This window comes from Alligator mississippiensis, chromosome 1 (assembly GCF_030867095.1).
Source record: "Alligator mississippiensis isolate rAllMis1 chromosome 1, rAllMis1, whole genome shotgun sequence".
Lineage (NCBI taxonomy): Eukaryota > Metazoa > Chordata > Crocodylia > Alligatoridae > Alligator > Alligator mississippiensis.
In genome coordinates, this window is record NC_081824.1 from 317,410,657 (window position 1) to 317,554,835 (window position 144,179).

Consider the following 144,179-nt stretch of genomic DNA (forward strand, 5'->3'; position numbering starts at 1 on the left):
TTAAGACACAGAAGTCCCCAAGAACCAAACATTAAAGAACTAAATATAATTATCATGGTAAACCAAATTACTATGTCCCTGGTAGCCCTTCCCTGATGTTTCCTTTATTATTTCAGATAGAAATGTTAAAGGAATTTAAAAATAAATAACACAAGTCTACATAAAGTGTGCAGATATGTTTCCCATGCATATTTCTCCATTTATATCCGTATGAAAAAAATCCAAGAGAGGAAAACATGGAAACTTACATAGATTGCACACTGTGTTCATAAATACATTGCAAAGATCATTGCTTCACATCTCCCTGAATTTTAAAAATGAGGAGCAGGTTAACATCAGAGCTATGAAAAAATGTATTTATTTGGAGGAGAGGGGGTAGAATCGATCCAAGGGCTTTGTTTTGTTTTATTGCTGTATGTTCTTTTCCAATTTAGTATCATCCTTAAACAAAGGGTAGAGATTTTTTTTTTTGAGGGCGGGGGGGAGGAAATCATAGAAAATTAGGGTTGGAAGAGACCTCAGGAGGTCATTTAGTCCAACCCTCTGCTCAAAGCAAGATCATCCCCAACTAGATCGTCCTAGCTAAGGATTTGTTTAGCCAGGTCTTAAAAACCTCTAAAGATAGAGATTCCACCATCTCTCTGGGTAATGTGTTCCAGTGCTTTACTACCCCCCGGCAAGAAAATTATTCTCAGTATCTAACCTAAACTTCCCTGCTGCAACTGGAGACCATTGCTCCTTGTTCTGTTACCTACCACCAGTGCCCTGCACACCCAACCCAGTCACCTGTCCCATCCCCCATGCCCCTCACTCCTGACCCACAGCCCCCTATCCTACCCCCCAGCCCTGCCAGTGTCCTTCACTCTGGACCTGCAGCCTCTGCCCCCGCCTCCCTTGCCCTGCTGGTGCCCCGCACTCCTGCCCCACAGACCGCTGACCACCTCCAGCCCTGCTTTCTCTCTCTCTCTCTCTCTCTCTTGCCTGAGCCTGTGTGGGGAGCACGTGACTCCTGACAACCCACTGCTCCCAGCCTGAAGCAGCCAGTCTGGGACAGCAGAAAACCTGGACATTTGCTTTTTTTTAAAAAAAACCCACCCAGATGCAGCACAGGCATCCAAAAAGAGGATATGTCTGGGAAAACCCAGACATATGGTAACCCTAGTACACTTCATCCCATCTTCCAGGTCATTGATGAAGATACTGAACAAAACCAGCCCCAGAACAAACCCCTGGGGCACTCCCCTTGACACTGGCTAACAACTAGATATCCAGCCATTGATTACTACCCTCTAAGCCCAATGATCTAGCTAGTTTTCTGTTTTACAGTGCATTCGTCCAGCCCATGCTTCCTTAGCTTGCTTGCGAGAATATTGTGGGAGGCCATATCAAAAGCCTTGCTAAAGTCAAGAGGCAGACAAGGTTCTTTGGGTAGATTTCATATCTTTTATTAGACCAACTAAATAGTTGGAAATATTGTTCTTTGCAAGCTTTCGGGCACAAACGCAATTCTCCAGGCAGGGAAAGTCTGTTGGTGTGTGTGTGTGTATGCTTTCTTGGGTAAAATAGAAGCCAAAATGCAGGTCTGTGAAAATGCAAGTGCGTGGCAGTAAATGTCAAAGGGAATGGGAGACAATAGGTGTGAAAAGGTAGTTAGGGGGAGGAAGGAGGAGAAGGTGATAAAATGTAGCTGGTAAAATGCAGACAGGTTAATCAGATGGCAGGCAGGCTAGAATGTGCCATAAATCCAATGTTAAAACTTGCTAAAGCCAAGGTATATCACATCCACCACTCTCCCTGCATCCAGAGCCAGTTCCCTTACCATAGGCAATCAGGTGTGTCAGGCAGGACTTGCCCTTAGTGAATCCATGCTGACTGTTCCTCATTACCTTCTCCTTTTCCAAGTGCTTAGAAATTAATTCTTTACCAGATTTTCTCTACTGCTAGAATCCTTTTTCAGTACCTGCCTCAGGATTGGGTCTTTTCCCCTCACCCAACACACTGCTTTTAGCCATTAACTGAACTCCAAGATTTTATAAAAAAATCAAGTGTTCCTCAAGCAGGCTTAAACACCTGCTCTCAGAAAAAATTGGGCTGACCCCAGGCTTTCCGGACCTTAAAGAGACAAACTACCCTGTGATTGACTCTTATGATTACATAGTTTCCATGGCTGGTCCCAAAGTCAAATGAATATTGTGGCTTAGTTCAAGCCACAATGAGGAGGCTGAAATCAAAATTAAGTTGATAATCCTCCCTCCATGCATCTTCCAGCATTTAAACTGAAAAACAAGATTTGTACTCCAGTCTTTCTTTACAAAGACAGGGTAGCTGAATTCCATTCGATCTGGGGAGAGCTGAGCATCCTACCAGGCGGTTTGGACTTAATACATTTGAACTGCTTGAGCTGCAAATTTGGTTATGTCTATCTGGTTCAATGATTCTCAGAAATACTAACACTAGGCTATGTGGAGCACTGCGCTAATACAGCTGTCCTGTTTTCAGTCCGAAACTCTGTGTAACCCTTTACAGCATCACATTGGGCTGTGCAGATATACTCCGTATCTGAATAGGCACTCAAAAGGCAAACAACTTGATGAAATGCAGTGCTATTTAAAAGAGGCAGATAAAAAATAAAAATAAAAAAAAGAGTACAGGCCTAAATTGTCAGCAGAGAAAGGATTAAATTATTGTCTTTTACATACAGAATTGGCTAAAATGAACTGAGCTAATGTAGCTGATGTTAACATTTCTATGTTAACATCAGCTACATTAGCTCAGTTCATGCTATGAAGGGAAGACTAGTAGAGTGTACAGAAGCATCAGTAACACCACCACCTTTACAAATGCAATGCGCCCCCCACCATGGAAAGAGAGTGCATGTGCCACAGCCCCACTCTCTGCTTTACCTTTGCCTCCATCTTCTCACATGCTGTCCTGCTGCTCAGCTCCGGGTCAAAATCTATCCCAAGTATCCTGACTTCCCTTGGGGGGGGGGCACAGAAACTCCCAGGGACTCCAGGTCTCTGAGCTCACCCCCAGCCAGGCAGGTGCTCTTGCTTACACTGAGCTTGGCCTCCACCACCACCTCATATACCTCTGTGCACCTCAGGGCTCTACCAACCACTTGTTCTGGCACAGGATGTTCAAATCATCCATGTAGACTTGGACCTTGGCCGCTTGGTTGCTGCTACGCAGGATGTGGACTCCATGGATCCCTGGGTCCTGCCTCAGGCGCTGAGCCAGGGGCTTGATGGTGCAGATGAACAGGATTGGGGAGAGCGGGTGGCCCTGCCGAACCCCTTACACCACCGCGATCTGGGCACTCAGGAAACGATTGATCTGCACTTCATGGCTCACTTCTGTGTAGAGGGTCCTGATCCACCTGACAAAGGTCAGGGGGGCTCCCATCTGCTCCAGCATCTGGAGCAGGAACCGGTGGGACACTGCCGTACGACTTGTCCAGGTTTAGGACTGCGATGCTCTACCCACTCTACAAACTAGGCATTAGTCCACAGCCAAAAGGCTCATGATTTACCATGTAGTTCATTGGGCTGGGCCCTACCAGTCAAGATTTCAAACCATGGTAACCCCACAGCTCATCACTGTTTGGTATGTGTGTACTCAATACCCACCACAGGATTCATGTGCTAATTAGCCCCAATTCATAATTGGAACTGGGTGTTCTTGTCATGAGTCCTGGAATCCTCCAAAAATTCATATGCAGATGAGACACAAGGCAAAATGGTCCAACTCCACCTCATGGAGGGTAGGTCTACGCTAATCATGTGACAGGCTGAGAGAGGGGGGTGACAGAAGGATTCTGGATGAATGGTTTGGGGTACCATTTGGTGATGTCTTCCAGATATTTAAGGCTGGTGAATAAACATGGATCATTGGACATGGGAAAGAAAGGCACAGCTCAGCTATGGGAATGAAGAGGAAGTCAAAATGTATGTGATGTACTGGCTGTCCATGACTTACGAGTTGGTGCTGAGGGGAACTGTGCTCAATGGGCACTACCACATATCTTATTCAGATGGGCTGCATTAACTAGGGATGTGAAAAGTTAAATGGCAAGTATATTTATACCATTAATGCATTACAGTTAACATTTAGCGTTGGACACTGTCCAGTGGGAAAGGAAAGCAGTGCGATGCCCTAAGAAGGCAGATAGCATGCGACTCTATCTCTGCTTCCCCCCCTCAGCATGCTGCTGACTTGGGGGGGGGGGTGGTAGGACTAGTTGAGCATATGGCTCTGCCTCTACCTTCCTCTCCCTGCAGCATGCCATAAGTTAAAGATGTAGCAGTCAAAAAGAAGCCACACTCTATGGGCACTATCCTAGGAGAGAGCCAGGGGGTGCCCGGCACCACTTTGTGGGAAATTCTTCAAGGGATTGGGGAGGGGCATAGGGGACCTGGCCCACACGCACTGGGCAGTGTGGAACATGCTTTAACCAATTTAACTAGTATCATTACAGTTTAAACAGGTAATTATTTAAACAGTATTTACATCCCTAGGAATAACCTATCCTTGTGGTAGGTTACTGACAAAATGTTTGCCCAGTATGGGCCACATGTTTTATAGCCGTGTTTTGCGTTGGCTGTATTCAATCAATTTCATAGTTACTTGCCATCACTGAACATGCTGCTTTTGACAGCAGTTTAATGATGGACAGTATATTCAATGAGGCTTCCTTGTATGCAAATATGAGGAGAGGCTTTTTTCCCCCTGATGATTGGGGTAAAAAAAACAAAAAACTTCATCTTCTATTTACAAGTAAATACAGTATTTAAGAACTACTGAACATAGCAGCTTATTGCAATAAAATGCAATTTAAAAGGTTGAAATTAAAAGCCATTTTAATTCATGTAGTGTTGATGCTACTCTACTACACATGACTCATTTCTACTAATTAGTTATCCACATGCAGTGGGTAAGGGTAACTACTAACCTTGATTTACAATTAGGTTGACTTTCAAATAAAAGTGATACACTTCATTGCTGGTTCACTGGAGATAAAATGAAAGCTTATGCTTTCACTTCTAAACCTTGTATTTCAGAATGCAGTTGGCTTTCATCACCCTCCCCAAATCAGGAGAATATAATTTTAATGAGTTTAGAGTTGAAATGTAATCACTAATCATCCATGGCATTTGCAGTTAAGTGTTGCTACAAAGCTGGTTCAAAGGCACAGCTCAAGTTTATCTTAAGATTTTTCCAACTTTGTAGTAAGAAGCACAACCTGCAACAAGATAGTCATTAACACTAAGGAACCATTCATAGAATACTTCAATCCAACCCCACTGAATCCCACCCTCCTCCTAGCTACAACCCACCATGCAAGTATAATTGTACTCTGATCCTTAAATAAAAGCATCAGATTATTTCTTATACACTGATATCATTGCTTTTACAAGCAACTTAATAACTAGACAGGGAATTAAGAGCACATTGCTCATATTGCATACTATTCCAATAAAATGAGGGGTTGTCTTTTGAGTGAATGTAATGTGGAATCAGAAAACATATATGCCTTAAACTTTGATTATTTTAGTTATAAGATGACATAACCGCTTTGTGGAGAATTGCTGGCTCTGTATAGTAGAACAGATAAGAGAAAGTGTTTGTTCTTTATAACTCCTCTGCAACTGCTTCGCTCACCGCGGCCTTGAAGATAGCAAAAAAAGTATGTACAAATCTGATTTCCAGGTGCAAGAAGGAGGTTTGTGAACTAACCTCGCCTCCCCCATTAGTTCCCATCCTGATTACAGCAAAGAAATAATGAAATAATATTATAGCTGCTTTTCATGCTAATTTCACTATATGATCACGTGAGTTGTAAGCAACTGTTAAAAAGTACATAAGCCTCCTGATTTTGCTCTTGGGGGGGGGGACCCCTTCCAAGTGCTTGGGAAATCCATGTCACTTTGGAATCCCCCCTACAGCTGTAGTTTCTTTTGAATAAAAGCTTCTGCTGACCTGACCCAAAAGTATGCTGCGTGTGTTTCCACGACAATTCCTGGTGCTGTGACTCGGATCCAGAACACAGGCTGAGGAAGGAGGACCGCAGACTGCCCCCCCACCCCGAACCGCCAAACTTGAGAGGTAAGAGACCTAATTCAAAATCTCTATTGGGGTCTTGGAGGAGGACTGCCTGTAGGCTCCCAACTTGGCCGTGGTAACTGGATCTGAACCTTATTAAAACAGGTCAGTCTGAACCTTACTGCCGGCTAAAATTTTCTGTCTGGTAAAGTATCCCATTTTGTGTCTGGTAACGTACGTTTTATTTAGGGAGAAACTGTTTGAGGCACCTTCATCCAACAGCACATCGGGCTTGTAGTTAATTAACTAAGGCGGTGTGGGGGAGGAGGTCTGGCTGACTGAATAAATGTGCATGTGTGTGTATTTAGAAATATGAGCCACTGACCAGGTCTGAGACTACGGTTGGGTTCAGCCGCCCCAATTCTGCCTGACAGGGCAGTTTTGAAAGCAAGGGGGCCCAACTGGAACCTCGTGACCCAGTGGACAGGGCGTCTGAGTGATTTTGTCTTTTCCAAACCCCTTGTCCCAGTAGCTTCTGCCGAGAGCAGGAGTGAAAGGATCCCTCTTGTGTTTCCCTCCCCATTTCCATTTTATGAGCCGGTGTCAGGTCAAAAGCCTTTTGTCTGGGCAGTGAAAAACTGCGGGGCAAGGCACTGAGTGGCCCGGACATCCTAAATAAGCCTCTCCAATGTCTCCCTGTGTGACTGAAAATGGGAACAAGTCAGTCTAAACAAGTTCCTGTCCCCCCTAAGGGGACTCCGGCGTACTTTATGTACACACACTATTCTCCCAAGACTTGCAAGTACCTGGATAAGTGGAACTGGTATACTAGGGATGATCCTGTGAAGCATTTTCCACAGGAAGGAACATTTGATCAGGATAAAATAGTGCATTTGAGAGGGGCTTTAGAGTCCCGTGGATCCAAAACACCACAAAACCAGTGGGACGCGTTCTTTTATTGTTATGATGAAATGTCCAAAAGGCGGACGGAATCTCAAACTAGGAGCCTAAAAGACTCTCAAGAAAAATTAAAACAGCAGTTAAAAGCTGTTCGGGAAAAATTGGCTGCTCCCCCAAATTACACGCCGGCCACCGCTCCGATGTGTCCAGCATTGCCCGGGGCGCCCCCACCACCGGAGCCAGCAGAGGATATCCTTGACCTTTGTTCGAACCCTGCTCTCCTGGGACTCCCACATCAGCAACAACCGGTTCAACATCAGGCTGCAGCCCAGGCTAGTAACCCATTAGCTGAAACTCCTTCAGTAAATCCATCCACGGAGCTTAATAGTCCGGACTCATCCACCATATCTGCCACTCAATCATCACCAGTGTAGCAATTTACTCCTGGGTCACAACCCACCACAGGTGTATTTAGAAGAATGGGAATAGGCATGAAAAGATCTCCCATCAATCTGAGATCCCGAAGTGCACAAGTTTACCCCCTAAGACAAATGCCAGGCATTGGCACCGATGGACAAAATATAGTAACTGTGCATGCACCCTGGACTCCAGGTGATCTCTACAATTTAACTCAAAAATTCCCAAAAATCAGGGAAGACCCAGAAAAATTTCAGGAAGAATTGCAGACTGTCATAAATTGTTATAATCCAACATGGACTGACATTAATCAGCTCATGCGATCGATTTTGCCCAAGGAAACTATGCTACGTCTGTACGCTGCCTGTACTTGGCCAGATCAAAACCCAGGGATTGGCCAAGACTTTATTGACAAGAGAAATGCTTTGGTTCAGGCAGTTCTCACAATTTGCCCCAAAAAGGCAGACTGGACCAAAATAAATACCTGTAAACAAAACAAAAATGAACACCCCAGTGACTATTTAGAACACCTCAAACAGGCATTTGAACCATACTCAGGAATAGATAACCCAGTCGGAAATGCTAAACAAGCAATAGTGGCAGCATTCGTCCAGGGACTTAACCCTAAAATTGCTGAGAAAATTCAAACAGTAATTATTAGCTGGGAAACTAAAGATTTGACTGAAGTCCTTGCTGCGGCTAACCATTTTCATAACAAATTGGAACAGTCTAAAGACAATGCCGAGTTTAAGTTAATGGCCTTACAGATTTCTCAGTTGCAGGGTCCAGGTAGAGAAAGGGGACGAGGATGGGGAAGGGGAGGCCCGGGTAGATTCAGGGGAAGAGATAGATCCTTGAGCCCACAAAACCCAGGCTATGGGAACCAATGTCATTATTGCAAGCAAGAAGGACATTGGAAATCAGAATGCTCCAACCGCCCCGGCCAAGGACACAGACCCCAGCCCCCACCTCCACTGCCTGTCAATTTTCCCAGTGTTGAATAGGACAGCCTGAGGGACAGTGACATCATCGCTCCTTTGCTTGCTACTGACCAATCTGGTCCGTTTGTTGAATGCCTTATTTCTGGTAAACCTGTCTCCTGTCTTGTCGACACCGGAGCGTCCCGCTCCACGCTAAAGGCTGTTGAGTTTCCTTTTCTACCTTATTCTCCTGAAACTGTAAATGCTGTCGGTATAGGCAGACAACCTATCCCACATCCCGTCTCTGAACCTGTCTCCATCTCTATTGGCCCTTTGTCTGAAAATCATGCCTTTCTTCTTAGCCCCTGTGCATCTGTCAACCTTCTTGGTAAGGATTTGCTGTGTAAACTGGGATGCGTGATTTATTGTAGCCCAGATAGTGTTTACCTTGAGGTGCCGGAACAGAGGGAAACCGAGCTTGTGGCTTTGCTAACCCAGGAGTACTCTGATCCTGACACTTCCTACTTGCAAGAGGAACTGTTGGCATGAGTACCTCCACAGCTGTGGTCCACCCATGCGAATGAAGTGGGGCACATGCTGAGTGCTGAACCAGTGCGTATCATCCTGAACCCTGCCAAGCCACTTCCTCGTGTCCTACAGTACCCCATCTCAAAGAAAGCTGAGGAAGGGATCAAGCCTGTCGTTTCCTCACTCCTTGAGCAAGGGATTATTGTCCCAATACGTTCCCCTTGCAACACACCTATCCTACCTGTCAAAAAACCTGGTAAAGATACGTATCGCTTTGTGCAAGATCTTCGAGCTATAAATGCCGCTGTTTTACCCACTTTCCCTGTGGTCCCTAACCCTGCCACTATTCTTTCCTGTATCCCTTCAGATGCTACATATTTCACAGTAGTGGATTTTTGTTCTGCTTTTTTCTCTATCCCCTTTCATGAGGATAGCCAGTATCTGTTTGCATTTACTTATCAGGGATTTCAATATACCTGGACAAGACTCCCTCAGGGATATACAGAGTCCCCAACCCTGTTTTCCCAGATCCTAAAAAAAGATTTGGATCCTATCGTGTTCAAAGGGGGGTCCACCCTTGTTCAGTACGTTGATGATCTATTGTTAGCCTCACCCACTTTGGAGGCCTGTAAGCAAGATACTTTGACACTCCTCACAGCTTTAGCTCAGAAAGGCCACAAGGCCTCAAAATCTAAATTGCAGCTCTGCAAGTCTAAGGTACATTATTTAGGACATGATATCTCAGCAGAACGACACCTTTCCCCTAGTAGAGTTGAAGCTATCCTCAACATTCCCAAACCTATGACTAGAAAACAGAGGGGATTCTTAGGTGTGTCATGACCCAAAGGTCTGATTTTTTGCGTGTGCTTCGGCACTAAGAATTATCCCCGTGGGTTTACAGCTTCATTGCACGGAGGAGTTCTGCTGCACAGAGAACCCGCGTGCAAAGGAGAGTGTTCCCGCAACTTTGCAACTGTCTTTGCAGGGTGCATTTTCTTTGCAACACAGAAATGCACGGTGCAAAGGAGTTCCTGCTCTTCGCATGCAAATTCGTGCCCCGCAATTGGCTAGTTCTAAATTATTCCCACGTGGTGGCTAGCGATTGGCCTGCTAGCCGTATAAGAGGCTTGAGCAGTTTCCGCCCAAGCCAAAGAGGACTCCGCATCCATCTCGTGGGGACTCTGGGTGTGCACGGCAGGGTAATAGAAACCCTGTGTGTTGCTCAGAGGAGTTTGGCGGCCTGATCCACCGCCCACCTCTTCCCGTCTTCGAGCGGTAACTTTCTGTAAGACGTATCGACGAGTTTTCTATTCTGATGCGCGCTTGTCCTGAACATCCGGAGTTCTGTCTGCGTGGAGCCTAGCAAACTCCACGTGATTGTTCGTGTTTTGTCTGCGTGGAGCCTAGCAAACTCCACGTGATTGTTCGTGTTTTCTATTGTAACCGCAACTCAAGCAAGTTTCCAGCCTGCACCGCGACCATCTCGGTGTAAGTAAACAATCTTAAAATCAACCGTTAAGTGTCTGTGCCTAATTCTAGCTCGGCGCCCGCCCTCTCCGACCCGGCCTGCCCGGGCTGCCGGCCACAGCCCGCGTGCAGCGTGACGAAAAGGGCCCGGGTTCAACCCAGCCCGCACATGGCGATAAAGATGGGATCAGGAGAAGGCTCACTAGAGTTAGAATTAGTTGAGAACTGCCCTTGGAGAAGTGGGAGATGCAGCGTAGCAAGCGTCGCAGAACTGGAGGCGCACATCGCGTACCACCAGGCAGGCGGAACGGGCAGATGTGTCCGTGGACACCTTTCGCTAAAGGGAGAAGAAGGAGCTTCCGAAGTTGGAGCCCTAGAAGGGAGAGAAGTGTATCTTCACCCCGCAGCGTTCGGGTGTATCATGATTGATGAGCGGGTCCTGTATAGGACTCTTGATGCTATAACCCTTGCCGAAGTCGACCCGGCGAGCACAGTAAGCCCGACCCCCACCCGGGAGTGTGTCCGTTGTTCACGGTGTGCCCGGGAGATGGGAGAACAGATGCCGATCGGCTGGTTCTCCCCTTGCATGGTGATACCCAGACTGAGGGGTCGTGAGCGTCCGTCCGAGCTCCGCAAAAACCCAGAGACGGAGGACCGCGCCGTAGATGAGAGAGTGGTCCTACGGTGCGACAAGGGGGGAGAATTAAATGCAACTTTTCAGACTATGACTGATCTGATGAATAAAACTTTAAGTTTGAAAACCCAGCTGCGTATGGCCGTTCGGGCGGTCGGAGAAGCAGCTAAGAAAGGGGATCTTAAACTGCCCCGACAAGATGGTGCCGAGCAGAGGGAAGACCGCGTGGAGAAGCCGGAAGAGAGGGATGGAGCTTCGGAAGAGCCTAAGAGGGTTCGGCCGGTGACTCCGCCCAGCGACGCAGCATCGATTCTGCCGACCACGCCCCTCTGCCGAAGGGAGGGGGAGTCAAGCGGAGGAATGCATCCGTCCCTCCTGCCTGAAACAACAACAACCCCCACTGTAACAATGACTACAGCTCCGACAGAAACAGCAACGACAACTCGCGAAGAAATTGATCAGCCTGCAGCATCAAGCAGCCCAGTCATCAGTCCGCAGAGTGCAGTTCATGCTACCACCTATTACGCTCGTTCCAGAGCCGAACTGCAGAATTTGTGTAGAGAATCCAGGATCCGACCCGAAGAAACCCTGGCTGTGTGGCTGGGACGTCTGGTCGTGGAACTTGGGTCCGACCTCCTGGACCAGGAAGAAGCAAGCTTCTTGGTGAGACAAGCTTCATGGAGTAGGGGACATGTCACCAACATCGACATGGTGGCATTTAGCATCCACTGGCCTATTCCAATTCCAGCGCTTGTGGCAGGAGTGATCGAACAAAAGGCCCACGCATGGCATGACGGACGACCAGAGCACACCGGTGCAGAACAGCTTGTACTGGCTATTATCGGAGTTTCGTATTGCACCTGGAACCCAAGAGAATGCACGCTGGGACTAACACGGCTCCAACAAATGCGACCGTGGCCTCACCGTCACCTGCGAGACCCTGGATCCGTTCCAGTGACCCTCAACAGCATAGATAGTTGTCTTAAAGTCTATGAGCAAAGAAACATCGTGGTTTTGCGAATTGTGCTTAACCCAATGGTTGATCATCCGGTGAGTAGTCTCCTTCTTCAGTTGCCAAGACTGCACGTCCTAATGGAGCCAAGATTATCCAGTGATCGGGAATGTCAATGCCCAACTGAGGCTCAGAACACAAGACGCCACGAATCTGAACGTCCAGTATTACGCCAGAGGATGCAAGAGGAGCGATACATGTTTGGATTCCTCCTACAGCGTTCTGGACTTAATAAGCGACAGCTTCGGATTTTGGGGGACGCGGGACAATGGCAGCTAGCCTACGAGTTAGGTTTTCACTATCTAGAAGGTGGCGACGATGACTCCTCGACGATTTCATCGAGTTGCTGAGTCGGAAAAGAGAAAGAGCTGTCCAGTATAGAATCGTGTTTACATATTTGTATTTAATAGTGATGATAAGTTTAATCGACTGCATTATCGTGCGGTCCTGTGATTTTGTAAATAATAGTAAAATAACCATTTTAAGAGAGTTCTTTTACAGATCAGGGATTCGGAGTGCGTGGTGGAGAGAGGCCCCGAGAGGGACAACATCACCGAAAGGAACGAAGGCCTGACGCGCGATTCCACCATGACGCCTACTGAAGTCATGATCATCCAGTTTTTTGTTACAAATGTGATTTTATGTATATGTGTGTGTGCCGGCTATTATTTGATTCGATCCCTTGAGGACGAACTTTTATTGTTAACTGATTTTGTTTTTGCTCGTTTAGTTTCGCGAAACATTGACAGAGCTATCAATAACCCGGATGATAGGTTTGAAGTATAATTCTATTGTGCCTTCAGCAAGGGGGGATGTCATGACCCAAAGGTCTGATTTTTTGTGTGTGCTTCGGCACTAAGAATTATCCCCGTGGGTTTACAGCTTCATTGCACGGAGGAGTTCTGCTGCACAGAGAACCCGCGTGCAAAGGAGAATGTTCCCGCCACTTTGCAGCTGTCTTTGCAGGGTGCATTTTCTTTGCAACACAGAAATGCACGGTGCAAAGGAGTTCCCGCTCTTCACATTCAAATTCGTGCCCCGCAATTGGCTAGTTCTAAATTATTCCCACGTGGCGGCTAGCGATTGGCCTGCTAGCCATATAAGAAGCTTGAGCAGTTTCCGCCCAAGCCGGAGGACTCCGCATGCATCTCGTGGGGACTCTGGGTGTGCAAGGCAGGGTAATAGAAACCGTGTGTGTTGCTCAGAGGAGTTTGGCGGCCTGATCCACCACCCACCTCTTCCCGTCTTCGAGCGGTAACTTTCTATAAGACGTATCGACGAGTTTTCTATTCTGATGTGCGCTTGTCCTGGACATCCGGAGTTCTGTCTGTGTGGAGCCTAGCAAACTCCACGTGATTGTTCGTGTTTTGTCTGCGTGGAGCCTAGCAAACTCCACATGATTGTTCATGTTTTCTGTTGTAACCGCAACTCAAGCAAGTTTCCAGCCTGCACCGCGACCATCTCGGTGTAAGTAAACAATCTTAAAATCAACCGTTAAGTGTCTGTGCCTAATTCTAGCTCGGCGCCCGCCGTCTCCGACCCGGCCTGCCCGGGCTGCCGGCCACAGCCCACATGCAGCGCGACGAAAAGGGCCCGAGTTCGACCCGGCCCGCACAAGGTGCAACGGGTTATTGTAGACAGTGGATCCTGGGTTATGCTGCTTTTGCAAAACCCTTGCAAGCATTCACTCATGATACCACCCCGGAACCCCTCCCTTGGACTCCTGAAGCCGAACAAGCATTTGTGGCCCTTAAGCAAGCCCTCACTCTTGCTCCCGCTCTTGGACTTCCTAATTATAAGAAACCCTTTACCTTGTTTTGTCATGAACGGGAAGGAATCGCTTTAGTACTCACTCAGCTGCATGGTGAAAAGCATCGCCCAATTGCATATTACAGCTCTGCCCTTGATTCCATAGCTGCGGGACTTCCTCCTTGCCTCCGTTCAGTTGCAGCTGCTGCCTTGTTGGTTGAAAAGGCAGATTCTCTAGTTTTGGGACACTCTTTAACCGTTGCAGTTCCACATGCTGTGATGGCCCTTCTCCTCAAGGGCAAAACTCAGCACATTTCCAATTCCCGTCTTACTAAATATGAGAAACTTCTACTGTCAGCTGCAAATGTAACCTTAAATCGCTGTTCAATTCTAAATCCTGCATCACTTCTGCCTATTGCCTCTGATGGTGAGCCTCATGATTGCCTGTCTATCACAACTCAATTGTTAACCCCTCGAACTGACCTCAAGGACATTCCTATCCCTAACTCTGACCTTGTTTTGTTTGTTGATGGTTCCTGTCTTAGAAATGATGCAGGCAAATTAGTTGCGGGATATGCAGTATGCACTCAGTATGCTGTTTTGGAAGCCTATTCTTTACCCCAAGCTCGTTCTGCTCAAGTTGCTGAACTCATTGCTTTAACACGTGCTTGCATTCTTGCAAAAAATCAAACCACAACCATTTATACTGACTCTAAGTATGCTTTTGGTGTTGTTCATGATTTTGGACAAATCTGGAAACAAAGAGGGTTCCTCACTTCATCAGGGACCCAAATCAGTCATGGTTGTTATGTAAAAGTGCTCTTAGAAGCTGTTCAATTGCCTCTTACTATTGCTATTGTTAAATGTAAAGCTCATGAGAAACCTTTTGATGATGTCACACGAGGAAATGATCTGGCAGACCGTTCTGCCAGAAACGCGGTCCTTTCTGGCCCACAGGCTCCTAACTCTGTTTTTGTTCGTTTTGCAGCAGACCAGTCTCCTTTGGCTAGCCTTTCAAGTCTGGCCCTTCTTCAAAATCAGGCCCCAAAAAGGGAAATAAATGACTGGCTGCGTGCAGGATGTTCACTGCACCCCGACTCTCTCTGGCGCTCCCCGGACAGCCGTCTGGTGGCGCCTAGAGAGCTTTTGTCACATCTTGCTCGTTTAACCCACTCTGTGGCCCATACGAGCAAAGGGGGGATGATTGCTACAGTACAAAGAAATTGGCTTGCCCCAAATTTTCCTTCCATGTCACAACAGTACTGTAGCTCCTGTCCCATCTGCTTAGCTCACAACATTGGGAACGGGTAAAAACGACACCCGCAGCCCATCCCCCTCCATGGGGACCGTTTGTAAATCTGCAAATTGATTTTGTGCAGCTACCTAAGTGCTGTTCTTATGAGTACATTCTTGTTATTATTGATGTGTTCTCTGGATGGGTGAGAGCCTACCCATGTGTACATGCTGATTCCATCACTGTAGCAAAGAAATTGCTCAAAGAATTCATCCCTAGATTTGGACTGCCCCTCACAATAGATAGTGACCGCGGCACCCATTTCACAGGACAGATAGTAAAAAAATCTGCCAAGCACTCAACATACAGCAACACCTACACTGTAGTTATCATCCACAATCAAGTGGTACTATAGAACGTAAAAACTCTGATTTAAAAACGCGCATTTTGAAGATTTGTGCTGAAACAGGCCTCAAGTGGCCTGATGCACTGCCCATTGCTCTTATGCACATTAGAAACACTGTTAACAGAAAACATGGCCTAACCCCTTATGAAATACTCATGGCACGACCCACGAGGATGCCAGCTACACCACCTGTTGCCCCTCACCAAACAGACCTACAATTAACTGATGAAACTGTACTAAATTATTACAAGGCATTAATGAAGTATGCCAGGTCTGTTCATTCACAGGTCCAAGAAGCCTTACCTCAACCACCGGATGTTTCCTGTCACAACCTCGAACCAGGGGATTGGATCTAAGTAAAGGTCTATCAACAGAAAAACGCACTTCAACCCAGATGGAAAGAACCTTTCCAGGTACTTCTGACCACTAATTCTGCTGTTCATTGCCAAGGTCACCAAATGTGGACTCATGCCTCGCACTGCAAGAAGGTATCACCTCCATTGGACCCCGAAGCAGCTATATTCCAACCAAGGTTGAGATCTTTCCCTGAGGCCAAGGACAAAGACCCTCAGGACCTCACTCAGGCAAGTGAGGAGCATCAGGGTGCAAGTGCTAGTAACCTCTCCCCTGAACCCAACACCTCAGCCCAGCCGGATTCATCAGTTGAAGAACGAAGATATCATCTTTGGCCTCAAAGAAAGTGAATGCTCCCATTCGGAAGATCACCACCTCAATCAAGACCAAGAGCCAACATTATCAGTCCTTTAGGTAACTTGAGCCCAGAGGATGAAGAAAGACTTTGGCTGCCATCCTGGGTTTGGCTGATAGTGTTCTTTTTCTTACTGGTGCTGGTTATGTTTGTTGTTAAGATTCTTTGTCCCTCCTGTCTCTAAAAATGGCACTGATATCCTTATATATCACACTTGGGTATCTCAGTATCACCCAAGGGGGGTGGAAGAAAAATTTGTATTTGCAGATCTCCCGTACGGTGGCTCAAGCTGGAAATAAAAGTGACTGCTGGATATGCTCTCACAGCCCAGCGCACCTACAACAAGGAATCCCAATGATCGGAGTACCAATATCCCTCCAGCAATGGGGAACAATAAACGGCGGCTTCGTTAGACACTACTCGTTAGCTGCCCATCGGTCCGCTCCTAAAGAATGGAGGGCCGCCCCTGCTAACTGGATAATCTCCCCAAGAGTAGAGGCGCCTTTCTGTTACAGATCCAACAACACCGGAGCTTATAATAAAGCCACACCTGTAGGACACTACCCTCATTGCCTAACTACTCTAGATTATAGCCCTAGTAGCACCAGTGAAATCCTGTTGGGTAACGTACCCTCTCTCAATTGTATAGGATTCATGGTCTACAACTTTTCTAAGGAACCTCATGTTGCTCTCATTGCAAACAGATCAGAATTTTACATTGACTCCAATTTTACTTCTTGTAATATATCTCGGTCCAGCAGGATAGCAGCTGAACGTGGTCCGTCCTATACGATGCATATCAATCAAAAGTGCCGGATATGGCACAACGCCTGTTGAGATTTGAGTACCCTTTCTGCCCCAGGCCTTTACTGGCTCTGCGGAAACAGGGCTCATAAAATCTTGCCCTGGAATTGGGTGGGGGCATGCACTCTTGGACGTGTTATCCCTGGTTTCAAAATGCATAGTGCAATATATCTGGAACAAGTAAAAAATTTCAACCATCACATGAAAAGGGCGGTTAACCCCTTAGCTACCAAAAACACAGGGTTCCATCAATTTGTGAGAACCTTCATACCGTGGCTTGAAATAAGAGAATTGGAACTAGCCATAATTAACATTTCAGCCACAATGGAAGCTATGGGAAATACCACTGCAGATGCAATTCAGGCTCTGCAAGAAGAGATCTCCCAGATCTCACAAGTAACTATACAACACCGCATAGCCCTAGATTACCTACTGGTATCCCAGGGAGGAGTATGTGCCTTAGTAAACTCCACCTGTTGTGTCTATGTCAATCAGGACATGCGAATCGAAACTGACATTCGCAAAATCCGAAATCAGTTAAGGGTCTTACATCCAGTGGCCTCAGAAAATACTGACTGGGGTCTAGAAGAAATGTGGTCTTGGCTAACCTCCTGGCTCCCAGATTTCGGGGCCCTTGGCAAGAAAATCCTGTATGGAATATTGTTTGTCTTGATAGTTCTAATAATGTTTTATGTCTTAGTGCAACTGATCCTCTGCTGCGTGAAAGCCAGCAGGAGAAGCTTTAGCAAGGCAAAAAAACCCACAGCAGAGTCTAGAATAATGGTGTTACAAAAGTGTGAGCAGACTGAAAGAAAACATAAAAGGCTGCATGATGAAATAGAGGGGCTCATGAGAATGGAAATTTAAGGCTAAAGTGAGACTAAATAGTCTCAAAGGGGGGGACTGTGGAATCAGAAAAAATATATGCCTTAAACTTTGATTATTTTAGTTATAAGATGACATAACCGCTTTGTGGAGAATTGCTGGCTCTGTATAGTAGAACAGATAAGAGAAAGTGTTTGTTCTTTATAACTCCTCTGCAACTGCTTCGCTCACCGTGGCCTTGAAGATAGCAAAAAAAGTATGTACAAATCTGATTTCCAGGTGCAAGAAGGAGGGTTGTGAACTAACCTCGCCTCCCCCATTAGTTCCCATCCTGATTACAGCAAAGAAATAATGAAATAATATTATAGCTGCTTTTCATGCTAATTTCATTATATGATCACGTGAGTTGTAAGCAACTGTTAAAAAGTATATAAGTCTCCTGATTTTGCTCTTGGGGGGGGACCCCTTCCAAGTGCTTGGGAAATCCATGTCACTTTGGAATCCCCCCTACAGCTGTAGTTTCTTTTGAATAAAAGCTTCTGCTGACCCGACCCAAAAGTATGCTGCGTGTGTTTCCACGACAGTAACTAAAAGCATCAATTGCCAAGATGTTCTGAACTGTAGGAAAATACGCAAGTACACAACTGCTTTAAACCTCAGTCTTGCCTTTGCAATCCTTAAAACTAAAACCCTGTCTTAAAAACTAATTATGAAATGTACTTTATTCAAAATCCAGCCACAGACAATGCCCATTTATCTAAAGTGAAATGGGAAGGAAGAGTGGGAATATACTCTTAAATAAAAGAAATTCTCTCTTTAAAAACAAGTAGGTTAAACCTGGCAAAATCTGGAACAAATGCATGGCCTCAAACCATGGATTTAGGTTTAACCCTAAACTGAAATCCCAGCTAACTGAAGTAACATTGTGGCTTGGGGTGAATTGTCCTGCAGCTCCTCCAAAACTCTGGTTACTTGAAAATTGTGAATGCCCAGAAATGCTGTAATAAATGCTATTACACAGGATTCAGAAAATGAAATTCAAGCCTTAGCCCTTTTTCAGATTCCTCTCTCCCTAGGAGGATTGAACAAAGGCTTCGATATTTCAACCATACACTTGTAGGAATGGGCAAACTGGCTTGAAATGTTAAAACAGAACAACCACCATTAAGTTCAGTGAAGCATACTTGAAAGATTTTTTGACTTTGAAGAGTTGAGGTTTATTCAATTCCTGTGCACCTTTGCATTTTCTATTTTGAGACTCGACCAGAAAATGGAAGCACCAAAACACACCATAAGGAAACTTATCTTGATTGCATTTCTCAGTCTCCCCGAAATTAGAAAGTTCTATAAATCTCAGGAGACTAGAGCTCCCATGATATCTCCAGGACAGCCTTCAGAATAAAGATGCTCAGATAAACCTGGAGGCATTTTACCTGCGAATTTAAACCTTTGAACGTTTTTCTGAATCAAACCTGACAGCATCTTCATTCACTTGGGGTTCTTTATGGTTTGGATTTCCAAGAGCATTCAACATTTGAACCACATTAATGGCAGTTAAGTCTCTTCAACTCTAATATGTCTTCATTTTCCAGTGCAGGATTGTCCCTTAAAGTAAATTAGACACCTTACATAGTTCCTCTTTACATACTCACTCAGATTGATCATATTTTCCAATTTCTCCAGTCCTGGTGTTTGCGCATTTACTAACTTTTCTAGAAAGAAGATGTTGAACCATATTAATTTTAAGGCACACACTATGAATGGACACTCCATTTTTAAAATAGAGGAACTGCTGTGCCTCTATCACTCGGGACTCTTTGGAGGTAGTGGTATGCTTGAATAAGGTATATCAAGTAAAAGGAATATCAAGTATGATACAACTAAGAGACCGCTTAAAAGCAAAACCATCACAGTGCAACAGATCTCTGTCGAAATCTCCTCTGATGAAGTTCTCTGGGAGTCACAGTGCTCATAAATAGGATTATTTTCAATATAACATGTAAAATTTGAGGTTTTGCTAAATTGATATGTACTTTCTTTAGCTTAGATGAACTACAAAAAAATAATTTCATGTCAGGATTCTCAAGTCTACCATGTAGATCAGGAACTTTTGTCTAAAATATATTACTAGAAAATATTATTCAACTGTGCACATAAGTTATACCTATGGGTCAGATCAACAAAACTACCGAACACAGACAGAATCTGCTCCTCACAGCATGTGAAAAAACCCTGCTAAACTATACTCATCTATACTCATGGGAGAACTCCAGGTTGTGGAGTATATACCTGCAGGCCCAAGCAAAATGCTTAAACCTCAGAGAGTTCCTTCCAAGGCACTCAGCTCTTTCAATACATTTCTATAAAAGGAATCTAAATGTTTCACTCAAGCCTTTTTAGTTAACCTCATGGGCCAGAGGTCTAGGAGTGCTAGAAAACTTAACTTTTAGACAACTGAGTCCTTCATTAGAGAAAGTCTTATATCTAGAATCACTAGTAGGAATGGTAGAAAGAGCCTATTAATAAACCAATTTCTCTTTGAATTCCAGTGTCATTATTTTTTTTTTGCCTTTTCTTTCTCCTCCTCTGATCCTGCCCAAAGACATATCAAGTGATATCATTAAAATAAGGAGAGATGGTTTGGAGAAGTTCCACGAGAGATAGAAAATGCATCCTAGAAGTAGTCTTGAGATCTAGTTGGAAAACCGACTTTGCAGCTGGTGTGAGGCTCTCAGCAGTTTACTGTAGGACATGAGGTAATCTTATGGTGGTGGGAAAACTCTCTCAAAAGGCATTTTCTAAAGTACTTAAGTACCTAAGTCTCTCTTGGAAATGGCACTCTGTAGTCACTGAGGAGCTTCTGAGTTTTGTCTGCATTGTCACAACTATGCCCTATGAAGGACTTGTTGGCTACAAACTCTGGTTCCCAAGAAAAATAAACTAACTGGTGGTTATAAAACAGCATTCAGAACACGCAGAGATCGGTAAAGCCAACAGTTGCTAGCTTTCTTTTTCCACAGGATGCTCCAATGTGCAATTTATGGCAATATTTAGACAAGGAATGAAATAATAGGAAGCAAAAGTGTCAGTTTTGATAAGTAACTGAAGAAAAGTTAAACAGCAAAGCGTTAATATTTATTATAATTAGAAACTGCCAAAACACTAAAAAAAAATATGACAATGGTTAAGTGCTAGAACTGCTTATACTCAGTTCTGTTATTATTATCCATGATGGGTATGACTTTAAAATTCCATCATGGCTTGCTTTGTATGCACAAAGAGATTGTTCAAACATTTTTACTGGTACAGAATTAAAACCTTTTCTAATATTCTATAAAGACAACAGTATTCCAAGAGGCTTTTCAAAGCACAATGGTTGCAGAGGCAGACAACATCCCTGATGTGTGAAGTACTGGACTGAGGCTTTTATTTTACTGAGTTTTTCGAGACACCAAAGCATTTGCTTAGTTGTGTTTTGATTTGTTACAAAGGCTGTAGCATTTTGAAGGTAATCAAATATAAAATTGCTGTCACCTTTCTCCATTACAAATCTCAAAATTATTGAACAATAATAAAAGGCAAAAAAGGTTGTTTTAATTTCTCAGTAGGATACGGGTGTGTGTGTGTGTGTGTGTGTGTGTGTGTGTGTGTGTGTGTGTGTGTGTGAGAGAGAGAGAGAGAGTGACCATATTCAAATCATTGCATGGTTTTAATATCAAATCCACAAATGTCTTTTAACAACTGAATCACACAAGAAATAAGACCGTACCTTTAATTTAATACGTGCACTGCATTAGTGTGGCAGATACATAACCAGCAGCCTTCTTTCTGCACAGTCAAATTACTATGAAACAGGTTTTTAAGTATTTTATCACATTTTTAGGTGGAAGCAGCAGTTAGTGCAAAGAATAAGAAAAACCCACATCAACTATTTCTCAGAAATCTGTTTGAATACTGTGCAGTGAGGCACCTGTCTATATCACAACTAGCTTTAAATGTAAGTTTTATTCAGCTACTGCAGGTTTCATCTGGAAATTCTCACAACATAAACATGGTGAGGTTTTAAAAAAAAGAAAAAGTTATACTACAGCAACAAATAAAAAAAGAATGACAGTGCTTACACATTTCCTCTATTCAGCAAGTAGAAAAGAAAAAAAAATTGCCGTGTTCAGCGTTCGCCAATTTTTTTTAAACTACATCATTTTAAACAGACACTACATAAAAGGTTTCAAATCAAAATAGGCACCGCCCCCCCTTCACTATATCAAATGTATTAATAAACAACCCCACTCCCCCCCAAACTGGAAGGAAGCTGTACATACTGACCAGCTTTCTAAATGACCCTTTTACTTCCCTACCACTCACCCACCCACGAGTGATCTCATTCACTGAACATTTCAGGGACTGACTTCACAAACATCCCTCAACCCTCAAACAGCTCTTATTTTTCATCCATGGAGCCTTGCGTATCCGTGAAAAGTAAAGCACTAGTGTTGGTGCTGTAGACCAAATACGTTAAATTTCTGGTCCATTTTGTGGACTGGAATGTCACAGCAAATCCAGGCACCAAATATATATCCATGTGCCACCTTGCGCACCAATCTTGCAAATGCATCACAGATACAAGCTTAACAGTATTTCCATGAGTAATCACAATTAAATCAACGGGACTATTCATGCATGTAAAGTTAAGGAGACGTACATTTTGCAGGATCAGAGCCTTGGCTTGTGCTCCGTTTGACTGGACTGACTTCATCACTGAGTTACAGTTGATCTATTTTTTAAAGTCAGGGTTGCACAGGCTCTTAGTCATGGATTAATTTTGTTCCAGGTATATATAAAATAAATATATTGACTGCAATTATTTGAAACAGTTAAATTAAAAAGGGGGAATATTCCATTTAGGTCTCCAAATTAAAAGTAGTCTCTAGCAATGTAATCATAATTACAAAAATAATTATGCACCAAGTAAAAGAGAAAAGCAGATTTTTTGCAAGTAAAACTTTGCAAGTAACATCTAACACCATTTTGGAATTCTGTTTGGGTCTGAGAGATGACTTAATAAAAATATTTCTTATTTAAGGGTAAGAATCTGAAACCTGATTTTTTTGGACAATCTTGTTATTAATATAAGGAAAGCCCACCACTGTCTCAAAATACAGGACATGGAGATAAAACGGTTTAAAAAAAAATAAAAATATAATTTTGGTCCAAAGCGTGGAATATTCAGGGAAGGATAGTGCATTTTTTTATTCTCTCTCTTGGAAATGTACAGAAGAGTTATTCTTCTTACCTCCTATGTATTGGGCTCTTTTTAAAGATCAACTAGGATCAATGTTCTGAAATTGGTAAATAGCAAGTTTTTACAAAAATAAATTTTCTGACAACATGAAAACAGCTGAAGGAAGAAATGTTTACCTTTCTAAACAAAACAAAAGCAATGAGATCTTGCTTCCCGCTGGAATTCTGACTTGCAGGTAGATACAATGTACGGTCCTAATTCTGAATTAGAGTCAATGGGAACTAATGCAGCCATTTGATCAGAGCTCATCCTAGGGAAGTAAACATATTTGCTTCTAAACATGCACAAATATATATATGTGCATTGCACTACACATGTGTGTATGTGTGTTCACACACAATATAGGGGCACCATCTATATAGGTATACAATGATCTAAATAATGTTCTGTCTCATTTTCAAAAGGGAAAACAAGACAGAACATTATTTAAATCATTGTATACCTATATAAATGGTGCACCTATATTGTACACACATTCCTCTGCAAGGAATTGAAATGTGTGTGTGCGTGCGTGTGTGTGTGTGTATACACAATGATCTAAATAATTTTTCCAGTCTTTATTAACACAGTATTAGCCCATAACTATATACAAAGTCTTTCTAAGGAAAGCCCTCATTACACTTCTCACATAAGGGCAAGAATGAAAACCTGCTTTAATTTTCAAAATCTATGGTGCTGAAAGTGCTTCTATAACCTATTGTTAACCTACATTAAAATCCAAGTAATAAATGTGACAGCAGCTAATAATTTCAAGTGGCAACAGGTCAAATCTGCTGCTGGAAGGACTACAGCAGGAGCAAACAAACAAACCTAAACTTCATTCCTTCCCTTTATAACCAAGGACACGGGGTATTTTGATCTAAGCCCTTCAGAATTACTGTATTGGAAGCACTGTGATGTTCACTTAAAAAACAAAAACAGAACCAGCAACCCTCTCTCCAATAAAAGCATTGTAGCTTCTAAGTAAGTATCTGGAGGGGAAAAAGATAAAACCAAACAAAAACTACATGGACCACCCTCAGGGATGAAATGCTAAAGATGTTGTTTTTAATCAGTTTGTGAAGATCTACAAAAAATAAAAAGGATCACATTCTAAAGGTTCAGTGCATTCAGCAGCTATAGACTTGCTGCTAACTCATCTTTAAGTTGACTTTCAAAAATAACACCCTAGCTCATCAAAATATACATTTTCCATTTGCTTTTAAATTAAAATAATAATAAAAAACATTTAAAGAATTCACAATCAATAGCATGACTAAGTTTCAGAATCATCTACAGCATATAATTTAAAGGTTCAAGATGCCAATATGCAACACATGGCAAGCCTATATGCTCCATGCAGCATGTACACTTAGGAAATCTTGAGCTTCAAATTTCAGTTCTCTTCTTCCAAACGGTATAGAACACCCATCTGAATAAATCAGTTAAGGAATAAAGCAAAGTAGGTCATACTTTGACAAAGTAACACTTTTAAAACTGGTGAGAAGTCTGCCAATAGTCTGTTTACTGCAGCTTAAAAAGACAGGGTGGGCAAAATCCTACACTCACTGCCATAATCCAAAATGTAGGATTTCTTTCTTACACTCAGACCTGGTCCAGATCCACAGAGGTATTGTGGCATCTATCTCCCGTTGAAACTAACAGGAAGTATGTACTATATAGAAATTAGGACTCTAAGTATCTTTGAAGATGTCAGTCTTACCACTGTACAGTATCTGCCTTGTTCTCTCATAACCATGTTGTACATTGGACTGCAAGCAGGCTGAACAGGATGTTGCACTAAAAGGGCAGATGCTTCTTTTCCCTCTGAAGGAAAAATGACTCCGATATAGCAGAATCAATGAACTCCAATTGCTCAGAGGATCTGAAGAAACCACTCAGCTTTTGAACAGCACAAAGGGCTGATCTGCCTAAATTTCCCATTTTCTGTTATTCATGAAGTATAAGATTAGACTCAATTCTGTGGAATAGGACACAGCAAGGGGACATAAAGACTTCTGTAGGTTTTAAGATTGCAGTAACAGAGAGAGCAAAACCAAGTTCCAGGATTTGGAGTTTATTCTATGGAAAGTAGTTTCACATAGATGTATGCACTTAAGTTTATAAAATTGATTTCACACATGCTCTAGATGGCAGCCTACGTCATCGTTCTAGGTCTCTGCAAGGAATTGAAATGACATACTGTCCATAAAATAAATTATAAGCATCTATATCAACAAATGCCTACATTTTAGAAGTCCTCTTTTGACAATACAGTCAGCATGAGCATTCTCTAGTTTGTATAGGTTTGCAAAAATTGTGGAAGCAAGCAGGGGACAGAATAAAAAGGTGAATATTTTGACCTCATTGAGATACTCATCAGCTGACTATTCTGCCAGACTATCTGCATGCATACAGAGAAAAAACAACCCATAAAAGCAAAAGGTTTGAGCAGGAGGAGAAGGTATCAACCTATTTCAAAATACTCAAGGAGAAATGGAATCAAATCTTGAGGCCACCCATACAGCACACAAAAAGCACCCTGGTTTCCCTGTTAATAATTTGTCATGCTAATATATGCAACTGTAAAATGTTGTCAAAAGATCAGTCATCTATAAACAGAGCTCAGATGGAATCTCCTTCCCTTTCTGATGTGAGCTTCCTACTTGGAAACCTTACTAATTAACATCCCACATATCCTGCATATACACCAAAAAGCAAAGACAAAATTAAAAAAAGAACAAAATAAGTATTTTGCTAAGCACACCTTGCTTGGTAGGGGCCAGTCTGAAGTCAGTGTGACTTGTTTCCTGCCTTGGGATTTTTGTACATATAGCATAGTCATTTCATATCACCAGTGAAGAAGGCAAAATGCACTAAAACAAGTATTATTTGTGTAAAGGCTTCTGCATTGGCAGCCAAATTATGCCTGCTTCATAGCCCAAAACAGCAGAATTTATCACTTAAATGGACCTTCCAAAAGACTGATACAGCCATAGTTCTCTTGAAGTATTTTGCATACAACTGTGCTAATGGTGCAATAACTACTTAAAATGTGTAACATTTAGCATTAAATTAAAAATCTTATTTTGTTTGAGTCAAGCATTTCTGTCCCTTTAAAATACATCCATAATTGGGGAATAGATGGATCCCCAATCATCATTCTGTCTAAACTTATTTTTCACAGTATATAAACAGTTGTATTAATATTTTTGGAAGGAACAAGGGATCCAATTGGGAAAGAAGTGTCCCACGGATGTCAATGTGAGCTATGAGGTCATGGCACCTTAAAAAAAAATGCCCCTATATTTTCATAATTTATATTGATTTTATAGTGAACAAATCACATGTTTAAATTACTGCATTAAACCCAACTTATCGACCACAGGAGTAACCTACTATTCAGTTTACTTCAACACCGAAAAATACCTGAGCTTGTTTGGTTTATGAACCTAGCAGGAGCAATCTTTTACATTTTTCAAGGATACAACTCCATGTATGAGGGAACACACACAACCTCCTTTGAGAACTCCACAGGACAATAAAGCTTGCCAAGCTGTTCTTCATAGAGGGTCAAGGCTTCAGTTAGATTGATGCAGTTCCCCTGGAAGGACCAGAAAATAAAATAGTGTCTTAGTGGCAATCAAATGTAAAGACATCCACATCAGCAAATGCAAATACATTTTAAGACTGAATTCTAGGCTGTTATGCACTACAGAAATATAAAAAAGCTCTTTCTTAAAATACAGGGATTCTAATGTAATATGCATGATATTGATTGAACAACTCTTATTTTTTTGCATTTATCTAGAAAATAACAATTTATAATTATTTTGTATTTTTACAACAAACCAGACAGGAGAATGATCCAGCTACCTTTTTACTGGAGTATTCATTTCTTTCCATTTTGACAGATTAGCGGTGTTTAAACAAGCAGCAGCCTACTACACAATAATAATAGTCTTTGTATTGTTTGTATGCATTAGTAAATGATGAAGAAAACCCTGCCTATTATCATTTAATATCTTAACATACTATATTCTATGAGTCAAGCCATGTGTTAAAGTTTTGTTTTTACAGTTTAATCTATTCATACAAGAAATGATGAAATAAGAGAAATCCAGCAGAGGTATTTCTATTTCTGTCTTACAAAACTGAAACAAGCATTAAAAGACTTTAGTTTTTCCATGTCACGTCACTGAAATACAACTGCTTCCTAAAAAAAGCAGTCATACCTTCTGCAACCAAGTAACCAAAAGTTGTTTTTCCCCCCCTCAATAATATCAGCAATATTTTTTTGCTGAACAAAGGAAATAAAAACTAAAAACAGCTATCAAGAAAAACCAGCCAAAGTCCAAGCTAAGAATTATATTAACTTCAGGTAACCAAAAAAACCTATCCAGATCAACTAAAAATTCTTGGACTATGGACACCCTTCTGTGGGATTAAATTTGAATAATGAAAAAGCCAGTACTTTTCATAGTTAAGAATTATACTTTTAAATGGCCATTTAATACTGAGGTATGAGTCCCTATGTAAAGAAGACTGTCATGCAACTGCTACTCCACACCTTGTTTGAAAAATGTAAAGGCAAACTCAGTAACGCTAAACATTCAGGAGAACTTTGCATGCATAACTGGAGCCATGGACAGACAGGGCCCACAGGCACTTTGAAGCACTGCAAAAACATACTGCTAAACATGCAGATACATGGGCCAAGTTACAAAGTTACTATAAAATAGGGCTGTACAAAACGGAAGCGTTCCGTTTCGACCAGCGTTTCGACAAAACAGTGTTTTGTTTCGACTTTTGTTTCAACTCAAAATGGCTGTTCCATTTCGTTCTGTCGAAACATTTTGCTGTTTTGCCATTTCGCCCATAGGCTATAATGGGGACGGTCAAAACAGGCTAGAACTTTGTCATTTCTGGCCAGATTTGGATGAAACTTATACAAATGATAGCCCCTTCTCAGGGCATGATGTGTGCCAAGTGTCAAGAAGATAGGTGCAGGGGGGTTGGGGAAACTGCACCCCAAAATCTTGAAAGCAAAACTCATGTCACATGTATGTGTTAAGCCACAGCAGGGTCAAAACTGCAGGCTTGCTAGCCCCTGCTGAGGCCACGAAGCCTGCCAAGTTTCAAGGAGATAGGTGCAGGGGTTTAGGGAAACTGCACCTCAAGCTGCGGACAAGCAAAACTCATGACATGGGTGACACTGTTTATGTTAGGCTGCAGCAGGGTGAAAGCTGCAGGCCTGCTAGCCCCTGCTGAGGCCATGAAGCCTGCCAGCTGTCAATGGGCTTCTGGGTTTTGGGGCCTTACACCTCTGGCCACAGGCAGGCAAAACTCGTGTCATGGGTGCTTGTGCAACTGTGTCTGTCTTGGGGCAGAGGTGGGGAGAAACCACTGCAAGCCTAGCTGCTCAGCTTTTAAAAAATAGCCCTCTATTAGGCTTCTTTTAGAACATACAAAAAGTATAACTGAAAACAAACAGTCCAAAATAGTGAAGCACAAAAGGGAGTTTAATCAATAGCACACATGACATGAGCCTCAAACAAGAGGGGCTCATATTTAATTCACTACATCAATTCCATTTAGTTTCTTCCAAGACTTTTTCCCCCCATGGCCGATATGGTAGCCTCTATTAATGAGTACAGAGCAAGTGCATGCTGTCTGTGTTTTGGCTTCAGGAATAAAAAAGGTATGGAACAGTGTTCATTGTTTCCCAGTAGTACCAGGATTTTATCCATTACAATGTATTAGAAATATGAAAAATTTTTAGGAGTTTGGAAGGGAGAGAGAAAAAGAGTTCATTTTACTCCCCCTCCTCCTGCTTTTTTAATTATACTCCAACTTCCATGTGCACAAGTTATACTTTTCTATAATATATATAACATTTTTCTCTGGAAAAAACGGACTTAGTTTGCTGACATGCCAAAAAAACCCAGCTAGGTAAAACACATTCCTGGATAAAAACCAAAGCAAAATTTTGTTTATAAATGCAGTCTAGCACTCTTGGTTCAAGTCAGAACACTTCACACTGCACATTTAGTATTTATTTCTGAAAAGGTAACAGATACCATAAGTATCAGGAAACAGGAAAGGCGACATTTATAAAAAGGTAAGAGAAGCACTCTAACTTTGCACAATTGTATAAAGCACCAGACTGAAGAGACTGCTGTAGTACTGGTTTAGTAACCTATTATTATCCAGGGGCCTGCAGTGGTTATTTGGTTCAGCCGCCCTTTACCAAGCATATAATTTTGTTTTGACATCAGATTGAATGTGAGAGTAAAAAAACCAATCTACGTGTGTAATTTAAGATCACAAATAGAAAATTCTGCTAGGTAATTTATGGAACATACCACCATTACGGAGGAAGTTTAATAAGACACACAATGAGATAAAAGTGTCTACAGACTGTTTCCCAGACTGTCATCTCAGGATTCCTTCCCTTCCCCTGTCTTCGCAAGTGACAGAGGAATCACGACAGACAATGGGGCAGACAAATTACAGGAAAGAATAGAACACTTCACTGTGTAATTTCTACATTTTGTTAAACCCACAAACGCCCACTCCCCAAATCAAGATTCACTTTAAAAGTAGCCAGATACATTCTTTGTAGTTTCTCCCCCCTTTCTGAATGCTCATATAGAAATGTAGGTTATATATAAATTTAATTTAAAAAATTTGCAGTTTTACATAATAGGCCCAAACTCAAACAGATCGCTCCTATAAGATTTACACGAGTTTCTCCCAATAACAGAAACAAAATACAATTCTCTTCATTATTAACAGCTGGTATTAGACAACTTGGATACTTTGGTTAATGGTTTCAAAAGCCCATACCCCCACAATTTACATTTTGTTGTCAATTTAACATGTAATGTGTGTGAAATCCCTTAGTCATTTAAGTCAGGGCTGTCCAGCTGGCAGTGGTTAAATTGCAACCTGTAAGGTTGGTTACAGCTACTGGCGCTGCTGTGTTGGGGCAGGTCTGGAACCCAGGGGATGAACACTGTGGCAGAAAGCTATCTCTGTTTCTCCCCAAAAACTCTGCTCTGTGACAATTTGGTTAAGATGGCCCCAGCAGAGAATATACACCTTTACCCTATCTCTTTAGGTAACCTGAGCTGGATATATTCCTGAGGAAGGCGGGAAACCTGCTCCCTCTGCCTACATGACTGGTATCACATACCTGGGTGAGAGGCTTCCTCCCTGGGGAGCTAGGAACTGCCAGTCTGCACGGCAACTAGTGATGTATTTCAAATTGGTTGGCGGACAGCCAACAGGTGCTGGCCTCCACTGGACCAGGTAAATGAGGTCACAAGGGCTATATAAGTTAAGGACTGCCCAGGAGGAGGGGGCAGCAGCCATGAGGAAGACTCAGAGAGACAGAGAAGAGCTGAACCATCTGAAACTTGCTCTCTCTCTCAAAACTCATGATCAAGGAACTGCCTGCCTCCAGAGGGAATCTCCACCTGCCTCTGGGTGATACCTGTGAGTAAGTTACCTGAGATCTAACTAGATATACAGCTTGCAGTAACTCAGATGTGTGATCAAAGGCTACCCCCAGCCATGGGAGTTTGCTCTATGGGATTTCTCTGACATTGCTCTACCCTGTACCCTAGTCCAGCCCTACCCCTTGTAATCAGTAAAGTTCTCCTTTGTACCTAGCGTGGGAGACTTATTGGGAGTGGGTCTAGATTATGCCTTGGGGTCCCCTTGGTTCGGCTGACTAAGAGAGACCACTACTGGTGCTTCCGACTGAGGGAAGCATCCCAAGTTCTTGAAGTGAATCAAGTACCCTCGAGGGCTACTAGGCCTGTGTTTCCCAGGGTGCACAGAGCCAGAATCAAGTCCAGAGCCCTGGGAGGTGGCAATGGAACCCCCAGGCTAGCGGGTGTGCTCCAGGAAGGGGGTCGGCCAGACGTGAGGCACCCCAGGGAGGCACTCGGAGCCTGGAAGGTGGTCGGGCACAGTGAGGTGCGTGGCTCAACGCAGGGGCGCCCCCTACTGGACCGCCACACACAACACCACCACTCCCCCACCCTCCCTTGCCTGCCAAAGTCAGGGGCTTGAGTTGCCACTGGAGATTAAGTCAGCTGCAAGACAAAAGAGAGGGCAAGCAATAGTGGCTTCACACCATGGGTTTTGGAGCCACGCCAGTGCAGTAGCTCCAGCAGCCTTAACAACAAGCTGCTGCGATGCTGCTGGAGGTATATTGTCCATCCTGTAAGAATCCCTGTAGGCAAGATCCAGTCCATGGGGATCAAATGACAAGCTGGATACCCCAGATTTAAAAATCAATGGGAGAGGGAATCGAGCACAATGGTGTGATCTTTAGCTGAATGAGGGAAAATTGTTTAACATTTTAGGAATATAAATGTAAGGGAGCAGCCATACATCCCAACCCTATTGTTCTCCAGTATCGGGCAACATTGGACAAAGACCACAGTCGAGGAATCACGTGCATTCTGATCTCATCTTCACAAAATTTAAAGCAGTTAAATGATTCAAAAAGGGAATTATTCCTAACATACAGGGATGTAACTGAGGTCAGAAATCTGAACCCTACTTGTTCCCATTTTGTCCAGACAGCAAACTTTCAAAGAGTTGGTTAAATCTACTCTGTACTGTACTTTATTAAAACTGGGAAAAATTCATCTGGAACCTTTAGTTTTTTCTTTTTCTTATTGGTTCCACCTTATCATTAGTGTCAATATATTTGCTCAATGTCTCTTTTGGCTTGGAGAGAGTCTAAAGCCATTTTAAAAGTTTCAGGCATACTAGCAATTAGGAGATTTAACTTTGGTTCTTTTACACTGTATCTTTTTAAAGAGACTCTTTCTATATAATATTTTTACAATTCCTACATACATGGTAATGCTCACACAGATTAGCTGCCAATGCCTTTCCCCATAAAAACTGCCTTACCTTTTAGGGTAAGACTACACCTCCACAGCACACTTGAGGAGGGATGGTTCCAAGCATATCCTACTTACCTACTCCCATTAAATATGGGAATGAAACAGTGGAGCTGCTCTGTGGTGCCCCTTCATAGTTGCTCCTGACACCTTTGTCTCTGGTGTGCCTGAGAGTAGCCACTAGGTAACGCCCCAGAGTAGCTTCACCACTGCACTTCTGGGTTTGTCAGGAGCAGGTGGCTGGGACATGCCCAGGAACTTGTTTCCCTAATAATACTGCAGAAGCAAGGTAGGCATACTGCAGAGGTTTCATGCTCTTTAGGACAGAAGTCCTCACTGGTGTGTTTGCAGAGTACATAACACAAGCCCTGACATGGTTAACACCTCCAAGCAGGTGCTTTGAAATAATTTAAAAATAATCAATGTGGATTAGGTTGGAAAATGGGAAGCTCTTGAAGAAAAAAAGTCTGTCCTATTGTAATGCCTCACTCTCATGATAGACAGATAAACCAACAAACAAACAAACAAACAAACATCCTCCAGCCAGCCCTGCTTAAATGATTACCATCATATACAGAACATTATCAATAGCTCCTCATGTCATACTTTAAGGCTTCCTGTCCCTTGCAAAATCACATTCTTTCCTCTCCCTGCCATGAACATATAAGCTACAATTGTGCTGGGTGAAGTGGCAGTACATTTTCTCAGCTTTCAAGTGTAACGTATCAGTGGATTTCTCCTTACATGGGATGGAAAAGGAAACAGCTGAATAGGGCCAATATTTATTTTACTCATTTCAGAATGGACTATAGGCCTGAAGACAGTTAAAGCGTGGCAGAGTCATTCAGTCCAAACAAGGTCATTTGGAAACGGTGGTGAATGGCCAGAAAGGGTTTTGAGGCTTTAAAGTCTACAAAAATACAATTACATTTGATGCAATGGAAGTGTAAGAAGAATGTTGAAAGGGATTACATACACGATGCACACAACTGTGGCTCCAGTCTTCTTTACATCTAAAGTCCAGGAGAATTTTATTGCAACAGGGAGCCAGAGACTCCTGTTACTTGAAGGCAGAGGCAGTAGCAGGGATATCCCAAGGTGGGCAGGAAGTGCTGCATATTATGGATTGGTTGCAGGGGAGTAGGGAGCTACAGAGTCATAGATAGGGGCCTACCAAAATGGGGGAACCTGCACCCCACCCCCAGTTTTGCAGTCTAAGTACAGCAGGCCCCCCCACACCTCTGATTGGCAGAGGGGCCCCAGATGCTCTGCCCCCTCCAGAGATTGGCAGATGACAACTTCTGGGGAGGGGCAGGACTTCCAGGGCAGAGGTGTGGGAGGACCCACTGTGCTCTGCCACAAAAATTTTCCCTCCTCCCCCATGCTCCAGTACACCATGGCTTCTTGGTTTTGGTTTTTTTTCTGTTTGCAGCTTCCTGCCCTCCCCCTCCCCTTTTTTTTTCCTCCTGCATGATGTCCGTTTTTGGCTTTCTGGCAGTCCCTGCACTTTTTTTTTTTTTTGAGGACTGGGCTTTTTCACAGGAAGCCTACCAATTTTGTGGTTGTCGTTAAAATCATGAAACTGCGATTTTGGTGGGTCCCTATTCATAGACTAAGAGTACCTGTTGCTGGGCTATTAGTCGAGCAGTAGGACAGTAAGGCAGAGCCCTGCTAAGGCAGCAGGAGTAGCAGTTGTAAGCTGCCCTGGAAGTTAGTCGCCCAGCTCTAACAGGAAATCCCACCCCATGTCTAGGAGGAAAGCCACCGGACTGGAAGGGGCACATAAAGCTAGTGCCTGAGCCCAGGAAAGGGTTTAGGCCAGGGGCAGACAATTATTTTGGGAGGAGGGCTGCTCACTGAGTTTTGGCAAGCCATCGAGGGCCGCATGACAGGCAGCCAGGGCAGATAAATATTAATTTTCTAAATTTTTTAGGGGCCTGGCGGGCCGGATAGAATGGCCTGGTGGGCCGCATCTGGCCTGCGGGCCGCATTTTGCCCACCCGTTTTAGGCAGTAAGGAAAACAGTTCTACAGCAAGATGGGTGCAGGGGAGACATTAACTTGCTACTTGAGCTGCTCTGGGACTGCAAGCAAGGTGCTTAAACTGGCAGGGAAGTATGACCCTGTTTGTGTGGTACAGGCAGTGAGCTGTTGTTTACAGCTGTACTCAGTATGGGAATAGCTGAGTTACAGCCTGAGGGCTTGTATTTTGGTTTATAGTTATACTGGTGGTCCAGGAGTGGCTACAAAGGGAGATAAGGATGCCACAGTTGGGTGCCTGAGGGGTACATTGCAGTCAGCCCACAATGGGGGCCCAGGGACACACCAGTGTTTTGAGTTCCGCCAGGAACCTGGACTCAGGACACAGAGCAGGCTTAAGCTAAAGGATGGCAGAAGCTTAGAGAGGCTGAAGCCTAGCATGGGCAGAAGCCAGACAGGGCAAGGGGGTCCAGGGCGTGAGAAGTGCAGACACCAGGATCATGGGGTCCAGGGCACAAGAAGGCAAGACAGGGGGGTGGAGCCCAGAAGTCAGGTCCAGCGCAGTGGGCCTGGGCTAAAGGGCCCAGCTAGAAGAAAGGGGTGGAGGCTGGGAAGGCTGAGGCCCCAACAAGGGCGGAGAGGCCTAAGGAGGCTGGATGAGAGTGACTGACCAACAACCTTGGCAAGCAATGGGAATGATTGTGGGGACAGCTGGAGGTCACAAATAGCCCTTAAGGTGACAAGTGCCCAGGGGGCATGGGCAGATCAAGAGAGTCCACTTAGCCTGGGAGGAGCAGGACTGGGACCAGTGGGGTCTGAGAGGGATCTGTTGGTTGAAAGACAGACAAGGCTCAATCTGAGACCCAAGGACAGCCTCCCTTTTCACCAATCAACTCATTACATCAAGGTGTGGCAGGTGAGGAAAAAAGAAGGAGACCCAGGTAGCCAGATCAGAGCAGGCAAGGCCACCAGAGGATGTCACGGCTGCCCCTGGGGCTCCTCCATCCTGTTACAATTACCACTCCAACAGAAGTTCTAATTAAAAAAAGAATTCCCACACAGAAGCCAACAAAGGAGAGTGAATATGAAGCAATGGCATAAGTGGCCTGAATAAGACAGAGCCACAATGTATTGGAGAGCAGCCGGAAAAATGCAGCAATGACAGATGGTAGCATGGGGGGAGAAACCTGATCCTCGCTACAGTGGTCAGAGTTTACTGGAACACACAACTTATAAACATTGAGAACATGTCTCTCTTTAAGAGTAAGATGACCTAGGCTGAAAGATGGTGCAGGCTCTTAAAGTATTTTTAAAATTTCATTTTATTAAGGGCTCAAGATGACAGCCATCAAAGATTAGTTTGGTAAGCAGCAGGACAAGGATTTAACATTAAAAATAATGGTTCAATCATTAAAAATGCTGAAAAAAGGCTGGGTTAAACTAAAAAGCAGATTATCATTAATATAATAAGGGGAAAAAAATTCATAGATTTCATAGACATTAGGGCTGGAAGGGACCTCGGAAGATCATCGAGTCCAGCCCCCCGCCCAAAGGGCAGGACGTCAGCTGGGGTCATAGGATCCCAGCAAGATAAGCATCCAGTTTCATCTTGAAGGTGTTCAATGAAGGCGCTTGAACAACCTCCGGCGGCAGGCTGTTCCAGACCTTGGGGGCTCAGACAGTAAAGAAATTCTTCCTTATGTCCAGCCTGAAACGATCTTGTAGTAGTTTGTGACCATTCGTCCTCGTCATCCCTTGGGGCGCTCTGGTGAACAAACATTCCCCTAGATACTGGTGGTCACCCCTGATAAACTTGTAGGTGGCCATCAGATCACCCCTGAGCCTGCGCTTTTCCAGGCTAAAGAGCCCCAGGGCTCTCAGCCTGTCATCGTAGGGTCTGCTTCCCTGACCTCTGATCATGCGCGTGGCTCTTCTCTGGACTCTCTCAAGCTTCTCCACATCCTTTTTGAATTGTGGAGCCCAAAACTGGATGCAGTACTCCAGCTGCGGCCTCACTAAGGCCGAGTACAGGGGGAGAATGACGTCCCGGGATTTGCTTGAGAAGCATCTATGGATGCAAGCCAGCGTTTTGGTCACTTTACTAGCCGCAGCATCGCATTGCAGGCTCATGTTCATCGTGTGGTCAATGATGACCCCCAAGTCTCTTTCTTCCATAGTGCTAACCAACATAGCACTGCCGAGCCTATAAGGATGCTGCGGGTTTTTTTTCCCCAAGGTGGAGAACCTTGCATTTATCGGTGTTGAACACCATCAGATTCTCATCCGCCCATTTGCTGAGCCTGTCCAGGTCAGCCTGGATCATCCGCCTGTCTTCTGGTGTGGATGCTTTGCCCCAAAGTTTGGTGTCATCAGCAAACTTGGCCAGTCCGCTTCTGACTCCAGTGTCCACATCATTAATGAAGATGTTGAACAGTATGGGTCCAAGGACAGAGCCTTGGGGGACCCCACTGGTCACAGGACACCACGATGAGTGACTTCCATCAATTACTACCCTCTGGGTCCGACCACGGAGCCAATTTTCCAGCCAGTGGATCGTGGGGGACCCAAGGCGACAATTGGCCAGTTTCTCCAAGAGACGATCATGGGACACCAGATCGAAGGCTTTTTTGAAGTCAAGATATATGACATCAATCCTTTCTCCCTTGTCCAGGTGATAGGTCACCTGGTCGTAGAAGGAAATGAGATTGGTCAAGCAAGACCTACCCGCAACAAACCCGTGCTGGCTATCCCTTAAGATGTTGGCGTCGGCCAGTCCATTAAGGATGGCCTCCTTAATAAACTTTTCTAAGATCTTCCCCGGGATAGAAGTCAGGCTGATGGGCCTATAGTTAGCCGGATCCACTTTCCTCCCTTTCTTGAAGATAGGCACCACGTTGGCCTTCTTCCAGTCTTCGGGCACTACACCAGAGCGCCAAGAGTTTTCAAAGATCCGCGCTAGAGGCTGGGCTATGATGCTCGCCAGCTCCTTGAGTACCCTGGGGTGAAGATTGTCAGGGCCGGCTGACTTGAAGGTATCCAGCTTCTCAAGATGTTCCTTCACAAAGTCAGCATTAATGGAGGGCAGGGGATCACCCTCACCCGGACTTCCCGGCCCTGTAGCGGGCACGGGCGTCCCATGGGGCTGATGAAAGACCGACGCAAAGTACCTATTTAATAGGTTGGCTTTTTCCTGGGCGTCAGTTGTCAGTTGCCCCATCTGGTTCAGCAGGGGTCCAACGTTGCCCCTGCTTTTCCTCCGGCTCCCCACATATCTGAAAAAGGACTTTTTATTGTCCTTGATGCTCAAAGCTAGCTGGAGTTCAGTTGCAGCCTTGGCTTTCCTGGTCTGCTCCCTACAGGACCGGACCAGCGCAGAATAATCCTCCTTGGAGGTGACTCCCATCCTCCATCCTTTGTAGGCCTTTCTTTTTAGCCTCAGGAGGTCTGCTAGGTCCCTGGAGAGCCAGGGGGGCTGCTGTGCCCTCTTGCTGCCTTTCCTCCGAGATGGAATAGACTTAGTTTGTGCATTGAGGATCGCTCCCTTGAGGAGCAACCACTCTTCTTGAACTCCCCTCTCCCTGTGGTCACAGTCCCTTAGGGCCTCACTGACAAGCCTCCTGAGCTTGTCAAAGTCGGCTTTCCTGAAGTCAAGGACTTGCGTGTTGCTGACCGACTTGCCAGCTTTTCGGCAGATGGTGAAGGTGATCAGCTCGTGGTCGCTGTCACCCAGCTTCCCATCGATCACTAGGTCGCCGACTAGGTCCTCCCCAGTAGCCAGCACCAGGTCGAGCAGCGCTTTGCCTCTCGTTGGCCCATAGACTTCTTGAGTCAGGTAGAGGTCATCCATGCACGAGAGGAAGCTCTGCGACCGCTCAGATTTTGCTGAGAGATCCTCCCACGAGATGTCTGGGTAATTGAAGTCACCCATGACAACCATGGTCCTGGAGCAAGCTGCCTCAGCCAGTTCCTGGGCAAACTCCTGGTCTAGCTCAGGACTTTGGGTGGGAGGTCTGTAATAGACTCCCACCATTGTGTCCCCTGTGCCGTGTTCCCCACGGATTTTAACCCAGAGGGTCTCCAGCCGTCCACCCTGGTCGCCAATATCGGCTTGCAGGGACGCGTAGCTTTCCTTAACATAGAGAGCTACACCCCCGCCCCTTTTCTCTACACGATCCCTCCTGTACAAGGTATAGCCATCTATCCCCGTGGTCCAGTCATGGGTGGAGTCCCACCAGGTCTCCGTGATCCCTATGACATCGTAATTGTTTGCACTGAGCAGGAGGATGAGCTCCTCCTGCTTATTCCCCAAGCTCCTGGCATTTGTGTACAGGCAGGCAAGTGCCCCCTGGGGGGCTCCTTCCCTGCCCACAGATTTTACCAGGGCTGGGGTGGGCTCCCTTGAGTGCCGTGATCCACTGGCTTTGCAAGGATTGCTCAGCAGGCCAGCAGTGGCGGTAGTCCCCCCGTCCCCCAGCGGGATTAGTTTAAAGCCCGGTGGAGCAGGTCAGCCAGTCTGGCTGAGAAGAGCCTCCTCCCTAGGGGAGAGAGGTGGAGACCATCTCTTCCCAGCAGCTCGCTGCCTCTCTCGCCAAAGAGCGGGCTGTGGTCATGAAAGCCAAAGCCTTCCTGACGACACCAGCGCCGCAGTCTTTGGTTGACCACATAGATCCTCCTGTCCCTTCTCAGCCCATAGCCTGAGACTGGGAGGATCGACGAGAACACCACCTGTGCCCCCAGACCCTTAAGCCCCGCTCCCAAATCCCTGTAGCGTCTCATGACCTGGCTGGGAGTGCTCCGAGCCGTGTCATTGGTGCCCACATGAATAAGGAGCATGGGATAGTGGTCTGTGGGCCTCTCACATCAGTTCCAAGACAGCCTTACAACAGGTCTGGGCAGCATGAGCTTCAAGGCAGTTTTGACAGCTTGGGTAGGATTCTCAAGACACCAAACTGACCTGACATAGGTGTCTGCTTTCACTAAAGCCATATACTCCTAAATCGCTCAAACAATTTGAAAATCCAAGGCTATGCTTTTGAGAGGATTACTGTTAACATTTAATGCATGGTACATGGTCCAAACCTCAAAACCCTAGCTCCCACCATCTTGTAGATACTCCTTGGTTGGAGAAAAGCTAAGGGATATCACCTGAACAGAAACGTGCCATCTCTGAGGCAGCTCTAATCTGTCCTCTCCAGCAGAAGCTACCACTATTGAGACACTGAATATCTGGACTCACTCTGGACTGTCTCAGTGATCTAAATGAGGGGATGGTAGATCAAGGGCAGCCTCCATTCTTCTATACTCTTGCCTAATTGGAAATGCTGAAGGTCTTGGTGTGATGGTCACTTAGACCTCTTGTGTATAACCCATGATGCAAAGGATCAACAGTTGATAAGAACACAGTCCAAGGAAGACAAGATGTGGTGAGGACTGAAAAGAATGACAAAATGGCATTAGAACTGAATTCTCATGTCAATTGCTACTTTGAGGCTCTATCTTTGAGGTGTGAAGTGTCTAATTGCTCCATTGGGACATGATGGTACTCCTCACCCCACAGGAGCAACATTTTCACTATGCAGCATATGTCAAGTCGCTTCATTTCTGAGCTTCAAAATGAGAGAGGACACCAGAGAAGCAATAAGCTATACTAAGGGCAAGTCTTTTCAACTTCTGCTACATCATGCAGCGATAGGTGATTAATAGGATTATGCTCAGGAGTAAGTGTCAAGATCAGACCTCACACAGGATTCACAGAAGTTCAACTCCTGCTACATCATGCAGCAATAGGTGATTAATAGGATTATGCTCAGGAGTAAGTGTACAAGATCGGACCTCACACAAGATTCACAGAAGTTTCAGGGCTGGAAGGAACCTCATGAGATTATCAGGTCCAGCCCCCCTGCTCTGGGCAGGAAAGAATACTGAGGTCAAATAATCCCCTTTGCTTCTTTATGATGTATAAAAGCCTGGGAGTTCTACCAGTAACTAGTTACTGACAGCTTGCTTCTACACTGGAAACATGGGTACTGTGTAGGCATACTGAAATAGTGAGTTCATAAGAGTCAAGAGTGAAAGCTGAGCAACTGAACAGCTTACGTTAAAGGTCAAGTCATAAAAATACTATCACCCTAGTACTGGGTGATGGGGAAAAATTAAAATTTTGAACTGCCTTTCATAACTATCTAAAAACAAATCCTAAAATTAGGCAAGCCTGTTTTAGCATCGTTAATAATGTAAATTATCCAAAAGCTGTCTTCCTCTGGATTCTGCTGTGCTGAGAAACTGCTAGCCAACAGTCATCATCTTCCACCTAGTGGTACAAGACAATACTGCACAATACCCAGAGTATTCTTAACCGTGTGATATGAATGATTCAAAGGTAGCAAAACTGTTTCAACTTCAATCCTGGAAGGAGTGTTAAAGTTGGTGCAGCTTGTTCACACATAAGAAGTAGAATATACCAGCTGCTGACTTTTTGAACCATTCCCTTTTTGAAAGGGCTCCTAATGTTCTCATTTGTCCACACCCTATGGGCCAGATTCTATTCCACTTATATGTACATGTGTATATAGCTAGACAGACACAGCACACATTCTCATGAACCCAAATTCACTTCATCAGATGCTGTGAATGGACAGGGCAAAGTAGAGACATATTAATGGATTTTCAAGGGACTTTGTGAACAGTGGCCTAGAATCACACTTAGGCACCTCAGTTCACTTAGACACCCAGCAGGTGGAATAGGACCTGGCCTGAAGCACTTCATCTGTATGTCTAAAGAATGATCATGTTGCAAGGTGAAATTACATACAAGGAAAAGTTTACAAAGAACAAAGCTACTTTGAGAATAACAAGAAAAAACTAAAAACTGCAAGTACATTTTAGTCATTAAGGAAAAAAGGTAAAACAATCTAATTTCTACTATTCTTCAAAAGATATTCCCAGTATAATAGCATGCCCTGTCAACTATATAAAATACTAAACCCATCTAATTTGAAAGTACAATGAAAGACCCTGTCCCTATTATGCAATTTTTATTAATTCTTAAGTGGGTATTTTGCAGACTTTTTATATATAATATGTAAACGGCAAAAACAATCAATCAATCATTCACTTACATTACCCCTTACTCCATTCTCCACTTTATTTAAATGATGTGGAGCCCTCTTACAATCAGTCATCATGAAAAGCCCTCTGAGCTAGCCTGAGATGCAACTCTAACTAAACATTTCTGGAAAGGGATCACTACAGCAAAGCCAGGCCTTTCGGTTTGGTAAGAGAAAAGAGAAAAAACATGCTGTACCAGACTGTGGATCCCCGTATGTTGTAATGCTACATGACAATTCTAGACAACCTGGTAGCCAACAAAGATATGGACTGTTCATAACCTATGTACAATAATATACGTATGTACAAGCAAATTATAAACCATCAAGAAGTTTCTATTGATAAGCTCAGATTTTAATCGTACCATGCCACGTCTTGCTTTCTTTCATAGTTTGCATTTGGAAGAGTTTCAGGTTTAACAAAAATAAAAAAAAGAAGTCTCCCATTCCAAATATAAATGGATCCAAAAAAACATAATATTATTGATTCAATGGTTGATTATTGATTCAAATTTAAAATATGAATGGGCAACATTCACCTTTTATAGAAAACTTTTTGCAGACCTTGATACCATTACAGCTCCATTTTCCTTAGGATACTCTACTTTTAAACATGTTTTTCCAGATGGAGAAAGGCTTTATAGGCAGAAAATGTATCTTACTATACATTTGTTAGTGCTTAGCAAAATGATATAACAATAAAGATTAGTGTTCCTTAGACACTGTTGTAATATAGCTTATAATAAATTTACATATGCTGTGCTTAGCTCATCAACCACATCTGTTTTAGAACTGCTAGATGTTAATATTGACACATTTATCACAACCCTGCTTTGACAATGCATGTTGCATCCTTAAAGCATAAGTCTGCCTTAGGCCTGTCAAAAGGTGCTGCAGAGAGGTCTATGTATAAAGGCAGCTTTGATGAAGATGAATTTGGAATTTACGTCACTTTACTGGAAACAGTACTGTTTAACCGGTTTGGAGCATTAAGGGCTTTTTATCCTCTTTAATTTATATTAAATAGTCAAAACTTTAAATAATTAAAGAATAAGGGGAAAAACTCTAAAAAATTCAGAACTGCATGTGTAATAAAAATAATTATAAAGGCTGAATTAGTCCAAATATAATATTGCATAGAAGGAAAAATTACATTACACATCTAGATATGGAGGGCATAATGGCTATACAATAGCAAGGGGTACTCAATTACTACTCTTCCAGACTTTCATGCTGGCTCTGTTTCTTACAGCTATTATACCTCTATTGCTTTTGTATCTAATTACCTGTTTACAATCACTTGTATTTTTTAGTATCTCTACCAAATGTTAAAGAACCTCTCTACCAACTCTTCAGCTTTAACTGCATGAAACTGCAGACAGATCCTGTGCAATACCTCACTACAGTATCTGTACAGAACCTGGATCATTCAAGCTGGTCTGCAATCCACTTAACTCACAGCAAGATGCTGAGGGAAGTATGAGCCACAAAGCTGACTGCTGTGGCTTTTACTTTAAAAGGTACTGCTTCTCCACTCAACTGCAGCACAGCTAGTATAGCATGGCTGAACAGAGAAGTAGCACCCTTTGAAATAAAGAGCAGCAGCAGTCAGCTGGAACACTTCAGCGATGCTGCGAAGCTGTTTGTTGCAGTTATCTATATCCAGGAAAAATCACAAAACCTCATCTTCACAAGGGACGATGGGATTAAACCCTAAAAGAACCCGGGTTCTACTGTACTTGTTTATTAGTACACTTTTGTCCCCATGCAAACATCTCAAACTAATTTGTAGGCTAAGAAGAAAACATTTGTAATATGGAATTATGAACAAATAATCTGTATCTTCTGTACGTTGGTGCCCAACTCTAAATGGTCAAAGAAGTGGACTGAAGTTAAATTGTCAGAGTTGTATTTCTGAGAACGTTGCTAGACACAACAGTCTGCCCAAACAGACAAGGTAACAGTCACAGTTAGCAAGCTTTCAGATAAGAGAGTGACTGTAGGGTAACACATGTTGCTGCAGGTAAGCCCAAAAGACATATTTTTGTTTTTAGAGTGTATTTCTGTCTCTGAGGCAAGGGAGTTGTCTTGTTTAGTAAATCCAACACAAGCCTAGAAAAGAGATATGGCTAGATATGGCAAGTGGGGTAACAATAACTAAATCAGCAAATAATTAACCTACCAAAAGCAACCAAAGTAGGAGACAGAAGTACAGCACCCAATTCAAAGTCAGAATTTCCAAACAGTTACCCATCTCATAGCTGTCAAAACTGTTTGTTTGTTTTTGAAAAATGCAGTAAGTTCTGATACCAAATGGAAACTAGTGGTAATAACATTAACTTATGTCTCTAAGGTTTAAGCATATCCTTTAAGAAAGAGGGGTAAGAAACCTACAGCCCACAAGTCATATTCAATCCACCAAGTGAATGTATCCAGCCCAGAACTGATCTACAGGTGGACCTCCCAGGTCCCCTCTGCCTGTGTATCCCGCTTTGCCACCTTATTCCAGTTTCTCCATCTGTTACCATCCTGGTCCTCCCTGCTCTCTCTCTCTCTCGTGCACCTCTTTACTGCACCTGCCACTTCTTGCTGCTGAATGTGCCATTTATGGTACGAAGGGGTGACAGGAATCAGTGGCAAGGGGTAGGAGGCAGAAGCTACAGCCGGGGGGCTGGAATGGCAGCTGGGACACAAGCAGTGGTTCACCTTTGGACCAGCCTGCCTTATTTTGGCTTGAAGCCCCTTCAAGGTTGCTTACCCCTGCTTCAGGAATATCTAAATTTAAAGTACATTAAGTCATTGGTGGTCAATCTTTATGGGAGGCATGCCTCAAAATTAACCCCCTGGCCCCAAACTTCCTGGGTGCCACACTGGTTCTCTTTCCCTGTGGAACCAGCTACTCCGTTTTCTGTTCCCTGCCCTGCGCTCCTTGCCCAACCTGCTGCTTTGCTTTCTGCTTCTTCCCCTATCAGCCACCATACTGCCTGTCTTCTTGGCCTGCCACATGCCAAAGAGGCTGTCACTTGTGGCATGTGTGCTGCAGGCCGGCCACCGCTGTTCCAAGCTGCACACAACTAATGACAGCTGATTTTACTAAGCATTAAAAATGCCCCTTCAAGGAATTGAGTGAGGACTGTTCAATTACCAGATCCAGGTGTAAAGGGTTCAAACAGGTCTCAAAGGGGTAGAGGTACATCAATGAAAAACCTTGTTTTGTCTTCACATTAAGAAACTGCATTATCATTGAAGGCCCTGAAAAAATGTAAGTGCAGCAATTGATTTTTCCTAAGCTAGTGAACCCAATGAGCATATAGGCTTTTCTTTTTCTTTTTGAAAATAATAATACATTTAATCTCCTCAACAGGGTGAGCTGTCCAAGAGCCCATCTCTCCTGTGCTTGTGTAGTATGTCAAATGTCAACAGCTTATGTCAATTCAAGGCATTTTTATTGGTTTTCTTTCTATTAGCAGTCCTTTGCCTCTACCAATTGACCTATAAATATTCTTTTGGGATAAGGAAGATTTAAAACAAAGCCCACCACTCATATACCAAAGCAAAACATTTTTAAGTCTCTTCCTGGAACCTCTTTATAAAATGCTACTACACACACCTGCATACAGATGGAGTTTATACACTGAGCATTGATGTAAAATCTACAATTAAAAAAAACTAAAATGATGTATAAGGTCATTGTAGGAGACTATATGCCACAGGTGTCATGACAACCACAGAAGCGTCCTTAATACTTAATAAATGATTAAGAAATTGCCCAGATTCTAATATTTCAAAGATGTCCCATTCTCATGGTCAAGGCTTCAGAAGAATGTTTAGGTTCTAAATAGCATGGAACTCAGTACAAGAAAATCAGCAAGCCAATTAAGAGATTGGCCCAGAATTGAGGCAATCTGAACTAAAATCATCTAGCAAAGAACTACAAATAAATTTCTCATTTTTCAGCAACAGGTCTCCTATTAACAAGTGCACAGCTGGGTTAAACAAATTAACAGCTGGGTCAAGGTCAAATTAAAAAATTCTGATAAGCCATCACAGTTAGCTTGCTCACTAAACACAAATTTTAGAATATTAAAAAATTCTAACTTATTACTACACCTGGATCGTTCAAAGGTTGTGTCTTACAACATCTTATCCTTGGAGCAAAGCTGAAATTATGGCAGGGGAAAGAAGAGAATTACACTGTATTATTTATTCCAAATGTATTGCTTGTTAGATGTCCAGTAGATCAATTTTAAACTCAGTCATGCCATATGAAAAACAAGTTTTCATCTTTTGTTTTTATTATCAGTCATTGGCATGAAAACCAGTTCTCTGTTTATTACAGTTCATCTGTTCTTGCTTTTTTAAAATGTCACTTGAAGGTATAATCCTCTATGACAATTCATCATGTTTCTGAAATTGTGTTTATAGATGTCGACATGAACAGTATGACCTCAGCTGAGAATAAACAGTAAAAACATGAGTCCAATAGAAGCAAAGTCCATATTTCACACAAATATTTCTAGGGATATATTAAACAAAGAAAATGTTTGCCTGGATATTTTTCACTATCCAAAGATGTAAATTGTTGGTGATATATACCTGTGTGAAATATTTTCCATCTTGTTTCAGGACTTTCATGGAAAGGTCAAGAATCAAGTGCAGAAACTCCCAAGTAGAATCTGGAGATTAAAAAAAAAAAGAAAAGAATTAACACATCTAAAAGTTACCGGTTTTGCATTAATATTTAATCAGTTTTACTGATTACTATTTATAGAGCAGGGGTTTCAAATACATAAAACGCAAGCCAGACCCAGCCCATGAAGTCTTGTCATCCAGCCCATGAAGCCAGAAAATTGGTGCTGAGACAAGAGAAAGCAGCATTAATTCCAGTGGTTTTAGGAGCCCCAGCAGCCATCATTTTTCTCACTCCAAATTTGTGACCTCCTGGCAGTGCCACAGGTGCAATCTGGTGTGCAGAGCCATGTTATCTGGCCTGTGGGACTGCCTGCAGGTCAGGTATTTGGTGGTAGGGTGAGCAGCAGCTGCTGAAGCTCCAATTAACACTGCCATGTGTCTCTCCCCACCACCAAATTTGCAGCTCAGCGAACCAGATAACAGAGATCCTCTGCTCTAGATCCTGCACATGGGGCCAAATGAGTTTGTTTTAGAAATCAGTTCAGAGGTGATTAGCCATGTCAGCCAGAAGGTAGGGCAAGGTAGCACCTCACAAACTAAATGATTCAGAGGCATGAGCTTTTGTAGGCAAAAATTTAATCAAATGCTAACCACGTGGTCGTTGCTGCCCAAGCTGCCAACCACTACTACGTTCCCCACCAATAATTGCATGTTTGTCAGCAGCAGGTCAAGAAGAGCATGGCCCCTACTGACCACTCCAGTGCTTGTACCAGGAAGTTGTCCCCAGCGCTCTCCAAAAACTTCCTGGATTGCCTGTGCACTGCTGTATTATCCTCAGCAGATTTTAGGGTGATTAAAGTCCCCCATGAGAACCAGGGCTTGTGATTGGGACACTTCTGCTAGCTGTTTGAAGAAAGCCTCATCCACCACATTCTCCTGGTCTGGTGGTCTATAGCAGACCCCCACCATGACATCGCCACTATTGCTCTCCCCTCTGACGTTAACCCAGAGACTTTCGATAGGCCTGTCTCCAGTTTCATACTGAAGCTATGAGCAATTATTATACAGCTCTTTTACATACAGCACAACTCCTCCTCCTTCTCTCCCTTGTCTGTCTTTCCTGAACAGTTTATACCCATCCATGACAGTGCTCCAGTCATGCGAGCTATCCCATCAAATCTGTGTTATTTCAATTACATCATAATGCCATGACTATGCAAGGACTTCTAATTCTTCCTGCTCGCTTCCCAGGCTCCGTGCATTCATGTACAGGCACCTAAGGTAACCACCCAATTGTCCTGACTTCTCAGGAACAGTGAGAATGCCTCCCCTGTTGTCCTGCTTGCGCTTCCTCCAGGTCACCCACTTACCCCAGGGCTTTGGTCTCCATCTCCTGGTGAATCTAGTTTAAAGCTGGGGGATGGAGAAAGATGGGGACATCTGTACCCTTAAAACATTTTTGAACTAAAACAACTCTCTCAACACTAAGCAGACAAGGTTCCTTGGGTGAATTTGATATCTTTTATTAGACCAACCCAAATGGTTGGAGAATAGTTATTAAGCAAGCTTTTGGGTTCAAAAACCCTTCGTCAGGCTAAGGAAGCTGCAGCAGTTGGTGGTCACCCAAGGAACCTTGTCTGCCTATATCCTTAGACCAACACGGCTACAACCTAAACCCCTCTCTCAACACTAATAATTTTTTCTTCCAAAAGTTCTTCCGTGGGGGTAATCAAATAAATAGTTAAAAACTTTAAAGTTACAGCTATTTACAGATGATCAACTGTTACTGATTTGTCTGTCCTTTCTAAAAGGAAGGTAAACAGCTCTCCTTTTAAATCCGTTTCATACATGTTTAGAGTCAGAGGTTCAATTCTATTTATCTGCATAAAAGCAGGCAGATGAAAGAGTTGCAACAGTTTAGCTGATATGTTTCTAAGAAATAATGCTTTGGCCTCTTTGAAAATGGTTTGGCATTCTATCTACCCAAAGCCTAAGGTGCAAATGAAGTGCTGTTTATATTTTTTAATGTCTTTTTCTGATGGATTTGCAGTCTGTGGAAGGGTTTCTTTTTAAAAAAAAAAATCAAAGTGCAATTCAGGATATATGAGATTCTTTTAGAGTTGAATTTTTGTCACTTTTCTTACTCTTATTTTGGATTAAGCTTGGTAAAATATCCTTGATTTATACCAGTATTAGAAAACATCTGTGCAGTCGGATTTTTATTAAGTTAGAGCTGGCCTCATAAGAGAAAAGCAGTATTCTGAAAATTGAAATCCGGAGTTTATGTACTACTGTTCTTCTTTTAAAGAATATGTGCTTTTATACAAAAGGTCAAAAGCAGGTAAACTTTACTTAAGTTTAATGTCAAATAGAAACAAGAGCACAGACTACTTTAAAACACTAAAGATTAAAACTCACTGTACAACTTGCATGTAAAAGATACATTTAATGACTGTGTTTAACCTAAGCAAGTCATTGTTGGTTTCCTTCCTACTTTCTTCAGTCAACGAATCGTGCCTTAGGCTTGCCTATCCTTATGTTTTAACCTTGAATTTAATTCTGCAGCAGCAGCAGAGGAATCAGCAGCGGGGGCAGCAACAGCTGATCCCCCGAAGGTAAGTGGGGCGGAGGGACCCGGCACAGCTGAGCCGGATCCGGAGGGGAAGCCCCCCGGGTCCCTTATAGCTGAGCCAGTAGGGAGCTGTGCTCACGAGCCGCGCAGCGTGAACAGAGCGCACCAGCGTTTGCGCAGGCGTTCGCGCCGGCGGGCGGGCAGGAAGGGCCAGGAGAGAGACTCCTGTACAGGTAGAGTGTAGACACCACACAGATCTACAAACAGCAGCTTACAGAATGGTGTCAACAAGGAGTGCTGCTAGGGCCTCTGCCCAGGGGGGCAAGGCTACCCGGGGCTGGTCTGAGGCCTCCCCCAGACCGAGCCCGTGGGGGAGCTGATGTCCCCCTACCTCCTGGCCTGTGGGGGATCCCCAGCAGGGTTGGGGGGGGCAGAGATTGGGGGCCCCCACACCTGTCTGGCAGGAGCCCGTCTTAGGGCTCTGGAGGCGCAGGTGAGGGAGCTCCGGGAGGAGGTTAGCAGGCTGAGGGGGATCAGGGAGGCGGAGGATGAAATTGACAGTTATTTCTTTTCCCTGCAGAACCAGACACCAAAGGAAGAAGCAGCCCAGGGAATGCCCTCCACAGCAGAGTGGCAGATGGTCACATCCAGGACCGAAGCTGCTCGCAGTGAACAGGTACCAGTTCCTCCAGTCCAACTGGAGAACAGGTACGAGGCCCTGGCGACCCTGCAGGAGATGGAAGGGGAGGAGGAAACCCTTGGGCAGGAAGCAACACCACATTCTACATGCTCCAAACAGGTCAAGAGATCCAAGCGGACCCCAGAGGAGGAGGCGACAAGTGCTCGTCATAGGCAACTCCATCCTGAGAGGTATGGAAGGGCCCATCTGTTGCCAGGACCCCTCAACACGAGAGGTCTACTGCCTGCCCGGAGCAAAGATTCGGGATGTGACGGAAGTAATCCAGGCCAGGATCAAGCCCACTGATTACTACCCCATGGTCCTAGTCCATATGGGTACTAATGATGCGGCCAGGACAACCCCCGATCACCCGATGGCGGACTACAGTGCTCTGGGCGGCATGCTGAGGGAATTTGGTGCACAGGTGGTATTCTCTTCCATCCTACCAGTGAACGGACGCGGAAGACGGCATGAGAACTGCATCAGAGAGACCAACTGGCAGCTTCGGCAGTGGTGTCTCGAGGCAGACTTCGGCTTCCTGGATAACGACCCGCACATTATGACGAGGGACATGCTCAGCTGGGATGGGCTTCACCTGTCCCCCAAAGGTAAGCGTGTGTTTTCTTCTAGGTTGGCGGATCTCCTCCGGCGGGCTTTAAACTAGGCTCATCGGGGGGAGGGGAAGATGAGGGCAGGGGAAGCTGTGGACCACCAAACTATGTGGCACCCACAAGGACAGCCCAGCCTGAAGAAGAACATTGGGAACCTGCAAGCCACGGGGTGGCCAGCACTATGGCACAGGTAAGCAAAGAGAAAGTAAGAAATAAGGGGCCCCTTGGGACTCAGAGCTGGGGGGCAGCAAAGGCACCAGTCGCAGGGCTCATGGGGAACAAGCAGGATGAACTAGCGCTCCTGCTTGCACAAAACACCTATGACTTAGGTCTAACAGAAACCTGGTGGGATTCGTCCCACGACTGGACGGTACATATTGAGGGTTATAGGCTGTACAGAAAGGACAGGGTGGGGAAGAAAGGGGGAGGGGTTGCACTCTATGTCAATGAGCAATATACATCGACCCTCATCAAGACGGAATCAAAGGATGAGGAAGTAGAAGCATTGTGGGTTAGGTTACATGGGGGGCAAGGAGAAAGGGATTTGGTGGTAGGGGTCTGCTACAGACCCCCACACCAAGGGGAAGAACTAGATTTGGGGCTCCTGAGGCAGCTCTCAGAGACCATAAAAGCTAAAGAGGCGGTAGTTATGGGGGACGTAAACTACCCAGACATCTGCTGGGAGACGCAGACGGCAAAGTCCCACCGTTCACGCAGGTTTCTAACCTGTGTACAGGACCTTCACCTGACACAGGAGGTACACGGTCCCACTAGGGGGAATGCCTTACTGGATCTGGTATTGGCAACAGGGGATGACATGGTAGGGGACCTACAGATCGGTAGCCATCTGGGGGACAATGATCCCCTAATAATAGAATTCACCATAAGACGTCAAGTGGGTAAGGTAAGTAGTAGGGTGAAAGTGCAAGACTTTAGGAAAGCTGATTTCAATGAACTCAGGCGATTAGTCAAGGACGCACTGCAGAGTAGTTTTGAAGTGATGGGAGCCCAAGAAGAGCAGCTGTGCCTTAAGGAAACGATCCTTCGGGCACAAAGCGAGACGATCCTGATGCGAGGAAAAAGAGGGAAAGGGGCCAGGAGGCTTCCATGGCTGACCAGAGAAATCCAGGGCAGCCTAAGGGCCAAAAGGGGGGCACATAAAAAGTGGAAACAGGGAGAGATCACCAAAGAGGAGTATACCTCCTCTGCTCGCGCTTGTAGGGAGGCAGTTAGACGGGCCAAAGCTACCACGGAGCTGAGGATGGCAACCCAAGTAAAAGACAATAAGAAATTGTTTTTTAGATATATAGGGAGTAAAAGGAAGGCCCAGGGAGGAATAGGACCCCTACTAAATGGGCAGAAGCAATTGGTGACAGACAGGGGGGCAAGGCTGAACTCCTCAACGAGTTCTTTGCCTCAGTGTTCCTAAGTGAGGGACACGACAAGTCTGTCACTGGGGTTGTAGAGAGGCAGCAGCAAGGCGCCAGACTTCCATGCGTAGACCCTGAGATGGTGCAGAGTCACTTGGAAGAACTGGATGCCTTTAAGTCGGCAGGCCCGGATGAGCTCCATCCGAGGGTGCCGAAGGCACTGGCCGACATCATTGCAGAGCCACTGGCGGGAATATCTGAACGCTCGTGGTGCACGGGCCAAGTCCCGGGGGACTGGAAAAGGGCCAATGTGGTCCCCATTTTCAAGAAGGGGAAGAAGGAGGACCCGGGCAACTATAGGCCAGTCAGTCTCACCTCCATCCTTGGCAGTCTTTGAAAAAATTATCAAGGCTCACATTTGCGAGAGCCCGGCAGGACAAATTATGCTGAGGGGAAACCACCACGGGTTCGTAGCAGGCAGATTGTGCCTGACTAATCTAGTCTCTTTTTATGACCAGGTTACAAAACGCCTGGACACAGGAGGAGGGGTGGATGTCGTATACTTAGACTTCAGGAAGGCCTTTGATACGGTATCCCACCCCATACTGGTGAACAAGTTAAGAGGCTGTGACCTGGATGACTACACAGTCCGGTGGGTGGCGAATTGGCTAGAGGGTCGCACCCAGAGAGTCGTGGTGGATGGGTCAGTTTCGACCTGGAAGGGTGTGGGCAATGGGGTCCCGCAGGACTCAGTCCTTGGACCGATACTCTTTAATGTCTTCATCAGCGACTTGGACGAGGGAGTGAAATGTACTCTGTCCAAGTTTGCAGATGACACAAAGCTATGGGGAGAAGTGGACACGCCGGAGGGCAGGGAACAGCTGCAAGCAGACCTGGACAGGTTGGACATATGGGCAGAAAAAAACAGAATGCAGTTCAACAAGGAGAAATGCAAAGTGCTGCACCTAGGGAGGAAAAATGTCCAGCACACCTACAGCCTAGGAAATGACCTGCTTGGAGGCACGGAAGTGGAAAGGGATCTTGGAGTCCTAGTGGACTCCAAGATGAACATGAGTCGGCAGTGTGACGAAGCCATCAGAAAAGCCAATGGCACTTTATCGTGCATCAGCAGATTCATGACGAATAGAGCCAAGGAGGTGATACTTCCCCTCTATCGGGCACTGGTCAGACTGCAGTTGGAGTACTGCGTGCAATTCTGGGCGCCGCACTTCAAGAGGGATGCGGATAACCTGGAGAGGGTCCAGGGAAGGGCCACTCATATGGTTAAGGGCCTGCAGACCAAGCCCTACGAGGAGAGACTAGAGAAACTGGACCTTTTCAGCCTCCGCAACAGAAGATTGAGAGGCAACCTTGTGGCTGTCTATAAGTTCATCACGGGGGCACAGAAGGGAATTGGTGAGGTTTTATTCACCAAGGCACCCCCGGGGGTTACAAGAAATAATGGCCACAAGCTAGCAGAGAGTAGATTTAGATTGGACATTAGGAAGAACTTCTTCACAGTTCGAGTGGCCAAGGTCTGGAACGGGCTCCCAAGGGAGGTGGTGCTCTCTCCTACCCTGGGGGTCTTCAAGAGGAGGTTGGATATGCATCTAGCTGGGGTCATCTAGACCCAGCACTCTTTCCTGCCTATGCAGGGGGTCGGACTCGATGATCTATTGAGGTCCCTTCCGACCCTAACATCTATGAATCTATGAAGCTGCATGGATTCAAGAATGCATCTGACGGCTATAAATTACAGGATCAAAGAGAGTTTGATGTCTCTGTAAAGGAATGACAGTCTGTCTGCAAACCACATTATGACCAATTTTATTGCTTATATTATGAAGATATACCATTTTTATTGATACTATCACATAGATTTTGCCACCAAGAGAAAAGGGAACCAGACAAAAAAATGCTCAAAATGTACATTACATGCACCTCAGATATGGAAGTAAATTGTATTTAAAAACTGAATTATATCCCTGCCAGAAAATACTCAAGACATCTTTATGTTATATATTCCAATTTTATAAAAGGCCCAATTCAAGGAAGTATACATATAGATTCTGAACCCATCAAATCAGGGCTCAGGAACACCAGAAGCCCTATATTTTAAGAAAAGCAGAAGAGGGATAAGGGAGAGGTAATTTTAAGAGCTATGGGGCCCTTAGTCTCATTTCAACAATAAGAAAGGGCACGTAACAAATTTTGAAGGAAAAAATAATTCAGGCCATGGGAAGTAGAATAAATTCTCAAAAGGGTCCATGAAACATAGGTCATGCCAAGATAATTTGGTATCTGATTCCTAGACAAGGGAAATGCACTAAATCTAATTAACGTGGATTTCCGTAAAACATTTGAGATGGTGCCAATTATGAATTATCAGTTCAACAGGGAAGAACTGGAAGGTGGCTACACCAATCTACATCTTGCACCTTCAGGACATGTTGATCCTTCATCAACAACCCATCCTCCATCATTTACTCAAGATGTTAATCTGTAAAGATGCTGCTTTGGTATTTAATGTGCTGTGAAGACTGGGGTGAAGCAAACTCTCTCCTTTTGCCTTGGAGTTGCTCAAACATGGCTTGTTTGGAGAATCTATGATTTGGCAGACAAAAAACGTGGTCAACGTAAGGCTATCTTCTCATCTACTCTATCTGCAAAGCAACTGTGCTTCCTCCATGATCTAAAACATTTATTTCTGTCTGCTCCTCTTCACTCGAAATGTCTGGTACAAACATCTGCATGGAAAGCTATTTAACTTCCCTTACACAAACTAGATGCTCTTTAATGAATCTAATCCACCCAGAGCATGCTTAGGTCACTGGTATTATTAAAGATTTACAGCTTAGTGCTAATACTCAGATTTCCATACAGATTTCCATAATGGCATAAGCTGCTTGCCTTACCTATTTGAACCATTGTAGTTTAGATTTACTAACCTGAATTAAGAAACAGACTATTTGGATAAGAAAAGTAATTTACAGTACTCAAGGCTCTTTCTTCTAGAATCCAAAAGTCATTATTTTAAATTTTCATAACCTTCATTTTTTACCTATAATTATAAGGCATAATAGTTTAGCAGTGATCAACTTGACTACTGTCTTTGCTGCATTTTTTGTTCATTGTAGAGTTATTCAGGGGACAGATATTAGCAGCAAAAGTCTAGATTTCTAAATACACTGTCTACCAGTTTGCATGCCAGAGGTCCATTGCATAGTAAATTAAATAATAGCAGAGAGAAAAGAACACGCCCTTGTTAAAATTTTGGTGAAGGCATCAAACTAGCTAGTTAAATTATGGTTGGAGATCACAGACCATCTGATAATCAGGTAAAAAACATGGGCTATAAAGTAGATTACAATGGGTTGTACTAAAAGGAGAGACTGTGGCCTAGAGGGAAGTTGCTTGAGGATTTGTCTTTGGATTCAGTGAAATTTGTTAAGGACAGTCAATTGGGATGCATCACCCATACAGCAGATGAGAATACATCATACAAAGAAAAGCTGGATGTTTTGAGGACTGGAGTAACAGAAGTGGGTCTCAAGACCTGGAGTAACAGAAGTGGGATGCCGTCTGGAATCATACCAGAGCAACCCAAGCTTTTACCATTTTTTTTAAATGGAGCGAGAGGGGAGGAGGGGTTGGGAGGTGGCAAAGAGCTATGCACACTAAAAATGTTAGCAGAAGAATACATGAGAGAGAGAGAACAAACAACTGTGCACACTTGAGTAAAATGTTAGCACAAGAATACACAAGTAACACTGACTATTAACGAAAGTTTAGTCTGGAAGCTGAAGGTTTATAATCAGAGGAGGGCAGTTCTGAAACAGCGCTTGCATTGTATTACCCCAAGTATTCTAACTGGTTTGAAACTAGAGTTTAAATCATATTGTGAAAGGAATTACAGGACATAACCACCAACAATAGCAGGGTACTACATGACTCAAAAGATCCTTTTAAACAGTTCCCAACATAAGTCAAAAACCTATGGCAAACTGTAGAGGCAGATTTGTATTGCCATTGTCTAACATACTTTATTACTGTTTAAATGGAGCTCTATGCATATGGGAAAGAGACATGGCCATTTGGAATCAGAGATCAGATCCCAACAGTGCCATTACTGCTTATCATGATCCCAGGCTCCCCCTGCACCACTAAGTTGAAAGCCACAGGATCACAGCCCAGCATGAGCTGGAGTGGTCCCAAGGCTATGACCAACAATCAGCTGATAGACAGTCCCAGCCCCAGCACCGCATGGAAGTCTGGAACCAGCTCCAATTTGTTGCTACTCTACAACACGTTAAATTTAAGGTGCAGTGGAAGCAAGCCAGAAAAAATATTCCATAAAAAAATGTGTAATATTTTTGTGGCTGGCTTTATGTCATGATTACCAGGGTAAATCGCATTTTAGGTGTAATTTTTAAAAGGGACCTAAATCCAGGGAAACAGGAGTACCTAGAAATTGTTGCTCTTCAATGCTCACATTCTGCTATAGCAAGGATTAAAATGTCTTTAAGCCCCAAAACGTTTTGCTGCAAATTGTCAGATGAAAAAATAAAAAGTCAGAAAAGCAGCAAAGAGAATTAACCTTCTTCTGGAGATGTGGAGATTGGAACAGCTGTCAGATCATTAATTACATAATCAAACTTCCTTCCTTCTTTGGCATACCTCTTCAGCACTGGAATACAATCTTCTATTAGAACCTAAAAGAACAAAAAATATTATTTTAATGTGTAAATCAGTAGGGATCCTGGTTTTCTGATTTTAAAAAATTCCCACTTTTTCAGTTTTAAAAAAAGTTAAACCAAAAATTGGGGATTTTTTTAATTCAGAGAAAACCAGGATCCCTGATAATCAGGATCCTCTTAAATGGGACTATCTAAAAAAAAATAAACATGGATTCATAGGGATTAAAATTGAAAACTGAAATGTGGTCAAAACTACATTTACCTCTAAAATCAAGGACTACCTTGTGGCTTTTTACATTATCATGTAAAAGACATTCCCTTAACTGAGAGAATGGGAACATAGGGAATTTAATTGAGCAAAAATTAAAATACAGAACAAATAAACAAAAAGAACTTCTATTCCCAGCCCTACCACCTACTGCTGGGTGATGACTGAGTTTGCCATTTTGATGATGGGGAAGTTAAAGCGCAATGACCGTCACCAGCCTTACAAGATAATGGGAAGTTTTTAAATGTTTGAATCACAAGAACTTGACAAAAGCCAAAACAACATGCAATGCAATTATGATGTTTTCTGTAGGAAGCAGACATTCATGAATCCTAACTAGCAAGATATGAATTTTGGACACAGCCTTGCAGTTATGATACAGGACCATCCATTAAATATGAGCTAACTGGCCTGATCTGGTAGATAGGGCATGTTATATGCCCTTCTGTTATATGCCCCCTGGCAAGCAAGATATTTACGGCACAACTGAAGAGTTAATCCCATCATAAGTAACAAGACACTATAATTCATCAAATTTATGGCGCTATAAAATGGCACACCAGCCACAAAGCTATTCCACGGGAAAAAAACAGAGCTTCTTTGTGGCTGATTTGTATTGCACCATAAACTGAATATGTTGCATACCTCACCATTCTGATGCTCACAATTGGATAAATTTTTGGCATCAGGACCTGGGCAATACCCAGTCTGCACCAATGAGGGCTAGCCAGGATCCAGCATGTCTGCTGCCCTGTTTGCAGCCCCTGGGAGCAGCTGTAGGGCAAGGTTCTTTAAAAGGTATTGAATACATTAAGGTACCATGCCCCAGGAAACCCACTGTGACCCAGCACTTCAAAGATCCAGGGTGCCCAGGGACAGTGCTGACAATCATTTGATTGCTGGCACCAGTCCCAGATTCCCTGATCCCCAGGATCAGGCTGGTGGCAGCTCTTAAACCAAACTGGGATCCAGGGCTGTCGGTGTCCAATCCCAACACCCAGCTGAGGGCAGCTCCGCAAGTGGCATGATTTTAATCTGAGGAATTTTATGCTGCATCCTGCCAATGAGCATCCTGCCAAGCACATGGCATGGCAGGATGTACAATGTTTGGATTGGGGCATCATTCCTCATGTCCCAGTAGCACCAGTTTAATATAGGCCAGGGACCTCTTTTTTTCTTCCTTACAATGGGGGCACAATATTAACCTACAGGCTAATGATATAGCATTTTCCGTGTTTGTGCTCTACAGGGCTCCAGTCATGTGAAATATATCAGAAATATTGAATAATGTATTATAATTAAAGTTTGTGATTTATATAATTTCTCAACCAGTTTAGAGGATTATAGTAAAAAAATTCCCCCTGTATTTTTATTTATTTCTTTTATAGCCATTGTCTTTTTCCTCCCCATTTAGCCCATACCAAGGTTCAGTGGTGGCAACATGCATCACTGTGTTCCTAGTTTCCTTCTCATGAAAAGTACGGGTTTATTCATCTTTTTAAAAATATTTGTAGTGGGTTTGGAGGTGCAGAAAAGTAATACACTAGCATTTGAATTTTAACTCTTCTGCAAACTGTACTATGATCTAGATATACAGATATCAATTAAACTGCAAATCAAAAGGAAAAGAAAGTGTTAAGTAATTCCGAAGTCACCCAAAAGCCTTTCTGAAAAGTTTAGTTTTTCAAGTCTCTTTCAATTATATGTTCCTACAAAAGTTTTACTTGCAACGAAAAGAGAAAGATTACCTGATAGCACTCTCCTTTAAGATTGTCTAAGACATCTCCACATGTTTTACGCATGTATTTTCTACACCCGTCGATCACCAATTGGTCAATGTTTGATGTCAGTTAAGGTGCTTTTAATTTCAGCCAAAGGAGCTTCTCAAAGAAACTGAATCATATAGAAGAATACTAATGACACATTTACATATGAATTAATCCCCAACCTCCATGACAGGTTTAAAGAAACTATATATTTTTTAATGTTTTATTTCCAATCAGCCTTACTGGCACTAGAAATTCCCAAATAATTAAAAAGCTTTATATTACAGTTAACATATAGTATTTGAAATTAAACAAAATTGGTAGTGATGGATTGGACTTAATTTTAAAACTACAATTTCAATTTCCAGCTAAGGAGACAAGAGAGTACAGGATGACCATAGATTTCATATATCTAATGGTTAACTTGGGAAGCAATGTCTGGAATTTTAAGGTCTTGGACACTTCATAGTTATTTTCTTTAAACTGCAGAGTTGAAAAAAGGACCTGTCAGTCATTATTACCAAAGACTAAATCCTGATGTTCCCATTGTTTCAGTGGCTTTAAAAATTAGGCAAATAAAGCAAAGGGTTCAGGCCCAAAGCTCAGGTAGGTTGGCTGCAACAGCAAAAGACTAGTCTTGGCACAAGCAGTCCTTTCCTGTCCTATGCAAGATTCCAGTTTGGACTGGGAACTTGGAACTACATCCTGGAACTACAGCAGGATCAAGTAAAAGAAGTAGTACTCAGATATTAGAATCACACTCTTTTAAAAGTCAACAGAAAGGAATTGTTTTATACTCCGTCTTTCAATGTATTAAACAATATGTTTAATGCTGAGATCCATAGATACCACAAAAAAACAACACTGATTAAAATGAGTCATCAGTTACACACTGAAAGGATATCTCTACCATAGTGACCATCTTTGGCTTCAGTTTGACTATTTCATAAAGTATACCCCCATCACCACCTCCAAGGATCAGCACTTCTTTCCCAGTGTAGTCTTCCTTCCCACTGCCCATAATGGCTTTTGTATATGCCAGGTCACTTTCTGCCAGATCTGAACAGAACAAAGAGAAAGAATTGAACAGAAACTCTGAATTTGTAGATTTACTAAAATCGCTAATATGGCACAATATGGGGTAGCAGAGATGCACCAGAGCAAGCTCTGAATACTGAAAACAGAATGGCCACATTAGCACCCACAGCATTAACTTTGCTTTTTGAAGCTAGATCTGGTTTCTCTTCATCACACTGCACTGTGCTAACTAGACATGCCCCATACACTAAAGATTAACTGCAATACACGTACCAGCATTTGCGAAGCTAGGATAGGTTTTATATTCTTCAGGAGAGGCAGAAGGAAAAGAAAACCAGAAAAACCAAGCACATGCTTAATAATGCTGCAATGTCAAGCTCTTTAAAAACTTAAGTAATGCTCCAGAACTAAAAGTTTTCAATATACTAAATTTACTATTACTACTTAGACCCTGGTGTTGTTTGAGCACCTTTTCCCCTAAAGACTCGTTTCAGAGTCAGTGAGACGCTGCAGAGATGCAAGGGTGGGACCAGTTGCAAGTGATGGGCACTGCTGTATGCTCCTCAGCCAAAGGAAGACAGTTAACCAGAATAAAGCCATATTTCTGAGGGGAAAATAAGCCATCACTTTGGCTATGACACTGTAAGATAAATAGAGTTTCACATGATAAACAGAATTAAACTACTCCATCCCCCAATCCCACCATTTTATTTTTCTTCAAAAATGAAAAGTTGTTTAGAGGACTGTTCGCTCAGTTTGCTTTCCTGATCCTTAAATAAAATTTCAAATACTGCAAATTGAAAAAGTTAAATGTGAAAAGAATATGGTGGTGTGGGTTCTATAAGAAAACTTTTTATTTAACCACTTTCTGAGCAGCTATCCAAAAGACTAGCTACTATACGGGTACACTGACAAGAAAGAATCCAAAGGACCTACAGTTTCAGACAGTATGTTTAGAGAGACAGTACTTACTAACATCTCCACTGAGGATAAGAATATTCCCAAACTGTTTTGAATGAAGAATTTTGATATTCTGAAATGATGAATCTTCATCATAAACAACTTCATCTATGTCATATTCCACCAGACGTCCATCAGCTGTGGGCCAGTATCTATCAATGGCATCTCCTCTCACAATGGCTGGCAATCTAAGAAGGTGGTGAAATAGTACAAAACCTTTGGAAGTTAAACAGGTCTCATCTTAATTTTATGTCAATGCATAATGTGAGGGGATGATCCCCTCTCCCCATGGCAGTTAATGTTTTTCTTGATTATTATGAGGAATGCAGCACTACAAACCAGGATATAAATCTAAATAAAAATGATAGTGATAATACTGAACACAGTATTGATACTCGTTCCAGTGTTTCAGATCGGATCTCTAAAGACAACACAAATCGAACAAAATTCATACAGTAAAATGTTGCCAAGGTGGACTTTTTTTTTTCTTCACATTAGAAAGACAGCAACAGTTTTCCATAAAACACATTTAGCATATAATATTCAAAAAGTTTATAGCAGTAGCTATGTTTAAGGGAGAACCCCTTAAACACACTGACACTTCAAAGGAACATTATGCAGTCTGGATGGAATCAATCTTTCAACCAGGGGAGAACGTGTGTAATACACTGAATACGTACAATAAAAAGTTAATTGCCAAAAGTATTTCTGACAGTGATAGGTCACAAATACAGAATATAAAACAAAGTAACTTGAGTTCTCTATTATTTTAATTCAGTCATAAAACAATCATTGATCCCTACAAGTGTTTAATTTAGGGCCAGGTTTTATTGGTAAGGCAAATGCAAAAAGGAACCTGAGAAAATGTAAGTTACAAAGTGCAAGCATAATCTTTGATTTTTATTTATCTGTAATTTTTGCCTGGGCATTTACAGCCAAGTGAGAATTAATTTTGTATAACTGGTTCAAATATGTGAGGATAAAAATAGAATTAATTCATATCATTTCAGAGTGTCTAAACTGTATGCAAGTTTGACATAAAAATATGAATATGCTTTAAGAAAGAAAAATTCATGTTTATAAGGTTTATGAATGTGAGACCACACTAATAGATCAAAATACTTGTACAAGAGTACCCAAATGTTGATTCAATACATTTTCCTATTTGCATTTAAAAATGAAGCTTTTCTAGAAGGGGAGGGGAAGGAAGAGATATTTTTTAATTTCCAGCTATTCTAAAGAGACATATCAACATAATGTAAATTATCTCTTTTGTGAGATACTAGGTCAGGGGTGGATAAAACATGGTTCACGGTTAAATCCAACCTGCCAATTGATCCTATCTGGCCTGCTGGACCCCATGCTACTGTGGGGGCGAGCATGGAATGCCTAGCCAGGGCAAGCAAGCAGCTTCCCCACAGGGCGCTGCTCTGCTCTGTAGTGCCAGGTCGCACCAGCTGGGGCCCTTCTCCAGGAGGGCTGGGTGAGGGTTGGAGCCCATGCAGCTCATCCAGGCATGCAGGGAGGCTGCTACACACTCTGGCAGAAACCAATGGGTGAGGTGGCAGCCGCGACGGGCTCGGCTTTGCACCTGGAGCCCCGCTGCAGCTGGCCTGGGAGTGGCCCGACGCCATGTGCCGGGACTGGAGCAGGGCAGCTGCTGGGGGGCTCCCCTTGGCTCCAGCCCCTCAGTCCCTGCTGTCATGATGGCACTCCACTGTGTGTAGCTGTCTGTGCAGAGCACTCCGACTGGCTGCCAAGACAACGAACCAGAGTGCAAATAAAGACAGAGACAGACAAAGGCTTTTACTATATTAGAATATACATACATACACACACACGCTCACACAGGTACCAGTTGAACACAATGTTTTCTTGATAGATTTACAATTTTAAAGCAATTTGGAAGCCTGCTAGTGCCTCAATCACTATAATAAAATAAATTCTAAATACCTATAAATTTTACTATTTGATTTGGGGGTTTTTTTTGGTTTTGTTTTTTTTTTTAAATCAGAAAAATCAGAGCTCCCCCTATCCACTTAGCTCACAGAACACAGGTCCAGGCTCCTCACTCCCAAGCCACAGCCCCCTGGTCCTGCTGGTGCCCCCTACCCCCCACCCACAGCCCCTGCCCCGCCAGCCCTGCTGGAGAAGGGCCCCAGCTGGTGTGACCTGGCACTACAGGGCAGAGCAGCACCAAGCGAGGAAGCTGCTTGCTGCTGTGAGCTCTGTGCTGCCCTGGTAAGGCACCCCCTGCTCGCCACCGCAGTAGCATGGGGTTGTGCCCCTTGTGGCTGCTGCTGCCATGTGGGCAGGGGATGCCTCACCAGGGCAGTGTGGAGGTCACAGAAGCAAGGAGTTTCCACATGCAGCCCCGCTGGGCTGCAGAAGTCCCAGGGAAGGGCAGCAGGGCAGGGTGCCCAAGCCTGCGGTAGGCAGCCCTGCCTGCCCCCACCCCCGCCACAGGTCTGCCCTGCCCCTTTGGAAGTGAGCACAGCTACAGGGAGCCAGCTGCCCCCCTTCCCCAATCCTGCTCCCTGCTGGAGCCCTGTGACCACACACTGCAGCCCTGGGCCCCAAGGCACACCCTCCCGCTCCCCCACCAGCTGGGCAGCACCCCAGCCCTGGCCTTCCCAATTAACTCCCTCCCTCCCTATAAGGGCTTCAGTCCCTGCCCCCTGCCAGACTTGCCTGCAGAAGCTGCGCTCCAGGCTACCTAGTGACCATGTGTATATACATGCACATGGCACCCCTGCCTGACCATCCTCCTCCCACTCCCACCTTCCTCCCCAGCCCCTTGTAGGCTGGAACTCTGCCAGCCTGCAGAGAATTCTTAGCAAAAGTGCAACATCTGTTAAAATGAGAAATCCATGTTTTCCTCCGGTAAAGTGGTAAATCCACATTTTTCTGTGTTTCCATGGGAAACAGAAAGCCTGGATCCCTGCTGATTACTCTCTTTGAGTACAATTTTTCAATCACTTGCAAACATGCATAGTTGACACAACCTCGCATTAGATCACAAACTGCAAAAGGATCAATGTAAATTAAAAGGCTTTTTTTTCTTCCCCACCCCACAGTTCAAATATTTCCATAACAAAACAATTAACTTTTTTCCACTTTGGATTCCCCTTCTCCCCATGTATTATAATTATCCCACAGCATAAAAAAAGTTTTACACAAAAGAACTAAGATGAAAAAAAAATGCAGAATTTTTGCAACTAAACTAGAGGTGGCATTTATCAATTCTACAATAAAATTGCCAAAATATTTGTAGCTATTTGGAAACACTCATACATACTCTTTCTGAAAACATTTTATTATAAATGCTTTTAATAAAGCCTAAGAAATTTAAAGCTGAAATTTACCTGAAAACATGTCCCTAGCCAATAAATGCCTATTGCATGTTATTAGTGTTGCTCATGAAGGCAACACAAAAAAATAGTATTAGAAAATCCCATTAGCAGCCATGTAGAACTTGCAATAAGATGTCCTAAAGATAAAATTTTGTTCCAAGTGATGTATAGATTTTTAAAAACTAGTTAGACAAGACATTAACTGCCCTACAAATTATTCAAATTGGGGAGGGGAGGGTCCATCAGTCCTTATTGATAAGTTTAAGCATTTTTCATCACTCTTGAAATAAATCAACAAACAGTAAGTCACCTGTATATGTATAGGTCTACCTCGTTAATATCTGTACCAGCAAGTAAATAAAGATCTGTCTAAATCCTGTATAAATTCAAAGTGATTCTATGGCTTCAAGGAATGAGGTGATTTACAATAGTGTAACAAAGCAGAAGTTAGTCAGTTATCTTCAATAGTATGAAATAATAATGTAGACCAATCTAAATGCAAGAGAGCTTGTATAAAACTTACCGCTTCACCCTTCTGATGCTGCCCTGAAACAACTCTTTCATTCTTTCTTCTATTTTGTTCAGTATCTGTAAAAAGTATAAAAAGGCTGAACTTGTAGAGACTAGAAAGGTACTTTCCACCCATGAAGCATCATTTCAACTGCTCTGGTCAAGAGAGATGTATTGAACTGTGCCTTTCACTCCTAAGTTACCAACACAGATGCTGTTCTTATGAGGTCAGTGTAAAATATGAGTAATGGTTGCAGCCCAGATCCTAGCAAATAATTTATTAAAAAAGATAATTAATTCTCCATGTCAGGGTTAAGAAATAGCAGCATATGGAAATTCTCTCTTCTACTAACAGGACTGTACACATTTGTTGAAGAAACTACTGACTTCCGTCTATGGCACTGCCAACCCAGCTCAGATCACAAACAATAGTTCCACAAAGAATGTGCCTGAAATTAGTATGTTCAAGGTATATGGCAGCTGTGTTTGAATTATTTTGGGTTTTTTTTATTTTGGGTTTTTTGTGTTGATTTTTAAAGAAATAGCTTTGGGTTAAAGCAACAGATTTGGGTTAACTAAAATGTCAAACATTCCAAGTACATATGCCATTGAGACAGAACAAAAGCATCAAGAGCTTGGAGTCATCTGACTAGTGGACAATCATGATAATGTGCATCCTGTTCCTCCTTGTGCTTCTGAGTGAGGGCACCAGGGCAGAGTAGCCAAGACATTCAGTTCAGTCACCAATTCAAAACCTATGTTATTGAGGACTTCAAAAAACAGGGATGAAGGACAGATTATGGGACCCACGCTGACTATAGAAACATCTCAAATGACCACACAGTTCGTAAACCAAAATGACCATTTTTTCTTCAAGTAACTGTCAATGTGAATCCCAATCTAGGAGCACGTCTACACAAGATGCTTTACTGTGCAGAGGAGTTAATGACTGCATGGTAAGTGTCACTGTTTACAGATGCTGACTGTTACGGTGCAGTAATTTCTATTACTCAGCAGTTAATTTGCTACCTGGAAATGCAAGTAGCGAATTAACTGCTGAGTAATGAATTACTACAGATGGCCGATTGGGAGCAAATTTGCACCCAGTCAGCTGGACAGCAGGGGGCAGGAGATTGGTTCCTACCCCTGGGAGCTCCCTGCTGTCAAGGCGGATTCCACCACCAGAGCCCAGGAGGGGACAATGTCCACCTGCCCCAGCAGAGACTGGTAACAGGTTGGGAGCTTGTTCCCAGCCCCAGTTCCACAATGGTGGAGCAGGAGTTGAGAGCTTGTTCCCAGCAAGCTCCCAGCCTGTTCCCAGCCCCTATCCCACAATTGCGGAGCAGGGATTGGGCGCTTCCTGCATGGGGTGAATTCCTCACCCAGCCTGGAGCTGGCTGGGACCTACCCCTGACTGGGACAGTTCCCAGCCAGCCTTGAACTGTGCAGGGAAATCTGCACATGCAGCCTGGAAGTGGCTAGGAACTATCCCATTTCAGTCAAGGAAAGGCACAGGAGGGGACAGGGAATGCACGCATGACCCCAGCAAACACTACTCTTCTTAACTCGCATGCCTTAGGTACACACACATATACCCACAGCAGATTTCCAAAAGAATAGATTCAAATCAGCAGCTAGCAGTTCTCCCATACAGTTTGCCAGAGCTAGAATAAAAGAGGTATATAGTTACATGATCAATTTTGTCTCTTCCTTTCATATCATCGTTGTAGCTCTGCAGATCCACTGACACTAATCCATGAGGGTAAATTCTCAGAGTGGCAAAACTGCAAAACCAAAGAAGTATTTGTTATTGATTAGGATCTTGTTTATTAACACAACTGGATTCTAGCAGGAGGAAAAACTGGAACTCCATGTTAAAGTCCAAATGCTTGTTTCTTTTTGCAAATGAATTTTTTTGCAACAATGTCAACAATTACTTTTCCAACTCTTATTTTTCAAGCAATCACTGCAAAACAAGAGAAGAATTGCAAAGGCATGCCAGGAACTAATAGTCAGCAAATCATACCCTTTATAAAAAAGGATGCTAAACCTCCGAACAGCTATAAAAAGAGCAAGATTTTTAAAGCAAAAACAAACTTCAGGAAACGATTACATTCCCTACCCTTCCAAAGTCAGAAAGCTTATACAATGATCTCAACCAACATTATCACGTTCAAAGATTAACAGCAATTTAAAAAGAAAAATGTTTTCATGATGTAAGACTGGGCAACTATAATTACTCTCTACATTCATTACTGTAGTGTTTAAGGATCAACCAAGAACGGAGCTCTATTGCACTAGGCACTGTAAAAACACAGTAGTAGACAGTAGGCCTGTGCAAAGCTTCAGGTGCTGATTTGATTCAGAGAAGATTTGGCCCAATTTGGTGGCCGAATCTCTGAATCGAATCAGGAGACCAATAAAAAAGTCTGAATCAATTTGAAGCTCTCTGAATAGATTCAGGAAAGATTCAGAGAGTTTTGGGATTCAGGAAGTCCCCACTCGCTGCTGCAAGGAGCTGGACCCAGACTCTATGCCGGTAAGTAGGGGGGGGGCTGAAGGAGGTGGGAGGGAACCATTGGGGGACCCTCTACCAGGCCCCAACCCCCGCCTGCTCTCCCAACCCCTCCCCATGGCTGCCCTGCCCACCCCAGCTCTTTTTAAAAAAAGAAAAAAAACGCCCTGCACTCACTGGCTGCTGTAGCAGCCATTGGGGCTTCTGGGGGCTCGTGGGAGAGCCCCCATGCAGCGCAGGGCAGTGGGGATTGCCCCCCCACCTGGCAGGAGCCAATGAATGTGGAGTTTTTGTTTATTTGTTTGTTTTTAAGAGCCGAGGTGCTGGGGCTGGGTGGGGCAGCGATTGACGGGGGCTGGGAGAGCAGGTGGGTATAGGGGCCTGTTTGATTTGGAGATTCAGTGGCGGCCAAATCTCCAAATCATATTTGGCCAAATTGATTCAGGACAGTGATTTGAATCATCAAATTGAATCACTGTCCCCAAAATCAGCCAAGTCTGAATCCAGAGCGAATACTAGCTGCTTCACACAGGCCTAATAGACAGTCCATGCCTCAGAGGTTACAAAAGCAAAAAACAAAGGGTTGGGGGGAAGGGGGAGGCAGAAAGAAAACAAGAGTGCTAGCAGCAAATGTCATGTTAGTTCCATATTTCTTTTTCTTGGATGGATTTATTTAGGAAGGAAGAAAAAGAAAAAAAGGAAGAGAAAAGGGATCTGAAAAAGAAAGGGTAGGTTAAACTAAGTTAAGAGGGACAGGTATGGAATGAAGCCATGGTACATAGCTGGAAGAAGAAAGGGGCAGGAGAGAAAGTCCAAGGAAATCTGCATAAAGTTGGCTGGAAAAGTCCCATCTTTGGCAGTTTCTACTATTTCTCCTACTGGCTGGAGTCTCTGGACAATATGCCTGAACTCCAAGGAAAAACACTTTCATTTATTTATCGTGCAGTTTTTTTGTTCCCTCTCTCTAAGGCAAAAGAGAAGGACGGCCTTTTAGAGATGGTCTATACAAGGTCACGCCAGACTCTTTTGGAAGACAAGGAATTTGTATTCAGCATATCAAATACTCTGATTTTATAAAATCAATTTCAATAGTATGCAGATTTAGTTTTCCCTCTGACCCAGATGGTTTCAAAAAGTCTAACTAGTTTCCTTTCCCTTATGGCTAATTAAGAAATATATGAACACTAAATCCCATTAAAACCATGACTAAGCAAAGCCAAGGACCAGTATTCTTCCTTGTACTATGTACCAAATTAATTCTGCATAGCCCATAACTTGTAAATAAGCAACAATACAAATCTTTCTTTGGAATTATTCCAGCCAGAATTAGACAGGACCAATTGGTTTTAAAATGCCCAGGGTACATTTTTCCTGAAAGCAGGGACTGTGAGCACTCTTACATTATCCATTAAAAAAAAAAAAAAAAAAAAGAACAGAAAAGGAAAAAGGAAAGAAGAAAGAAAGGAAGGCTTGTGAAGGTTCCTAAAAAATGTTCCGTCTCGGGATTCACCTGTTCTAATGCTTTGTCTATACATACACATGATGAGTACATACGCCTACCTTTGACTCTTGGATGTTTCTTTAGCTAAGTAGGGCAGGAATCCTGAATTCAGCAAAAATATTTAAGTATTTTATACTCCCTTAGTCCACTGTATCTGCACAGCAGATGTAGCTAATTTGTTTTAAATTACACAGATGCTTCCCAAAAATAATTTTTGAGTCCCTTAAACATCACCAAGTAGCTGGCTGATGATGAACTCTACTCCTCCTCAAGTATGTGCAAGCCTTGGTATCTTTGCAAGTTTTGTTACCAGAGAAGCTACAGTACCATACACCCTCATTTTATAGAACTATGAATCAGCAAGAGCAGGATAGAGTGTTTTTTGGTTTTTGAGGGACAAAAAAAAAAGAAGGCAACTAGATTGCTAAACTAGTTCTGGTATAGTCAAGTCTTCAGTCCATGGGAGATGACTCTCTCTCAGACCGAGAAAAAATTTATATAAAATAAAAATAAATTACTTCAGCTAAGTAGCTAGAGCTGGTCAAAAAGTTATAGACAAATGAGTGATGTGACAAGGAAGAAAAAAAGGCTTTAAAATATCTACCACTTACCCTGTTCTTCCCCACACCTTTCCAGACAAGCTCAACTGCCTGCCAACACCGAGAGAGAGAGAGAGAGAGAGAGAGAGAGAGAGAGAGAGAGAGAGAGAGAGTGTGTGTGTGTGTGTGTGTGTGTGTGTCCCTGAAAGCACCTTCAGCATTTCTTCTGAGTGTTTTTTAAATAGCTCTGTACTCAAAAAAAATTTTTTTTTTAATTTAAAAAAGTGTGTCAAACAGAAAAGTAATTCACAGTATAACCCCTCCAGTACATGAAGAGATTTAGTTATAAAGAAATATACTTGCTTAAACATGTTACATATAGGTAGGCTTGGTAGGATTCCATTTTTTAAATTGGTAAAGTTTATTAAACACCAATTTCATCTCACACTCAGACTGACAAAAAAGTATTTCCATCTCTAATAATCAAAATTTATAAAACGGGGAGATAAGAAAAAGAACAGCTGATGGAGTACGTGAGGACAGGGGGAGCAGTCCTACAGAACCATGCTGACTATAGTTTGGACTAACTCCCAGAAACCCCAGGGGACTGGGAACAAAGGAGGAGGAAGTGATAAAGCGGATGAGGGAGTTACGGGTGAGCGGAGCTGGGACTGATGGCAGCTCTGCCGCTCAGCTGGTAGCAGTCCCACAGTAGTCCTACGTTTGTGGCAGCAGGCAGTCAAATTGTTCTACAGTAATAGTACACTGTCATTAATAAATTATCTGCCCCCTCCCCCCCAATTTCATGCCATCCTGAACATTTAAATGGATAGAAATCTAAATACACGCTTAACAATGAACAAATATTGATACTATCCATCTACTTTAAATTATTAAAAAAATATAAATCAAATTCTGCCAAGCCTAGTTTTAGGCTACCTCTGTAGGTTCATACAATGCCTTCAGCACAAGAGGCTTTAATAGCTTTAGTCAGATACTTCAAGTCACTGGCAATAGTTTCATTAAAGTCAATGAACTTGTACCAGTCCCTAGGTCCAGCTATGCTGTTAAGCAGAACGCAGGTCAGAGTGGTATCTTAGAGACTACATGGTACAGAGTGGTATCAGCTTTGTTAGGCAACAGCCTTTACTTCTCTCTCTGGTGTTAAGGGGAAAGTAATATTTCCATTTCACTAGATGGCACTCTTGCACTCTGAACTAAATCCATGTTTCTGCACAGTGCCAAAGACTGCTGCAGTACTGCAGGTAACATTTTATCATATTATACATATATTGCAAGAATGGGAGTTATTTAGCCTCACTCAAATCAGTTACTCAATTGGGTAAACCCTAACCACAAACTAAATTTCCCCTTTAACTTTAGGTTCCTCTCCTAAGCCTTTTATATTAAATCACTGTATTCAAGAGCTGCTAGGTTTCTCCTCCAAATGGGAAAGCATTTCAAAGTTGGATGATATGCTCCCTCTGTACGTACGTACACTGTTTATAATATTCTTTGGCATTCTTTCTTTAAAATAGTAATATGATAAAAACATAAGACTATTTTACAGGAAGTAGAAGAAGACTACAGAGCACACACTCTTCTACACTGATTTGGATGTTATCTATTTGTTAATGTCAAAATAGAATCCTCATGCCAATAGATTACTGGTGTACTCTCATCTCTTCCTCAAACTGGAACTGGCACAAAGGCCTATAATTCCCTTTTTCAGACCTTTTGAAAACACAAAACTATACTAGTTTAACTAAAAACAGCTTTTAAAAATCTACTTCGCTAAACTGATAGAAGCCCTTGATTGTTATTGTTTTCAAAATGGCTTATTTAACAAAACAGAGCTAAATCCAAATTAAATGGGATGTTGTTGTGATCCACTTCAGCTAAAGTTCATCCTTTCTTCTCTGACAAATTTTTTCTCCTAACAATTTTCCTAAGCAGCTAACCAGCATCACTTATCTTAGCCACTTAACATCTAGTGAAAATACTTTTCGGTTTGCAGGGGAAATTAGAGAGATGTCCTATGCAGGTGGTATGCGTTCCAAAACAGTAAAAAGCAGCTCAGGCTGCAGGTCCGCTTGGGAGCAGTTGCTATTAAAAGCTGCCCTGTTACCTTAAATAGCTAGGATTATCCGAGTAGGATTATTTCTTTTATGCCAAGACTACAGTGAAAGAAACAACGTTTTTGCCAGTTCCAGGTTAGATCTACTTTTAAACAGTGAACCAAGCAGAAGATGAGAGGTGACTCAAAAGAGCTAGATATCTCAAGTAAAAAACATCTAACATTAAGTCAGAGACTTACCAAACCAAATCTAGTCCAAGATATTTTAATAAATCAAACCTTGCTGGAGTAAATTGTTCTCTGCATCTAATGATGTCAATGTGTTTAATATGCTTTAATAAATGAAATCCTCTCAAATCTCTCCTCAAAAATAGGGGATTTATTTATTCTACTTTTACAGATAGGAAAAAAATGAAGGCACTGGAAAACATCCAACATTTCAAAAGAACTCACTGACAAAGGCCACATACTTGCATTCAGTTTCTACTAGGAGAATTGCTGTTCTCCTGGTAGGAAATAAAAGTTTGCAGAAGTTCAGACTTTTTTTTCCCCCCAGAGCTTCAGGAACAACCAGGGTTAAATCATTCCCATGTGAATTTCTCTTCGGAGACTAAACATCTGCACACCTTCCTCTGGCTTAACTCCTGTGGGGGACCAGGAGGACTGGAGCTGGAAGAACGACTCTCATCCCCTTCCAGGACTGGGGGCCCCTGGTCTGGGGAGAGTGCAGAGGGCATCTGCTCTCCCCCTCCCATAGGTGGGAGTGAAGGGGAGCAGCCCCAGCTGCTCCTCGCCTGCTTGTTATACTGGAAGTTTGGGTGCAAGTTAAAAAAAAAAGGGGGGGGGGGAGGGGAGGTTTTACAATTCCACTCCCTCTGCTCGGTGGCTCCCAGGCACTTCCTGTTTGCTTCCTCCTGCTCCCACTCCTCCCCAACTCAGCTAAAGGGCCCCTTAACTCCCAACCCCTCCAATAACATGAAGTGAAACAAGGCAGGCTGCTGTGCTTCTTCAAAAGTCTCCCAGAGCCCTGCCATAGCAACTAAGTGCTCCTGCCCCACGCCCTGAGGGCAGGCTGTCAATTAATGGACTCCCCTAAGAGCAGGAGTGGCCAAGGGAGCAGCCTTCTAGTGCTTCATGGCTAGAGCACATAAGAACTGCCATTTGCTGGGTCAGACCATAGGTCCATCTTGTCCAGTATCCTGAGTCACAATGGCAGAGAGTGAATGCTGAAAAGGAGAGCAAACTGGGTATGACCAGAGTTTTTTTTCCATTTCTAGTATGCATGGTCTAGGAAAGCTCTCCAGCCATAGGGCTGGGGAAACATCTGTACAGTCCAACTCCTGAGCTATCTTTCTACAAAAAGAAATTTCCAGTTTGTTCATTCCCACCACTACAGACAATGATTCAATTGGTTCAAGGGAGCAATGTCCTGACTAGCTATTGAGTGTGAATGGCCGTTTCATCCACGTTTGTGTTGACAACTGGATGAGTGATGTTTTACAGATGAACCCTCCTCAATTAGGTCCTTTGTCATGGTAAACCATGAATTAAATGGACCAGGTAAGAGTTGCCAAAATGTGACTTTTGGTAGCTTAACTTCAGACAAAACAGAACATGGATCAGTTGGTCTGGTAATGACAATAGGGAAGTGTGCCTTAATCCCCAAATCAACTCCAATTCATTTAACAGCTGCAGCTTTCCAAATGACTGTTCATACAAGGTCTTTGTCAGAGACAAAATTTTGTCAACAGCAGTAGTAATGGGCTAAATTCATTCCAACTGTAGAGTATGCAAGGTCATCTTTCCAGAGTCTGTATTGTAGAGCTAGCAGTATATTTGTATCTTTTCCCATTTGTTTTTCCAGACTAAGTACTTTAACAAACTACAGCTTTATACCTGTAGCCATAATTTGGCCCAGCTCTTATCTGGTTATCAACAGTATCAAATGAGGTAGTGGCACTTCCCAAACAAAGGTCTTCTATATTTATCTTTCACATCAGAACTGGCTACTCACTTCTGCACACTACAGATTGTTTGTGCCTGCTAAGACCCAGCTACCTAAGTAGGAGAGCAGTTTTGCTCATGTCTGTAAAGTCAGAGGCATTCAGGCAACACCCTCACTCTGGCCCGAATGTTGCTGCTTATTTTGCTAGCGTATTATTTTTGGAGTTACAAGCTTCCTCCCAAAAGTCATGTGAAGTTTTGTTTGTTAGTTGGGAACTTCAGCTACTGCCTATGTAGGAATAAATGCCTGCTGACAAAGATGAAACTATATCTGCATAATAAAATGCAAGAACAAAACAGCTGCCTGTAAGTCTAGAGAGATGTCTCTAGTATCATCATCAGAACTTAAAGGATGTCTTCATTACTGCTGAATGAACATTGTTTGGTACGTACTTTTGATTTCCAAGAAAAATAAATTCAGCCTGAACTGGAGTTCAGGCAACAGTAGAACACCATAGAAAGCAACAGAAAATCTGAAAATGTATCAGGGGTGTAGGTTGTAGCCACGTTGGTCTAAGGACATAGGCAGACACGGTTCTTTGGGTGAATCTGATATCTTTTATTAGACCAACTTAAATAGTTGGAGAACAATTTTTAAGCAAGCTTTTGGGTTCAAAAACCCTCCGTCAGGCTAAGGACTAACTTCCTTAGCCTGACGGAGGGTTTTTGAACTCGAAAGCTTGCTTAAAAATTGTTCTCCAACTATTTAAGTTGGTCTAATAAAAGATATCAGATTCACCCAAAGAACCTTGCCTGCAATTGTATCAGGTACTTACAAGCCTAACAGTTTGCAAAGAATCCAGTCCCTCAGCAATTTTCAAAACAGGCTCTCTCATTGCTTGGAAAGGACGTACCACACATTTGAAATTCCTGCTGTCCTGTCACCTAGAAAATTACTCACCACAACAGAGTCCTGGCTTGTTGAGGCCTTAAAAAAAAAAAAAAAAAAGGAGGCTCAACTGCTCTTATATCCATAGCTAGTCTTTGTACAGATGACTGTGGCAGAGTTGGCAAGACAAGATCCTTGCAGATCATCTGCCGGTATGATTGTGTCTTTAACAGGATTTACAGTGTTCAGATTTCACAGACGAGCCCTCCCACTCAGGTCACCCGAGTAACTGGCCAAAGGGACATTTGAGACAGAAATCTTGAACACAGGGGGATCCAATGTGGATTATTACTGGAATCTTATATTCCCTGGTGGCATCTTCAGTCTTTCCTTAGTGTTACATTCCACACAGAGGGCCGGAAAAAGATCTAGAACTAAGTTGAGGAAACTATTCCCTTTACCTTGCAAATTCCAGACTGGAATTGGAAACTACAGTGCTGCTTGAATTTAAAGGAAAATTTCCCATGAGAAAAAAGCCCAACAGAATCCCTTTAATCATTTGGCTCTAATTCAGTTTTTCATTTTTAACTTTAATTAGCTTTGTCTATATAACCATTTGGGGAAGTTAGATAGCCAAGCCAAGCAAAAAATGACAGAACCAGGAAGTGGAGAACGCACATGCACCAGCTTTTTTTTCAATCCAGTTTTTCAACTGTACAATATAGCAAAAGAAGTGAGGACAGGAAGGAGAGATTTGAGGTCAACCCAGTGGAAATTAGTTTCAACTGACAAGGAAGCTAAGCTGGAGAGTAGAAATAAAGTTCAAATCTCATTTACGAGTGCATTATGCAGCCTGGTGGGGACCTTTTATACTAGAAACACTAGGCTTTTTCTCAGAGATCCTGCAAGGGCACAGATACTTTTCTAGAGGTCTAAGCTTGCTTCAGACAAAAAAAAAAAATACGTTTCCTGCCCTGGGCAGAAAAAAAACACGTAGAAAGTTCTTTTCCTCTGTTCCTCAATCTACCACTCCCTTCACTACTCAAGTATTTAGTACCAAAGGTCTAGCCTACACTTAAGCATTTTACTATCATAGTATTTTTATTAAAGGATATGTTCATTCTTACACGCAAAAAACCCAAAAATGAATACCACTACGTTGGCAGAAAAGTCTCTTATTCCCCTTCCTATCCAGGGAGCTGCACAACTTCAACCATACAGAGAAAACCTTCTACCTTAGAGAAGGCCTTCATGTTTCTAAATATTGGACCAATAAGTAAAGCAACACCGCTGTTTTAATGGAAGGTAAAGTTAGAAAAAGTGTGGAGATTTTTTTTTAACTTGTTCAGCAGAGAGGCGTCTACAAGAAGGGGAGCTGAAGTCTTGTAAACCTCTACGCAGCAGAGTTCAGGCAGTATCTCTTCTAATGGCAAATTCAAGGCCTTTCCTATGCAGAAGTAATTTTATATTCCTGCAGAATGTGATTATTAATATGGATTAATAAAGGGCTTGTGGCTTACACCAATGCAATTTCACACCATCATACTTAACCTTGCTTAAAAAAGGAGTCACACCAAAGAATACCTCATATGGCCAAAGACAATGTTTTCACATTGTACAGATAGTAATTTGGTACAGTACAACTGGCTCTGTATAGCTATGTAGGTGACAGGGCAGTGGGGGCAGACCCGAATGTCACATCAAACTAGACAAAGCATAAAATCCTACTCAAAAACTCCACAGATTTTTCTTTTGCTCATCCTTGGGAATAGAAGTTAACAGATTCTCAGGCACGAATCAAATACAGTAAAGCTCATTTAACAGGTTCTATGAAATGTCGAATAACCCACTTATATATACAACCCTGCAAAATCTTTTTCTGTATCATAAAACAGATGAATATAGTTTTGTTTGGTAGTTCATCTCAATTAGCATTGTTTACATGAACGTATGGTCCCCACTCACACCATAAGCAACCTTTTTTGTGCAGTCAATTTTTAAGTGACCATACTTGCAAAGAACCAATCAATTTTTTCAAGAGCCAAAACAAAGACAATAAAGGGGAAGAAGTATTCCCCTTTCTTGTCTAATTCCCCTCCCAATTACTATAACTATTATTGTAAAAATTATGCAATGTTCTAAAGTTGGATTTGATGTATTCAGCTAAATATTATTTTTGGAAAACTTTGAGATTCTGATGCCATAACAGCAGTGATATATAAACAAAGGGTTTGAAATACAACTCACCCAAAATACATATGGAGAACTTTCACTTTGGGGGAACTTTTGATTCTGCAGAATCTAAGTGGTTATTTAAAAGTATCTATCTGGTTGAATAATTAAGCTGGTATCTGAAAAGCTAAGGAATTTGAGGCAGACTGTCCTAGATCTGAAGACATGACTCTCCTGTCCTTGCTGCCGAGACGCTGAGTATAGCGGAGTGAAAGCAGACCAAAATGGTTCTATTCAGGAGTTGAACTGAATCTTGTCTAGTTCTTTTTCACCAAGGACCCTTCCCATTGGAGGAAAAACATATACGCACACAAACCTGGATAGAAGCAGGTTACCAAGAACTTCACAGGAACCAAGATGCTTGGCAAGGAGAAAGTGAAATAGGAAAATATACTTTGTAAGTACATGAAGTATTGTAGGGATCAGGACAGGAAGGAGGTTAAAAGTGGTGGGGGGACAGGGGAACCACAGGAAATAAACTGACCAAGAAGAGAAATGAAAATTAAAGAAAGGAGGAAAAGGTGGTAAAACAAAAGAATGACCGAGAAATATATTCTTACAATTTAACACCTTAAAAGTGGGGGGTGGGTACATTTTAGGTACAATATTTAATTGTAGCAGTCTAACACAGTACCCAACTGCCTTACACTGTAATCAGAACATAGTTTCTGGAGTACAAATATCCAACTTACCTGCCATTTTTGTTGGTGTAAGTTGCTAGGTAACCATGATCTTCCCAGCTGTGAATTGTTTCTGTCATTCTCTGCTGTTGAAAAATGGGCTGTAGACCTTTAAGAACGGCATTGCAATCAGCTGAAAGATCAAAGAGGGAAATACATAATCAGCTGCGATATTCTCACATAATTTCCTCCATCTGCTTCTTTAATACAAGGTTGGTTATTTTTAAAAAGTAGTTGTATAGTTCTTCAAAGCAACCTGAATTACTATATATACTATGTACCACATCTTCCCCCATTCCTCTCATTGGAACAACAACACTTGAGTTTGCAACTATACAAATCATCTGAATGCAAAAACAAAACAAAAAAAAATGTAAATCTTTATGCATCATATCCCCTTATTATATGTTCCAGGACTAAGAAATTCTACTATAGGAGATGATTTGAGTCAGGCTGTTTCCTACTGTGCTAAATATCAACATCTAAAGGGAGATTTGTTTAGTTTTTCAGGATTACCATTATTCATTTACTTCAAAAAGAAGACCTCAGTCTTCTTTATGTGACTCTTAAGCAACTAAAATAGTAAGGATGATCATAATGACTATTACACTGAAATAACTGGAGATTATTTAGGACTTCTGACATTCTTTTAACATTTTCTGATACAGCAGGATGGGCACAGGCAAATTTTTCACCTGTTCCTTCTTGGTTCAACAACAGGGTTTTTTTTAAGAGGGAAAGCTGAGTTGCCAAAAGGATAAGACAGCTCTAACTTGGGTGTGTAAAGAACAAGGAAAGAAGGATTAATAAATCATTTTTTTCTCCTCTCAAAATTACTGCAGACTATTCACTCCTCTTTTCCACCCAGTGACTGTAGAAACTGGAAGAACATCTGTTCACCAGTGCACCCCAAGGGAAAACAAGATCCAGCAGACAAACTTCTGGAAAACTGTTTTAGGCTGGACATTAGGAAAAATTTATTTACCATCCAAGTCCCCAGGGCCTGGAATAGACTCCCCACAGAAGTGGTGCAAGCACTTACTCTGGACACTTTTAAGAAACACTTGGATGCTTATCTTGCTGGGATCATTTGACCCCAGCTGACTTCCTACTCCTTGGGCAGGGGGCTGGACCCAATGATCTTGCAAGGTCCCTTCCAGCCCTAATGTCTATGAAATCTATTAAATCAATCTGTAGTGCTATGTTAAGACACCAGTTTCCTACCATTCAGGTCTCAACCAAGCACTGACCTCCACGTGCCATGCAGAAGTTCGGTTGTCTGTCACTCAGAACAAAGGAAATTCAGGTTTCCATAGACGTAAGATACAAAATACAATGGAAAAGTCTTATGGCCAATTTCCTCAGAAGTTCTCATTTATTTATATAATTGTCTTATCCCCCCAAAAATGGAGGAGTAGAGTCATTATTACCTTAAATAAAGGTGGGGGAAGGACATTATTATCTGCCAACTGTAATCAAGTTATTTATATCCGACGTGTATTATCCATATTCTGTTATACCAATGATTCTGGTAAACTTACATTTTGGTTAGTTTTGCCCCAATCTGCATGTGATGGAACTTAAGGTGCTAGTCAGACATAGGTAATTTTCTTTAAAACAACCCTTTGAGAGAATCAGCATGTGTAGCTCCTTTATATATAAGCAAGCAGATCCTCTAAACCAACTATCACATGACAAGACAAGTCATAACCTGGATTAACAGCCCTTATACAGGGGGAAACTGACTGAAACAGTTACAGTAAAATTATTCCACTATGGTTATACCAATAAAAATCCCACCCCCCCAAATATTTTTTTAAATTCAAAAATAATATCAGCTCATGTCAGAATAAATTTAGGCTGGGACAAGTAAATTTCCCATGTCCCTGCACACCAAGTAAGCCCTACAAATCCAGAATCTCTGCCTGCAGGTATGAAGATCAGTAGATCCACAACTCCCAAACTTCCCTGCCCCATGCATTGCCATCTTAAAAACAATCTGTCAAGTGAATGGATGGAACCTCAAGCTCACATAACTCAGTAATACATTTCGCGAACCCTTGCACTTGCCAACCCTATTATTTAGGACACATATATACAGATGTTACATGCTGGCAATCATCCATAAAAATTACCAGAGAGGCCAAAATATGTAAGAGGAACAAAACTCTCATTCTTCTGGATAGCATCAAAGAATGATCTTATTTTACCAACTTTTCTCTGGACAAATTAAAGCTGGGAAGACAGAGCTTCCAAATCTAATATTAGATGAACATTATCCAATGAAGCAAGAGATAACATTTATCTCCCATTTCACATTCATTAATTTCCTATGCTGCAATTTATGCTTAATTAGAGGTTCTGTCAGACAGCAAAGAATAATTTAATTGCTGATAAGGCAACAATTAGTTTGTTGCTTTGTCAGCTGGGGCTGGGATAAGCTGCCCAGCCAGGATGGGGGGGCTCGGGACTCAGGGAGTGGGGTGGGTGCTGCCACCACTTGCCCAGCCAGGACGGGGGGTGCGGGATGAGGGCACGGCGGTGCTGGGAGCAGGGGCTATACCCTGCTGCTGCTTGCCCCCCTTCCACCCAGAGTGAGCTGTGCCTGCATTGATTTTCACCCCCCACCCCCAGATGATCAAGTGGCAGCAGGGCATAGCCCCCGCTCCCAGCACTTCTGCGCCCATATCCTGCACCCCGGCTAAGCAGTTTATCCCAGCCCCTGCCCTTCCCTCCCCTCTCCGCCCACTACAATCGACTTACCAGCTGGAGGCAACTGTGTCCAGCATGGTGAGGTCTGCTGCCTGTTAGTCTATGGCTCAATCTCCAAAGAGGCACTGAATTTTTCCAAATCAATTTAGAGGCTTCTGATTCTATTTGGTCTTTTAATTGGTCTCCCTGGAGATTAAGCCGCCAAATCGAGCCAAACCTCCTCCAAATCGAATCATATGTATATGGTTTCCTTTTCCAGTCCCACAATACTTTCAGGTGAAGGTATAATTCAAACACTATTATGAAAGAAGGCTTTATGCAAGGATAGGTAACCACTGGCATGCATGCCAATTAGTGGCATGTGGAGACATTTTCCCTGGCACTTCAGGAAGCGTGTGAGGAAATTGTTTAAAAAAAAATATTTTTTAATTTGCTGCTCAGATCTCTCCAAAGCAGCCAAAGGTGCCAGTGCCACGGCAGGCACCAGGGGTGGAGTCAGGAAAACAGAGGCAAGGACAGTCTGAGTTCTGCTGCCCTCATGCCATGCCTAGGGTTGCCAACTCTGACTGAAGCTATTCTGGGAGGTTTTTTTCCCCAACATGACATAACGTTAACTAAATAGCTAATGTAATGTAAATCTCCAAGACTGCTTTCAGTAATCAGCAGGAGATGGATGTCGATTCCGGTAGACTTCCGGCCAATCCGGGAGGGTTGGCAACCCTAGCCATGCCCCCCAACCTGACCCAGCCCAGCCCATGGAGGGGAGCTGTGGGTGGGCAGAGCCAGGACCAGAGCCAGGGCCAGGCAGGCGCTCCAGAGGGCCGATGCGCTGGAGGCTCCCAATGGGTGGGCAAAGCCCTGCACCTGGCCTGGGCTCAGGTAAACAGACACCCCATCCCACCCAGGCGAGGGCAGCATGGGGGTGCCGAGCACCAGGCTTGGGTGTTTGGGGCAGGATCAGAGCAGCACAGAGAGAGGCAGATGTGGGGGAGGCGCCGTGGGAAGGCTAGCCCAGCCAGGCCCTTGGGAAGGTGGCAGCTGGAGCAGAGCAGGGCCAGGTTAGAAGCAGGGCCCTGTGGGCTCAGGGACCCAGCGGCACCCAAAGCGGGGCTTGGCCCAGCCTGCATAGTTCAGTGAGGATTGGGTGCAGCCACCCTGCCCATGAGGAGACACTGCCTGGCCAGGGCAGGATGCCAAGCTCATGGGGCTCCACCTCCCTGTATGCTGGGCACAGCATGAGTGGGGTGGACCCACCCCTGGTGCAGTGACCCAGCCACAGGAGCCTCCCCAGGCTCCAGGAACAGCTGCTGTGGCTACCCCAGCCTTGCACTCACAGATCCCCTCCAGAGACCGGGGCTGGGGCAAGCGCCGTACAGGGCTGCTGCGCTGCAGGCTCCCAGCCAGCTTGGCCCCAAGTGCCACCTGTGGCAGCTGTTCCTAGGGCCCAGGGGGCTCCTGGGGCCAGGCCCCTGCACCAGGGTGGCTTTGCCCCACTCACGCTGTGCCTGGCATGCAGGGAGACCAAGCCCAGAGCCAGAAGCCCCCCAAGCATGGCATCCTGCCCTGGCCAGGCAGCATCCCCTCTCAGGCAGGGTGGATGCAGCCCATCCCTGTGGAGCTGTGTGGGCCAGGCCCCACCTCAAGTGCCGCTGGGCACCCCTGCCCACCCACCACAGTCCATGTCTGCAGAGCCCCTGGGCAGGCCCCACTTCCCACCCAGCCCCTGCTCTCCTCTGGCACCTCCCCCACCACCATCCCTCCATCACCCGGCTCCTGCCCCAAGCGCCCAGCGCCCCGGTGCTGCCCTCACCTGAGTGGGACAGGGAGTCTATCTGCCCAAGCCCTAACTGGGCCCCCCACAATGGCCCTGGGCCCAGGCTCCCCCCTGCTCCAGGATCGTCAGGAAGGCCTAATTGCCCCAGCTCTGGCAGCTGCTGCTAGTGTGTCACCATCTCCACCTCCCTCAACCAGACACTGCCCTGGACCAACGGGTCAAGCTGCAGCTGGTAGCGGTGGGAGACATGAGTGGTGAGGAACATACCCTCTTTCTCCTTTTCCTTTCGCCTTTCCTTTTCTTTTCTCTCTTCCCTTTCACCTCCTCTCTCTCCTCTTTTCTTTACCTCTTTCTCATTTTCCCCCTTCTCTCATCACAACATGCTTAACAAAAAAGAATACACGAGAACAAAGGTAATTCATGAAGTTTTATTTATTGCTACCAAGTTTAGACTTTTTAGAAAACCTGGTATTTACTGTTAAAAAAGCAACATTTACAATTATTAACTGTATTAATATGCAGTGCATCCTGTCATGTAGCCCCCATCCCAGTTTTGTTTTTCTGACACACCAGCACTCTAGGACCTTACAAGGTAGACATCACAGGTTTTTTCGACACTTCAGCCAAAACTGCTGCCTACCTCTTGTTTTATGGTTCAACTGTGAGTGCTCCAATTCCTGTATACATCAGCACTTGCTGGGCACTAATTCTGCTACAGTGGCTCCATGGAAAATTCATTTCAACATCTTTTGGTTTAAAGATTGATGACAGAACAGTTTCTAGTCATTCTTGTCCTTCCTTCCTGCCTCCCTCCCTCCACACTTCCGCCCCATACTCCTTACTGTCTCATCTGTTTCAGTTCTATTTCATTTTCTTCTTTCACAGCCTCTGCAAAAGCATCACAACAATGCTGCTGGAAGACCACTTAGCTTAACTGCCCAAACAGGTTTTTTCCAGACCTGAAGAACATGAAAATTCCTAAATTCTAGCCCTCATCTCATTATCTTGCAGGGATTGTTTCAGGAGCAGGGTTTTTTTGTTTGTTTTGTTTTGTTTTTTAAGGAAAAGGATGGAGGAGAGAGCAAATGATAGTGAGATTGGAAAAGACAAGGAATGTCAACGCTTTCAATTTAGCAGCAGTTCTGCTTGTTGGATGTCAGTTGCAAGGACCATTAAACTAGGGAATGTCCTGCTGGGTGGCACGGAAGCGGAAAGGGATCTTGGAGTCCTAGTGGACTCCAAGATGAACATGAGTCGGCAGTGTGACGAAGCCATCAGAAAAGCCAATGGCACTTTATCGTGCATCAGCAGATGCATGACGAATAGATCCAAGGAGGTGATACTTCCCCTCTATAGGGCGCTGGTCAGACCGCAGTTGGAGTACCATGTGCAATTCTGGGCGCCGCACTTCAAGAGGGATGCGGATAACCTGGAGAGGATCCAGAGAAGGGCCACTCGTATGGTTAAGGGCCTGCAGACCAAGCCCTACGAGGAGAGACTAGAGAAACTGGACCTTTTCAGCCTCCGCAAGAGAAGGTTGAGAGGCGACCTTGTGGCTGCCTATAAGTTCATCACGGGGGTACAGAAGGGAATTGGTGAGGTTTTATTCACCAAGGCACCCCCAGGGGTTACAAGAAATAATGGCCACAAGCTAGCAGAGAGCAGATTTAGATTGGACATTAGGAAGAACTTCTTCACAGTTAGAGTGGCCAAGGTCTGGAATGGGCTCCCAAGGGAGGTGGTGCTCTCCCCTACCCTGGGGGTTTTCAAGAGGAGGTTAGATAAGCATCTAGCTGGGGTCATCTAGACCCAGCACTCTTTCCTGCCTATGCAGGGGGTCGGACTCGATGATCTATTGAGGTCCCTTCCAACCCTAACATCTATGAATCTATGAAACCATGCCAAAAATTCTTTTCTTGTGATAGTATCCTATCATTTTAGCCCAAGACCATTGCTAAAAGGCTGGGCCCAAACCCAAGCATCACTTGGAATTCTGTAGCCACAGTCCGAAATACAAGAAACATAGCTAATGTTAGCCAAATACAACAGGAGCTTTGCTACACTAAGCCAAATTTACTTTTAGCCTGTAAGGGGCTTAACTGGCAATCCAAAATTAGGCCAGCCATTATACACTATGCATCAGTACAATCCAGGCAAGCCACTCGACTCTCCTCCCCATGGAGGAGCTTGTTTAAACTTCCCCAAGCTCTATTTTAGCCATGTAGATCCCAGGTACGTTCGAGAAAAGAACCCAAGATACATCAGTAGTTCATCCTGTGTCAATTTGAACATGGTTTCGGACTCTTAATGGCATCACTCTCATGGCCCTTTGCAAAAGGAAAAAGAAAATGAATTTGGAAATGATTCAATATTGATTTTGGAAAATTCTAAGATTTGTGTGTTAATAATTATTCGGTTTATTGAATCACCTTGTTATTGAGTTCAAGTGGCTGCTCATTCTATTTGTCTCAACAAAGAAAAGATTGAATTCCTTAAAACCCATTGCAAGGTATATTAACAGTAAATCCAAAATTGGTCACCAATTCATTATCATCATCATCATCTGTACACATCATTCTTGCTAGCCAGATGAATCAAATGTAATAAGAACGCAGCATGCTCCTCCAGTTCTAAGCACTACTCCCCTGCCCCTCGTAATTAATGCTGATGTAAAACGTGCATTGTTTTAAAAGTTTCCTGACACAAAACTATATAAGTTTAAACAGTGGGTTGGGAAAGCCACAATTTGAGAGACCTTAGGCTAGTCCAGATGTATAAACTGCTAATGAACAGCAGGATTTTTTTATAATGGCTCCACTATTAAGTATGGCTCTTCACCATTTCACTACCATTTTGTCCTCTTATAGTTTAGCAGTACCATTCTAGCAGTACCATTCTGCATCTTAAATTAAAAAAAAACATGTGCATCTAACAACATATTTGGCAGTAAATACACCTTTCACAAACGGGGTTGGAGGTGGGAGGGTATTACAGTTGGCTTCCCTCCTCCTCCTATTTAAGTGAAAAATAAATATGTATGTATGTATATATGTACATGAGACAGGAATTAAAATGTGTTAATAATATAAGAGGTACATTTTCCTTTAAGTGACAGTAGACAATATTTCTGACCACAACTCTGAGGATATTAAGGTTCTGTATGGACATCTATTTATTACCTGAGCATATAACAAGACAGGAGCTTATAAAACCAGGTACCTACAACTACAAGGAGGCTGTAATTTTCAGAATCAGCTGTAATCAGGGTGAGAGAGTACATATAAGACTGTCCTTAAAAACAAAAAACAGAAACCTTGGTTTCCCAGTTTTCTGTTCTTTTACGAGCATTATTTACAGCATTCTCCCCAGCCCGCTGCCAGGCAGTACTGTAGCTGCAAAATCTTAAGCAAATTTGCTTCCCCAGGAAAATCCTCAGATTTTGTAAAAATTCTTTAAAGCTAGTGGGACCAAAATCCTAGTGAATTTCACAACCCTGGATTCTAGAGAGATCCCATGACCCAGGGCAGATACTGCAGTGACTACTAGCCCACCTCTCTACACCACAAACCTCCCTAGAAAGAAGATAATGCTCAGGGATCTGGCTTTTCCATTTCCCATGGAAAAAAATGGATTAAAACTGTGTATTTTACTTTTACCAGAGGCAAATGTGGATTTCTTATTTTACCGGAGAAAACTGCAGATTTTGCAGTTTTGCAACAAGCCCTCTGCAGGCTGGCATAGTTCCAGCCTGAAGGGAGCTGCAGGGGGGGAGGGGATGTGGGAGGAGGGCAGCCAGGAAGGGGGTGCCATGTGCAACATGGCCACCAGGCAGCCTGGAGAGCAGCTCCTGCAGGTAAATTGGAAGCATGGGCAGGATTGAGGCCCCCATAGGGAGGGAGGCAGTTAAGCAGGTCTGGGGCTGGGACTGCTGCCCAGCGTGTGCAGGGCTTAGGGCCACAATGCATGTCTGCAGGCCACAGCAGGGAGCGGGGGCATGGCCATGGGAAGCTCATCCGGGGGGGGTTGGGGGTGGCTCCCCCCCGCTGTGTGCACTCCCAGGGGGCAGAGGGGACCCACGTCTCTGTGCATGGGATGGGGATGGCGCACTGACCACATCAGGCTCAAGCTCCTACCCTGCTGCCCTCCCTTGGGCCTCCGCAGCCTGGTGTGTGACTGGTGCCACAGGGAACAGTAAAGCCACACAGGAAGCTGCCTGCTGCTGTAAGCTCCATGCTGCCTGCATCCCCTGCATGCAACCCTGCACTGCCCCCCCGCTGCAGCTGTGCAGGCAAGGAACACCTCGCCAGGGAAGCGTAGAGCTCTCAGCAGCAGGCAGCTTCCTGCACAGCTCTGTTCTTTGTGGCACCGGTCATGATTGCTGGGCTGCAGAAGCCCCAGGGGAGGGCAGCAGAGTGAGAGCCCGAACCTGAAGTGGGCAGCAAGCAGCCTCGGCCCCATGCACAGATCTGGGGGGTGTGGGTCCCCGAGCCCCCCCCAGGAGTGCATGCTGCGATGAGGAGCAGCCCCCCCTGCCTGAGCCTGCAGTGGGTAGGCAGCAGGAAGGGAGCCCGGCTCCACTCCATTGCAGCACCCACTGCCTCCAGCCAGGGGCAGGGGGCTGTGGACTCAGGTCCTGGGCCTCAAAGCCTTGGCGGCTGGGAGTTGAGGGCTGGGGGAGCAGGAGCTGTAGGTGGGGGCTTTCATTTTAATTGCGGATTTGGGGTTTTTAAATCAGACAGTGCAATTTATCAGAGAATTTGCAATTTTTTAATCAGAGAAAACCAGGATCCCTGATGATCAACCAATGAAAAAGGAACAAACAAACAAATACCCCCAAAAGACCCAAGTCACCAGTCCTCATCAAGGACATGCTAGCACCAGATAAGCCTTCTGCAGGCAAACTAAACTTTGAAAATGTACATATACATGTATCAAAGTCTATTTTGCACTTTCCAAAGTCCTCTTGCACAGTATTGTAAAAGCCCTTCATTATCACAGGGTAGGAAAGATTATTTAAAACGAGTTATACAAGAATATTGTGAGCCTTCCAAAAAAGGATTCAGAATATTTCTCATCTGAAATGGAGGTACTTCATTGTTATGCAATTTGAGAAAAACCCTAAGGAACACAACAGTTTACAAATCCCCATTCTAATATGAGCATTTGGTACTCCTCTGAATAAACAAGCTAGTTTACCTCAGGCTGTGAGAAAGTGCCAGTTAAAAACAAATGAGCCTGGAGACAAACGTCTCTCCCACCACTATGTTTTGAAGCATTCTGTACTCAGTTAGAAAAGCGCCACAGGAAAAGGCTTGGTTTTGTACCCTCTAGCTCAATGCAGGCACAGAACTACAGGAAACATTTACACCAACACTATACCGGAGTTTTGAGTTGTTCACAAGTGCAGATGATTAAAAAAGAAGAAGAAGAAGAAGAAGAAAAATACAAATTCATTCCTATTGTTTCAATTTGTTCTATACTTCTGAAACAGGCAGAGAGCATTTGTGGTGATTGATGGAGCAGGGTGGGGAAGGGAAGTAGGTGGAGATGATCCAGCACTCTTCAATACCACATGGAAAAAGCAAGTCAACACTGGACCTTCCCATACACCTGCTGTATTCTGTTACATTCCTCTATTCTTTAACAGGAGGCAGGTTCCAAGGACAGTTCCTCTTCTCTCCCCCAATAAATCTGCTCAGCAATTGTGAAACTCTAAAAATAAACTACTAAAACAGGAACGTAAAGATTACACACTAAGTACAGGGCACTACAAGTGAGTCTCTTGAAATATTCACAGTACTTATCATAGTAATGTCTCAGCCAAGTTGGAGCTAATACATAATGCAATATAAATACATACAAAAATAATGTAAAAGCAACTGCCAGAGAAAGCAGAAGTTAGTTCTCTTTACCTTGTCTTTTCAAATTAGAAATAACAGCTTTTGACTTTGCTATTTTTTCCATCCCCCCGCCCCAAAGCACTGTTGTAGACCAGGAAAAATTGAGAGAAGTAAAAAAGAAACTGAAAATGCAAGCAATTTAGAAAGTTTAGATTAAAAACAAAGGCCTTCCCCATTGAAATGAAGGTAACCAGCAAAAGCTCCTGCTCTACTCCTCTAACAAACTGCAACCTGTATATGTGTATGTTAGGAGTAGCTGGTGGAAGCTCCATCCTTCGAGGTTTTTAAAACCTGGCTAGACAAACCCTTGGCGGGGATGATCTAGTTGGGGGTGGTCCTGCTCTTGAGTAACCACCTTTTCAAAATGGAAAGGCAGGACACATGCCTGCCTGTCCCTCATGGATAAAGCAGAGATGAGTGGGGTGGGGGTGGATGCAGGTTGCCCGCTGTGGGCTCGGTGCCCCCTGCCCTGCTGCCCTTCCCCAGGGAGCCCTGCACTGGCCACGCGCCCCCTGCCTGTCCAGCAGCAGCAGGGGGCACAACTCCATGCCACTGCCTGCCGGCTGCTGCCAGGCAGGCAGGCAGGCAGGGGTTACACAGCTGGCACAGGACTACAAAGGGAAAGGCAGCAGGGTGGGGAGCCCCAAGCCTGCAGCAGGCAACTCGCATCTGCCCCCACCCTACACACAAATCTGAGGGGGCATGTGCCCCCATGCCTCCCCAGGAGACGCATGCAGCAGCATGGAGCTGCCCCTACCATGCACTCCTTGGACAAGCCACCTGTGGCTCCGTCCCACTCCCCAGCCCGGCCCTGGGTCCCATGCACTGCCCCAGCCACACTCCCTCCCTCACCATGGGGGCCTCTATCTGCCCCACCCCCGCCCCTCCCCATAGACTTTCCTGCAGGGAACTGCTCAATGCTGACTGGCTGCATTCCTAGCCATGTGCATGTGTGAGGGTGGGCACGTGCATGTGGCGCCCCCTATGTCCCACTCCCAGCAGCCCCTTGCAGGCTGAAACGCTGCCAGCCTGCAAGGGGAAACCCGCCATTTCCCATGGATCCCTGCACAATGCTGCAAATCCAGAGCAAGTGCTGTCCTGGAGGCATGCAGCCCAGGACCAGGGCCCAAGGTTCCTGTTCCGGGACTGTCCCACCCAATTAGGGATGGGTGGTCACCCTCTCCTGCTTTGAGCAGGGGGTTGGACTAAATGACCTCCTGAGGTCCCTTCCATCTCTTATCTTCTATGAGATAAAGCCAAACAAGTCAAAGAGAGATGAACAGCTTTTCTATTTTTGTGGAACCAGATCATCTTGACGTGATAAAACAAAAAGGCTCCATGTTTTGTTTATGTAGCTTAACTTTGAAGTGCTGCTCTCCTCTGAGAAGAGACTATATAAATATTGTATGTAAGCAACAAAACTTCTCTCTCATGTGTACCAAGAGTAATAACAGCTTTTAGTAGTTTTTCCTTTCTCCTCCCATATTAAGATGTTTCTCTGAAGCACAAGACTTCATAATGCTTTAAAAAAATTGTTTGTATTCACTGCAACCATCAGTTGTGAGGCACCTTATTGATAAAGTTCAGTACTAACTGCATCTAATGACTCTGGCTCTGTACTCTGAGAAAATGGCACAGCATATGTATTTACTTCTAGTCTTTAAAAAATAAAACTACATTTCTGACTTTCTTCAAAGCCAAAAGCTTCATTTTAAACAACCTAAATTACACCCCAGGGAATTGTGCATAGAAAAATTCAGAATTATGCAAAAATTAATAACTTTTTATTTATTTATTTTTACATTTCATCTTATATCCTTAATACCTATCCCAAAAAACCCATCTGGGTGGGTGTGAGCCACATGTCGTTGTGTCCCCCCGCCAGTGGCAGCAGCAGCAGGCCCTTGAGGCCATGGCAGGCAGAGCCCCCCAGTGGCACGCTGCTCTGCCAGAGTCCCAGGGGCTACACATGGTGGCACACAGCCAACCCAGTCTAGCCTGGTCTGCTGGCACACACCTTCAACTAGACCAGACTGCACATGGGGTTCATGGCACTGCAGGCAGGAGCCACGCACCATCAGGCCATGCAGGCTCTGTGCCTCTACATGGGGCTTCCAGCACTCCAGTGAAAGCCACGTGTGGAGGCATGGACTCGGCCTGGCCTGGCCTGACCAGATGGTGTGCAGCTACTACCTGCAGTGCCATGAGCCCCACGTGCTGGCATGGAGTCAGCCCAGTTTGGGTTGAAGGTGCACACCAGCAGACTGGGCCAGGCAAGCTCCATGCCACCGTGTACAGCCCCCCAGGACTCAGTCAGAGCCGCATGCCGACGGGGGCTCTGCCTGCCATGGCCACAAGTGCTCCAAGGGCCTGCCTGCTGCTGCCGCCAGTGCCACCATGGGAGGGGGACTGACAAGTGACACACCCACCCACAAACCCTACCCCCACTCCTGCAGGCAGGAGCTCCCCACCCCACTCTCCAGCTGTGGAGTTGTGCGCCAGCATGCTTGGTGCCTTCATGTGTGGCTCCCAGCTGGAGTGCCAGGAGCCCCGTGGAGATGGGGGTACAGACCCCATCCAAGTTAAATTATGCAAAATTATGCAGGGTCATATGTTTTATGTGCAAAATTGCATGGGCACATAACTGCATATTGCCCCAGGGTGTACTAAATAATAAACTGCTGTTGTAAGAACAGCTATAATTAAGCTTTTTTTTTTTTTTTTTTTTTTTACATATGCAGACGCACACAATCTATTCAGTACACAGCTTTATTATAAGCTTGTAGCATATATAATCATTAAAGCTTAGAAAAACAGAATGTAAACACTGTTAGCAAACATGACCCCAGGGTGCTGTGGTGAGCCCATTCTGGCTATCTTAATCCCACATAAAGTTTCGGTTGGAGAAACATTTTTTTCCCCCCATCCATTCCTAAGTAACTGCACAACTCTGTCACGGGTGCTGGCTTTTAGAGTGCTGCAGGCTTGCATGGATCATGATAAACAGGATCACTGTCCTAAAGAAGTAACAATGCATATTGGATAATGTGCAACCAAGTACAGCAGGCAGAGAAGAGGGAAAAATGAGGAGGAGTTTGGTTCTAAACTTATTCAGTGGGGAAGCAAGTAAATTGGACTGACATTAAGTCAAAATTAGAGTAACAATGCTACAGTTAGTTCCGAGACAGAAATGCAGTGAACTCCCACACAAGTCTAGTTTACAAGCGTCAAAAATACTTCATGTACATAAAGAATACCTCCAATTCCAAACCACAAGGTAAATGACATACATCAGGACAAAAGCACTCATCTCTATTACTTCATGCCCTGCAGACAGCTAAGTACTTAAAGAAGAGCCAAATATATTCCAGGACACTGGAGTGCACCCTTTTTGGCAGATGTGTCACAAATTAAGCCACGTATCCTCGAGTGCCACTCCGATCCCCTTCTCCCCAACCTGTTTTTCTGCTTTCTGCTCCCTTCCCAATCTGCTGCCCCTGCCCTACAAAAATCACACACACACTCTGCCCATGCTACAGACTGGCCACTCCTGTTCTAAGATCAAATGTTGGGGTTTAGGTTTTATTTTTGTTTGTTTTTTTAAATAAAGACTGCATTATTTTGTACAAAGCCTAGATTTCTCTTACCAGGACTTGAGTAAACACCCACCTGGGAAACAAATTCCAGGGAGAGTCCATGAGTAAGTGGCGTAAGTGAAACCCTCCTCTTCTGCTCAGGTGCCAGGTACCATGTACAAGTACATAACAATTTGTACTGTTTTAACCAGAAGGGTAATGCATGTTTAAAACAAATGTACATAAACTGATGCAACACATGGGTTGGCACCCTTTTTGTGACTTAAGAAACTTTAATATTGATTCAGTTTGAACCAATTTCTTACTGAACTAAAATGAATCAGTTTAAACCAGGTTTAAGATCAGGTACATGGTATTCTGGAGGAGATTGTACCGGTTTCTCACATACACATCTGCAGTTAAGCCACCGCAACTCTGAATAGAGACAAGTTATAAATTGATGCAATACCTCTGGCACCACCAGACGAGTGAAGCAAACTGAAATGAGTCACTCATTTTCTTATACCTTCCTGCCAACTCCTGCCCCCCCCCCTTTTTTTTTTTGCTATACACTTCCAACTGCCTGCACAGGCTTTTTAGCTCCAGACCAGCAGCATTTCTTTATAGGAAGGATAAACATAACATGACAGGCAGAGACAACCACTTTCTTCGTGTGAATGTGTACCATCTGTTTCCTTCTCTGAAGACAGGTCTGAGCACTTCTGAGTAAATAAGAACCTCTGGAAGCTTAAGCATTCAGATCTTGACATGCTCCCATGTCCAAGTGACAAGTCAAAAGACCAAAATCCTATTTTTCTCCCTTCTCCCCCTCCCAAAGGTCACTGAACAGGGCAGGTACAAACATTAACTCTTTATCTTTGAAACTATCCACAGGCCAGCTCTTACATATTATATCTAAGTATATATTAACAAAACAAAACAAAAAGGTATTTTAAGCCTTGTGCTAGAAATGTTAAACCCATCTCTAGCTCAGACATCAGGATAAGAACAATTAAGAGTAGATCGTCTCTCAGCTGCCTACTCATTCCTTCTTTTGAGGCATTCCATTCTAGCCACTACAAGAGACAGAATACAGTATAAACGATCTAATATAGGAAATCCCTTTTTTCTCATTTCCTTTCATTCCCTCCTTCCCCCATTCACCCTTCTTTCCATTCCAGCCACATAACCAATTCATTTATGTCCTTCCGCCTCAGTCACTTTTGCAGTAGCTCACATGCACACAGAATCCTATCCCCAACAAGATGGCACTATTTCCTTCACCAGGCTTTTGTACACTGGCCCCCATGGAAGTGTTCTTTTAGTGACAACTAAACACTTTTGAACTTTGCTTTTGTTTTTTGGGGGTTTTTTTAAAGACACCATTTATAGCAGCAGACAGTAGCTACCACAAGGAAGCCATCAGTGCATGTGTTGCACAGCTGTGTGACTTCTGGCAGCTCCTGCAGAACTGAGGGGTTATACACTACAGGAACTGTAATGTCAGGGCATGAAGTGCCCCCTTGGAAAAAAACAGATGTTAAAGGGGACATGACAGTCAGAAGATGACAGAGGAGTCTCTACACAACCTTCTGCTGGCTTCTTTCATTCAGAGAGGTGGTGCTTATCTACTAATTCAAATAAAGGACACACCCAGCAAAACTACATCACAGACTGCACCTTAAAATCTCAACCATGCAAATTTAGTCATTTGAAACAGGGTAGGAAATGACAAAACACATCCTTAATTTTACCAGCGAGTCACACGTCTTCATATATCATCTATTAGGATTAGCTAATCTTTGACAGCACAGATTATGTTGAAATGCCTCACATTCTGCTGGTGCCCTTTAAAAAAATCTGGAAACAATAATGAAAGCTCCTGCACACAGTCCAAATAATTTTGCCTCAATCAAGGCACTTAGCTTAAATCCTACAACAGAGCTCTGGTGCTGCTGTACCACTATACTTATGTATACAAGGCGCTGATTTATGTACTACTGCATTGCACAGACTGACTTGGGAGGAAGGACTAAAAACATCATTTGGTCAAAAAATCTCAACTTGTTATTACAACAAGGGAAAAAAAAAGGTTGGTATTTATGTGGGTGTAGTTAATGGCCTCTGGACTACTCCAAAAACCAAACCCACTTTTTCTCCCATATGCCAAGTATGGAGTGAGCTCTGTAGAATTTATGAAAGATACAGTCCCTGCCCTGACTTGTTTAGCATTTAAAGCCACAATCCTGCAAGGATCTCTAAGTGGGTATTAGGGTGGACCATGACTAACCTCCTTCCATAATCCAAGCCAGCACCAGAGGGAGAAGTCAACATCACACCCAAAGAGCGAGTGGCTCAGGAGATGGTTCTTACGACTGGCCATCACAAAAGGATAAAACCCAATAACACACAAAAACCAAGGACACTTGACCACTTACTGTAAACTGGCACAGCTAGATTTAAAAATCCTTTTGGGGAAACTGAAATTTGGTGGAGAATCATTTTTAAGTTTCAAATACAAAGGAAGTTCGCTCATCAGAATCTATTTCATTCCTTAACTGCATACACAAACATTAGTCTCGCTTGTCAGAGATGATAAATCAATATTCAGAGAGTAGATGCTTGACTTGAGAGCATAACTACACTTCCCCAGGATGATTAAACATATTTTTCCTGACTTATGCACAGTACAAATAATACTGCTTGATTATAGAATTTGTATCATCCAAGGTCCTTGGCTCCATCTTTTTTGAGTAGTTTCGACCCCTCCCCATTTACCACTATCTAAATGCAATTACAAGGAGAATCCTGCAATCATTGGTTCTTATTTTATTGCTTTGCTCAAGTTTGGCTACCCGACTTTAAGATCCCCTCCGTGCTGCAAAGGAACTAGGACCATTTTAAGAACTACTTGTAGCTAACGGAGGAATGTTTTTAAATTAAGCTGGGATGAGTCCCAAAACAACCTTCCCCAGGAGGGAAAAGAAATTTAAGGCACTAATCACGCCTGTCAGAATTTGGCATGCTGACTCCATATACAGAATACGTCTTGAAGTACAGCCTCTAGAGAGGCAAAGATGGAAGATTAAAGAGAAGTACTAGGTCACCACTGCTTCAAAAATATAGTCAGCTTTCATTAAGACTTAAAAACAAAAAGCTGAAACCATAAAAAAAATGTGTAGCCCTCCCAGGGGCCTGACATGAAACACCATCACCAGAACACATACACCAAGTTAACCTGTCACCAGAGACTGAAACTCCTTCCCTGACCCCCAACATCCAAACCAAGAAGTCGAAAAATTTGAGGGCATTGCTGGAGATGGCCTGAGAGCTGGCTTCTGCATCTTTTCGGGATCACCATCTTGGCCTAGCCCAGCACAAAATTGAACACACAAATCTTGTCCCTTTGGCCACTCAGTGCAAGAGAAAGCAAACACAAAAAAACCCTTAAAAAAAATCAACACATGATCCCAGAGAAGGCCACGTCCAGCGTACCAAACGGGGCACTGAGGGCTGCAAAGACAAGCTGCAGCTGGGGGGCCACCCAAGAAGACCTGGAAGAGAGGCTCCTTCACCTCCTTGCAGAAAGGGCAGGCCACTGATGCTGCCAGGTCTATGGGGCAGACAAAGGTGCCCATGGCCAGGGCCCCATGCAGCAGCCACTACTGGAAGTTGCCATTTTTCTTTGTGATAGGCAGCTTGTACAGGGTGCACCAGGCCAGGTGAGCTCTGGTGTTGCAGCCACTAGGCCCTGCTTCCTGGTCATGTCAGGGCAAGCAGCAAGGATGCGGGGCGGGCATCATGTACTTTGATTGTCCATGCATATAGTGTCTTCCCAATACATAGATGGGATGAAGGGATGGAGTCGTACAGTGGGAATCTAGTACTTCACAAACTTGTTGCAGACAGTAGGAGAGGAGTATAAGTATGTGGATGCATATCTTGGGGTAAGCAAGAAGAAAGCCATTAGCAGAGACCTACCATACCTACAGCTTGCAGCTAAGAGTTTTAGAGGGGACTGAGTATCAGAAACAATTTGCACCCTCGCAGCAGCCAGAAGCAATTGCAAAAGGGAGATACTGAAACTCCTTTCTTCCAGCAAATAGAGTGGGACTGACCTCATATGAAATCAGCCAAAGGCCAATCAAAGAAATGAACCCCATATGGGGTTTTAGGTAAAAATCCCAGCAGCTTCCCCTTCTACCTTCTAAGATAGCAGGAGTTCACTCCTCCCAAATGAAATACTCCTCTGCTCATTGCTATCTTTGGCTAATAGAAGTGGACTGTCCGTTACTTGGCAGCTAATAGCTCCCCCTCCACCCCCTGCCCAAAAATACTGACAGTTCAGTATTCAGCTCATGCTCTCAATCCAAAAAGTACTTCTAAAGGTTAACAGAACAGTGGAATGAGGTCTTGGAATATACTACTATTAGTAATGATGCCCTCTGCCAAGATATGCCATGTGTCTCACAATTAGGTCCATCTTGTAACACTGCATAATTAGTTGAAACCAGGAGAGAGTACTTTAACCCAATATGATTAACATCAGTAATTTAAAAGTTAACAAGCAGGAAGCCCTGGATTTACAGCATCAATTTTAATCTTGTTTTGCATTTGTACTTGTATTTTCTTTTTTTAAAAGTGTTTACTGTCATTAGTTGAAATAACCATTGAAATAACTATATTTGGTTGCAAATCCACATTATATACATTTAATTTGGTATTTCTGGATAAAAGGAAAGATAAACATATATAGTATAAAGCATTATTCAAATTCTTCATGTTAAAAAAAGAAAAAGAAGTGACGTTTGCCAGGTGATCATTATTGCCCCTCAGAGATTTCTTTCAGGCTGTGTTTTAACTGGAAGGAAATTGGAATTCAAATGTACAACATCATTTTAAAGTTATTTTCTTCATTGGCTAAAATAAAGATTAATGTGTTGGATATGCAAGAAAGATTTTATGAAAAGTTTGTATTTAAAACCAAGTTATTAAATAAGGAAATATTAATATATTGAGATTGAAAATGTGGTGCATGGAAGCCAGAAAACAAAGGCATTTAGGCAAAAAATCTATAGGGACCTAAACTGCATGGGTGCTTTTGAAAATCTCAGTGAGAGCTGAGTGGTCACTGGCTTCACTCCCATCCAACCTTAGCTCACGTATCAGCAATCTTCAGTACCTGAATCTCCTTGAAAAATCTGATTCCATCTCCAAGTTTGTAAACTTAGTAGATTTCATCCTCTATCACTTGGTATTTATTTACAGGTAAAAAATTAGAAAAAGCTTATTTTCCACTTCTAACTGGTTTCGCAACTTTAAATTAACTATTTAAATAATACTGTTCCTTTCTCTGTAGCTAGCAGCCAAAGTTAATCAGGCAAACATTTCTGTGCATATTTATATTTAGAAAAACAAAAGCATGTGCTCCTCTGTAAGTACTGACTGTAGCAAGACCTTTATAAGGCTTCAGTCAATCTTAAAAGTCAAAAGATGTCCCTCCCTAGCTACAGTTCTGTAAATCCTTAAAAAAAAAAAAAAAAAAAAGCCATAAAATGTCATCGCATTAAAAGTTCTTAACACCTCACTAATGAAGCTTTAAGTGATTTTAAGTCATACTGAATTCAGGCTCTAATATAGGCCAATTTAAAAAAAATAAGTAGAAAGAAAAAATGTATTCAGCTTATTTTTTAAAGGAACCACTGACCTTTAACAACCATAGTTAAAATCCTAGTCACTTTTCCTAGTTAAAACATAAAATGGCATTTTTACATTCCTCATGTTTGCTACATGTATTTATTCAGGATTATACTTTTGGAAATAAAGTTTTTACTGTTAATTGCTTTTGCACAGTAATGGCACAACAGCAAGACAAGGAGCTGCACTGGAATCTCTCTCATGTGTTATCAACAGAACAACTGACATTCTGTTTGCCATCCTGCTACATTTGCCAATCCTGCTGCACATAAAGGAGTTACAAAAGGTTAAGTAAAGAAAATAATTTAGTCCAAGTTTAAAAAGCAAAACAAAACAACACACAGGCAATAGCAGACAAATGGAAAGAATTTATCCTGACACTTCAGTTCCTAGGATGGAACACAAAGCTGGCCTTTAGAACTTACTGGGTGTGTCTACACATGCAATTAATGCAAAGCAATAAACTCTAGAGTAGTTTGAGCTAGAGTAAACTGCTCCCAGGCGCAGCATCTACACATGTGCCCAGGACAGCACTAATTCGAGCCAGGGCAGAGCAGTCCCAGGGTGGCAGGGGAGGCATTGGGGGCAGAGAGGCTGGCTGAGGGGGCTGAAAGTGTGGAGCTGTGTGGCTAGGCAGCAAGCAAGAGTCTGGCCCCTGGATGGCTGGGCTGACTGGGAACAATTTATGCCCATGGGCAGTATCTACATGTGCGCTTATATCTTACTGCAGCATTTAAATTACTTTATTGTGGTCTAATACCATTGCACATGTAGACAGTGATGCTTTATTCTGCAGCCAATTAGTCGATTCTGCAGTAAAGCGCATGTGTAGACACAGCCAATGAGATTACCTGCAATCCAAATCCTTAAATCACACTTTCAGAGCTACCCTAGAAAGCAGTGCTGCAAGAGAGTGTAGAAACAGTAGTCTAAAACATGGGTTCCAAGTGCTACAGAGTTATATACAGATTCTACCACAGAGAAAGTCATCCCCGAAATGAGTGAAACACTGTAACTTGGCTTTTATCTCCAGTGACATCAACACCAAGAAACTGCACTAAACAATTTACACTGGAATGACTAAACCCAATTAACCATAATGCTTCATCATCCCCACACCAGCCCACTAACAGGGTGGCCTGTCCCCTTAGAAGGAACAGCCAGCCCTGCTGAGTAGCTATGGCTCCCCAATGAGCCATTCCTTTAAACACCCCAGAAAGAAGAACAGCAGGGCAGTGAACTGTAATTTAACAGCTGTAAGCCAGAGGCAAGTGGTGGGCTGCACCACTTGCTTCATGGAGGAGCCAGACTACTGTGCTAGGGCCAGAGCCACCGGGGCCCCCTCCTGGTATCAAGGACAGGACAACAGGACTTTGTCTGTTTAAAGAGTGAACTGGCTGAAGAGCCCCTTAGGTAAGCAAAGCCAAAGGCAAGACAGCCTGTTTACACCTACCTTTGCAAACAAATATGGAGCTTAGACGGACATAATTATACTGGCAGGAGGGGATGAAGAAATATCATGGTTCAAACTAATCTACTGGTACTGTTTTGTTAAACCTGTTAAGTGGAATTAAACAAAAAAGATAGCCCCTGAATGAAAGAGGGTGAAGTCATCACCTACTGTAGGACAGAAGCAGACAAATAAAAGATTGGCTGAAGTGTGCATCAGAAGAACAGCACTGACTCAATTCTAAGATGGGGGGGGAGGGTGGCAGATCTTAGAACTGGGAGTGGGGAAAGGCAGGCAGCTGCTGTGGCTTGGGCTCCAGCCCCTACCCAGGGCCAGGGTGCTAGCCACAGCTGCTGCCAGCCCTTCCCCCAACCTCTGCACCCCACCATCTCCCCTCAGCAGCCTCTTCCCTCCCAACTCCCTCACACTCAGCTGGTGTGCGCGTGTGTGAGCGTGTGTTCCTTGCTCTCTGCCAGCAAGCTCTGTTCACGCTCTGTTCAGCTTGGGTCACTGAGCCCTGCCCTATAGCAGTTGTGCGGGCCAAGCACCACTGCTGTTGAGTTAGCTAGGGCCGTGCTCTGTGTCCTAAGCTAGGATGGAGATGGAGCCTTCCAGTGGGGAGCAGGCGGGGGGAGGCAAGGAGGCAAAAGAGGGGAGCAGAGGTGGCAGGGGGGCAGGCACAAGCAGGAGGCAAGCTGCTTGACCAGACCACACCACTTACCTTCCCACTGCCTGTCCCCCTGCAGCAGTGGAAAGGACAAGTTAAAAGCTGTCTAAAATTTAGATTCTATACATGGAAAATTATTACAAGATTATAATGTTTTTCATATATAGAATCTAATTATTGGGGAGGGGGGAAGGTTGCCTTAAATTCAGGGTCTTTTAGAGTTGTGGAAACGTGATAAATCAGTGCAACTGGCTTTTTTCCCCCTGCACTCCAGTGCATACCATGTGCACTTGCACATTTGTTAGGAGAGGCTCTGACATATGCAAAGGGTTATTTTTTACTATGCCTACACTAAACTATTTTGTCAAATTCTCCCAGTCATTTCAGATTTGCCAGTGGTAACCACTGATTGAGGTACCCATTTCCTCTATATCAATCCAAGACTCCTCAGGCCAAGACAGGCAAATGGTTTTTCCTACGTTTTCAATGACATACCTCAGCTTCATTCAAAAAAAACTACATCTTATGTACCATCCTATTATGGCTAACCAATAACTTTGTACAACAGCTACAAAACACTAGCAGTGCTCTGGGAATAACATGCAATAATTAACTGATGCTGCTCTTGGCGTTTACTCTGCAAATACCATTTATGGACCTCCTACTATGGGAGCAGCTTTTTGTTACTGGATTTTTTTTTTTTTTTAAGTCAGATGCCTTTCTGCTTCTTTAGATTTGGACCCCAATTAGAATTGAAATATGAATGTTTCAACTGTTCACCTGATGTTTCCCTCCCTGCTGCACTTATGCCCATATTACAGGGGTCATTCACTGCAGGTTTCATGCCCACCTGTTTTATTTTTATTTTTTTAATGAATTGAGATCTCTACACAGACTTTGCAAACATGTAAGGAAAAAAGGTGGGCAACAATATAATAGTAATCATTATAATAATAATGTTGTTATAATAAAGTAAGTCTGGTTTGAAAATAGGACCATATGGATACCTGTGTTTGAACTAACAAACACTTTAGTCTGGGAAGAGAGGTATTTAATTAGAACCCACTGCAAAGACTGAAAGTGACAACAGATGGTAAAGAAAACCTGAAAACTGAACATTTCAAGCAAACTTAAGTGTTTGAAAGATCTTTAACATCAACAGCTGGCATATACATACATACACCAATTTACTGTTTCACCTTGATGAATAGGATAGTATATTACAAATACCAGTGGAAAAGAAGAGTTCATGCTAGTTCCATTAAATGCTCTGAGATTCGTACAATAAATTATTTACCCAGTACATCTGTAAATAATTTGGTACAATCATACAAAATTGCCTGCAAGGTAAACTCCACATCCAAATTCTCAATAAACAGACTCTTCAGATGTGCCAAGAGAATTCCTCCCCATGCTCAAGCTTTATATTAGAAGATGCTTTGCAAATGGAAGATGGAAGTCACCAACAGTAGCAGCGAGCCACTAATGAAGTGGGACTGGGGGGCGGGGGGGAAATGGCAGGGAGAGCTTACTTTTTTCATGCAGACTTTCAATCAAGAAGCAGTCTTTGATTCCATCAAAGTCTAGAAATGTTTCTGTTGCATCTACTTATAGCCTACTGTCATGCCTTTATTAAGGGGACTTCAGTGTGGCAGGCAAAGACAAAATACATAAACCTCATTTCTATGCAAAATGGTAGTACTAACTTGTGTGCCAGGTACAGCACGAGCAGGGCACTAGTATTGAAGAACTGTTGTTTGTGGGAGCTGTTTCTTAATATGTCTTGTTACAGTAACCTGAAGTTCCAGTTAGTGTCAAAGCTTGTTTATGCTAAATAATGTTCAAACTATTAAAAACAAACAAACAAGCAATAAAACCAACTTAAGGTGTTGTTCCTCACTTGTTGTGATCTATCATTTGAATTTCAGATGCTGCCTGTGCAAATTTGATCTCAGAATACCCTGTCTCTACTGGCTTCATTAGGTCCACACCAGATACTAGAGATGCACTATACATTGGTCCATCTAGTATCAGCACCAATGAAAGGAAAATTGACATTATCAGCAATTGGCTTTTTCTGGCTGATAATGTCACAGATAAATGCCACATGCATGCACACAGCTACATCATGCACACAGCCACGAGTGTAGCCCGACAGCATGGAGAGCAGTGTCCAGACAGCAAGTCTGTGGGGGAGGGGAGGGGCATGGCGGGGGGGCAGATCAAGGCCCCCGTGGTGAGGGAGGGAATAGAACTGGGGCAAGGCTCAGGACTGAGCCACAGGCGACGTGTCCAAGGGAGCAGGGAGGGGGCGGCTCCCGTCGCTGCATGCACCCCCGGGGGAGGCACGTGCCCCCTGGATCTGTGCGTGGGTTGAGGGTGGGCTGCCACTATGGGCTCTTCCTGGAGGGGGCGCTGGGCCAGGGCTGCACTCAGAGCAGCGCAGGAGGTAGCAGCACTGGGAGAGAGTCTATGGTGAATTTTTGGGTAGCTGTAGCCCACCCCATAGCCCCCCACCCCAGTGCTGCCACCACCTGCTCTGCCCTGCCCCTGCCTACCCTAAGCACAGCCCCAGCCCAGCCCCACCACTGGGAAGAGGCCACAGCAAGTAGCCAACCCCTCACCCCACATACAAATCCAGGGGGCACATGCCCCATACGCCTCCCCCAGGGTGCACACAGCGTTGGGAGATGGCCCCTTTCTCCGCCCTAGCCACACCCTGGTTGGACAACGCCTGCCCCACTCCCTCCCTCACTGTGGAGGTCTCAATCTGTCTCCCTCCCCACCCCCAATCCCTTCCCTCTCCCAGACTTACCAGCCAGATGCTGCTCTCCAAGCTGCCGGGCTGCATATCGGCAATCGGATTAGTATCAGCCGATAGGGCTGGTTTATAATCAACCATCAGTATAGGCCCAAAAACAAAACAAAAAAATCTTTATCTGAACACCCATTAGATACCACTTATTTTTACACAAATTTACACCAAAAGCATACATTTTAAACTATGTTCTCACCTGTTGGAACATCTGCAGATTTTTCACCCAAAGACTATTTAATAAAAGTTAGGAAACCAAGCCAACTTTTGAAAATATCTATTCAATTTCAGTGCTATTTCTATTCTATTCAGTTTTTAAACTCTCCATCATTACCTTGGAATACAAATGCCCTCTAGAACAAATTTAGACAACACAGCATTTATTACACACACTCTTCACTCTCAAAGGAAAGAGTTGAAGTTTTAAGTTATTTTTATTGATTTTTTTCCATGGTATGGCTGATATCCTACATGCATTTGCTATTATAGGCAAGGTCAGGGAAATGTGCCCTGTGGTCAGAATAGAAAATGCTGATGTTGAAAGTAGTTCTTAGTTCCTGTGAGACTTTATTCCAACCTCAAGTTAGTCTTTTGAGAAAAAATTATCTCATATATTGACAAACTTTGCCCTTGCAGTAGGCAGTTTCCACGTGCCTGGAAAAGCAATACTGATGGCTAGTTTTCATGCCTGAGCATTTCAATTCTGGTTGAAGGCACTGAGCACCTGAGATTTTGAATTTGACGCCAATTCTGCTAAGGGGGGATGAGTTATTGCCTTACACATTAGTTGGACTGTCCTAAAGGGCCAATTTCTTCATAGCTAGGTACATTGCAGTATAGCTGAAACCTGACAAAACGGCATATATTACTGAAAATAGGTCAATGTCTGCTGGACTGTGAGGATCTACAAGCCAAATCCAGATGGCAGAAAGCATTTCTTAAAGATACTGGTATAGAGGAGTATAGCATCAACAAGGAATCTAGATACACTCCAACTGTAGACTGATAACCAGCTGTGGGCAAGTATCTTCAACAAGAGGTGACTACACAAGGGTTGGAAGTTATTTAAAACATTTACCTCAGCCAATCTGTAAAATTGAAGGTTCACCTTCAATTTAGCTTTTCTTCAACCACAAGTCGATCCTGGCCAAGAACTAAGCCAATTTGATAATAGTGGCATTAACAAATGTGGTGAAGGAAAGTTCATCCGTGAGTCATGTGTCTTAACAATTGTTGCACCTGTATGTGGAGACTGAACTGAAGCAGGAACTGATTTCAGAGGACTTCATAAGCAAGAATACTGGACAGGGACATGATGCTTCCCCCCTTGGATACATCCCCCCTCATCCTTTCTTTCTGTAAGGTTTAAAACCACTTCAGGACTTTTCCCAAAACCATTGCCACTTGTCTTACACACATCAGCATTACAATCAACTGGGTCAAATGCTAGAACTCCAGGAGGTTTCAGAATAGAAGTCTCCCCACCTTCCACCAACAGTAGAAGACCATACAGTACAGCCACAAATGCTGTTTCTATACCATGGTCCTGTCTGCTCCAGATTGCACTAGATCTAGGATTCAGTGAAATCAGTGGTCTCTACCATTTTTAAAAAGGAGATCACCTTTGGCATTTAAAAACAACCTAAGATGTACTATGCTCCTGCCACCCCTCCCCACCTTCCCAGGAGGTAAGTCTTTGGGGAGGGGACAGGGCAGTGGTGAATCAAGGCAGGAGAAAAAATTAGTTGGGGGGGGGCAAAGAGTGCCTCCCCAGCAGGCGAATCCCACCCAGCTGGGGCCCCACTCAACTTACCCCTGCTCCTGCCTCTGCAGCACTGTTCCTCACCACAGGGGCCTTGATCTAACCTCTGCCCCTTTCCCTCCGCCACGGTCTGACCTGCTGGGCTGGGGAGAGTGCATGCATGCACTCAGGCACTTAGCCCCCCACCCCAGCCTCGGATCAACTCCAACAGGCTCTGAGATCTACCGCAAGAGGCTCCAAGATCTACCGGTGGATTGAGATCTGCTGGTTGGTGACCACTGAGTTAAATGAATTTAAGAGGCCTTTGGTCACTTCCCTATGAGCTTACTCAGAAAAGTTCTGGCGCTGGCCCTATGAAACTAGATCTGGGTTTTCAAGTATTGGCTGGGCCATTTGGCATTTGTAGGAGGTAAAGGATCTTTCACTGAATGAGATACTGGCTAGTTTGGTTGAACAAGGCTCTAGTTGTTCATAACTTTCTCAACAGTCAAAAAGAGCGAGGATCAGACTCCCATGTCCCGAGCAGAATCTCCTTCAGAGTGCTCTTCCATAATGAATCATGAACTATAGGAAAGCCATTTATTGGACATGAATAGATCAGGCCCAACAAACAGGTCTTCCTGCATAAGATGATATGGGGTTTAGTTTTTTTAATAAACAAAGAGCAGTTTTTCCATAATACTTCATGCTAGGTTCTCCAACTAATTGCAGCCAAGCCTAATTTGATGATGAAGCTTTTACAGAAGCAAGAAAAAATATATTTTTATTATATGAGATATAAATAACCATCAGGAGGATGCATTAAAGGGACACAAACATAACATATTATTAAAAAGGCATTATATATAATTACAATTGAAAGATTAGAGAATAAAACCCTTATAAACAGCTGACTGTGTAGTTAGTTTCCCTGTGTCTCCTTTAGTCATTCATTTCTTTAACTCAGCAAGATATGAAAGTAAAGGAATAGGAAGATACAATTACAAAATCTCAAAAGGGAACGTGGCACTTAAAAGTACCTTTTTCTGCCATCTATGCTAATCTTCAATAGTCAACTTAAAACATTCCATAAAAAACGACTCATAAATTTATTAATAAAATACAAGATTTATCCATCTAAAAAACAGAAGAGGAAAATAGGTTGTAATTCTAATAGCTAATTATTTCCAAGACATTTAAGAACTTGTCAGGCTAAACAGAAACTTCCAAGAGGGTAACATGGCTACCGGCTTACAATCAAGCTGTTACCACACTATTGCTTTCACAAACAGTCATCTCTTCCACTTTTTAGCAATGCCATTCAGCAACTTCTATATAAAGTTTTAGGTTGGTTTCTTTCTTTTTAAAAACAGACTGAAATCTTTACTTCCCTAATGGCATACTCAAACCTCTGCATGACACAAAATTCTCCCTTTAGGTTCAGAGATAAGAGTCTTCAGTATTAGAGATCAGATTGCAGACACGGACATAAACTTGCACAGTAGTCGATGAATGTCTCGCTCTGTTTGAGGAATCCTATATAGTTTTAAAGCAGATTCTGTATTTACTCTAATCTAAGATGAGGTCCCTTCCCACCCACTCTCAAATCAGCCTGGGGGGAAAAAAGCCCCTCATCTTAGATTCCTCCTCATCATGGAGGGGGGGCAGGCAGCTGCTATGGCTCCGATACTGGCTCTGGGCCTGGATCAGGGCCAGACTCAGACCAACAGCAGCAGCCTCCTACCCACTCTCCACTTGTCCTCTGCAGCTTCAGCTCCACTCCCTCCCCCTCGCCCCCCAACGTCCTTCTGTCCCTCTACAATCAGGTTCAGCTTAGCTCCAGCCTGGGCCGTGTCCCCTCCAAGGCACAAAGCACATGGAAACTGTCCCTTGTCCAGCCAGTCAGCAGCGCTGACATTGCAACATGGCCTGGCAAGGGATGAGCTTCCTCCATGCTGCGCTCCAGGAGGGAACAGAAACCAAGCAGCGTCTGACAGTAAAAAGGAAAGGGAGGAAAGAGGCGAAGACTAGGGGACAGGGAGAGCTCGGGGTGGAGGGGGTGCCAGTGGCAGGGCAAAAGGGCTACCTGCCCAGCTCCACTCCAATTTTCTCTGATGTAGCAATAGGAAGGGAACAAATTCAAGACAACCCACCAAAAATTAGATTCTTTACCCAGAAAATTATAACAAATTTATAAAAGTTTTCCATATATAGAATCTAATTATTATGGGGTTGTCTTAAATTCAGAGTCAAATTAGATTTGAGTAAATAGGTTGTTTATCCTATATTCCTTGTTTGTAGATCAACTCCAAGAATTTCCCTGCCCCTTAAAAAACAACTGTCTGATGTACAGAACAGAGCCTTTGAAAAAAACTGTATCCACCTCTTTAGAATTGTATCTTAACACAACAACTGAATAACTACTTACTTGTCAGGTAATTCAGTACATAGCTTTCTGTTTGAATTTTTCCTGCTGATAAAGGAGAAGTTCCTTGAGATCTTCATTCTCATGTCTTAGTGTACTGTCTATATCGAGACAGCCACACACTGGAGGCACAGTTTCTTAAAGTTGACATGGAGAGGAAATAATGATTGAGTGTGCACCCTCTTTCGCATTATCTAAAGGTAGCCTGAGAAGTTTGGTTAAATATATCCACATTCACACACAGTACCCTTACACTATAATCACACAAATATTCAGGTTCGTCTTATGCATTTGAAGCTTTCTCAAAAATATTGTGAGCTCACTAAGCAGTAAACTGAAAGAGTGTGAATGCAAAGTGTTTGGGGTTTTTTTAATTGCTTTTAGAACATTTGATGCAAGCAACAGCTAACAAAGATAGCTACAAACCTCACACCTATTAAAACTGGCCCACAATCAGGTTTTGTGCCAAAATTTTAAAGCACAGTGTGCCCTGTAGATGTGGTCAATTATACCTGTCTGCATGTCTCTTGCACGCCTTCCCAGATTTACACTATATATGAACTACAACTAAATGGTTATTAAGCCTTGAGCTTTGCATTGAATGCGCCTCTGGAGCAGTAGTGCCCAACCTTTTCACCCTGCAGACTGGATGAGTGGTCAGGTCGGTTAGTCCACAGGCCAAATTCAGTCTGTGGGCCTGACCCCTCTGTATGGCAACAGCCCACCTGGGGCCCAATCCCAACCCCTCCATGCAGGTCTTTGAAATTTGGCAAGGGAAGAGCAGTGACTGGGTTAACCGGTCCCCTGCTACCATATTTCCACACCCATGAGGAGCTCTGCTGGCTAGGTGACATAGCTCCATAGGCCACATCTGGCCTGCGGGCCAGGGGTTGAAGCACCCCTGCTCTGCAAAACTAAGTATCTCACTGTGATGTCATTGTCACACAAGTTAAGATACAAGGCTGAAAATTTTTCAGTTCCAATTAAGTGAAAAAAAATTAATTTAAATGATGTCAGCTTTAGTATAGGGTCTTGAAATAATTGACACCTATTAGAAAATGCAGGAAAAACGTTAAACAGTTGGGTGGCTAAGGATGATCCATCCAAGAAGCACAACAGCAACTTCAGTATCATGGCATCTTTGCTTGCAAGAGAATGAACTCACCAGAATGGTCAGTGCCACCTGCTCTACTAGACAGCACATAGCAGAAAGTCAGGACAGGTTTTTTTAAAAGCTATTTTTGATAACCAATTTTTCCTCGGCATTCAAAGTCACTATGCAATTATGCCTCACACACAGTTGTAGTGACAGCAGCAACCCCATCACTGCCTGTTTCCGGTTTCCAGCACAGGTAATCAGGAGAACAGTTCTTCAAATTTTCCTTAGAGGCCTTCAAGAACTATTGCAAACACTCTATGCCCACTTACCCCAAGGCAAGTATAAAACTGACCATGTGGAGAAGTCAACAGAACATTTATTTCCCAAATCCTCCTATCGCCCTGTTGGCATACTGATAAACAAATCTGGCAAATGGATTCAGCCCCGTGGAACTGTTGAGGGCAGAGATGTTGATATCCATTATCTCCATCCTCCATTTCCTAACTAAACCAGACCAAGGAGAACCTCCTTTAATCAAGGTGGGGATGGGAAAACAGAGATTTTTTTTTTAAAAGAAAAAACAGACTTTTGAGAAGTAGGGGTGCACCAATAAAGATTTTCTTGGCCGATACCGATGGCCAATTAATTAAGCAGCCATATTGGCCAATACTAATCTGACTGCCGATTTACAGGAATGCAGCCCAGCAACTTGGAGAGCAGCATCAGGCCGATAAGTCTGTGGAGGGGAAGGGGCATGCGGGGGGAGGAGGGGGTGCAGATCAAGGCCCCGCACAGTGAGGAATGGAGTGAAGCAGAGGCAGGCCCTGCTCACACAGGACAGAGAATGCAACCCTGTGGCCAGCTCATCTAGAGTGCATGGGGGTGCGGGGAGGGGGCACAGGAGGGGCGGGCAGCTCCCCACCACTGCGCACACCCCCAGGGGAGGCATGGGGGTCATGTGCCCCCAACCTATTTGTGCACAGGGTTAGGACAGGCTGCCCGCTGCAGGCTCTGGGCCAGGGGCTGCACCAGCCTCTTCCTGGCAGGGGGGCTGGGCCAGGGCTGCACTTGAAGCGGGAGGCAGGAGTTCTGGGCGGCTGCAGCACTGGGCTACAGGGTGGGGTGGCTATAGCCTGCCCCCTCCCTCACCTCGATCTGCCCCCCACACACTATAACCCACCCTGGAGCCTAGAGCAGGGGGGCTGGACCTGATGATTTCATGAGGTCCCTTCCAGCCCTAAATGTCTGTGAATCTGGGGGATATGCCCTCTCCCCTGGGGGTGCATACAGCAGCAAGGAGCTGCCCACCCTTCCTGCGCCCCCTCTCCACCCCCCAGACAAGCCAGTCCTGGGGTCACGTTCACCGCTGTGGCTGGGCAGCTCCCTCCCTTTCCATGGGAGCCTCAATCTGCACCCCCCACCTCTTCTCCCCCCCGCCCCTTCAGACTTACCAGCCTGTCACTGCTCTCCATGCTTCTGAGGTGCACTCTTAGCTGTGTGCATGCATGCAGCATTTGTCAGTGACATTAATCGGCTACACCAACCAATAAAAGCAAATTGCTGATAATGTCGATTTTCCTTTTATCAGTGCCGATCCGATATACAGTCAATATATCAGTGCACTTCTTCTGTTTGATAATATTTTCTTGCTTTTTGCTGGCTAACTAAAAAGCCTAATTCTGTAAAGGCATAACCATGTGAATCGCAATGAAACTTCTAGAAGACAGACGATGACAGACACCAGAGTCTGATCTTTATAAACTATGAAGTCAAAAAGAGCTTATCTTTATTGATCTTGTGTGTGTAAACATTAGAGAAATAACATGCTCTGGTCTGCAACATAACCAAATTAGAGAGAAAACTGCAAGTGAAAAATCCAGTTTGAGTTAGAAGATTTCAACTCAGGGGAGGGAGGAAATAAATAAATAAACACTTCTATCAAGCTTATTCACCTGCTGTTCTGACAGGCAACACATCCGATCCAAGGGAAAATCTGATTTTCCCTTAACTTTATTTACCTGACAACACTTCTGCCATTCATCAGTTTTCCCTTGTCTAGGGAGTGCCCTTTATATACACCCTAACTAGAGATAGAAGAGCTGTTTTTAGAAAAACATGGAAAAGCCAAAAAACAAAACAAAAAAACAGGATGGTAAAAGAACATGCAGATACAAGTAATGTGACAACACTGCCCCATTTAATCAAGAAGGGAATGGGAAGGCAGAGAATGTATTTTCAAGAAAACACAGGCTTTAGAGTAGTAATTTCTATTTGATAATGTTTTCATGGTTCTTGCTGGCTGACTAAAAAGCCTAATTCTGTAAAGATATAAACATGTGAATTGCAATGAAACTTCTAGAATCTATGGTATTGCTGAACCAGATCTAAAGATGCAATTCAGGGAAATGCCTGACCCCACCCCAAAGGGACAAAAGACACAGTATGTTTCATTTCGAAAGTATGATATTAAAAGCTTATCTACACCCAGGCAAAGGGTGTAAATTAAACCACAAACATGCATTAGTGGACACCTGCCTGGTTTTTAATGAATGCCAACTCCACTTACTGCAAGCTTCGGATGTCCATATGGAGCATGAGAACGAAGCAGCTAGGAAATTCATAGCCTACACAATTTTGCAGTAAATTTCCCCATGTAGACATTCCTTAAGAAAAGTTACTGTAATAATACATAATAGTTCGCCAAGTTTCATAGACATTTGGGCTGGAAGGGATCCTGAAGGATCATCGAGTCCAGCCCCCTGCCCCAGAGGCAGCAAGTCTGCAGGGATCATAGAAGCCCAGCAAGATAAACATCCAAATTCGTCTTGAAGATGTTCAGAGTGCTTGAACCACCTCCAGCGGCAGTCTATTCCAAACCTTGGGGGCTTGGACAGTAAAGTTCTTCCTTATGTCCAGCCTGAATCAGTCGTGGTAAAGTTTGTGACCGTTCAATCTTGTCATCCCTTGGGGCGCTCTGGTGAACAGACGGTCCCCCAGATCCTGTGAGCACCCCTGATAAACTTGTAGGTGGCCACCAGATCGCCCCTGAGCCTGCGCTTTTCCTGGCTGAAGAGTCCCAGGGCTCTCAGCCTCTCATCGTAAGGTCCATTTTCCTGACCTCTGATCATGAGTCTGGCTCTCCTCTGCACTCTCTCAAGCTTCTCCACAACCCTTTTGAACTGTGGAGCTCAAATTCAAAGTAATTCAAGTAATTGAGAATTCACCTCCTTATCTACCTACCATCTTTTTCAGATACCTTGCTGGCCAAATAAAGATTATATTTTTGCTGACCTTTGCCTTGAACATGTCCAGTGACAGCTAACTAGGCCAAGGCACTGAGTGCAGTCAAATCAGATCACCAGCTCACTTTAGTTGCCAATTATTTTCTATCTGATCAGCTGCATTGTCCGATGAGAAATTCTGAATAAGCTTATAAAATTATAAAATACTAGTTATGTATGCATCTAGCTTATGCACTGACACATGGAAAAAGTTAACGTTAAACACTTATTTAAAATAAGTGGCTAACTTTAGGTAAAGGTACAAGTTAAAATCCTGCTTTCAAGTAAAAAACAAACAATGTAATCCTCAGACCTTCCAGCAACAGTCTTCAAACAGATATCAGTGTTCATAGATCTGAATATGTTTAACCCTGTATTACAGCTAGGGAAACCTAAGGCTCAATGAAGTGAAATTACTTGCTTAAGGTCAGCCAGCAGGGCGGTGGCTGAGCCATGAAGCCAGGTCTCTCAACTATTAGATGAATATTCCACCCTTTCCAAAAAAGGCTCTTGGTGGCTTACAGCAAGATACAAAATAACTTATAAAGCAGGTAGAATATTAAAAGAGGATATAAAAAAACCTTCCTACATGATATCCCATCTTAGACTTGCTTGCTAAATGTCTGCCCAAGCAAGGTCTTAAGAACAGGGGTTCTCAAGCTTCTTAGGCTCAAGACACACCTCAAAAGACTCCAGAGATGACTATGAATGAAAATCCTGAATCCTAGCCTTCACTCTTTTTACTACAGAAAAAGAATACTGCAATTCTTTGGTTGCAAAGAACCTGGGAAGACCACTACAGGTTTGAACATTTTTGATGCTATGGATTCCTATTTGATATCTCTGGGTACTTGCCGGTCACATGCAGGCATTTGCACATGGAGTAACAATACTGCCCAGCACCTCAGAGAAGAATCTAATGACACCAAGCAGAGTAGAGAATCACTGTCATAAAGCAGCCACTGCACCATGTTGCTGCAGCATTTGGTATACGTATAGGTTGGGCAGTCCCTTTCCAGTTACATATCTCCTCCAAAAGTCTCAGTGAGGGCCCTGCTGTGAAAAACAGATAGTTTAAAATAAAAACCATGCAAACTGTGACTTCACTCCAAAGCCTCAGGTTGAAACCATGCAGGTGGGTCCCGATGTCAGGTTCCTTCGTTCGGTTCCTCGCTACGGAAGGCAAAATATAGATATATACACACACCAGCACATATTTCATTATCGAGATAATAAAATACATGCTGGTGTGTGTATATATATTTTGCCTTCTTCAGCAAAGAACTGTACAAAGGGAGTTGACAATGGGACACATCTAGATCTAGATGTACCTGGATTGATCTAGATAGCTACATCTATGTATGTGTATCTAGATGCATCTAGATCAGAGAGATATACAGCAAAAGCTTTGTTATCCGGCACCCATAGGGAATCAGGGGTGCTGGATAACAAAACATGCCAGTTTTCTGGACTAGATGTGGCCACCTCTCCCGCCAGGTCCAGTGCACCTCCTGCTGTGAGAGACAGGGAGGGGGGCAGAAGAGAAAAAGGGAAAAGAACTGTTATTGTAGGGGTTCGGCAAAACCAGAAGTGCCACAGCGGCCACTTCCGGTTTCGCTTTTATCTTATAAGCTGGCATGCCAGCTTGTGAAGTGCAGGATAACATGGCTTTTACTGTATCTCTAGATAATTGTATTAAGTTTTGCTTTCTAGATGGATCTAGGGATGTATATCTAGAGAGAGCGAGAAAGTGAGTCTATCTAGACACGTCTAGACGTATGTTTGCCTTCTAGATTGATGGACCTATCTATCTAAACGCATCCAGACCTATTATTTTGCCTTCCTCAGTGAAGAAGAGTACAAAGGGAGCCAACAATGGGATATATAGCTGTGTCTAGGTCAATCAAGATGCGCCTAGACACAAATCAAGACCCACGCGCCTAAACAGGTACGTCTACGTGTGTGTATCCAGACTGATCTAGACAGATCCACACGCATCTAAACCTCGATGTATCCAGACACGCGCAGACATATGGAGGCGCGTAGAGGAGGCACGTGTGCACGCCGCATGTGTCGCGCACACAGGGGAAAACAAAACCCTGCCGCATTTCCCTCCCCTCCCCGCTCCGGCCACCATTAGCGAGTGCAAGCGGCGCAGGGGGAAGGGGCACCATTTCCAGCCCAGCCCTGCCTCGTGCTTCCTTCCGCCCAGCCCAGCCCAGCCCGAGGGCCGCCTCGGGCCCGCAGCAGCTGCAGCCGGGCCCGGCCTTCGCATTGTGGGAGAGGCCCGGGGCGGGAGCGGGGCCGGGGGCGCCCCCCGGGCCGCCGTACCTGTGGCGCCGAGCAGGAAGTCCAGGGTGCGGTGTCGCGCTGCTGCTGCTGCTGCCATAGTGCGGGGGAGCCCCGTGCCATGCCTGGTGGAGGCGGCCGCTGCGAAGTGCCACTGCCGCGGGAGCCTGTCTGCGCGCAGGGCTCGGGCTGCGGCGGCGCCGGCCGACTGTGCATGTGCGTGTGCAGGGGCGTGCGCAGGCGGGCGGGCGGGCCGGCCGGCCGGCCGGGGGAGGAGCCGCGCTCCCGCCGCTGCAGGCTGGCTCATCGCCACAAGGCCGCCCGCCCGCCAGAGCCTTCTCGTGTCTCCACCCTTGTAGGACCTGCCCGAGTGGAAGTGCTCGAACTGTACCGTACAGCAGAAGTGTGCCAAAAAAAGAAATACATAAACCATGGACTAAATACAGGGGTGTCGGTTGTAGCCGGGTTGGTGTAAGGACTTAGGCAGGCAAGGTGCTTTGAGTGAATAATCTGATACCGGATGGACTGACATAGTGGGAAGCAGTGGTGAGGTGCAGGGGGTGCGAGGGGGCTGCACGTGCCCCCCTGAAAGCGGCGGCTGGGCAGCGTGCCAGGAGAAGCGGGCCCCCCACGGCCCACCCTGCCGACCTTGCCCTGCCAGTGGCCAGTTGTGGGTCGGCAGGATCGGCCACAGGGCCCCCCGCTCCTGCCCCCAGTCACTGACTGTCCGGGGGAAGGTACCCTTCCCCCCCCCCCCCCCCGGGAGGCACCGGTCACACATGGTTGGAAAAAAAATTCTTAGCAAGCTTTTGGGCTTAAAAACCCTTCCTCAGCCTACTGAAGGGTTTTTAAATCCAAAAGCTTGCTAAGAACATTTTTTTTTTCAACTATTTAAGTTGGTCTAATAAAAGATATCAGATTCACCCAACAAACCTTGTCTGGACTAAACACAGACATCGGATTTATGACGCATTATAACCTGCCTGCCATCTGACTCCCCAGGTACCTCTTCACTAGTTAGCAGCTACATTCATTCCCCTTCCCCCCATGGTCCCACCTGTCTCTCACCCACTGACTCCCCAATTTACATCTCCACTGACTTGCATGCAGCCCAGCCTCTGGCTTCTTTACTAATCCTTCCATTCAGGAAGAGCACACACCAACTGCAGATGCTTCCTCAGCCTCACAAGGGGTATTTATACCCAAAGCTTACTAAGAAGAATTTTTCCAATTATTTAAGTTGTTTTAATAAAAGGTATCAGATTTACCCAAAGAACCTTGTCTGCCTATGTTCTTAACACAGCTGCAACCTACACCCCTTCAAAATGCAGTCATTTGTTGAGGCAGCTCATTAAAGCAGCACATTGCAAAACCCAAGTCAGTCTCAGGGAACCTTAACTGGCTTCTGGATTTTCTTTTTTTAATTAATCTATTTTGTATTCCAGGTCAAATCAGTTCCAAATCATATTGATGGAGCAGGCAGAAGTCATTCGTTCTAAGTACCATGTATGGCACTACAACTGGCACACATCTTCTGTCCCAGGCTCTCACCCCAGGGAATTCAGATGCTGACAAATCCATTGGCAGGCAGCCTATGTAGAGGCCCAAACCTGGAGGTCTTGGGATTCAGCTGGCACCATTTGATCTTAGCCTGACTTCTGGATTTTTATTTTTTTTTAATTTTTCATGTTCCAAATCAGCCAAATCAATTCCAAATCCGTGAGTCATTCAAGAACCGTATTTAGCCCTACTATCAGCAAACATTCTCCAGCCCTGCCTGGGGCTTCAGGTGCTTCCAAATCATTTGGCAGGCATCCTACATGCAGACCCAAGCCCAGAGACTTGGGGTTTGGATGCCCCGAGTTTCGCTTTTCTTCAGCCATGCAACTGCAGGAGTAACTTAGGGAGAAGTCTCCCATCTCCATGAAGTGGGCGTAAAGCCAAGACCTTCCCCCTGGAAATGGCAGTGGGAGGTTAACTATGCAATACCTCTGCCCAGGTACAACCCCTTGCCAGAAAAGCAGTTATCCCCAGTAACTAGGAAAACTGCCTTAATGATCATACTGTTTCCCCTGCCATTTGCAGTCAGCACTTTCTTATGACTGCTTACCTGGAAATAAAGAAAGGCTTCAACTTTGATGACCCAGTTCTCACTCTCTCTCTGTCTCTATACAGTGAGCAATATAAAGTAAATAAGATGAATAATTTGCATACGTATTCACGTATTTTTCTGGGTATGATATTTTTTCAGCAAATACAATCATTGAGAGCTTTCAATACAATCATTTCGTATTTAAGACCTGGCAACGCTGAAGGCCACTGCAGCTCAGGTTGTGCCCCCTCACAATATCTCAGGCTGTGCCCTTCTGCCACCTGGGAGCAGCCTGGCAAGTGTAGGCCAGCAGCAATGCAGGGAGAGGCCACCCCTAGTAGCAAGGCAGGGGGAGGATTTGGGAAGGAGAGAAATGCACCTCAAGTTAAACTGGCCCTGATGGGAAGGACACCCCAAGGTGCAGCACAGAGCAGTGGCATGCAGGAATATGTGTGCCAAATACCTTCAGCCCTCACTGGGCAGCTGCAGACCTATCCATGCTGGTGGGAATCTTTGCCTAGGCAAGGCCTGTTCAGCATAAGCCTAGGACAAGAGGGGCAGCCTTTGTGGGGGGTGTTAGCCTTGCACCCTCCCTGAGTGCCACTCTAATCCCCTTGCTGCTCTGCTTCCTGCTCCCTGCCCCATCTGCTGCTCTTTTTTGCTGCCTTCTCTGGGCTCCCTGCCCCATCCACTGCTCTGCTGTCTACTTACTGCCCTATGCTCATCATCCTACACCATTTGCTGCTCTTTCTGTTTCCTGCCCTATCTGCTGCTCTGCTTTTTGCTGCCTTCCCTGTGTTCCCTGCCCTGTCCATTGCTCTGCTGTCTACTTACTACCCTCTGCACCCTGCCACTTGTAGTGTACATGCCACAGGTTGGCTGCCCCTGGTTAGTGGATCACAGGTGGTACATATTAGTTGGGTCAAAAAAGGCTCTTCTACAGTTGCTTGTGATAATAACAATATAATATTGTATTCTATCCTGTAGGATCAATGTGACCATAGAAGGGGGAAAAAACACTTTTTCAGCAGATAAGTTTATGGTTAGTTATTCAATGGTATTATTGCTCTTTTTGCTGAACATACTCAGCATACAGCTTCACAGTTATCTCATCTTTCATTACCAAACAAGCCAGTTTATTCAGGATCTGTATCAGTGGAGGAGCCTGACATTGCAAAGTGCACTATGAGGCATTGTAAAGTGCCCAGGTGACAGTCATCCTGGAATATGAACCCAATTTTCTATCTTCAGAGCCTATAAATTAAACCAACATTAACCTAAACAAAGCTTAGTGTAGCAAGAGAATGCAATGCTCAAGTGCTCAGCCTGGATTACAACTATCACCAGCCCTTTTTTTTTGACCCAAGCAGTTAGCCATAGTTCAAGGGCCCACAAGTTGTTTTTAAGTTGAAGAGAAATTGGGGATGGAATAATGTAAGTTTGATGGAGTCTTACCTGTTTACAAAGACTATACAATGTCCTATTGCTTTGAACACAGGAGGAATCAAAGTAACTCAAAGTCTCCTGAGCCTACATCTCTCTGCTTTTTCTTGAGGCCATGCTACTGTTACTCTTGACCCCAGTTTTCCATCTTCTAAGAACATAAATGAAGCTAAATAAAGCTTAGGGTGGCCAGAGCAGCCAAAGTTCAAGGCATCTGTGTATGACACTTTGCTGCCTTCTTTTTCAGCCTCTCAAGACTTCGCCATTTTTCTTCAGGCATACAAATCTTCGCAAGAAAACAGCAAACAAAATCTCTCCCCAACTTATATGTAGCATGTACCTGTGGAAGCCACTATTATTTTCATCTCATTGTATGATATTGTTTCATTTTATTTTCTGATTACATGAAGAAGCTGCTTTCTGGATTCTTTCAACTCTTGAGAAATGGCAGTCGTTATTCCTACCAGTTCAAAGGGGTTTAACCAGCCTGCATGCAATCTTCAAAAGAAAGCAGTGATGACACTGAAATAACTTTAAATATCTGTGCATAAATTACCAAATTATGCCTTTAGTCACACATGGGCAACCTCACTGAAGAAAATAGAGCTTGCGCAGGAAAAAGTGAGGACACAATTTGTTATGCAAAAATTTCCTGATGATCATTCCTGTTAAAGGAAAAGCTTGCCAGTCATTCCATAACCAAGGCAGAGTCTGCAGGGCTGGCAATTAGAAAAAAGCATGCTCTCATATGGAAGTTAAGAACATTTCTTCTGGAAATTAGAGACAGAATAAATATGGAACATCATCCAATCCCATTTTTAAATAGGTGTTTTAGTTTAGTAATATATGTTAAAATTAGGAAAATGAATGATTATTGCACTAATATAAAGGTATCCATGTCAAGTTAAATTTTACAGTTTACAAGATAAGGTACACCAACATAATAATATCTGTAGTTGTTTACTAAATTGTGAGGCGCTCAGAAAACTACTGATATGGAGATCCAATACAAAAGGATACTGGGAATATGAATTTAATATAATAAAATAAGATTTGGTTTGGAAAAATGTGAGGAGTATAGAATGGAAGGGAAATAATTTAAGCTACCACCACTACACTTTTCAGTAAGAGTTAAAAATCTGAAAAGCAGTAATAGTGAGATGTAGAGGTAAAAGTTAACAGTAAATGACAAACAAGTTTACAGTGCAATGTGAGAATAAAAACCTGATGTGAGAATTTAGGATTGTACATGCAGAGGTATCGTATCACTGAGTGGGCAACTAATATGCTTTCCTTATTCTGTTGCTTTGGCATAACCACACCTGGAATATTACATTCAGCACCTTATTTCTAAACCATTCCTGGCAAACTACTGGCTAACTTATTATTAGAAAGTTATCATCATGCTCAAGGGAATTTAAAGACCAATTAAAATAATTAAGGAGTTGGAGAGTTTGATTTACAAGGCAAGATTAAAGAGCTAAAAATGTATAGCGTATTTCAGCAATAATATGGAATTTGGGTGACACATTTTCTAAACATGTGAAGGGTGTAAAGGTAAAAGAGAGAAAAAAGATATTGACATTAAATACATATGTAAATATGTAGATATTGACATTAGATACATATGTAAAACTGGTATGAGTGTTAAAAAGGGGTATAAACAGGAAAACCTAACAGTAATACCTCTTAGGCTGTAGAATAGTGTCTGGAAAAAAAGTGATGGTGGAGCCCTACAATGTAAAACTAGATACTATAAAAACACTAGAAAATGGGCTGTAGGGAACAATTCTACATTGGAAAGAGGATGGACTGAAGGGCCTAAGAGACCCTGCCTGTCTCTGTTTCTGTGCTTCTATGCGATAAACAGCATGTATTGTGGAGACTCAGTTGCCTCCTCTGGACTGTCTCACTATTCAGTCTCCAAAACTGTTAATTGTTCCTTCTGAAAAACTTAATTGGTCTGAGTTCCAAGCCTGAAAATATTATATTCTGGGCCAGCTACAAATTGAAGGTCTGACATCCCATGACTTACCACAGCTGAGAACATTTTGTCCCATGGGGGAATCTAAGAATTGTCTTTTTAAGGCAAAAAATAACACTTATGACCCTGGCAGTATGCAAGATATTGCATCCTAATTTGAGACATCGTGATGTACTTTAGATAAGTTTTAGAAGTTTCTAAAAGTCTTTTTTAAAGTCATTCTGAGGGCTAGATATGGTAACTACAATAAATTGGCTTTACAGGCAAAGTGATAGCACCATTTTAAAAAAATGAAACAAGTTTCCAAACTAAATTGTATCTAGAATATATCATTAATAAAACACTGTATGATATGAAATTGTGTTGGTACTTGTTTAGGAATACCTACATAATTCACTCACAGGTTTGTCACTTAAAATCCACATTTTTCTGTGATTTAAATGAACCACCACTAATATAGAGATATATATACAGTGGTGTTTCATTTTAATCATGGAAAAATGTGAATTTGGGGTTACTTTTTTTTAACTGAAAATTTAGGTTATTTTTTAAATCAGAGAAAACTAGAATCCCTGATTATGAGTAATATGGCCAGCTCCATCTAATGCTAACTGAAAACTTCAAACTATAGAAATACATCTTTGTGTTTGTATGTGTGTGTATTCAAAGGAAAGTAGTGATGAACCTAGAACAGCTTTAAATATCTGTGCATAAGTGCCATATATACACGCACACCTGATTTTGTATGCTTCTGAACACTCAACATCTACCCAACATAGGTATTAAAACAGGACCGTAACATATGCCCTTCAGAGTATCCAACCTCTGTGCCCATACTGAAATGAGTATCTGGGAAGTAGAAGTGAACTGGGAATACCTGGGACTAGAAACAGGATAGGAGAAGGTTCTGATGAGGTCCTTTGGATAAAAAGCCTGTCCGCTTCACCTTTTTTTTCGGCTGGGGATATAAGCTCAGCTTTCTACAAGCTGTTGCAGTTAGACTTCAGTAATGCAGCTCCATCATTCCACATTTTTAGAATTTGCTTCTGGGTAAGTAAGGGTAAGCTAAAGTTTTAAAATGCTGTTTTGGAAAATAATGGATGTGGAAGAAAGGGGACATTAGTGAGGGTAAAGACTGAAGATCCATAAATAAGAATTTATGATCAAAGATAAGGCAAATAAAAATATCATACTGTGTAAGAAAAAACAAAAAAGCAAAGAAAAGAAAATAGTATGTTTCTCAAGGCCTAACCTGTTTAGACAGAACTCGAATGCCAAGAATTAAATTAGGGCCTCTGAAGAAGATAGACCTTTAATTAATTAAGTTCTTATACCACTTCCATCAATATATCTTGGCACATGACAATTTATTACTACAAATACACAATCCCTCTTCCTTTTTAATGGTACTCGGCACCAGATTTGTAAAGATATGTAGGCACTGCTCTCATCAGTATTGCAAGGTCTAAGTAATTTAGTCCTGCATACATAACAGTTCTACTTGTTAAGGTGTATCAGCTGGGCCCACATTTCCTTCTACCATTCAAGGAAGTGGTGTATGCCTGGCAACAGAAAAATACCTTCTGACCAAACACCTGCATTTAAACCGGGAATCCAGGTTCCTAATCCACAGTTAAACTGGTAGCAACCCCTATAGTGCAGACCAGAGATCCTGCCTACACTCACAGTTGCAAGAATTTCTGGTAGCAGGCAACAGTTACCATTGTCAGCTACACATACACATTAGTATTTTTTATAGCTCTGAGCAGAGACTCAGAAGCTATGCTGAGAGTATAAAGTGCATGCTAGGAAGGTACAAGCTGTTGAAGGGACCACAGCAGCCAGCAGAAGGTATGGGAGTAGATTCATAGATGCTGGGGCTGGAAGGGACCTCAACAGATCATCGAGTCCAACCCCCAGATCTGCTCTCTGCTAGCTTATGGCCATTATTTCTTGTGACCCCAAGGGGTGCCTTGGTGAGTAGAGCCTCACCAATTCCCTTCTGCACTCCCATGATGAATTTATAGGCAGCCACAAGGTCGCCTCTCAATTTTCTCTTGCGGAGGATGAAGAGGTCCAGGTGCCCTAGTCTCTCCTTGTAGGGCTTGGCCTGCAAGCCCTTAACCATACATATGGCCCTTCTCTGGACCGTCTCCAAGTTATCCACATCCCTCTTAAAGTGTGGCACCCAAAATTGCACGCAGTATTCCAACTGCGGTCTGACCAGCACCCGATAGAGGGGAAGTATCACCTCCTTGGTTCTGTTTGTCATGCATCTGCGCATTTAGCTTTGCTGATGACTTCGTCACACTGACGACTCACATTCATCTTGGAGTCCACTAGGACTCCGAAATCCCTTTCTGCTTCCGTGCTGCTGAGCAGGTCATTTCCTAGGCAGTAGGTGTGCTGGACGTATTTCCTCCTTAGGTGCAACACTTTGCATTTCTCCTAGTTAAATCACATTCTATTGTTTTTTGCCCATTTGTCCAACCTGTCCAGGTCTGCCTGTAGTTGTTCCCTGCCCTCCAGTGTGTCCACTTCTCCCCACAGTTTTATATCATCCGCAAACTTGGACAGAGTACACTTCATTCCCTCGTCCAAGTCACTGATGAAGACACTGAAGAGTATCGATCCAAGGACTGAGCCCTGCGGGACCCCACTGCCCATGTTATGCTGAGGGGAAACCAGCACGGGTTCGTGGCAGGCAGATCGTGCCTGACCAATCTAGTCTCATTTTATGACCAGGTTACGAAACGACTGGACACAGGAGGAGGGGTGGATGTCGTATAATTAGACTTCAGGAAGGCCTTCAATACGGTATCCCACCCCATACTGGTGAACAAGTTAAGAGGCTGTGACGTGGATGACTACACAGTCCGGTGGGTGGCGAATTGGCTGGAGGGTCGCACCCAGAGAGTCGTGGTAGATGGGTCGGTTTCGACCTGGAAGGGTGTGGGCAGTGGGGTCCCACAGGGCTCGGTCCTTGGACCGATACTCTTTAATGTCTTCACCAGTGACTTGGACGAGGGAGTGAAATGTACTCTGTCCAAGTTTGCAGATGACACAAAGCTATGGGGAGATGTGGACACGCCGGAGGGCAGGGAACAGCTGCAGGCAGACCTGGACAGGTTGGACAAGTGAGCAGAAAACAATAGAATGCAGTTCAACAAGGAGAAATGCAAAGTGCTGCACCTAGGGAGGAAAAATGTCCAGCACACCTACAGCCTAGGAAATGACCTGCTGGGTGGCACAGAGGTGGAAAGGGATCTTGGAGTCCTAGTGGACTCCAAGATGAACATGAATCGGCAGTGTGACGAAGCCATCAAAAAAGCCAATGGCACTTTATCGTGCATCAGCAGATGCATGACGAATAGGTCCAAGGAGGTGATACTTCCCCTCTAACGGGCGCTGGTCAGACCGCAGTTGGAGTACTGCGTGCAATTCTGGGCACCACACTTCAAGAAGGATGCGGATAACCTGGAGAGGGTCCAGAGAAGGGCCACTTGTATGGTTAAGGGCCTGCAGACCAAGCCCTACGAGGAGAGACTAGAGAAACTGGACCTTTTCAGCCTCCGCAAGAGAAGGTTGAGAGGCGACCTTGTGGCTGCCTATAAGTTCATCACGGGGGCACAGAAGGGAATTGGTGAGTTTTTATTCACCAAGGCGCCCCCGGGGGTTACAAGAAACAATGGCCACAAGCTAGCAGAGAGCAGATTTAGATTGGACATTAGGAAGAACTTCTTCACAGTTCGAGTGGCCAAGGTCTGGAACAGGCTCCCAAGGGAGGTGGTGCTCTCCCCTACCCTGGGGGTCTTCAAGAGGAGGTTAGATGAGTATCTAGCTGGGGTCATCTAGACCCAGCACTCTTTCCTTCTTATGCAGGGGGTCGGACTCAATGATCTATTGAGGTCCCTTCCGACCCTAACATCTATGAATCTATGAATGTCCTTCCAGGTCGATACCGATCCATCCACCACCACTCTCTGGGTATGACCCTCTAACCAATTTGCCACCCACCGGACTGTGTAATCATCCAAGTCACAGCCTCTTAACTTGTTCACCAGTATGGGGTGGGATACTGTATCAAAGGCCTTCCTGAAGTCTAAGTAAACAATATCTACCCCTACTCCTGCATCCAGGTGTTTTGTAACCTGGTCATAGTACTACACATACCTTCTGCTGGTTGCCAATTGGCCACAAAAGTCTTAATCCACTTAGCAGAAACTATATCACTTGTGGTAAAAGAAGGGCTCTGCAACCAAAAAATAACTTTGAATGTAAACACACTCAAAATGTTGCAGAGTTCCAATGGCAAACTGTTATGGTGTAGATTAGACCATAGCCTTAAACAGCCAAGTCCCATTTTCACATAGGACTTATGCTTCAAGGATCCTAAAACTCCATTGTGAACTTTTTTGTGCCTAATGAGCCATCAGAACTATCCAGAAGTTCTGGGGTGCCCCCAATTCATTCTTTTCTCATTCACCACACATATTGTAGCACGCATTAAAGTAATCTACACCACTGTGCTATGTCCCATGTGTTGTCAAAACATACATCCCATATTCCTTTACAGAAACGAAGTGATTAGAGCCCTTCTAGGAACCAGAACATGAAGTTTTTCATAATGGTTGAAGCCAGAAACTATTGGAGTATAAATCTTCGTGGAATGGAAGTCATCGCCACCACAGAATATCACCACCATACACCAATTAAATTTAGTGCATTCACTTGGGAGTGATGCATTCACAGGATCTATCACAGGAGCTTCTGTTGACTGTAGCTCAAGAACTCCTGCCTCAAGCTAATCATGTAGAGGTACGCTGAAGCAGCTTTTGGATCAGTAAATCAATGTTCAAGATAATTAAGGTACACAGCAAGGCCCATCGGCAAAGGTGCTCCAGATGCCAATGTTAGAAATACCATTCACATAACTACAACCTGCTGCCCTGTGCATAAAGTTGATGTAGAGTACAGGAAACCCTTGGTATTCGCAGGTTCAGCATTTGTGGTTTCAAATATTCACAAATGCCGAACCCACATTCCTTGGGAGCTTTGTGCTTGCTGCCGCCAGGCTCCCACTGCCGCTGTCATGCTCCTGCCATCGCCGCTGGAGCCGTACCCTCCCCCCCGCCAGCCGCCAGGGGCACTGCGTTCATAAACGCAGTGCCCTAGTCACGGATTTCACCATTCACAAGGATCATGGGAATGTATCCCCCATGAATGGTGATGGTCACCTGTAGATAATTCTGCAAAGTGACGTAACTCTACCTGTTCCATGTCGAGTGGGCCCAGAACCTACTAAACTCTGATACCATTCCCATAGCATTAAAGCACTCCAGTAAACAATAAAGGCTCTGGCTGTATGGATATCATGGAAAAAGGGATGCCAGAGGTGCACACATTGCCAGGGTACAAACTATATAAATGGCTCCTATCTTGCTCTGCTTAAATGTTTTTGGTAGTGATATGGGGCTCAGTGTAGGAAAAGCAGGGGGGAAGAGGGGGGGTGTTCCTCCAAAGTACTGTATCCACTGTTTTTTGATGTGATTTAGGAGGTCTTCATTCTGGACTGGTCATATCCCTTCTCCTTGCCTCACTAAGGAAGGGGACTTGCTATTTTATTGTCAACTCAAGGATCTGATGGGAAGATACCAGAAGCAGACAGGAACTAGCAATGGAGTAACTAGAGTGGGGCAAGTGCAGCACTAGTTGTGGACGCTGAATTAAAGGGGGCACTAAAATGGCAGCCCCTGGGGAGCCTGTATAGCAGCAGCAGCAATTGTGGTGTGGGAAGCTTGCACTTTGGCAGCAGCAGCCAGTCTTTGAGATACCTACTTTCTGCTAAAGATCAGGCAAAAATAGAACCCAGTAGAACTAGGATGGGGAAGCAGCATGCCAGGTCCAGGCACTTATTTAAAGGGGCACCAACAGCATCCCAGAGTACTCTGCAACCCTGCTGTCCTGTGTTCAACATAGCCCTCCCTGATGCTCTCTGATACTCAACAGTATCTCTGCCCAGGGCCCAAAATTGGTAGTTACTCCTCTGGGAGCTTGGATTTATCTCAGCATGTAGGATAACCCCTGGACAAGATGAGGGCCCATAAACAGGTCAGGGGCACCTTTGACACACACTCACGGGGTGCTTTCATACCTTCAGGAGTGCCTTTCCACCCTAAACCAACTTCAGGGGTGCCTTTCTTCCCCAAACCCCTCTCAAGGAAACATGTATGATTTCCCATAAACCCTTCAAGCATTGCAAGTTCATGACATGTACCCACCAGTTTTGCATAACTCCCAAAGATCTTCCCTTGTCTTCTTTGTGGAATCTCTCCCTGTTTTCTTCTTGTATTTTCTGACCCTCCTGTTCCCACTTCTATTCCCTCTCCTACTGTCCAACTGCTTCATTATTCACTGACATATCTTGCCTTGACAATGAAGCTCTGCCAGAATGCCATTGATGGCATGGCTCCTTCTTGCCATGTGCCACATATTCCTCTTCGTGAAGGTGGAGGGGGAGCTAAGAAGACTGAGTAGGGTAAAGTCTTGGAGTTGGAAGTGCCTGCAAAAACTGAAGTGCAAAGGTGTCATTTATTCTTTATTTTAAAATGTTAAGAGATGGAATTGCCCAGCTCCCTCCAGCCTTCTGCATGGCAACATTTTGCAGCTGTTACCACAGGCAGTGTGCTACTCTCACTCATTTCTTCAGCTGGCTAAGCAGTGGGCTACAAGGGGACAACTCTAAAAGGAGAAGCAGAGCACAGGATGATGACCCTATATTATAATAATTCTGCTGTATAACTTACCAAGGGCTGGTGTCCTTAAAACAAACAGACCAGGGAGACACTGGCATAAACCAACCTGGATACCCATTTTTTTGGCTGTGGCCTAAGGTTTCTCTATCAAAGACAAATATTTTTGAGGTTTCCACTAAAAAAGGAGGCAGTCTTCCAGGCCAACGGTGTGTGTACTGAAGCTATTAAGAAGCTTAATATCTCCACTTCCTATAAAGGAATGGAAGGAGCTCATTTGTTAACTCATGGGGTCCCGCAGTTTGCTTTACCAAGTAATCTGACAAACCTCAGGTACTGAAAAGGTTCCTTGGACCTCAGTCTAGCTGCTAGAGCAGGACAGAAGCACTTCAGAAGTGGCTGGCCCTGGCATATGTATTGCCAGAAGATTTCCTCCCAAGACTCCCATCCAGGACAGACTTGGTTGTATAAGAACCCCCCACATTAGATCTTTCCCATCTTGATGTCTCTCAGGACATTGTCTCAAACATGTTTGAATTATCCCTTTGTCAGGGATATGGATAGGGTTGTGGACAGTCAGGACCTGACCCTTGAGGGTCACAACCAAGGAGATTAGGAGCAGACATAGTCCAGACTAAAGTCATGAGTGAAGGGATCATGAGAAAGCAGGTCAAGAAGGGACTGAGATGTAGGTGATCACCCAGGTAGAGTCACAAGCAGGAAACAGGAATCCAGACCAGAGTCACTAGCTAAGGGATCTGGAGCAGGCAGCTGCAACTGTACAGAACCAGGACATGGGCAAACTGAAGCCACAAACCAGGAGCTGGCTGGCAGAAGACCCAGGTCTGAACTGAAGTCAGGAGTTGGGAAGTCTGGAGCAAGGAGTCAGCAGGAAGGAATCAGGAGCTAGGCACCAACAAGCAGGGACCCAGGGCTAGAGAGTATTTGCCTGTTGAGTAGCCTACTGAAAGAGCTGTTGCTTATAAACAGGCAACCATGCCTATACAGGCAACTGAGACCAACCGGAAGTAGTTAGCCTGCTGGCAATCAGGCCCACTCAGATAACTAAGCTAACTGGGGCTAATTAGCTAGCCTGCTGACACATCCAAGGTATATCTGCGGCCATGGGGGGCAGATCATGAGGAAAGCACATGTTCCAGTGATGGAGGAGAGGACTAGTCTATCCAAATGCCATGCAAATCACTGCTGTGGCTTTCTAGTAGACAATAATGCAACTTGTCCTTGTGTAAAATACTGAAAAAGTAATAATAAAAGTAAAAAGTTAAGTTACTTCTTGGGTCATGCTTTATTCTTCTAGCATGGTGGGGAAGTGGGAGGGAGATGAGTGAACACGAATAAGCCTGCTTCTCCCCTATAACACATCCTCTTGGAAACTGTAGAAGTCAAATCTATTCTACTTCAGCAGCACTGGCCATATATCAGGGAATCCTTCCCCTCTTTCCCAAAAGCATGGGTGAAGCAATGCCTTCATTGCACCCGAACAATTCCTCAGAGAACTCTCCAAAGATGTCCTGGGGAATGGGAGAGGGGCAAAAGTGATGTTTTCTGGGACCTCACACCTCCCTCCAGTCCTTTTGATGTATCATCCTGCTCATTTACCCTATCACCGTCACATCTATCAATGTGGGGTCCACAATCTGTGATGGTCTCTGTTGGGAACGCTAGTAAAGAACTCAAATTCTTGCAAGCAGAGGCAGGATGTTGGGCCATTGGGTTTTTGTTGTCTACTGAGTAGTTATGGTCCTGCTTTTCAGCCGATTCATTCATTCCCAATATTCACACCAGTTCTGATGGACCCCACTCCCTCATGCATGACTTCCCTTTATACATGTTTATTTTTGGAGGTGCAAGTGCAATCAAGCGCCTTTGCATAATCCTCCCACATACTGATCTGCATGCGGTTCTCTTCTGTGGGCTGTATTAGCAGAAGAGCCCATGGTACAATGTTAGTCTAAGAAATGGGGAGGTACCTGGGCAAACCATGACAAAAATAATGGGTTAAATGGCATTATACAGTTAAAGACCATAGCCCAACTTCTGGCTGGACAGTAAACGAAAGGGAAGACCAAAAGGACTTAAAAAGGAATTGTGGGATTATTGCTCAAATATGCCCTGTTAACACCACAGGAGGCAAAAGGCCAGAAATAAGAAAAGCTGCAGGGGAGCTTCTAGACCTAGGTAGAAGTGCTGCCAGAGATGCACTTAAGTATGTGTTTAACCATCACAATAGGCGTGTCCTTAGTCTCCTTGGAAAATCCTAGACTTATAGAGGAATGGAGACCAACTGCATAATTCCAAAGGAAAAAGAAACTGCCTGTAAAGAAATAAACCAAGTTATTACATAATATTCCAAAGATAAAAATGAACTAAGTGTTAAGGTTCTACTTCACTCTACAAAGACAGAACTAAGACTACCTTTGCTTCACAGAGGTCATGCTGCAATCCTGAGAGGAGACAATGGGATGTAAAGGGGGTAGCAGGGGGAAGGAGAGAATAGAAGAAAAATACTATGTACAAATGCCCGGCACAATGGGGCTGAAACCTGGTTGGGGCCTCTGGATGCTAGTCTTAGTAAAAATAATAAAATACAGCATATCTTTAGAAGGGAAATCAACTGTTAAATAAATCTTATAACTAAAAGAGTTTCCTGATACTCAGCTTGACTTTTACATAAAGTTTCCCTTTATTATTAATTGCATCCCTTGTGCATCTCAAACCATTCCTCTTGTTTCTTCCATATTCTTCAAATGTTTGTTAATTAGTAAATTGCCACACCCTCAATTAGCTTGGAAGCAGGGAATAAATATTTCATTTTTTAGTCTTTCTTTGTAACTCTGACCATCAAGTATGACCTGTCAGCGGGTACAAAATGATACATACTACTTTGGTGTACATAGTTATCATCAATCATCAAGCAGTTGTTCAAAAGTGGCCTTTATCAACTGACAAAGGCAAGGCTTGCTTCAAGGCTATAGATACATTTATAGAATGTCTGCTCAACAGGAGCTTGCCAAAGTATTCCAATAATGTAACATATGACAAATTATATGTCATGGGTTCTAAGATAATGTCAAGACCCCTACCAAAAAGAAATGTATACCAACATTTTAAAAGGCTACATGGAATGTCCTTTACTTTGGGAAAACACCCACAACCTCGAAAGATTTTCTCCTAAAAGGAAACAGCATACAGGGTTCCTAATAGAAATTAAAGGTACAGAGTATTAAACACAGTTGAGTGGAGGATTGGTAGAGAACACGAATGCTGGAAAAGATTTAGATATCTGAAAAAGGGAGAGCAGTACAAAGTATGGATTCACCTCAACTAATCCATCAACAGTTGTTCCAGCAGTTCCTCTGCTCCATCAGTTCATACTGGAATAATATTTTCTCATAGTTAAAAACGAAATGCTTCATGAGATTCATGCCAGAATGCAGATGATGAGAATTCCAGATGTCAAACAGTTGCTTCAGTACACAACTATACTAAGTGGTTTTACTAAATAAACACTCATTATTTATGAAGCAGGGCAGAACAGAAGGTTTTTCCATCAGGGGTATGCAAACTTTCAGATGGTGAGCTGAGAAGCCAATCCCTTGTCCTTGTGGTCAATCTCCTGCTGCTCTGATCCCCTCCATGCTCTGTGCCCCCCTCCACTCACCAGGTGGCACCAAAAGCCATAATGAATGCCAATGACCAAATTCAGTGACAACAGCACAGAGCACAAGGCTTTAAGAGGCTACCTTAACACGGCTCCTTTAAATTGGTGCTCCCACCCAATAAGACCTTTGTGGGCTGCTTCCAAGCTCTTTGTGGGCCAGATGAGGCCTGCAGGCCATTGGTTGCTGACCCCTATTTTAAATCATTGACAATATAGGGCAAAAAATAATACGATTTTCTTTCTTAAATGTTTGCTGATTTATTATGACAATATTGTGATTGTACTTCATGGACACTAAAAAAACACAATTTCCTTCTGATGATAAAATAAGCCCATAATTCCCATCACAGCCAATGTGAACCACAAGGTTACAAACATCCATAAATGGTAACTCCAACCCTGTTGGGAGTTACTTGTATGTGCATGTTTTAATTTCTCAATTATATTTCATATGGCAATTATTTTAATGATTTAAAGCAAATGGTACATACTAAAAAAGAAATTATCTTTGGCTGGCTCTGATGTTTTCACCATATTTTACTGAGATTGTTATTTAGCAATTTTAGAAATGCAAGCAGCCTAGCAAGGAGGGCTATCAGTAGAAACCTATTAGAAATTAGAAGACATGATTAGATAGAAGGTTTATAGTAAAAATCTGATGCATTGGCATGTAATTGCCATTCTAATGGATTCAGATTGCAGTCTGCTCTATTCTATGAGATTCTTTCTTCATTCACATTTGGTTTTCTTTACAGGCCAATGTGTGTCACAGCCCACACTGCTATGATTCACCATGTCCAAAGGACCTTGAGCTAAGAATGCAGCCTTCCAAAGGGACAGAGATTAGACCAAGTGACATAGATTAGAACAGACAGCTGAAAGCATTACAATGATACTTATGGGTTATGTCTTTCCTAACCTTTAATTTTATATATTCACTATGCAAAATAAGTTTTTGAGAGATTAAAACTGCATCCAACTTTCTCCACACGTTTTACTGTGTTTTTCTCCGTCATACTGAATGACAATAACCCTACCACTATAGTACACCTGAGTACTAAAGTGCTAGCTTTCAACTTTTGGTAGTGCTTTGTTTGGAAAGTGTGAGGAGGCACCAATATAAAAGGTGGGGGGGTTTTTATTTTTTGAACCTGCAGGTATGAATTATAGATTTTGTGGCAAATTAAAGGAGGGAAGGATTAAGTAAATTTTCCATCTAACAATTTAATTGCATCAAACAATGCTTTCTTACCTGAACTCAAGCAATGTATATTACGGATTTAGTGCAGCAATATTATATATTGATGCAGTAGTGTAGTTGAGGGGGGTATGACCAAGGCAGCAGCCACTCTATCACAACCTGCAGCACAGCAGCCAGAGTTGCCCTATGTAATGTGGCTGCCCATGGTGCAGAATTGCTTTGCTAGACCTTTGTATTGATTTGTTTTATAGCTCTTTTCCCTTAGACTTTGCTCTTTGACCGTACCAGTCTTGTGATTCTTGTTATTACACTTTATTCATTTGCTCTAAATCATCACTAAACTCTTAATAGCAGGACTCAAAAAGTAAATAAAAACATTGTTTACTGATCTTCAGTGGGGCACTAGGTCTTTTTTTTTCCTGGTTAACAAATATTTTAAGTATTATTGTATGCTCCACTGCCTTCAAATTACCACACACAACATGCAGTACTAAAATTATGCTCTTCAATGATTTTACAAAACTGTCTTCTTTATAAACAATATGTAAACAACTAGTAGTTCTGGTGAGCCTTGCCTAAAATATATATATATATATATTTTTTATACTGTGATGCCAATTAAACAAACTGATGTGTAAACTTGATATGTTACTGAGAGTACAAAGCAAAATACATGAATACTACGTTTAAAAAGTAAAGACTTTGTAGTGAGTCTATTCATATAGACTCAATGGGTGCGTCCAGACAAGCCTGCACATGCCTCTTGCCCTGCCTCAAACACCTTTGAGGTGGGGCAAGAGGCACATGTGGGAAGGAAAAAATGTTCCCCACACTGCAAGTTTGTAGCACTGGGAGAAAATTAGAAACCTGGATATCCAGGGGTCTAAAAAAAACCAGAACAAAAAAAAGCGGGGCAAGGCAAGATCCCGGACCGTGATCTGAGGCAACCGGAGGCTGGGTCCTCCAGGGAGATGCTCTGGCTTCCAGAGCATCTCCCTGGTTGGCCCCTCACCCTAGTGCTGAAACACATGGCCAGCCAGGCTGCATGTTCAACACCAGGGCTCCAGTGATGGTAAGCAAGGGGTCGGCGGGGGCTGGAGGAGAGAGGAGGGGGCCATGAGGGAGACCCCTGCCGGCCCCGTCTGCTCCCCCAGCCCCCCGATCCCTGCCCTGCCTGGCCCCTCCCCCCACCAACCTCCCAATCCCTGCCCAGCCCCTCCCCCCGCCAGCCCCCCCAGCCCCTGATCCCTGCCCAGCCCCTCCCCCCGATAGCCCCCCCAGACCACCCTGATCCCTGCCCAGATGGGTCCTGCCGCCCTCAGGGCCCCTGTGTCACCTGGCTGGGCCGGGCTGGGCCCAGGGCAGCAGGACCCAGCGCGGCACACGGGAACCGCGTGCCAGGCCCTGCTGCCCTCAGGGCCCCTGTGCTGCCCAGCTGGGTGTGTGTGGAGGATGTTAGTTGGTGTGTGGGTAGGTGTGGGGCAATTGCAAGGGAGACTGTGGGTGTGAGGGACCTTGTGGGGGGGCTGCTCAGGAGGGGTGGGTCCCCTGGCCCCCACAGGGTGCAGCCCCCCCACAGGGTCCCAGCCCCCCTGGAGGGTCCCAGCTCCACCTGCCCAGGGTCCCAGGCACCCTGGAGAGCCCTAGCCCCCTCACCCAGGGCCCATAACTTACCTTTAGCAGCAGCAGTGGGAGTGGGGGGACCATACCTACCCACACACCAACCAACATCCCTCCACACACACCCACCAGCCTTCCCACCCCCTTCCTGCAAACACCACATCCCCTCCCCATATCACACATCCATCATGTGTGAAGAAAGCCAAAGCACACATCAACAGATATAGGTATTTAGAAATTATTTTATCTTGATGATAGAGACACTGGTAGGCTTCCACATTGCTTTAACATTGTAAATATACCAATAAAGCATTGCCCGACTGATTGTTCTCTCTCTCTCTGTCTGGATGTGTGTGTGTGTGTGTGTGTGTGTGTGTGTGTAAAGTGGTATTTTGTGTTAATTGCAGAAAAACATGGATTTGGGGATATTTTTAAAAAATGGATTTGGGATGCTGCTGCAGCAGTCCAGCTGGCACGAGGGGTAGTGTCCCTGGGTACCAAGTGGCTGGGCCCCAGAAGCTCCTGAGAGCAAGTAGCCCTGAGCTGCTTGCCAGGGCAGCTTTTTGTACAGATGGGCCAGGACAGGGCAGCTTTTTATACTGCTGGGGACAGCACAGGTGCTGGCCCCGGGCTCTGGCTCCCCCTGGCTGCAGATCTGGGAGGAGCCAGGCAGGGTTATTTTGCCCCAAGTGGCACAATTTGCTCCACAACAAAGTGCATGTCCGAGCACGTGCGCTGAGGCAAAAACCCCTGGCTTAAATTTGCATCACTTCTATTTGAGCTGCTGCGAGCACACATGGTTGCATGTGTGGATGCACCCAATGACTTCACCATAACATGCTTAAAACTCAGCACTGCTAGCTTGCTTAAATGGCAATAAGTCATTGTAATTAACAATTGGATTACAATTTGCTTGCACATTATTATTTAAATGCTATTAAGGTAATGGTAGGGTGCAGCTTTTAAGTTTAAAGAGGAGTCTTGTGAATTTAGTTTCCAGAACTTGGCCCTAAGGCAGTAAATGCTTCAAGTGCCTGGTGCTAAGAATCCTTACCATTGCTAGCCTTCTACTTTGCTAAATGATTTTAACCCCAGTAATGAATGCAGTACATAACTGAAGCACTTTACAACCGCCTTGATGCTAGGGAAAATTGCAATGTGCTAATACAACAGTGGGCAATAATTTTGGTCTGATAGCCACTTAGGGAGTTTTAGTGAGCTGTTGTAGGCTGAGTCAGTACCCACCAGCTTCCCTGTCCTGCAACAGATCACCAAAACTCCCTAAATGGGCCCCATGAATGGCTGAGCAGCTGGAATGGGGCTGCAAGTGGGCAGGGAACAGCATCTGGAAGCAGGACAGGTGGGCAGGCCAGGGCTGAGATTGGGATCTTGGGGTGGTGACAGTGCTGTGATCCTGATCCTGGGCCCCCACACCCATCCTGCTCTGAGACACAACTCCCTGCCCAAATGCAGCCCCATCCCTTCCACCAAGCGGCACCAGTTCTGCCTCTGGGTTCGGGACAGATGGGCTAAGGTGCCCAGGCAGCAGGGCTGGATCTGGCAGCGGCAGCTGAAAAGAGCCACTGCTGGGGTTGTTAGGAAATGGAGTCTGACCACTGTGCCATCCCAGCCCCACTGTGCACCTGGGGCATGTGAGGACTGGCCATACACGCCACATTCCAGTGTGCTTCCTGTGTCTGGGCTGGGTGAGGCCAAGGGACCCACTTCAGGCCGGACAAAATCCCTTGGTGGGCCGAATCCAGTTTGTGGCTTGTATTTTGCCCACCCCTTTGATAACATATAGAGAAAGCAAGTTCAGGTCATGAGCTCCCAGGCTGATAAAAGAAGGGACTGAAGGACTGTTGCAAAAGCAAGCATTCAGCAGTGTCTGGATACCAGGGAAGTGTTTCACATTGCATTCAAATTCCATTCTAGTCAACTAAAAGAACTGGTTCCACAGAGAACTGAAAGGAAAGGGATGAAGAAAGGAAAGGGATGAAGAAAGGCCTCTAGGGTCTTAGAGACCACTACTCTGTAAACACACAGTGACATCTGTTACAGGGATTTAGCACCTGTAAATTATGGGCCAGGCTCTTAGCAGCTGTAAGTCAGCACAGCTGTGTTGTAGACCAGGGGCAGGCAATTATTTTGGGCAGAGGGCCGCTTATTGAGTTTTGGCAAGCCATTGAGGACTGCATACTAGGCAGCCAGGGGCAGATAGATGTTAATTTTCTACATTTTTAGGGGCCCTGCGGTCTGGATAGAATGGCCTGGCGAGCCACAGCTGGCCCCCAGGCTGCATTTTGCCCACCCCTGTTGTAGTCAGTGCCACTGTACTGATTTACCCTATTCTTGGATATAACCCCAGGCTTCTAGTTGGTCATTCATGGCCAACAGGTAGGAGACAGGCACAAACAGAAAATTGCCACAAAAGATTTCATACAATGACATATAAGCTCTGACTAGATTCTTCCCAGTTCCTCAGACAAATCCTTCATAGAACTCAGAAGCAAAAAAGAAAACGTTGAAGTGGGATCCATAATAAAAGCAAAAGAGTGCATTGCTTTCAACTCCTGATTCTCATGGTGATGCAGGACATAAAGCCAAGAGTGTTGAAAGTGACATAGGGCTAGATTCTGAAGCTCACTCTGGTTTTTTTCCAGCAGTGCAAAACTATCCTGCAGCCAGCAGAGTCACACTCCTGAGGATTACCCCTTCTCTCTGGAATCTGGATGGCATAGATCTGCTGATGTAGCTTCCTTGCCCCCATTATTCCTAATGTTCCTAAGGGAAAGAGGTAGAGTTACCCTTTGGGTTATGGGGAAACAGGTATTTGGTTTAAACTAAGGCAATGGTTCTCAACCTTTACAGGCTTGAGGCACCACGCCATAACTTTTGTGAATTGAATGGAACTTCATTTAAAAAAAAAAATTACTTATTACAATGCTTACCTCCTTGCAGAGGGGCCAGACAGTGGGGGCAGAGCAGCAGCCAGGAAGGGACAAGCCTAAGTCTGAATTTATCTTTCACACCTTTTTATCTCCTCACACTTTGTGCCACCCTTCAAAAGAACTTGTGACATCCCAAAGCACCCTGACACTGTGGTTGAGAATATTTGAACAAAGGCCCAGAGTGTAAAAATAGCTTAAGGCTCTGCCTTTCCATCCATAGTCTTGTTCTGACTATTCTGACTTGATCAGAGGACTTAGTTCTAAGTAGTTAATGCAGTATCTACCCAATGAAAATAAAATGCTGGTAATATTACCAGGGAGCCTCATGCCATGCCATGCCATGCCAGTATTTATCTGATATATAGAATCAATTATTGGCAGCAACAATTTTTAATTTCATAACAACACATTCCAAAGAATCAGACTGAGAGAGGGATAATTCAGCACAACAATAAGAAATGACAGAAGGCAACAGTGGGTACGTCTACACAAGACACTTTATTGCACAGTAAAGTGCTGTGCACATCTACATGTGTGCATTTATTGCATAGTAAATTAAACTAATGCATGGTTTCCTAGTATCAAAAAATACAGGTACTAGATTAACTGTGCAGTCCTGCCCATGCCGATCGGAGAGAGCCCCGATTTGCATGGGGCTGGCAGGGAGCTGCCCCAGAAGTGGGACAGTACACCCCCCTCCCCCCCAGATCAGGCCCGACCCCTGTGCCCCCTGCCAGCCTGGGTCTGGCACCTGGGGGAGCCTGGAGCTCCCCCTGGCTGCTGCAGGGGGCAGAGCAGGACTGGAGCAGCCCTTCATTGAATTGCTTCCATGGGAGCACATGTAGACACATTCCTGGCCATGTGTTAATGTGCCTTAAGGTACTGCAGTGCACAGTAACCTTAATGTGCATTAATTGAATGTGTAGACGCACCATGTTCTCTTGAAAATCAGCTTTTCTAAAAATATATTTCTGACATGAGTCCTACTCTTGGGTCTTTATTTCCTATTTCAGGACTAAGTAAGCAGGACTTTTGGAGGTAGGTTTTGTTTGTTTCCTTTGATGTTATTTCAAATTTTAAAATATCATTGAGCATCTAAACCAGTGATCCTCAACCATGGTGCAATGATACCCTGGGGTGCCAGGAAATCCTTTTAAGGGTGCCAAGAGATTATTAGGTGTGCAAACATCTACATGATTCACAAAATAAACCTAATGATTCAAATAGGAATCCATAGTATCAAGAACATTCTGACCTGCTGTGGTCTGAGTTCTTTGCAACAGAAGAATTGCTCTATTATACTTCTATTATAGTCAAGAAATGAGTGAAAGATAAGAGCTGGCATTTTCTGAAGAGTGCCTTTAGTTTAAAAAAGGTTGAAAATTATACTGATGTAGGTAATTTGTGGCTAACTTGTAAAACCAAGGGAATTTTTTGGTCTGTGATTTCATAATTCAAGGATTGTGTCATTTTTTACGTATTTGTTATACATGTCCACATACCTTATATTGTTCAAATAAAGAATCTTTAAATAATAAGTTTCCTTTTTGACAAAAATAATTGACTATACAATTTCATTTTCTTGCTTATTGGCAGTAAATCTAGTCAAATTATAGGTTGCAACTAATGTTAGTCATAGTTTTCATCCTTTTTATTTGGTAAATAGTTAAAGAAGTGAACCTGGTTACTAAAAACTCTAGTAATCTACATATTCTGGTTTCTAAAGAATTCATAGACTAATTGGGGAAAACATTTCCATTCATGGGTTACATGAAGACTATTCACATTTGCATTCAGCTGGTCACCTTAGTATAGCATTGTTTCCATTCCCTGGCTGTATGGGAACCTGTTTAAACATAAGAATGACAAGTGGGGACTACAGACAACATATTTACAAGATACATTTTGCAGAAAATCATCATTCATGTTCAAGTTCATAATCTAAACAAAAGTAAAATATTCTCATAAATTCCCCTCATTAAGAAAAGCCATGAATGCACTCCGAAGTAGCAGTGAAGCAAAAGTTTTGCATTTATTCAGAAAATCATTTCCTATACTGTTCAACCAGTTCTAATAATTAGCCTGAGCAATAGCCAAATTAAATCAATGAGACAGCCTCTCTTCAGCTTCAGTGAGCTTTGGATCAAGTCCATTGTCAGTTTCCCCTTCTGACTTGTATGCACTAACACAAAAAACAATACAGTGTTTGATGGCAAACACTGTAGGGAAATATTTAACTACAAACACGTATCTATGTTCACTGGCACTTTGCAGACAACTTGGGAAATTTCTAAACTCATGTTTGTGGAACTAAAAATTGCAGACTTATAAACTGACTTTTAAAAGGCAAAGGTTCAACATTTTGTTTGTAGTTTATATTGCTCCTATGAGGTATAAAAGATGGTATTGGACATTTCAGTTCAGAAAGAAATGAGTTGGAAAGCCTGTACGAAGAAGGGACCAAGCAGAGACGGAATTTTGTGGAATAGGAAATTGGTAGAATGCTGGTAAAAGGCTGCTATAAAATCTGCCCCTTTTTCAAGTTATGTTTGAGGTTGAGACATAGCATGATATATTCAAAAACTTGCCTTAAAACTTTGATATAAATGCAAAATGCTGTGTTTACCTAATAAAGCTATGAGGCACAAAGACGTTACCTGAAAATGAAACAAAAGCAGCTACTGGTTATAAGTCCTCTTGTGTTTCTTTTTGATAGCCTGCTTATCAATCATCTACTGCCTGCAGCTTCTAGCCCACAGCATTCTTTTCCCTCTCCCACTACTCTGACCTGTACACGTGACAATTCTTCTCTCCCTCTTTCTGTATACACAGTCATTGCTTACCACCCTCCTCCGGGCAAAACTTCCCCCTTGACGCTCTCTGGCTACTTTCTCTTCTTTATTTGAAACACCAGACTTTTATGTTTCACTCCCTGAAGCCCTCCTTCTTTCTGTATTTCTTTGATGCCTGAATCTTCTTATTTTTAATTCCACATTGCCTTTCCTTTCTTCTCAATGCCTTCAGTTTCCATATCCTTCAGCTTCCTCCTTCCCAGTCTTCTCCATCTAAGGGTGAAGTTATACATTACATTTAGCCCATACTAAATCTGTGGAAAGTTAAGCAGTATTAAAAATTGGAATGTGCTGTGAGCAGCCACACGCTAAAGGTTAATACCATGTCTGCACACCTCTGACTTGGCACACCTCTGACTTGGCATAGAGGGCTGACAAGCAGGGGTGGGGCTAGCAGCCAGGAAACCCATATCCCTGCTCTGGGGGCATAGAGGCTGGGCACAGTGAATCCTAGGATGTTGGAGGACTACAAATTGTTCTTTTCATCTCTGTGAAGACCACTGAAGTTTCCTTAACATAACCTAGGTAGCACGGCTCAGAGTTAACCCTTGCCTTAAGTGGCATAACTTTGAAACACTTAGTGGGCACTTTGTACAAGTTAACAAGCTTTAATGTACAGATGTGCATGTTTTAAGTGCCCTTATTATGGCCTAAGCATAATGTATAACTTCACCCTGAGTTTCTTCTCTTGGGCCTTATTTTATCCCATTTGGTAAGTCTTCCTACCACATAAGTCATTCTTTCTGTGATATGTTTGATAACTGGAGGGGAAAAAAAGCAAGGCTAACAATCCCCCTCCTCCCTTTACTGCCCCCACCTTGCTCTACTCTGAAAAAGCAACCCCCTCCCCTACCTCCCAGATTTTCAAAGTACATAGTACTGTTGGATTTTGGTATTCAAAACAGTATCTCACAGACAGCTGATATTCCCTTAATTAAAAAAGTCATACCTGTTGGGGTATATTAATATATATTATCACTAAGATTTGTATTGCATTAATAATCACTAATCACTAAAATCAAGGTGGTGTACAAGTAAGAGGTAGTACCTACCTGGATGAATTTATAATCCAAATAGTTAAGGCTGACAGCATGGAAGCAATAAACTAGTCTTCCCATTTTATAGTGAAAGAATTGAAGTACAAAGAGATTGTAATTTTTCCAGCATCACATGAAATCTGTGATAGAGCTTGAAACTGAACTGAAACCTCCTGAGTCTTAGTCAAGCACTTTCATGGTGTTCATAATATTTTAATGTAAAAATATCCTACTTCTCAGTCCATCAGGTTGATGATAATTCTTAAGAGGACAAGAACTGAAAAAAATCAATACTGTTTCTCCCTAGGGCATCTAGGTGTTGGCCTCTTCAAATCCTTTTGTAAGCAATAGCTTTTAAACAGGTATTTCATACCACCTCTCACTGTTCAGCTGGAGAAAGATATCAGCAAACAAAATTAGGCAAGATTTCCAAAAGTGACCAATAATGGCTTATTAATTAGACTGATACGAAAAAATTATGAAGGGTGTTCAAATTTCAGTGCCTGCTCTTTATTTGGTAGTTAGCAAAAAAATTAAAACATCCCTATACACAAACATCAAAATTGGCCTTGTCACTCAACCCTACTCTACTGGCTCCACCCTCTTAGAATATTTTGAAGCTTTCCCAAGCTAGGCACCTAAAAGCTGTCCCAGTTTGTTGAGAATCTTGGCCACTCCTTTCTATTTTGTTACTCAAGTATTTAATTAAAAAATCAATATTAGCCTTCATAAAGCACGGAAGGAAAATATATTTAATTCTGAAAAGGTGTTTTGGGGTTGTTGTTTTTTTTTGGGGGGGGGGGGGGGAGGGGAAGGGGGAGAGGATTGCTTAAGGAAATGTTCCATAGTAGCAAGATCCAAGTTTCATTCTAAGCTATTTAAATTCTCAAACGGAAGAAAAGTAAAGTACTTAGCAGTGATTTTATAAAAGCATGCAAGGGCTGTGAGAAAACAAGATAGCCACTAACAATCCAAGGCCAAAGTGCTAGAGAGAGAAAAAGACACTTCAGATCAAAACATCAAATGTCGTGGTTGTAGTATAAAATCTTACAAATGGAACATAATTGGGCACAGACACAAGACAATCCCATAATAGTGTCCCCAATTACAACATCACAGTAGTTCTTACCAAGATATACAAAGCATGCAAGGACAAGTATGGCAAAAATTACTTCTTAGTTAAACCTCCAGCAAAATCAAGAATAAGACCCACAGCATCTTGATTGTTTCTCATCCACTTCTGATAGCAGCCTTAATTATGACATTTTGGAAGATGTCTTACTCCATCATAATAATTTTAAAATTTATTTTTGACTGAAAATACAAAGTTACCAAGGGAATAACAGCACTTTGAAGTACTTTAAAGTACTTCTGCATTTGTTAGGGAGGGCATGAAATTGGGGAGGGGAAGTTGAGGGAGATATGGAGAAGCAGGGAAGGAAAGGGAAGTTACTTACCACTAACTGGAGTTCTTCAGGGTGTTGTCCTTAAAGCAATCCAATTGATAGCTCTCTCTCTGCTCTTGCCAAGGCTCAGAGTGCAGTCATATTGATATAGAGGAGTGCGTGCACGGAGCATGGCAATGGAGTTGCAATAAAATTGTATCCTTTTCTCTCTCTCTGGGAAGTTGTGGTTGTACTCTTTGTCCTGGCATAAACCTCTCCGTCAGAGGTGTAAACATTACATTGTCCATATAAATGTTTCCAAAGCAGTGCCTATATAACCTGGAGGAAAGCTCTGGAATCCCAGGCAAACAACTGGAGAGCTATTTCAGCGTCCACTCCCAAAGTATTTATGATGGCATTGTGTTTACTGAAGGAGTGCATGGGGCTTCGAGTGACCACCTTGCACAAAATACAAAATGGAAACATTCTAAAAAAAGCCACTGAAGTCCTTGGGATTTGGTGAAATGGGCCCTGCTCACCACTGGGGAGATCATCTACCATAATGATGCTGTAGTACTATAAGAATGACAGAGACTAGAACCAAAAAAAAAAAAAAAAGGGGGGGGTGGAGTGCGAGGTAAAAGGAGAAAATAAAAAGTAAAATAAAACTGTTCAGGAAGCAAAAAAACACTAAAAGTGGAAAACAGGTGGGTTTTAAAGAATGGCTGCTAGGCAAAGCATATGCTTTGGAACAGACTGCAGAAACTCCCTTTCAAGCTAATGCATGCCTTTTCTATATAGATCAGGCATAAAGTGAAGAAACAAGACATATGAACACTGTATGGGTATTTGCTAGGGTAAAACATTGTGAGCTCTAGTGCCTGAAGACATTCACACCTACAATGGGATGTGCATATTATTGAGCACTTGGAGGAGAAACAGTAGCAAAGTGGCACAGGTGATGTGGAGGTACAGGGCAGCTCTGAAATATGTGGTTACTTGTCTTGCATTGTTTTAAAAACCTCAGTCTAGGTCCTTGCATGAAGGCAACCTGTCAGTGTTGATAGCCATCTATGTGAATAATTTAATATTTATTTATATTTATTAGAAATTGGGGAAATTGCCATAAAAGTCTTGGTAAACTCAAGTCAAGGCTGAAGACTGAGTTATACAAGTTGTGTGAGATAGAAAGGCAACTGAGGATGAAAAGTTTTAAGAGTGGAGCATTTATATAGTGTTGAATTACTTACCTGATTATTTCATTGCCTTTTGTGACTTACACTGTGGGAAATTAATTTCTAGAAAAGATTTTTCATCTGTATTTATCAGTATCTTTAGACACAATATTTTATTTTTATGGTTAGTTTGTTTGTTTTTTTTAAATATCTGCAGATTAGATTCTAGATGGAAAACTGGTTGGATTGTCAGGCTCAAAGGGTAGTAATCAATGGCTCAATGCCTAATTGGCAGTCAGTATCAAGTGGAGTGCCCCAGGGGTTGGTCTTGGGGCCGGTTTTGTTCAATATCTTCATCAATGACCTGGAAGACTGAATGGAGTGCACCCTCAGCAAGTTTGCAGATGACACCAAGCTTTGGGGAGTAGTAGATATGCTGGAGGGTAAGGCGTAGGATTCAGAGAGATCTCAATAAATTGGAGAATTAGACCAAAAGAAATCTCTGAGGTTCAATAAGGAAGAGTGGAAATTCTGGCACCTAGGATGGATCAATTCTGTGCACCAGTACAAGCTAAGAACCAACTGGCTAAGCAGCAGCTCTGCAGAAAAGGAGCACCTGGGGGTTACAGTGCACAATAAGTTTAAGATGAGCCAACATTGTGTCTTTGTTGTGAAGAAAGATAATGCCATACTGGGCTGCATTAGTAGGAGCATTGCCAGCAAATTGGGGGAAGTGGTTATACCCCTCTATTCAACACTGGTGAGACCACATCTGGAGTACTGTGTCCACTGTTGTGCTCCCCAGTACAAAAAGGATGTTGACAAGTTGGACAGAGTCCAGCAGAGGGCAACAAAATGGTTAGGGGTCTGGGGCACATAACTTCTGAGAAGAGGCTGAGGGAACTGGGCTTATTTAGTCTGGAGAAGAGAAGATTGAGAGGGGATTTAGTAACAGCTTTCAGCTACCTGAACAGTGGTTGCAAAAAGGATGGAGCTAAACTGTTCTTAGTGGTGGCAGATGACAGAACAAAGAGCAGTGGTCTCAAGTTGTAGCAAGGGAAGTTTAGGTTGGACATTAGGAAAAAACTCACCAGCAGGGTAGTAAAGCACTGGAACAGGTTAACCAGAGAGGTTGTGGGATCTCCATCCTTGGAAGTTTTTAAGACGCAGCTAGACAAGTCTTGGCTGGGATTGTATAGTTGGGGATCGTCCTGCTTTGAGCAGGAGGTTGTATTTGATGACCTCCTGAGGTACCTTACAACCCTCATTTTCTATGACTATGATTAATATTAGGCATCCAGCAATCCAGCTGGTTAGCATTTATTTCATTTGTATAGTATTTCTTAATAATGTTTCAACGATCATTATGACAAAAAAGTCTTATGTTTTGAATCATTATTCAAGTTATTTGGAATTCAAGAATGGCTCCATTAACTTTTTAAGAACTTGTTAACTACAGGTTCTGTTCCTTGTAGGAATGTAATTGGTATGAACCTTCCACCAAAAGATAAAAAACTTTTTAATAAAGTTAAGCCATTACAAACAAACATTCAAATAGCCAGACTGTTGTTTCACATGATATGGACCTAAGCAGAAGGAATAAGGCAGTCTAAAACTCTTTTAATTTTCTATGAGTTGCTCAATTTAGTATTTGCTTGTTGTGTTTTTCATTGTTTCTACTGGCTTTTCATTATCCGACACTGCATACAATATCCAAGAGCTCTGAAAATACTGCAATTGTTATGACTTTAATTAATAAAATCCCTAAAAGGTAGGGAAATCTTATTCCCATTCTCTGAATTAGTTTAACAGCAAAGTTTTTGTAAGGTAGTTAGGCACACAGCTCTCTCAGATTTCAGTGAGAGTTAGGCATCTAAATACCTTCAAAAATTGGTTTAAGATACTTGCCCAAAATCAGAGTCTGTGGTTGAGCCAGGAATTGAATGCAAAGAATCCAAGTCCCCACCCTAGTGCCCCAATTCTTTATTCAAATGATAGGATCTAGTAGGGTGGGGAGGCCACCGAAAGAAAGAGAAGGTTGTAAGAAGTTGAAACATTGCAGTGCAAAGCAAAAAACATTTCATTTCCTTATGCCCTGCTCACTCATACCCTTCAAGGACAACTGTTCTGTCAACCTTCTAATGCACATACTTTGATTATATAGGGATATAATTTCTGTGTCTTTTTTACTCTTATATATACTACAGAATTAAGGAAGTGACAGAATACTTAAGTTTGAATAAGGAGTTTCCAAGTTGAAAAGATTGAGAAATGCAGATCCAGAATGCCCTTCCTACCACTGTGTATTTTAGGCAGTGGGCCCCTCTTCCTAGTGCGAATACTTTGCTATGCAAGCAGATACGTACACTTTGTTTCAGTCAGACTACTTGTGGGCTAAAGAACTACATATCAAGAGTGATCTGCCCTCCTCAGAGTTAGTTCCATAGCTCCCACTGACTTCAGTGACAGAGTATCAAGCCTGTAACAAGTAATGACGAATGAACTTGGACCCTTTTATGTTCACAGATTGACAATATCCCTAGTATTCTTGCACATTTGGGGCTAGATTTTCAGTCTGGATGTTATTTCCATGCTATCTTTTCCCATGAATTTATTTCTGACCCAAGATTTTCTGATAATGGGTATAACTTAACTAACTTTCAACAGACAAAAATGTTTATTCGTGTAAGAATGCTGTGTTCCAAAAGCCGAAGTACAGATTACTAACCTGCAGAAATTCAAGCCTATTCATTCAACTAATATAACTGGTTAATTATTGAAATTCTTGGTTGAAATAGTTAACTGCCCCAAGGCAGTAGAACAGCTATCTTTTATCAGCAACAAGCTAGCCATAGTGGGTTTTTTTGTTTTAAATGAGATGCATCAAGGTCACACATCTGGAGTGCTGGAGGAGTTAGACTGGCAATTTCAAAGCTCTTTTGTTCATGAAGTCTCATCTTCAAAGCAGAGCCCTGTGTAAATCATGAAGAAAGTTACTGTCTATCGCCATAAAAGATAACTTCCAACAACTGCTACAGATGAAGTGAATGCTTATTCAAAATCTAAATGCTAACCAAATGCACACTGAATTCAAGTATAATATATATGTACTGTGTATTACTTAGAAATTAAATGTAATTTTGATTTAGATTGGAGACTTTCATGAACATATAAACAAGAACATTTTAATAAAAATACTACACAAAATACATTTTAATAATAATACTACATAAAAACACATGGCAACCACTGATCCACAAGAAGTCTGTGTGACCATCCTACCAAAACCTTCAGTGTGTCCACCTAGGCAAGAATATGGAGGAATTGAGGCTGCCCTTGACCTACCTTCCTTCTTTTAGATCCTGAGACAAAGTCCAAAGGCCAGGCTGAGTCCAGACATTCGGTACCTTGATGGTTGTAGCTTCTGCCAGACAGCAACAGATTAGAGCTGCTGCTGACTGCCTCATGCCTCAGTAAGGACATATTTCTGCCTGGGTGATGTCCCTTAGCTGTTCTCCAACCAAGGAGTACCCACAAGACAGTGTGGGGCTAGAGTTTTGAGGCTCCCTATACTCACCTTACTTTTGGGATTGCAATATTGTGGTATTTGATAGGAACTCCCCCACCACAAGTTGCACCACCACATTGCCACCTATCCATCCAGTTAGATGCTCAGTACATGATAAGGCCAGAAGGTTCTGGACAGTTGAAAGTTGTGACGCACAGGGACCTAGTTTCATTTCTTTGAGCCCAGTTTGATTTAGGTTATATAACTGTTTGGAGCCAAAAAGGTGATTGTCACCACTCTGAGAGGTCAGAATTTAATTGAGAATTTAATTGGGTGAGAGCTGAATGCTTGATTGGATAGAATCAATAACTGATGTGACCTCTGAGTGGGTGATTGGCTTAAAAAAGTGGTGACCTTGGGGGTATAAGAGAGCTTAGACCCAAAGAGTTGGGGGTGGGGTGAGAGGGTGTCTGTCTGTGTGGGTTCAGGTCTCTGTGTGGACTGTGATTTTGGTATGTGTGTGTGCATGGCTAACTTAGTGACTGAGGGATGGCTTGTTGCAATTGAGTTCTGAATTGATGCCAAAAGTTCCTCAAGCTCACAGCCAAGCACCTCAGGAAACATTTCAGTTGAGTACTGGTTCCCTCTGGATCAGGCCTTTTCCAAAGGATCTACTAGTAGGCCAGGATAACATGTCACCAGGGATCCTGGTTTTCTCCGACTAAAAAAAAAAAAAAAAAATCCCCAATTTTCAGGTTAAAAAAAGTAACCCAAAATCCACATTTTTCCATGTTTAAAATGAAATGCCAATAATACACACGCACACACAAAATGGTATCTAATTTTGATCATGGAAACATGGGGATTTGGGGTTAATTTTTTTTACCCAAAAAATGGGGATCCTTTTTTAATCAGAGAAAACCAGGATCCCTGCATATCACCCACCCTTTTGGTTGAGGAGGTCAAGTACCCAAGTAAAGGGGCAAGACTTCTGAGGGAGCTGGGAATGTGAAGTTGGGTGTTTTGTTCTTATATTAAGTAAGTTTGCTGTTAACTTACTTGCAACAGCATTGCAAGCACAGAAGTAAGGGGGAAAGGGTAAATTGATTTCTGTCCCTCTCCTCTGTTCCTTATTTGTATGTTTATCTTTTTCTGTAAGTTTCATGTATGTGTCTCATATATATAGTACTATTTTGTTAATTCTTGTTAGTTATTACAATATAGTCTTGTTGTTTAACTGAAGCCTGTGATCGCTGCTAATTACGTATTCACTTGAATAAGCAGGGCTGTAGGATTGAA

At 43.6% G+C, this 144,179-nt stretch overlaps 1 protein-coding gene and 1 long non-coding RNA gene across 2 annotated transcripts; one reads left to right on the top strand and one right to left on the bottom strand.

Moving 5' to 3' along the window:
* Nucleotides 1-21,337: 21,337 nt before the first annotated feature.
* On the bottom strand, nucleotides 21,338-111,421 carry SMS (spermine synthase). Its single transcript, XM_059720852.1, has 11 exons — nucleotides 111,241-111,421; nucleotides 75,786-75,906; nucleotides 65,087-65,180; nucleotides 63,410-63,474; nucleotides 59,546-59,721; nucleotides 58,438-58,594; nucleotides 57,518-57,605; nucleotides 55,402-55,516; nucleotides 45,537-45,616; nucleotides 26,417-26,532; nucleotides 21,338-24,360 (listed from the first exon to the last, which is right to left on the bottom strand). The coding sequence occupies exons 1-11, from the start codon at nucleotides 111,296-111,298 to the stop codon at nucleotides 24,318-24,320; spliced, it is 1,113 nt and encodes a 370-aa protein (XP_059576835.1). The 5' UTR covers nucleotides 111,299-111,421; the 3' UTR covers nucleotides 21,338-24,317.
* Nucleotides 110,555-113,337, top strand: LOC109285005 (uncharacterized). Its single transcript, XR_002092678.2, has 2 exons — nucleotides 110,555-110,857; nucleotides 112,644-113,337. It is a non-coding gene; the product is annotated as an uncharacterized LOC109285005 (long non-coding RNA).
* The last annotated feature ends 30,842 nt before the right edge of the window (nucleotides 113,338-144,179 follow it).

Coding starts and splice junctions, on each gene's coding strand:
- SMS (XM_059720852.1), bottom strand. CDS start 111,298: ATGGCAGCAGCAGCAGCAGCGCGACACCGCACCCTGGACTTCCTGCTC. Junction 58,595..59,545: donor TATCCTCAGTGGAGATGTTA/GTAAGTACTGTC, acceptor TGTTCTGTTCAG/ATCTGGCAGAAAGTGACCTG. Junction 57,606..58,437: donor ATGGTCACTATGGTAGAGAT/ATCCTTTCAGTG, acceptor GACATCAAACAT/TGACCAATTGGTGATCGACG.